The sequence below is a fragment of the Pristis pectinata genome, chromosome 31 (assembly GCF_009764475.1).
Source record: "Pristis pectinata isolate sPriPec2 chromosome 31, sPriPec2.1.pri, whole genome shotgun sequence".
Classification (NCBI taxonomy): domain Eukaryota; kingdom Metazoa; phylum Chordata; class Chondrichthyes; order Rhinopristiformes; family Pristidae; genus Pristis; species Pristis pectinata.
The window spans coordinates 8409993-8554171 of record NC_067435.1 but is presented as its reverse complement, the minus strand read 5'-3'; the positions used below and the strand labels follow the sequence as shown (position 1 = coordinate 8554171).

The window sequence follows — 144179 nt, the reverse complement described above, 5'->3', positions numbered from 1 at the left end:
TCAGTCCTTTATCCAGTTCTGTATCGACGGCTCCTCCAACTTCGTTGACAGCACATTTAATAACAATTTGTGCCATCAAACGTCTTTTGAGCATCCAGAAATACTGCACTTTTCTGGTTCGACCTTAACTGCCTTGCTAGTTATTTCTTTAAAGTAGAAAATCCTAATCAGAATCAATATGGTTTCATGAAAGAAAATTCGTGCTTGAGTCTGATTGGGATTAGTCACGGTAGTGTAGCGGTGAGGGTAACGCTATTACAGCGCCAGCGACTCGGGTTCAATTCCAGCCGCTGTCTGTAAGGAGTTTGTACGTTCTCCCCGTGTCTGCGTTGGTTTCCTCCGGGTGCTCTGGTTTCCTCCTACATTCCAAAGAATTACGGATTAGGAAGTTGTGGGCATGCTATGTTGGTGCCGGAAGCCTGGTGACACTTGCGGGCTGCCCCCAGAACACTCTACGCAAAAGATGCATTTCACTGTGTGTTTCCATGTAGGTGTGACTAATAAAGATATCGTATCTTATCTGATAAAGGTATCTTATATTGATTCCGACTAACCAAATCATGATGTTTCCAGTGACTTGTTGCTACCACCTTGGTGGTGCATCTTGTTGACATCATTTCGCAGACTATTTGGCCTATAATTCCCTACTTTTCTCTCCTGCCACTGTGTAAACAATAGAAGGATGGGGGGTGGCGTGGGGTGGGGGGACTTGACAAAAATGCATGACATACTAAGCAGGTCAGCCACATCCTTGGAGAGAGAAACTGAATGGTTCAGGTCTATGACACTTCATCCTGCCTATCTCTCCCTCCCCAGTCAACCCCCACTTCACTCTGATGAATGGCCATCGACCTAAAATGTTAACCCCAGAGATGCTGTATCCCTTGAGTGTTTCTGACATTTTATTTTTATTTCAGATATCCAACTACTGTAACTTTCACTTTCTTTCAAATGATCAGCAAAAAAGGATGAGAGATCTTCATCCTTACGCTCCACCACGTCTTTCATTCTACCTCGAACTCTTTTGTACTCTGCACCAACGCACAAGATACTGGAGGAACTCTGCGGGTCAGGCAGCATCTGTGGAGGGAAATGAGAAGTCGCCGTTACGGGTCCAGACCCTTCATCTGGATCTGAAACGCCGACTGTCCATTTCCCGCCATAGACGCTGCCTGGCCCCCTGAGTTCCTCCAGCATCTGGTGTGTTGCTCCAGATTCCAGCCTCTGCAATCTCCTGTGTCTATTTTATGCTCCGTCCGCCTGTGTTTCCCTGTGTGCTTCTCGTGCTCTAAGTTGCTGTTTCTTCCTGATACAGTGAATAGATTCCTGAACTCTCCGTGATTCTATGAATTGCAGAAAGAGAGGCAGGCAGTAAAACAGTAAGAGAAAAACACGCGTTTAGCTACAGACTTTAACCATAGTTCTGATCTCCATATATTTTAGTTGTGTCCCTTGGACACTTTTGCTCTCCACAATACAGATAATAGAAACACTGGAAAGGTGCAAGTTTTCTGATAACACTGTTGTTTGGTCAAACCTACCAAGAAATGGCAAGTGGCCTTGGACTACTTTTGGCGAAAGTAAAACCATCGTCCTTTATTCCTGTGTGGCTACGGGCACATGGCGAAAGTTTAAAATTATGAAAGGGTGAATTAAGAGACGATAGTGTCAGAGGGAGAGAAAACGAGAGAATAAAAGAAAAGAAAAAGGGAAAAGTAGAGAGAGTGAGAGAAAGTAAAATAAAAGAACAGGAGGCGAAAGATGGAGTGAAAGCGGGTGAGATAATGTGAGAGAGAGAAGCGAAAGAAAGAATGAGCGAGCTATCAAATAAGAGGGAAAATGGGCAACCAAGCGAGTCTTGGAGAAATAGTAGAGTAGTATTACAAGTCAAAGAACGAGAGCCGCTGTCTTCTCCCGTTTCCGTTCACAATGGCCACTCCTTCCACTGCTGCTAAATTCCTCACTCTCGAAAGACCACATCGCTGAATAAAAACTTAACGAGACTTAAGCAGTAGTCGATGCACTGAGTTTTATTAAGTTCAACCAACTACTTAAATATCCCGGGTACAGACTCGAGAGAAGATGGATTCCCACTTAAAGCTCAGCTTGCTCTTCATAGTTGAACTCTTGCAGAACAGGCTCTCGGGGAGGACCAATGCGTTCTGCTCCCGGAATGGTGCACTGTTACGGATAACAGCAATTGGCTCCATCGTCGCAGAACTTCCTCTCTTCGTTGTAGCCGAGACTGCAGGGAAGCGCACTGCAGGATCCACTCAGAAATTTGCAGGTCACCGTGGACAAATCTGAAACCCAACGTTAATAAATCCAGAGTTAATCTGGAGGGCGTTCGCTAGCAAGGATGGGAATTAGATTTACATTTTCATCATGTCTTTCACAGCGTTGGGACATCACGGGACGCATCCCTCTGTAGTCCTGGTTGACGTAGGATTTGCGGCAACTCAATATGGGGTCATATAGCACGGAACTAGGCAATTCGGCCTAACTCATCCGTGCCGACAAAGTTTCCCATCTAAGCTAGTCCCATTTGCCCGCGTTTGGCCCATATCCCTCTAAAACTTTCCTATCCATGTACCTGTCCAAGTATCTTTTAAATATTGTTAATGTACCTGCCTCAAACACCTCCTCTGGCAGCTCGTTCCATCTACGCACCACCCTCTATGTGAAGAAGTTGCTCCTCAAGTCTTGAAAATCTTGCCCCTCTCACCATAGACCTATGCCCTCAAGTTTTCGAAAAAGTCTGTGTGCATTCACCCTCTGTACCTCGTGATTTTTTTTGCACCTCTTTCAGACGGCCCCTCAGTCTCCTATGCTCCAAGTAATAAAGTCCTGGCCTGTCCAACCTCTCGTTGTGACTCAGACTCACGAGTCTTGGCAACATTCAAAGAAGTAAATCTTCCTTGCGCTCGTTCCATCTTAATGGCGTCTTTCCTAGAACAGAGTAGCCAAAACTGTACAAAAATTTCCAGATGCGGTCTCACCAACGTCTTGTACAACTGGAACTTAAGTCTCAATTCCCATACTCAGTGCTCTTACTGATGAAGGCCAGTGTGCCAAACATATTCTTCACCACCCTGTCTACCAGTGACGCCACTTTCAGGGAACCATGTAGTTGTACACATACGTCCCTCTGTTCTACAAATGCGCACAAGATCTCACAAAGATCAATACAATAGTAAACAAATAATTCCCTCCCCCCCAGAAATGTTAGTTGTGCTTCTGCCAATATTTTTTGCCGTTGGGGAGAACGGTGATCATTGCGCTATTCTGTTCAAAGCAGTAGTGTGGATGTTTATGCCCCCTGAGGGGGCAAATGGGCCTCAGATTTTTTTTAATCCGGCATACAACATCTCCAATGGCGCTGCGCTCCCTCAAGTGCCGCAAGGGTCAAGGTGCTCAGATTTCTGGAGCAGTACTTGAACCCACAGCATTTTCACTCCAGCGGCCGGCGCTGGCGAATGAGCCGCGCTGAGGGTGGGCGCTGTTCCCATTCTGGGCTCATTGGTCTACACGCTCCAGACTTTACCCCTGCACAATGACTCTCCGGAGCCTGATCTCAGAGGAACAAGGGACGCCGCTCTGGGTTGGGATTCGGCGCATCGTCACTAGCCGAGGATTCCTGCGGCTGTTTGAGGTCAGTATTCCAAGCCCTTCTGTTCACTGAGCTACTGAGAATGGGAGCCACTGTCTCTCACACAGTGGCACAACCAGCCGCGGGAATCATTTAAAAATATTCAGATTTAAAAAAAATTAACGTCAGCACAATGGAACAGGGTGATAGTGCTACCGCAGGAGCTGTCTGTGTGGAGTCTGCACGTTCTCTTGCGTTCCCGCGTCGGTTTCCCCCTGCTGCTGCAAGCTCCGACTTTTCCATTGCATTAACTCTTCGCACATCCCCCAAATGTGGAGGTTGGTGGGTTAATTGGACACGGTAAATTGCCTTTAGTGCGTGGTTAGAATTTGGGTGAAATTATGGAGAGAATTTGAGAAGAATTCTCCAATAGAATTTGAGAACTATGGAGAGAGAAAAAAAACGGATTAGGGTAGGATTAGTGTAAATGGGCGTTTGACGGTCGGCACGGACCAGGTGGGCCGAAGTACCTGTTTCCATGTATTTTTTTGTATTCGTTTATGACTGTAAAACATTTCCTGCGGAGAGGTGGGAGCAAGGAACTTACCTACCAGCTGGAATTCCCACAACAGTAGCAGGAGACCGAGAAACAGGAGTAGTGTTTTCATCCTGGCGATCAGGAGCAGAGGCTTCGTGGCCAACGCTGTCAGGAGCTGTGGACTCTGTGGTCGATGGTCCTGGTGCATGGGTTGTGCATCACACCCCTTGAGCCAGCTGCTTTTGGTCACCCGCCTTTCTTAATCACTTCTCACCCGAAGCAATTTTCCAGTCTGTTAAATATTTGCCTTTGATGGGGAACAGGTGCGATAACAGCTTCCTAAACAAAAATCCCTGGGAGTCAGTCTCCCTGACAGAGACTCGTTCCTTCTCGCCTGGATGGTTTGCTCAGCATCCGCTGAAATAATTAACTCCTGTGTGTGTACTGAAAAACAAACGGCTGGAGGATCTCAGCGCGACAGGCAGCAGCGGGTCGAGACTCTTCATCAGGACAGGACTTCGTCTCGACCGGAATCGCCTGCCCATTTCTTTCTACGGATGCTACCTAATCCGATGAGTTCTTCCAGCGGTTTGTTTTTTTTTGCTCCAGATTCCAGCATCTACAGCCTTTTGTGTCTCCGTGTTTCTACTGCTATTGATAGCATACTTCTGTTGCTACAAGAACCTGGGCCTGTTAAAATCCAATAAATCTATCTACTCTTGGATAAAACTACAGTGCATGACCATCAAGTTGGAACTTTTGAAACTGGCTCGAAAACTCTGCTCTAGACTTTCAAGTTCTGCAGTACTGAAGGAGTCATTGTATGCGGCCCCTTTCGACTTCCGTCATTGATAAAACAGTTTTTCATGAACTAAAGTCTCATCTACTAATTTAGCTTAAAATGGTGCATTCAGAAAGTAAACTGCAGATGTTGGAAATCCAGGGAGACAAAAAAAACAGAATGTTGAAAATAATCAGCAGGTCAGGCATTTGGGACAGAGCAATGCTTTAACGTTTCAGAATACCGACCTTTCATTGTGAACTAAGTCATAAATAAAGTAAATTGTGGAAAGGGTTTGTGTGGTGGCTGGTGGTGGGAGCACCACTGGATGACCCGAGATGGTGGTGGTGAAGGCTTGTCAGTTACAGCTGATCTGTCTGGAGGAGATTCAAGTAGACGATTAAAGCAGTGGGCTTTACTAAGTGCAGATTGGCCGATGCCTTTGCGAAACACGTGCGTTGACTTTGCAAGGGTAACCCGTAGCTCCCATTTTTCTGTCACCTGAATTCTCCAACTCACTATGGTTTTGGCTTCTGCTGTTTCAATCAAGGCCACGGAAGCGTAGCAGTTAGCGCGATGCTATTACAGCGCTAGCGATCGGGGTTCGATTCGCGTCGCTGTCTGTAAGGAATTTGTACGTTCTCCCGTGTCTGCGTGGGTTTCCTCCAGGTGCTCCGGTTTCCGCCCACATTGCAAAAACGTATGGGTAGGTTAATTTGGGTTTAAAATGGGCGGCGCCGACTCGTTGGGCCGGAAGGACCTGTTACCACGCTGTAAATAAAATTATAAAAACATTTAAAGCATGCCTTCTTTCAACGAGGCACACTGCTGTTATTGTAGTTATTGTAACTCATTAAGCATATAACAGTGCAGCACAGGAACAGGCCCTTCGGCCCACGATGCTGTGCCGACCACGGTGCCAAAGTAAACAAAATCTCTTCTCCCTGGACATAATCCATATCCCTCCTCTCCCTCCCTATTCATGTGTTTATCTGAAAGCCTCGTAGATGCCACTATCGTATCTGCTTCCACCACTACCCCTGGCAGCCTGTTCCAGGCGCCCACCACTCCCTGTGTATAAACTTGCCCCGCCCATCTCTTTTAAACTCACCCGCTCACCTTAAATACATGTCCTCTAGTACTTGAAATTTCTACCCTGGGAAAAGATTCTGCTTGTGTACTCTATCTATGCCTCCAACAATTTTATAATTCGAATTCAACAATTTCTGATAACAACCTTTAAGTTTGTTATCAAAACAGGAAAATCGCATTATAAACACTCTCTCCGTTGCTTCTAGCTGACCCGAATATGCTGTTGTTATTACAATAACTAACTGGAACAACGGATGGAACCCAGTCAAGAGAACCTACCGTCTTCCACTAACTAATTATCTTTAATAAACAGCTAGTGTAAGTAAAAATCACCCCCAAATAGTTATTGATGTCCCTGGGCGTCTCACACCTAAGGAGAGGCCATTTGGCCCATCATGCCTGTGTTGGTTCTTTTGGACGAGCATTCCAGTCTTTGCTGATACATCTTGTCGGCAATGTATTTGCTGTCCTTGTGGTGTGTTTGACAGCAGATGAGTTCAGTAACTTTCTTGGTAAATTGGTAAATTAGTTTATTATTGTCACATGTACCGAGGTACAGTGAGAAGCTTTGTTTTGCATTTTATCCATACAGATCATTACATCACGTCAGTGCATTGAGGTCGTACCAGGAAATGCAGGGAGATGGCGAGGGTGATGGGGGTACCGCGTTTTGGGGTAGACAGTGTGGCCAAAACGGAGGCAATATTTACAATACGGTAAAGAATGGACACCATCGTACTAAAATGAGGGAAGAACTATTATAACGTGGCTCCATCTTGTATTATGATTAATGCTTCAATTATACTCCCGGAGGTACCCAAATCGCATTTTAATCTGGGTGAATTTGAGAACTCGGTGGCAATGCAAACTACCAGTAATATACTACTGAACATTGCGTAAGTACTCCCCATTGTCTAAGAAGTGCCGAGAGGGCGAATAACATTTGCCCTTTTTCCGACCCCCTATCACCCGCCCCCCACCTCCCCCATCTGCTCATCACCCACACATTCCTGCCATTCGATTCCTTATCCTCCCTACCTCCAGTGTTCCGATCTGCAAACCATCCCTCCCTTATTTGGTTCCATTGGTCACCTTCCTTTCTGATCAGATTCCATGATTTACAGCCCCTCGTCATCTCCACTTATTACCTTCCACTCTCCGTCGTGATCTCCACCCTCTTCTCCCCGACCCGATTCCATCTGCCATCTGCCAGTCCCTCCTCACCTAGATTCCCCTATCGCTTGTCTGATCGTGCCCTACCCCTCACTTCTTTATACTGGCTATCTCCCCTCTTCCCTCACAGTCTAGGTGAAGGGTTTTGACCCGTGGTCGACTGTCCATTTCCCTCCACAGATGCTGTTCGACCCGATAATTAACTCAGCAACTCTTGTGCGTCCTTAAGACAGATCTGCCTCCGGCACCCATTACAAGAAAAATACACTCACTACCCGTGATGGAGTTTAGGGCAAATATTACTGAAGGATTAATACCTACATATATTTAGTTTACATTGCGGGTCGCTGTTGCCATTTGTGAGAAAATCCAAATGGAATCTGAACAAAACATCTACAAGAACGACGATTCATTCAGGATTTCAACATCCAAAATTCAGAATCCGAATCAGATTTATTATCACTGACATATGTCATGAAATTTGTTGTTTTGCAGCAGCAGTACAGTGCAAGACACAGATACATAAACATTACTATAAGTTACAACAATAAATATTGCAAAATAGGAATAACGAGGTACTGTTCATGGGTTCATAGGCCGTTCAGAAATCTGATGGGGGAGGGGTTCCTGAAGTTGAGTGTGGGTCTTCAGGCTCCTGTACCTCCTCCCTGATGGTAGTAACGTGAAGAGGGCATGTCTCGGATGGTGAGGGTCCTTAATGATGGATGCTGCCTTCTTGGGGCACCACCTCTTGAAGATGTTCTCGATGGTGGGGAGGGCTGTGCCCGTGATGGAGCTGGCCAAACCTACAACCCTCTGCAGCCTCTTTCGATCCTGCACGTTGGAGCCTCCATACCAGGAGGTGATGTAACCAGTCAGAATGCTCCCCACTGTACGTCTGCAGAAAATTTCAAGAGTCATTGGTGACATACCAACTCGTAATTCATAAAATGCAGACTTTTGAACAGATCTCTCACACGCTAGAGATGGACTCTTGATCTTCAGTTAACGTTGTTGCGGCCCTTGCATTGTATTTGTCTATCTGCACTGCACTTTCTTTGTACTGCAACTCAATATTCTACATTCTACTTTTTTACTACCTCAGTGTACTTACGTATGGCATGATGTGCGTGGATGGTGCATAAACAAAGTTTTTCACTGAATCCTGGTGCACGTAACAATAAATCAACACCAAAATATCTCGCCTGAAGTAAAACGAGTGTAAAAGGAGTTATATTAGTATTTCTCTGGTTGCTGTGTGACTCTTGCTCGCCCTTCCACTTCACCCACATTTCTTTAATTTGTTGCAACTTCCTTCTGAAAATTTAATGAGTGGCTTCAGAACTATTTCACATCTATGAGGGATGGATTATTCTCTAGTTTTTTTGTTCTCTGACCAATGACCAGCTCATTCTGGCAAATGAAGACACAAGAGACTGCAGGTGCTGGAACCTGGAGTAACACACAAAATGCTGGAGGAACACAGCGGGTCAGGCAGCATCTGTGGAGGGAAATGGTCAGTCGATGTTAGGGTAGAGACCCTTCATCAGGACGGACGTTTCCCTCCATGGATGCTACCTGACCGGCTGAGTTCCTCCAGCATCTTGTTTATTACTCATTCTACCAAATGTTTGTTTCACCTTTTGCCTGTCACCATATTAAGATTATTTCAGAATCTATGACTTTTGAATGAGCCCAACGCGCAGTGTGTCAAGAGAGGGAGAACCCCGAGTTTTGCTCATGCCATCAGAAAGGTGGCTGAATTTCTAGATCTCGTGGGGTTGTCCCAGGTTAAAGAAACTGCAGTGGAGAAAAGAGGCCACAGAGCTATAAGCAAAGTCAGAGTGATCACCTTCAGTTCTATTGATATTGGTTTATTATTGTCACTTGTACCGAGGTACAGTGAAAAGCTTGTCTTACAAACCGATTGTACAGGTCAATTCATTACACAGTGCAGTTACATTGAGTTAGTACAAAGTGCATTGATGTAGTACAGGTAAAAAAACAGTGCAGTGCAATAAGGTGCAAGGTCACAACAAGGTAGACCGTGAGGTCATAGTCCATCTCATTGTATAAGGGAACTGTTCAATAGTCATCACAGTGGGGTAGAAGCTGTCCTTAAGTCTGGTGGTATGTGCTCTCAGGCACCTCTATCTTCTACCTGATGGAAGAGGAGAGAAGAGAGAATGTCCCGGGTGGGTGGGGTCTTTAATTATGTTGGATGCTACACCGAGACAATGAGAGGTAAAGAGTCCAAGGAGGGGAGGCTGGTGTTCGTGATGCGCTGGGCTGTGTCCACAACTCTCTTTCGGTCCACAACTCTCTTGTGTCCACAGCTTCTTGCGGTCCTGGGCAGAGCAGTTGCCGTACCAAGCCGTGATACATCCAGATAGGATGCTTTCTATGGTGCATCAATAAAAGTTGGTGAGAGTCAAAGGGGACAAACCAAATTTCTTTAGCCTCCTGAGGAAGTAGAGGCGCTGGTGAGCTTTCTTGGCTCACCATCTAGCAACTGCGCTGAGCGCAAGGCAGTAACATGCAGATAAATTAGCCGTTCATTAAATGCTCAGCCCAAGAGGTTTGGTTTGAGATAAGTATGACCTCAATAAGCACACATGTGAGTGCCTGTTGCAGTGTGGGCAACTGCGCTGCCAAAAGCGAGATTGGTGTCTCATCTAGAGGACGGAGGGACGATGAGCCTGATAAGTTCATTAATCTTCATTATGAAATATCTCATTCTCCTCTAACGAGAATAGTTGACATTGCAAGGACTGCTGTGAAGTGGGAGGGCGAGGCCTCTCTTGGACCTTTGCTGGTTGTGGATGCTGATATGAGCCCCTTTGCACCTGAGGCCCTGGGTGAAATTGAACAGCGCCCAGTGGCGTTGTCTCCCGGGGGTAAGTTGCGTGTTCCAAGATTCTCTTTTGTTGGCTTTTTGCTTTGAAGGTGTGGTGTTCACGGTGGCCCTCGCTGCGACGGCTGTGTCTCCTGTCTGTGCTGTTCTAATTATCTCGTTCCTGTACAAGAAACGCAAGCAAGCTGCACTTAGTTAAAAAAATGCTATCCCCTCCAAACATCGCAAATGTGAATTTGGTAGGAATGTCTTAAATAGTTCTAAGTTGGTATCTTTCGTCCAGCGCTCTCCAATGTGTTGTTCGGCGCACAAGGGTAGGACTCGACCCGGGCATTTAAACTGGGCAACAACATGGAGATTGTCGGTCTGAGCTTTGCTTGACAGCTGTGAATCACTGCAGTGAAGGAAATACCGGGCTCTTAATAGTGGATTGGTTTTGATTGAAGACACGTACGTGATTCATCCCATCCATGAATCCCGCGGTGCTTTCTTTCAGAACTATAATTCAGTGCACGGGATTTAACCAGTCGGCCTAGAGGGGAAAGAAACTCGAGTCAAGTAAACATTCAGGGTGGGATGACAATTGGTTTTGCTCTTTCGTCCAAGTTTCGTCGCTTAAAATACAGCCCCGTTGACTCCTTTTAAAAGGGGGTCAATATCCTGACATTCAGAAGTGCCCAGCTGGAGGAGAAAGTGGTGGGGGAACAGGGTGCACAGCAACATCAGATTTGAAGTCCTCGTAACGCAGGAAGACCGCCCGCCATTGGACAGAAAAGGGCAGTGTTTCAGGGCTTCTGGGGTTTGTGACTTGTTGAAACAAATGGAATGCGGCCAACTCACACTACGTAGAAAAGTACAACCCAGAAAGCGGCTCTTCAGCCCTTAATGTCCGCGCCGACCATATGCCATAATTAAACTAATAATATCTACCCGCACATGATCCATTTCCCTGCATCTCCACCTACCTGTCTAAATGCCTCTTAAACGCCACTGTCGTGTAGCAATGGTACATATTAAATGTTTGTTTCCTTGGCCATGTGAAGTTTTCATTTTACCCTTCATGATCCTCAGAACTAAATTGGTTCGTTAAAATTGTCACACAGACCGAGGTACAATGAAAAACTGTTTGGCATGCCATCCATATACATCACTTCATCACATTAATGCATTGAGGTAGTGCAAGGAAAAACAATAACGAACGCAGAATAAAGTGTTGCAGTTACAGAGAAAGTGCAGCGCAGGCAGAAAATAATGTGCAAGGCCATAACCAGGTAGATTGTGAGGGAAAGAGTCCATCTTATTGTTTTAGGGGACCGTCCAATAGTGTTTTATCAGCGTGATACAAGCTGACATTGAGTGGTACGTGCTTTCAGGCTTTTGTATCTTCTGCCCGATGGGAGGGGGGAGAAGAGATAATGTCCGGGGTAGGTGGAGTCTTTGATGATGTTGGCTGCTTTACCGAGGCAGCGGGAAGTGAAGACAGAAACCATAGAGGGGAGGCTGGTTGCTGCAACCTGCTGAGCTGTATCCACAACTCTCTGCAGTTTCTTACGGTCTCGGACAGAGCAGTTGCCATGCCAAGCTGTGATGCATCTGGATAGGATGTTCCCTATGGTGCATTGATAAACATTGGTGAGGGTCAAAGGGGACATGCCAAATTTCTGACTAAGCAGAGGCGCTGGTGCAGTTTCTTCACCATGGCGTCTACGTACTTGGACCAGGACAAGTTATTGTTGATGTTCACTCCTGGAAGCTCTCAACCCTCTGGACCTCAACACTATTGATGTAATCAGGAGCATGTACACCGCCTGCCTTCCTGTAGTCAACGACCAGTTCACTTGTCTTGCTGATATTGAGAGAAAGATTGTTGTCAATGACACCATGTAGTAGGCTCTCTAGCTCCTTTCTATACTCCGACTCATCGTTATTTGGGATTCGGTCCATTGCGATGGTGTCATATGCAAAGTTGTACATGGAGTTACAGCAGAATCTGGCCACGCAGTAGTGAGGGTATAGAGGGTAAAGCAGGGGGCTAAGGACGCAGCCTAGTGCCTTGTAAAGATAATCACTGAGAATTAGTTCAGACCCCAGCTTCCTGGGACGGTTGTCTGGATGAAAGTATTGAACTGGAGTTTAGCGGGGACGAGAATGGTACATTGAAAAATTGATGCTTGAATTTCCAAGATGGCCACCACTGCATCGATCATTTAAGCGCCTATCTCAGTTCAGAGACAAATGGGAGAAGTTATCGATGAAGTGGGGCAGACAGCGACAGACATACAACAGAATAAGAGAGCAAAATTAAAACCAGACAAAGGTAAAATAGCTGGGAGAAAGAAAAAGTAATGCGCAGGGGTTCATACCAAAAGCGTGAAAAAAAACAATCAAAATGTGTCGTTAGCAAAAACATGGGATTCCAGGTCACAAACGGAGCGAATTATGGATGTTTATCACGGTTAATCAGTTTTGTTTCTTACAACGGGTATATTATGAAATCAAAAGATGGGTTCAGGGAGTTAATTTCCCCGTAATGAAACCGGTCTCACAACTCTTGTTCCGTTGGATATTCTGGGAATTTTGACATGGGGCATCAACTATTACGCAGTACAATAATCCCACTGCATGAAAGGAAAATCACCGGATAAATTCGAAATGGTGCCCAGTCTGATTTGGAAGGCGGCGCCTCAGGTTAACATCTCACTTGAAACTCCAGCTGTGCGAACAATCTCCCACACTGCGTCAGAAACAGCCCTGCTCTTCTGACAGTGGAACGTCCCTTCACTACTGTGCAGGGTGAGCGGCAATTTTCAGTCAGAAGTAAGTGGGCCATAATCCTGTGTTTCAAAAGCGAGAATGGTGTTCTCTGAGCCACGGGGATAGTTTTCGGACATTGCTCCGTTATTGGGACGCGAACCCCACTCAACATCATTCCAAAACAGCTCCTTAAATTTGCAATTTGTCATTAAGGATATGTGTGCATGCTGCAACAGAAACAGGTAAACAGCGAACGTCGAGCCCAGGCCCAAAGTTTCACAGAGAACCAGCAATGACACCGGTAGTGTGTCTGCTCGGATCACTGTCAACATCCACTGCCACCTTTTAAACCATTGAGCACAGCCTTTTGTTCCGAGACCATCCCTCAGTCTCTCTCTCTCTCTCTCACTGACACAAACAGCAGAAGAAAACCAAAACATTCCGCAGATAGGCAAGAGGAAGAGACCGACCTAATATTTGAGATCACGACAAAGCAGCAGCAGAAAAGCAAAAACTAGAAGCAGCGTGTCATCCCATTGGGAAGCGTTTATTGGTTCGAGGATCTGTTCCGGAATTCATCAGTATGTCATTGGGTGGACATTCGGGTTGTTTAATTGGCTCATTTGGTTGGTCAGGTGCCTGCAGCTTGCATATAAAAGATCATTGACCGGTCTAGTTGTGTCGATAGGTATGATGTGGGGGACTTGAGATGAAGCAGCCGTGTGCATTGATGGTGTTAGTTGGAGCTGTTTGTTGTTCTAACGTTTGGCAACAGTTCAGAGGCCCGGAATCTCCATGGAGAAAGGTGAAACCCTTACCTGATATTTCCTCCCCTTCCCATTTCCGAGCATCTGCCGGGCAGAGTGTGTCTCCACTGCAGAGTGTAAGGGTACAATGCGGGGAGCAGAACCTCTTGGTTCAGGTCCACATGGATTTATTTGGAACCAGGCATTTGGTGAAAGCCGCCGATTTGACGCTGGGAGCTGCAGGATGTCCGCCAACCTCTATCCTAACTGACGACTCTACCGTTCTGTTTGACTATGGGCTCCATGATTGCGGCAGCAGATTGCAGGTAATGTGCTTGGAATTTAAAGTCTGCTAGAGATTTTCATGCCTTTAGCGTCAAGTTTGGAGTATTTTTTTAACTCTCTCCTCTTCGCGTAGTAACTTTGCTATGGAATGGTCGTATTTCGAAGGTTTTGCTTCAACGAGTCACTGCGCTTTAACTTCAATCCTGTTGGGCGTGAGTCTCGCCAAGGTCTGTTCCACTTGCTTGAGTATGGTGGGTTTGATCATTGATTTTTGGTTTTCGTTGGGCAGTATAACTCCCACCCCACTCCTTCCTTGTTTAGAACATTTTTTTTTCTTTCCTCACTTGAGCGGAAAGTTTCCAATTGGATTCAACTCTTAATCACTCTAGACGGTACCTTATGCAATCCTACACCCATCTCCCCCTCAATTAGTGAAGCAAATGTACATTCCTAATGTCCACGACCAAACTTGATACAGTAAAGATTGGTAACATTCGCGAAGTAAAGGGAAGTAAAGACAACTTTATCATTCCGTGTAATGCAACACAAATCAAGGGAAGTCCAATGTATATTGAAAGAGAAGCATAGCAAGATCTCAGCACTGGATAACGGATCTTCAATAGAAGCTGGTATCTTTATGTAAATCGGTACCAAAATGAGTTGCTCTCAGAAATCTATTGCCAATAGGAAGGAGTTTTTGACGCGTGGGTAACCGAAATTTGAAACGCTAACGTGGACAGTTACTTAACCGATATCTTCCAGATGGTTGGCGACCTTCTTGTCTATACCACCCACGTGACCCACACCCCCAAGGCTCGTGGAGCGATCATCGTGCGAACTAATGGCGCAGTTGTTCCAATTCAGTGCCGTTATTTCAGGTATAAAAAACACAATTTGTGGCACGTGAAATCTTGGAGAACCGCATGTTATCTATTTCCACTCTGATCTTCCAGGAAAGGCAACGCGAGCAGTAACCCAATTAAACCAACCTGGATTCCATTCAGGTCAACCAAGTCTCGAGAAGGTCACCTGTCCTTCTCGCTGCGCCTGATGAATGGTATGTGCTAGTGAATGGGACTGATCAGACTCTCCCACTGGCAGTGCTGTGCATTCTTTCCTTATTCTCTTCTGTAGATGACTGGCTTACAGAGCGCAACTCATCCACGTACTACCTGGGTGACCTCATTCACATCGAGGCTTCTGTTTCAATGATTAACTACATGCCCCTGAAGCTCTACGTTGACCGCTGTGTAGCCACATTGAGGCCGGACAATGACGCCACCCCGAGATACAACATCATCGACTATAATGGGTAAGGCACATCTGCTTTCTCTGGGTATTCCTATCTGTGGTGACTTGATTTCACAACCCTTAATGCTTCGTTCAGTTGCCTCCTGGACAGCGTGGCTGAGGACTCCTTTTCTACCTTCGTCTTGGCACCAGAACGTGAACTGGATAAACTCCGCTTTGACCTAGATGCCTTCCGCTTTGAAGGTCACTCTTTGGTAAGAGTTCAAACCATTGGTCTTCCTAGTTAAGTATAATTAACCAGTGTCAAATGTGTCCCTCAGATCTTCATTAGCTGCTCCTTGAAAGCTGCCACAGTCAATCGGAGCGATTCCCTGAACAAAGCTTGCACATTCCAGAAGATGCGGAGTATGTAAGTATCTTCTTGCCCTCTCACTGGGACTGTTGGCGTAATACATGACCTGTTTAACAGGATTTTCTATTTTTAGTTGGACCCCATTGGAAGAATCCGACGTGGACATTTGTGCCTGTTGTCGTTTGGGCAACTGCGCTGCCTCGAGGGAGGTCCGATTTGCTTCCAGGGGAAAGAAGGGCGCAGTGTTAAAAGCTGGTAAGTCGTAGCTCCTCTATGAATAGGTGTGGTCATTCCCGTCTAACCAGAATATTTCCTGCAGGGAATGATGCTGGAGTGAAGTGGGAGGGTGAGGCCTCTCTTGGACCCATGATCATTTTGGATTCTAGTGTAACTGACCAGGCCCTCGGTGAGATTGAACAGCGCACGCTGGCGAACCACGGCGGATGAGCTCCTTGTTTCCTATTTCTGGTTTCTCCCTCTGTCCCCTCGCTCTTCCCTTGACCTTTCCGTTTTCTTTTGGCAGGCATCCTGTCTGAGGTAGCTGTGATCGCGCTGCTGACCGTGACGGCTGTGATTGTTTTCTGTCCTGCTTCGAAGCTCTGATTTGGAGGAAAGCACAAAATAAGCAATAAAGAATCTCACTGCAAACCCAGTTGCCTTTTGTTCTGTTTAGTGAACTCGTAGGCTTGCGTCCACTAGCTTGGATCAATCCTGTATTCGAACCCTCTATCCTTCTGACTGCTCTATCGTGCCCCATTGAGTCCATATATTCTAATCCCCATCTTCAGTAAGTCCCCATCTTCAGTAAATCCATATGCTTCATCCCATTTAAAAAGGGAGAGTGTACGAGGCACTCCTGACCGTGGCCTTGAACCTGATGGCTTTCTCTCTCCATTTTATATAAACAACCCTCTTATCCTAGGAATTCTAGTCAACTTGTTTTGAACTGCCGCCAATGTCATTATACCTTAAAAGTATAGGGAGCAAAAATGTGAATGATATTCCAGGTAGTTTTACCACTACTTTATACAACTGTAACAACGTTGCCGTCGTGTTAGTCTAAAACTTTCTGCAGTGAAGGCCAAATATCCACTAGCTCTTTTAACTTTTGCACCTGTCTGCCAACCATTTCATTCAGTACATAAACAATTTGATCCCTCTAATTTGTTCATCCACAATCTTCACTTGAATAATCTGTCAGATTCCTTACTAAATTCCATTTGCCAAATTATCACCCACTCACACACCTTGGCTGTATCCTGTTGCAGAGTCAGTGAGGAAATAAAACCTTAATCACTCCACTATATAATTGTTCGTAGCCTGAAAATGAAACGTTGATTCCAACTGTCCATTCTTCATTCCTAGTCAATACCATGAACTCTCGCTTGGTGAACCAACCTTTTGTGTAACGCCTTGTGGAAATCCAAATACACCAGGTCGACAGGGTCCTCTCTGATGACTTCCCTTGTTATATTCTTAAAGAGCTCCAGCAAATAACACTGGATTCGTCCATGGTTATGCGAGCTCAAAACAACAGATGCAACCATCCACTCATTCCTAACGATTCACTGACCAATTCTGCAACAGGCTTAGTCATTGATGGCGTGTAACCCCTCACGCCGACACAAACGATTAGGCTCGATTCCTTTTAAACCAAGAATATTTCCCCCAGACCGATGCTGGAGTGCTCAGGTGATGGAAACAATGCTTTCTACCCATTGGATGGAATAGGAGCGTGGCTGGGATGAGTAGAAGAACCCATCAGGATTTGTACTCTATTTTGGCTCCGGCCCCTGTTGCCACACATCACATACAATCTGCTGGTTTTCTGAGTTCGCACGTCCTGTTTAAGTTGCCTTCCCTTTCGATTTTCTTTCTAAGTGGCTGGTCACAACCGGCTGCAGAGGGTTGTAGATGCAGCCAGCTCCATCATCGGCGCAACCCTCCCCACTGTCGAGGACATCGTCAAGAGACGGTGCTTCAAGAAGGCAGAATCCATGACTGAGGACCCTCACTATCCGGGACATGCCCTCTTCTCGTTACTACCAACGGGGAGGAGGTACAGGAGCCTGAAGATCCACACTCAATGATCCAGGAACAGCTTCTTCCCCTCCACCATCAGATGTCTGAACAGTCCATGAACACTACATCGTTATTCCCTTTTTGCACTTTTTGTTTTGTAATTTAAACTAGATCTATGTCTTTGCACTGTACTGCTGTCGCAAAATAACAACTTTCACATCATGTAAGTCGGTGATAATAAATCTGATTCTGAGAGTCAGCATCCAAACAAATCCTTTTAATTAGAGCCAAGCTTCAGTTTGTTTTCCTTTCTTGCACTTTTCCGATCTTTCCTTCCAAGTGTTTGAAATTGATTTTTATTCACACCAAGGAGTGCCTTCGGATATTACTCCATCCTTTCCGAGAAGTTTTTTTTCTGACCCTGAAGTCCTTGAAAACCGATGAAAAAGGAGAAGGTATTTGGTCTCATGTGGCCGCCGATGCTTGTTCATTAAGCTTGTATCCTCTGGGCCTTAACAGCCATCATCTTTTTGAACTGCCTCAGAGAGAGAGCTGTTAAGTGGTTGTGTCAGATTGTCTTATAACAAAATAGTTACATCATCGAAACTTGGGTTCTGGCCGAGAAGTAGAGTAATACAAATTCTGCTAATGGCAGCAGAGATCATTCAGAACACGAGTTAAAGACTATGGCGAACCAAATCTTACCTCGCCGACAGTGCACTGGGAAAGCTGCAAATGACGTCTCAGTTATTGGAGATGAAATCCCAATTCTCCACGGTGAAGACTTTCGGACTTAAATCCACAGCTTATTGCCTGCAACTGCAAAGTGGAGGATATTCTAAGGGAGCTCGGAGATTCTGTAAACATGACAATCTTCAAGACAGGTCCGTCGGCAACTACAGAGGGGCCTTCATGCTGTTCCCATGAAGACAGTTGTCACCAGGATCCTGCTCAGCTGCTTCCATCCTGTGGCCCAAGATCGGATCTCCAAATCGCAGCGTGCAATCCACCCATCCAGAGGCACAGTGGATATGATCATCACCACGCAATAATTCCAAGAAAAGTACTAGTAGCATCCTTGCGGGCCTCTTTGAAGCCCTTGACCATCAAACAGGAAGGTCTATGGAACACCATCCTCAGATTCAGCTGACATAGAAATTCATGTCTGATCCAAACCTTCTCCTGGACACTCCCCAACTCTTCGTTACGGTAACGACTGCAATGGTGCTGTTTCCCGCACCCACGCGGAGCTCATCAACTTTATCATCTTAACCACTAACCTGCACCCTCTCAAATTTACATGGACCTTTTCTGACACTTCTCTCCCTTTCCAGATCTCTCTGTCTGAGGTGACAATCTATCCACTGATATTTCCTATAAACCTACCGTCTCCCACAGTAACTCAGACTGCACCTCTTCCCGCTCTGTCTCTTGCAAGGATGCTATCCCTTTCTCGCAGTTTCTCCTTCTCCGCCGCATCTACTCTCAAGATGAGGCCTTCCATTCCAGGACATCTGAAATGTTCTCCTTTTTCAGGAAGCGTAGCTTCTCTTCTGCTGTGATTGATGGAACGCGCTCTCACATCTCTGTTTCTCGTACTTCTGCTCTCACCCGACCTCCCTCCAGACAGAACAAAGATAGATTTCATCAAGTCTTGTCTAACCAATTATCGATACAGGTTAACAGCCTCAAAACAGAGTGTCTGATCATTATCATGTTCTATTTATGAACGCTTGCCAAATTCAATAATCTTGTTTCAATGGTGACGTGTTGGCTTTTAAGCGCTTTGGAGCACATTCAGAAGATTAAGTGATCTATAGGAACAGGGGCAACACAAAAAGCTCTGGAGGAATTCAGCGGATCAGGCAATCAACGTTTTCGGTCGAGACATTTCATCTGGACTGGGGCCGAAACGTCGACTGTCCATGACCCTCCGTAGATGCTGCCTGACCCGCTGAATTCCTCCAGCGACTTGTGTGTTGCTCCAGATTCCAGCATCTGCAGTGTCTTGTGTCTCTATAAAAACAGGGGACTGTCGTCGTTCGGCATATGTCTAGTCAGTGAATGCTGGCAAACATTGGGTTGAGCCTTAAGACTCCGGCGGAAGGCCATCAGCTCAGAAGAATGGGAACTGGCACAATGTGTGTTGAGTGGGGATCTACTCACCACTTGGAGATTGAGGGGAGATACTGCATGTTGTTGCAAAGAGCACATTATTGGATTTACAGTACATATTGAAGAATGAAATAATTCATTCCAGTCATTTTGTACAGAAACCAAGTTCAAATGTGTTTTTCTGTTGATACCATTCCGTCAATTCCTGCCATAAATTTTAATGAAATAACCATTAAATAATGTCGCTCAGGAGGAGCACGTGAGGTCGATTTCTGTCAGCTGACTGCGGAGTAACAGCGCCATTCCTATTGGTCCAACTAAATTGGGCTCTCTTTGCACTGAATACATTGACAATGTCATTGGGTGGAAAATGTGGAAACTCGGACTGTTTGATTGGCACAATAAGCGTTGATGTGGTGACGTGACTGCAGTTCATGTACTAAAGCAGAGGATGGGAGCCATAATGTCATGCCTGTTTTGTGAATCATGGGGAGCGTTAAGGTGAAGAGTTTAGGTTTGTTGTCGGTGTTAGTTGGAGCTGTTTGTTCCTCTGAGATATGGCAACCGCTTCCATGGAGGAAAGTAAGATCTAGCCCCGAGCCTTCCTTCGGTTCTCACTTCCGAACGTCTGAAGCGCCAAGGGTGTCTCCACTGCAGCCTATAATGGTGCAGTGCAGGGAACACAACCTCTTGGTTACAGTACACATGGATTTATTTGGAACCGGGCATCTGATTGAAGCTACGCTACTGACCTGACCCTGTGTTCGGCAGAGTGTCGGCTGACTGGAGCTTACTCTCAAAATCATACCATTCTCTTTGACTACGGCCTCCACGAGTGCGGCAGCAGATTGCAGGCAAGGCTATTTCTCCTGTCCAACTTGAGTTCCTTGCCACGTTCTTCCCTCGCCAATTCCTAGTTAAGTTGTTGGGAGGCTCTATAATTTTACTGTCTAACCTTTTGCTTTAAACCGACCGCTGCATTTGAGGCTTTCTCCAACACACTTGACCTTTGGTCGCTGTAGGCTTTCTTCTTTATGGCTTTAGTCGATACTACTGTGGCGACTCACCGTCTAGTCGGGCGAACCGGCTCGGCAGTCGATGGCGGCGGGCCTCGTCTTTCCGAGCGACGGGGAGAACCCCGCGCGCGGGAAAGTCCTGATGACGTAGGACTTGCGTCATTGCCGGTTGTTTTTGAGCGGGAACATTCTCCCTTAAAGGGCCCGCGCAAGGCGGGAAAATAAACCAGTTCTGTTTGGCAATCCTCCGAGTAGAGTCTTGTTTATTTCTGCGGTAGCAACCGCTACACCCTGCTACATTGTAAATTTACTGCCATTCTTCATGTTTGGCAGAGTAGGCTTGAGAGATTTTCTGGCCTATCCCTCTGTAATGTTCTTTGAGTTCTTTTTCGATTATACTTTCTACAATTCTACCTTCTGCAACTGAGTTTCTGTGGCACAGAAATGAATGTGCCTCTGCAGGCACACAATAACTATGCTCAGTTTCAGGATTTTCACCATCTTGGGGGCAGAGAATTTCAAAGCCATCCGAATAAAGACATTTCTCATTCCTATCTTCAGTGGCCCCTTCTCCTTATACTGAAACCTAACCTAACCTTACCTGAGGGAAAGTACTGATAAATGTGAGACCAAGCCTGTCAGAAGTCCTGGAACCACTTCCTCCGTATGCAGTCTCCAAATCGCTACACTGATTCTTAGGTAGTTCACATTTCTTGCTTTTATAAAGTCTCAGAATTTATTATATTGACTTTCATATTCTATGCATTCTAATGTCAGATTATGACCAGGCCATAGTCTGTCAAAGTTTGGAGAGATAAGTTGAACTCCCTGTATCCATGTAAAACCAGCCAAGCAATTTTATTGCTCCTGGGCCCACAGCAAAAAATAATTAGGAACTCCACCTAATACCCAGGCTGTTGGCCAATGCTGAATGGGACTTACAAATGGTGAGGCCTTACCTTCGCACACTGTACCATTCTAGAGTGTGCAGAGGGAAATAACAAGTAATTGAAGGGCTATTGTTCCATCTCTGGGAGGAGTCATGAAGGGTTGATTAGTGGTGGTTGGGTTGGCATCTTGGCCTGGGGAGAGGGATGGTGGTGGGTGTGAGTCATTGGAAGAACAAAGGGGATATCTCAGATGGGGTGAGTTATTAGTGAGTAAGTGGGTTATGGGGGGCATTTACCAGCACATTAAGCTTCTTTGTGTGTGTAACATGTTGTAAATGGTGAGACCGAAGGACATCCCCAGCAGGCCAGATTACATGAATGGAATGAGAATAACTGAGCCTAATGATGACAGGCAGAACTGGCCAGTTTTGACAGAGACAAAAGGAAAAATTATGCTAATGTTGAAAAATTCAATATTGTGTCTAGAAGGCTGCAACATGCCGGGATGGACAATGAAGTGTTGTTCCTCATGCTTGCTTTGGGCCTCGTTGTAACACTGTAGGAGGCCACAGATTGAAAGTTCAGAGTGAGAATAGGATGGTTAATTAAAGTGGCAGGCAACCAGAGGTGTCGGGGCACTCCTGTTAATTGTCTGTACATATTTACAGTAATATCTTGTCTGCTCACATCACCTCAGCTGCACAGATACATTTGTCAGCTTTGAAGGATCCATACCCGGTGCTGGTGATCGACCTGTTGAATGCAGAGGCTCATGGGACAGAAGGTAAGGACCAGGGGAACTGTTCTTGCTGAGTTCAGGATGAGAGCAAAGGAGTAGGAAATAGACAAGATGTCATCAAGGGCTCCATGATAGAAAGGAAGCCATGGTTCAGGAAGGAGGAAGACATTACAGAGGCACTTCTGCAGAATGTCTGATCAGCAGATGAGAGAATGGAATGGACTCCTTACCAAAAGCAACTTGGGAGGATGATGAGACTGCAGAGATTATTGTGACCACCAGGTCATCAAAGATTTTCGAAGTAGGAAAGGGGAAAGATTATATTGGCATTGGCAAACAGGAACTACAAAGCGAAAGTAAGTGACAGTTAAAAAAGTGAAGATTGAGAACATGTTGTTCACAATGATCAAGGTGTTGGGGTGAAGGATAATTACAGTAAATGCAGGACAGGATACAGATGAGGATCCAATTGAGACTTATAACATGGGCTGCAGGAGGAGATGGTCCATGAAGATCACCAGCATCGGATATGGATACTTCAAAGGTGATAAATGTATCTGTGCAGCCGAGGTGATGTCAGCAGACAAGGTATTACTGTAAATATGTACAGACAATTAACTGTATAGTTTCAATTTCTAAATAGTTTAATGAAGGTATAGTTCTATTTCCTCTAGGAGGGGATGCAGTATAATGTGGGTATAGAAGTGGAGCATATCTCATGTCAGAACCCTGATGCAATGTTGTGCTCACACATTGAATAAAGGGTGTGTTGGTTAGCCTGCTCCTCAGTCTGAATGTTAACATCACTGCAGATGTGTTGAGGAAACCTATAACATAACAACTGATGACTTTAGACTCACTTCTGGGTCAGATATCGCAACTTCAATGCAAACATAATTTGAGAGTTTAAGTGAAAAGTCAAATTGTCAGCATGGTGTAATTCAACATGAAGAAGCATGCAAATATTTTTGCTTTGGCAAAATATTCCATTTTCACAAACGTAGTGCATATGAAAGCTGTGGTACATGTCCGAATTTCTAGATGTGTTTTCCCAGCATTTTGTTTCTCTGGGATTTCCAGAATTTGTAGATTTTTGTTTTATTTTACTCAGGTTATGTCCAAGAACTGGCGTATCGCAAGCAGGATGGTTCTTTCGCAGCATTTTTAAGTCGATCATCCAGCACATGGTACGTTTAAACTGACTTTTAAATGTTCCCTTTCCTATCTGGGTATGAGCTGAATTTTCAGAATGTTGTTCTATGAACTACCTTGGTGAATTACTGATGCCAGTTAAGAATAAAATGCCCATTCAAATGATACTTTTTCAGGGAATGCTTTGCCAGTTGTATAAAATGCATGAAATTGGCTCAAAATTCTCCGACATTAAACATGAAGAATGAATCTTTTAAGAAATATGTCTTAACTGCTGTGAACCAATTCCACTCGGAAAAAATTATCGATTGTCCTTTGAAAATAACAGTTGGTTTCTAAAGGGTAGCAAGAATGAATCAACATCCACAGTGGTGTTGATAATGTCTCAGTGGTTAACTTTTTTTTCGTCTGGTTATTTTTAATATGTTGGCATTTCAGTATATTTATCTTCTGTCATGTTCTAAATTTCTCATTACTTACATGTGCCAGGCAGGTGGTACGGTAAGAGATCATATTCCATTTCTGGACCTGGGTTTCAAAGCACATATTTAGAAGATTTTAGGTTAGTGCGTACAATGAAGGATGAACTCCTACCTTGGGATTTTAATCAAATAAATTTATGTTGCATTTCTTTCAATGCAGGTTGACTGCCTATGTGGTTAAGTTGTTTGCAATGGCATATAACGTGATCACAGTTGACATAAAAGTACTCTGTGGAGCTGTAAGGTGGCTGATATTAATTAAAGAGAAACCTGATGGTCACTTCAAGGAGGAGTATGGAGTGATTCATGGAGAGATGATTGTAAGTGAGATGACTTTTAATGCTTGCCATTCCTGGTTGTGTAGGATATGGAACTTGGAGATAATGCAACAGGTAAAGAGGATATTCAGACCAGTGACACTGTGGCAACACTGAAAAGTCAGACAACTTCCCATTTTTTTGTTCGCAGAAAGCCCTGACTTATCTTCCTTAGTTGTCCATCGTTAATAGCCCTTGGACCAAATAAGTTCCTGGCCCATTTCAGAGGCCAGTTAACAGAGAGATATGGACCAAATGTGGACGTGGGACTAGCTTGATGGGCACTATGGTCAGCATGGACTTGTTGGACCTAAGGGCCTGTTTCTATGCTTCATTTCTCTATGACTCTTGTGAAACATTCCTGTGATCTGGGGACATCCTTATGACAGACAAGGTAAAGGTGGCAGTTTTCTTACCTTGAGAACATTGGATGGGTTTAAATGACCATCCAGTCATTTGTAATCCCATTCCATCATTTTTCATTCCAGATTTTATTTAGTTACTTGGAATATTAACGTTAATTGCAACAATGGTGACCATGGAACCACAGGATTGTTAGAAAAACCTATCTGGTCCTCCAGGGGTAGAAATCCACTGTCTTTAGTCTGTGCTATATGTGACTCCAGACTCTGTGATGTGGTTGCCTTTTAACTGCCTAGCTAGTCACTCAGTTTAAGGGATGATCAGAATAGGCAAAACATGCAGGTCTTTCCAGAGGCACCCACATCTCATAATGAATAACATAAGATGAGGCAATGAAGTGTCCATTTTGGATTTACAGATACATTGAGAATCTAATTTGCGTGGTTTGCAAATTAGAAATGTCAGTCCTCAATACTTTGTTTTAATGAGTAAATTATGCACTGAAGTTACACTTTCTTTTTAGTTATTTGAACTATTTTAAACAGGAAGCAACATAATCCATATGTGCACAGAACTGAAGTGGATCTTGTGATGGAGTTTGGAAATGGAGAGAGATATTAGGAGAATGGATTTTCGAAGAGGTGGGATTTAGGGAACAGGGTGCTGAGGACAGTGACATGAATACAGAAATCTGTCATTTATAGATACAAGGGAATGGAAGGGAGAGAGGGAACAGTGGGATTTGGGAGGCAGGTTGGGACAAAGTGATGAAAACTTCTCAAGACTATACAAAAAAAAGACAGAAAATTCAAAACACAAATTCAAAATTAAAGAGTTTTGATGAACTGCAAAGAAAATGTCTTCAGTAACAAAAGAGATTTATTCTTTTATTCATTCACAGGTTGAGAACATTTCATGCCCATCTAAAATTGCACATCGACAATGCTATTAGTCATTTTACAATTTATTTCATTGTTTAAATTTTTCTTCATCCAATCTTGATGGGGCAATTTATATTTTTTCACTGAGATTATTTTAGACCATTGTCACTTTAACAACAATTAAATCACTGCTTTCATTAAATGTACTATTTGTCTTAATTCAGACATTGTTCATACCTTATGTGTTCAGGGTATATTTTTCATGTGTGTTGATTTCCTTCAGGGAGGAATCAGACAATCACAAGACAACGTGCCATTGACTGCATTTGTGCTGATATCACTAACTGAAGCTAAAAGTTTTTGCTTGCATTCTGTTACGGTAAATCATTTTTATTTCACATTATAAGATACCTGGTGCACAAATTATTTCAAAGAAGAGCAGGAGGGTGCAAGCCGATATTTACTTTAAATCAACATCATCAAAGACTGTAAGAAGTTAACTGTTGCATTTCATAACAGTACTTCAATGCTGTAAAAGGATGAGCCTATGAAGGACAGATCAAAGCCCTCAAGGAGACTCAATTATCTGAGGTTTCTTCAGATTGCATTTAGATTTTTATTTTAACCTGAGGCAAAAACTAAAATACAGTTCTATCAACAAAGATCCAGAAATAACAGACAGTTTGAGATTTTAAGTTGACAAAGTCTGAATTCACAAAGTGGATGTTGATACAACCACCAGCCAATCCTCCACTAAAGTAAGAGGTTTGAACATGTGGCTGGAATTGGAGGCTGTGTCAAGGTGAGGGGCATCAAGCGGAGTGTGAGGATCTGTAGCTTGGGTTGGTTAAGCATGGGGTTGGGATAATTGTATGTGACTTGGCCACTGATGATGTGGGAATTTTTTATATTTTCCTTACTTTAGGTGATAGAATATCTTTAAATGTCACACAGCATAAACTTCTGTTTTGCTGCTCGACCCCAGTTATTGTACATGGACCAACACAAAGTACTGATTTTTCCATATAATACATATTGCTGATGTGAATACATGTTTAACAAACTGGTCACGTGCACATAATGATATGTCTGTCCAGAGTTGTTTAATGTGAGTATCATATCTTAATGTTAGAGTTATGAAAACAGTATCAATAAAGCAGCAGATTACCTGGAGTGGCACATAGATGGCCTTGAGAGACCGTATGGTGCAATACTTTCAGCCTCTGCCCTTTCACTGTTGGGGAGAAACAAGGAGGACGTTGTCATGAAATTTGCTTCACCAGTTAAGTCTGATTAGTTGCTGTGCCCACAGCCTTTTGCCAACCTTCATAACTTTTCTGCCATGTCAGCACATTCAGTGAAACTCATGAGAGGAGTGAGTGAGATGTTGCAGCTGATGAAAACTACGAGAGCTGGACACACAAAGGTAAAATGCTGCAGCTGTTTGAAATCTGAAATGATGCTGGAAACATTCAGCTGCTCACTGAGCATCTGCAGAGAGCGAAACAGAGTTGATGTTTGTGGATGATAATTTTTCATGGAGAATGTGAGAAAAGTAACCTGTTGAAGCACGGTTGTGTCTCAGGATTTTGGGGCAAAGAAAAGGAGGGAATCTCTGTGATTGGGTGAGAGTCAGGATGGAGAATGGCAAAAGAGATCATGCTGCAAACACGAAAGGCCAGTCATAGGACAAGCAGAGAAATAAAATATGAGTTTAGTGAAGGTGTAAATGGAACAGCAGAAATATTATCTGAATTGTTAACACAGTGTGGAAGACTGTAATGTTCCTCCTGAGAAGACGAGGTGATGTTTCATGGATACAGAATAGGAGGCCCAGGTTAAAGAGATCAGAGTGCGAATGTCACAAATAGTCATAGAGTCCAGGGCAGCAGAGTGAGAATGTCACAGAATGAGACAGACAATGAAGGTGGTAGACATTTGAAAGCTCAGAGTCGTGCTTGTGAGCTGAATGGATATGGGTATTTCCATCATTTCCTGTTTTTATTGTGGATTTCTTGCTTTGGAATATGTTCTGTTCAAATGCAAGATCTTTCTCATGTGCTGATGGTTTGGGATTGAGAAGCTGAATTTTGATTCCCCTCTTCAGTAATTATGCACAAGATCTGCATTCTACTCACTGCCTGACAAGCCTCAGGTTTGACAAAACAAAGTGATCTCAGTGCACTCATTGAACATGGCTGCTTCCTCCTGTGTGATAACAAGAGTATGTTCTTCACTTCAAGTTCTTCTTTCTTATGATGTAACAAAAATATTTTAAAATTCGTTCCTTGTTCTTTGCTGATTCAGCAGCAAGAGGTATTTGCAAACAAGCGAGGCACTATACACGTGTTAAAGGTTTTAGAAACTACTTTATTAGAGTTAAAAAAAAAGAAAAATACAGAAAGGAAGAAGAATACTTAAAATGAAGCAAAATAATACTTATCAACCAATCAATGAACTGATCTATATAATGCCAGATGGAACCTCAGGTGTCCAACAGCCTTTCACACAACCTTCTGTCTGTGTCTTAGCGCCGGTTGCGACCCAGCCTTAGGGAAGGTCCCAATTTGTACAAAGAAGGTGTCCCCTTTTGTACCCCTCAAAAACTTAACATAACTTTTACCCCAGTACTTTTCCATTCCTTCATGGTACCAGCCTGTACCCTCTTATCACTAGCGACATTCGACCTAAACACATAACTTAGAAACAGAGACAACAGGTCTGTAAAGAAGAAAACATTCTTCACCAGTATCTAATCTCAAGGATGTGCATCAGTACTCCCGTAAGTTCTCAAAACATTCCCACATTCCAAGCTGACACCATTTTGTCTTAAAACCACCATTTTGTGTTACACACTACTGAACATTCAAAGAAGGAATCAGAAATTACATTTGGTTCTTTCAACTCTTTCCTTACATTTGCTAAATGTCCTTGGAAGAGAGATCTAGACAGATACACATGAGACACAGAGGAGAAACACCTTTTGTTGCCAGCGCTAGATGGCTGATGGATGTCCTCAATTCCAGCTGCAACAGTTCATTGAGTTCAATGTGTCGGAGGTGAGTACTATTGTCAGGAGATAGTTGTCCTTGCATGTTTAGAAAGGTGATGAAAGATGGAGCTATTCTGGAGGGTTTAGAGAGAGAAAGAAACAGTGGTGTCTGCTTTGAAATAGATGGTGCAGTTAATTTGAACATTCATCACTTTAACTGTGATTTTTCTCCTGCACTTTTTTAGACAAATCATACTGGCCAGTGGCAGGAAATGCTAACTCTCTGTACACCATTGAGGCCACAGGATATGCCCTTCTATTCTTCTTGCAGCAGGAGCAGTATGAGCAAGCTGGTAAATTAGTGAGATGGCTGTCAAAAAGGAGCGAATATGGAGGAGGCTACAGCTCCACTCAGGTAACACAAATCCACAATGAATTTATGTGGGAGTTTGCCTGAAATCTCATGTTTGTCAGGAGGCTGACCTGATGAACTAGAAGATCACCAATTGCTTAAGGCAGACCCATGGTTAAAATGCATTCTGTCACATCTTTTAGGCTTTATAATGAAATAAAGTAAAATCCCATTCATGTAGCACACTTGGGACTTTGGTGGTTGAACTAACAGATTTTCTGGAGTGTCGTATTTTCTTCCATTAGCACTCCAGCACACTTGTGGTTCACTTTTTTATATGTTCACTGTAGTAGAATAATAATCTTCCCAGTGAACACACTAAGTTTACAGGGGATGTGGGAAATGGATCCTGTTAAGTTTCAAGGGAGCGCAGGCACCCAGGCTGGGCAAAGGGACAGGAACCCAAGTCAGGTGAGTGGACGGGAAGCACAGGCAACATTACCTGGTGAGACACATGCAGGATTTTCAAATAGTCAAATCAAAGTTTATTGGAATGTTACTGTACTTAGCAATGTATAAAAAAAAATCCTGGACATTCATGATGTGTTCTAAAGTTCAAAATAAATATCACATGGCTTAAGTCAATTTCCAGATTGTACAAAGCATTTGTTGGTAAGATTTACACTTGAGAGTTGTACACCCCCTTTTCCCAATTTGGTAACAACATTGTCATTTCTGGAACAAAATGTCTCAGTGGTTTGAACGTTTCGGTTGAAACTCAAAAGGAAACTGTTCACGTGTTAATTACTGCTGTGTGCAAATTTGGTGGATTGTGGGAGTTTCATCTGAAATTTCTACAAATATATTCAAGATCTTTTTACTTCCTAGGCGACAATAGTTGCATTGCAAGCACTGGCCAGGTACATGACTGATGTTTCTGACTTCAAGGAAGTTGACTTGGATGTAGAGATGTTTATTCCTAGCAGGAGCAGAAGTATTCTTTGGAAGTTTGATACGGGAAATGCATATGTAACAAGATCATTAAAGGTTTGTTCATGTTCTTGTTCAGAAGGTTGGTGTATTTATTCCCATTTGCTAATGTTCCAGATCATGTGTATTGTTGTTCTCTAAGGTGACATTAATAATTTGTAGTTGATAGGCTCATCAATGTTTCTCTACCCACTAACCCACGAAGTGAATTAAATTTACCATTTAGTAACTAAATCTCTGGCACCGAAACAAGCCATTTGGTACAATGAGTCCTTTTTGATATGTCTGCTGTGCAGGAGTCTCCTCCTGCAGATAGAAAGTATCTGTGGTTATAGTGCTTGAATCCTATTTTTGCTTTATTCAGTTAAGTTTTACTCTGTAGCATTTAAAGGTTCCAGTGGCAGATTAGAGAATTCTGCCAAGGAGATTAGTGATTAGTCGAGGGGGTCAGAGAACAAAGTTCTAAAAAAAGTTTACAGAATAAAAAAGACAAAATTTGCAGAAAGTTGCAAGAATAATATGATTATCATAGGGGATTTTAACCTTCCGAATAGAGACTGGTACCAACATAGTGCCAAAGGCTTAGATAGGGTGGAAGTTGTTAAGTGAATTCGGGAAAGTTTCTTTACGTAATATATTGAAGGCCCTACCTGGGAGAGCTTGACCTACTCTTGGGAGATGGGGCAGAACAAGTGACTGAGGTGTCAGTGGGGAAGCAATTTGCATCCAGTGAACATAGTTCTTTTAGTTTTAACTTAGCTATGGTCCCCAAGTTAAAGTTCTCAATTGGCCGAGAGCTAGCTCATTGGATGTACAATTGGCTTGATGGTAGGAAGCAGAGGGTGATGGTGGCAGGTTGTTTTTTGTACTGGTGACTACTGGTGTTCCCAAGGCTTGGTGCTAGGTCCTTTGCTGTTTGTCATTTATATCAATGATTTGGATGAGAATGTACAAGGCATGGTTAGAAACTTTGCAGATGACACTAAAATAGGTGGTATCAGTGAAGATGGTTATCAGGATTTACAGAGGAATCTTGATCAGCTGGGTAAGTGGGCCAAGGAATGGCAAACAGAGTTTAATTTGGATGTGCGAGGTGTTGCATTTTGGGAAGACAAATGAGGGTCGGACTTTCGCAGTGAACATTTAGGCCCTGTGGTTAGTTGTGGAACAGAGGGACCGAGGACTACAAGTTCATTTTCCCCGAAAGTGGCGTCACAGGTAGACATGGTGGTGAAAAAGGCTTTTGGCACACTAGCCTTCATCAGTCAGGGCACTAAGTATAAAAGTTGGGATGTTATGTTGCATTTGTATAAGATGTTGGTGAGACCGCATTTGGAATATTGTGTTTAGTTTTGGTAATCCTGCTATAGGAAACATACCATTAAGCTGAAAAGAGTGCAATGGAGATTTATGAGGATGTTGCCAGGACTCGAGTTATGGAGAGAGGTTGAGCAGGCTGGGACTTTTTACATTGGGGCGTTGGAGAATGAGGAGTGATCTTATAGAGGTGTATAAAATCATGAGGGGCATAGATAGTGAATTTGCATGTTGTTTTCCCCAGGACTGGTAAATCAAGAACTAGAGGGCATAGGCTTAAGGTGAGAGGAGAGAGGTTGAATAGGAAACAGGGGCAAATTTTTTACTCAGAGGGCGATCTGTTTATGGAATGAGCTGCCAGAGGAAGTAGTTGAGGCAGGCACATTAACAACATTTAAAAGGTACTCGGACAGATGCATGAATAGGGATGTTTCAGAGGGATAAGGGCCAAATACAGGCAAATTGGATGACCTTAGATGGGAATCTTGGTCAGCATGGACGAGTTGGGCCGAACGGCCTGTTTCCATGCTGTATAAATCTTTTACAAATCTTCACAAAGTCTCTCAGCCTCTCCCTGGAAGAACCAAGAACAATATAGATGAGAACTAGACTCCCTAATGAGTGTGAAAATATTGTTACCATCTGGGAATTGGCAAGGGTGTGAAGAGGGATAAAGGCACAGTTAAAGCAGCCAGGAGTATCTGTTCAGCTTCAACATTGCTTTTTGTTGATGTAATGTCTGGAAGGCTGGTTTGTCCCACATACTGGTTGGCTATTACTTTGACAATCTGCTTTGGGATTTATGAGAAACTAACAGACTTAAACCTTCTTAAGCTAAAGCTGTTCAGAGATACTTAATAGTATATTTTCCATACAGCATTCATTGCATTCTTTGTTCAGTGACTTTTCAGCTGAGAATGAAAAATGCATATGACAGGTGCACAGGGAGCATTGGGATCATCTGGTATCCGACCTTGTTTGTTGATGGACAAGTTATGCCAAAAGGCTTGCATATTGTCAAATCCTTTTATAATATTTAACTCCCAAAAACGATCCAGTGCTGAACATCCAAAGTACCAAGGTACATCCATGTGTCTCCATCACTTTTGCAGCATGCAATGTCCACTGGATGTAATACAGAACAACACCGTTTGGTCCTGGCAGAGACTTGAGGCAAAACAGATCCCACTGTAGGAAAGACTTCAGCAATGCACAGGAAGGACTCCCTTCCTCTCTCAGCCTCCCAATCACATCTTGAGTACAAGGAAGCAGTTTATCTCCATGCTTTGCTGTCTTTTGTCAACATGAAGTTTTTCCATGTCATGAATTAAAGCTGTTGGTGCACGAAAGCTTGTAGTCATTTTCCGGCTTTTGTTTCATCACATTTTTATTGCTTGGGACCAATGACTAATCTCTGCTGTCTGTTATTTCAGCTCAATTCTTTTCAAAACTTTTCTGTTCGCATAAGTGGGCAAGGACGAGGAATACTTAAAGTGTTGGTTGCAAGTGCTTTTTCCGTATGTAGGAAATGAACAATTTTTCAGGAAGGGAAAACAAGTGGGCAACAGAAGTCACAATAGAAGTTCACTCATTTTCAGCCAGTCACTGAAGATTCGATCATCAAAGAGTCAAAGTGCCAGCAGTGGCAACGGAATTCCAAAGCATTTTAATCAAGCCACAGTTTAAGTACTTGGATATTTGCCTGTACGGACACTTTCGGCATACAAATATTCAGTTTTTTAAAAATTGTTTTAAATTCCAATTATGTGAGTTCATTGCTCTGCCTCCCCCTTCTCCCTTTTTCTCTCTTTAGTCTCCCTCCTGCCACCCATAACCCGCTCACCTTGCCTTTCTTTCTCAATCTAGAATTCTCTCTCTCTTTTCCCTGTCCATTCATCCCTCTTCCCTTTCTCTCCCAGTATCTTATGGTAAATATCCATGATCAAAGACAATTAGCAGGTTTGTTTTCACGGAGACATTGCTTACTTGTATGTATTCTATGGGAGAATTTGTATGAAGACAGAGTTCCGGAAGTCAGGTCTTGAATAATCGGGGGGAGCCCCTGTAACTTGCGAAAAGATGGGAGAGGCATTATGAACAATTCATTTGGAAAGGATGCCGTGCTGCAGCACTGGAAGGCAGGGAATGTGGTTCTTCTATTTCAGGAGGTACCAGTAACCAATAAGTTTATTTGTGTCATAGGATACAGTTTGTTCTGTGGAACAGTTCCTGGGAACTGTTAATGAATTATCACAGATTTTCAGTCAAGTGGAAGGATACTGTGGTAAAGTACAGAAAAACATAATTAAGCTTGCAGAATACCCATGAAATTTGTCATTGGGGTTTTTATTATAATTAGGGTTGCAATTAATTGCTATTAAAGCAATTGATTAATGCAGTAGCAATTTAATGCAGCAATTTCATGCATCTTGTTGTACTACACCTCACATTACCTTTAGTGGTGGACATCCCTCAACATCTCCAATTATTGAATTGTGTACACCTACTAATGGTGTTGGATGACAGATTCTACCTCTCTCTCTCCCCATTCCTGCTTTTTAATCAAGTCCTTTGTTTCATTAAGTGAGAGTGACAACATAAATGGTGTTTATCATGGGAGGGAAAGGGTGCAAGGGTGACTTTAGCTTTGGGGGTGCACAAGGGGTGTGGGGAAGGAGAGAGAGAGAAAGGTAAGAGAGATGTATAGATAGGAGAAAGAGAGAAGGAATTATAGAGAGAGGAATAAAGGAAAGGGGAGGGGTTTGGGATAACGCGAGGGAGAAGAAAGAGGGCGAAGGGGGAGGGAGAACAAGAAACGAACATAATTAAGAGTTAATTTAAGACAAAACTTGCTTGATACTCTAATTATGTCATTATGTTCCCCAATATGTATCCTCTCAGTTCTCCTGTCATTCTTGTGAATCATTCTTACTGCTTCTCTGAATCCCTCACCTCAATTAAAAGAACTAAGATTTTGGCATAAAATATATATATTTTAGGAACATATCTGCACTTCAAGTGTAAATGATGGTATGGAGATCACCCTGACGTTTCTTTGGAGAGAGTGAAATTTCATTCAGTATTGCTATATTGTGTGGGGATTTACATTCCACAGGAGGCTACAGCAGTTTTCTGTGGCCATACCTTTATGATGGGCCTTGTGGGTCTCCTGGTCTGCCTACTGACATGTATCACATTGACTAGGACTTTCATGTCCCTTTAAGTAAATGTTGAGAACTGTCCTATTCTTTCATGTAGCCCTCCTCTCCTCCTTTGCAGTCATTAAAGTCCTTCAAAGGATCGTTTCATAAGGCAGGAGAGGTTCAGAATTGGGCAAGGTCCCACCAGGAGTCATAAGGGTCCAATATTACGATTTGTTCCAGGGTATATATATCATACTAATGTCATTTCATATTAGATTTGGCCAATTTCAGATTTCTTGCAGTGGCCCAATTATGTTTTCTTGCACTAGTATGTTAATCGTGGTGTAATCCAACTTTCAACCACTGTTTTTAAAATAAATTTTCTTTTTTTCTAGTTTACAAAGTGACATTCCTTGAGAAGGAACAGAGAGACAATTACATTTTCTACGAAATGGAAATTCAGACTCTTGTCAAACAAGGTGAGCAATTTTTATACTTACAGACCATGGACAGCGCATGGCGAAATAAAATATAATTGGTAAGTGGACAGATTACTCCATCATGGGCACAGTTCTGAATGTGAAGTGAACATTTAATGACATGGTTCTGAATATTGTACCTAAGTTCAGATCCTAGATACTATACCTCAACTGCACCCAACTGCTTCCTTGAGCCTCTTAACCTTTACAATTTGGCCGTCACACCCCATGATGGTTGACACAACAGAGCAGAATGGAGATTGTTAATTCATTAGAATCACATGTATTAGTGCAGTGGAAGGTTCCTGAGGCTTCCAGAGTGTTTTCAAGCAGAAGTGACAAGAGATTCTCTGGTTGGGACTGCAGAGTGAAAAATGATCAACAATGTCACAGTCTGCATACATGTTGGGGAGAAAATAAAGAAGAGAATCCTACATCACTGTTAATGCCTCACAGGATGGCATTTATCATTTTGTTGACAGTCATTTCAATGTGCTTTGAAGGAAACATGAGCATGGATTTGAGAAGTTCCTTCAGGTTCAAGAAAGAGTAGAGCGCAGTGCAGAGAAATAGAGGTGATTAACACAATCACCTGGTACAGATACCAGAAGTTGGGTGGGAATAGGGCTGAGAGATGAAGAATATAACTGATGGTAAGATGAAACTTCAGAACTAACAGCTGGCAAAATTCCCTGCCAGAGTGTTCTACCTGGATCAGCAGAGAGACCGATTTGAGAAACGTGAAACACAATTGTATTCCCTGATTGTCCCAGTTTTAATATTTCATGGAAAAATGTGTTCAATGGGTTAATTATGCAGGTGACTTTGAAAGATTGTAATAAAAATGCTGTATAGTGAACTGCCTTGTAGTCTGTACTGAGAACCACTATGGCCAAGCCACTCTGGCGTGGGTGGAGAAGATGCAACCCACAGTTCTTTCTAGCGATATGCCAAAGACTAAAATTAAGAGAATGCAGGATTTTGTCAACACTGTCAGGCTTAGTGCCCTTTGTGATTGGAAGCAATTATGTAAGTATTTGGAAATGATGACAAGCATCAGGAAAATTCATCCTGAGGATGTACACTTGCACAGCAGAAGTTTTATCGTAGCCTGAACTCTTACTTGGTGTGCACATCATTTTTAGTATCTTAAAATATATAAACCGAAAGCATGATCATAGAGAAAAGTTTGAAAGGCAAGTGAAGTAGGAAGGTGCGGAAAGTTGGACTGGGCATGGGAAATAACCCACAGAGCAGAGATGGTCACACATCCCTAACAGGACTGGCTCTTAATGCCCTAAATTATTTGGAAGACAGGAGCATTTATAGTATTGAAATAGAATTTGCACACTGGGCAGCTTTTGCATATCAGGATGTTGAGACTCTTCTACTTCAGCATAGCGGTTGGGACCATCTCTGTACAGTAGACAATGCCCTCAGGGATTGATTGATCGTTCTCTTCTAATCTGTATGCTAAAATGAAACCAGGACATGCACCATAGGCAATTGCCTACCCACTGGTGAACAAAGCAGGACTTTTCAGGAAAGACCAAGAACTTGCCCCGTTTCTCCCTTGCTTCAACCAGGTAATAGAACCTTATTTTTCAAACTTGCTTCCAGCACCTGAGGTGATGCATTAGACACATGAATGATAGAGAAATGGAGAGCTACATGGGAGGGAAGGATTATAAAGATCTTAGAGCAGGATAAAATGTCAGCACAACATTGTTGGCTGAAGGGCCTGTCCTGTCCAATAGTGTTCTAAGAAACTATGATACATTCGTTGCTAGATCTGAATTCTCAACACAGAATTTGGCTTCTTTCCAGAATATGCAACAGTGGAAGTGTTACCCAGCAGAGGACTGCTGCATGACCACAGTTGCATTGTTGAGTCACCTGGTTTCATTTGAACAGAAACATTTTATACTTGCACAGCTTATAAATGCACCTCTCATGATCACTTCCTGAACAAACATCTAGCAACATTCAGTAACTAAGGAATTAAAACCTAAACATCAAAACCACTCACACATTCTGCTTTACATTTCATCATCTTAATCACAAAATTATAGAAATGCCAACGTTCACATTCACAGCCTTGAGATCATATGCCCAACAAAAGGCTCTATTACTCAGAGTTTATTTTCTAATTAACAAAATCAAGATTCTCAATTCATCACATGTAATGATGAACTGGACAACAGCCATTTAGCCACATATATTTCATCATAAACTTATTGGGTGCCAAGGGTTAATTAGCCATGATTTAGCAGAATGACAAAAAATTTGACATCATTGAACAATGGTGGATAGGATTAGTCTTTCATCTGACACTGTGGATTTTCATTTTAGGAAGTGATCCAGTCGCTGAAAGGGAAACGAGACAACTAATCACACATCTCAACTGTGATGAAACATTTGATGTGGAACTGAACCAGGATTATCTAATAATGGGACAGAGCGCAGATCTATGGCTGGATGAGGGAAGGTAAGGCGCAAAATCTGAATGGATGTTACTCTTGTTCATTCTCCAGTTTTCTCTCTCAAAAAACATTTGGGTACAGGAGAATCTAACTTTGAAATTGAAACCATTACTTTCATAAATTTTATAAGACTGTAATCTGTCAAGACATTACAAATTCAGAGTTAATTAAAAATAGGATTTAAGCCCCTGAATGATAATTTATGACCAACTGATACATAAGGGAGATGCATTCATGCAGCAGATTTTACCTTCCCTGGAGATCGACACACCTTCTAACCAATGAAATGTAGTCAATGCTAAACTTTGGCATAGCAAGATTCCACAGAGCTCAAATTGCTAAAGAAACTGTCATTTGTGACAGGAGCCCAGGGAAACCCACATGATCCTACATAAGAGCAAAAGAAATAAATGCAGTAGGCTGTTTGTCCTCTCACACCTGTTCAGCCATTCAAAAGATGATCTTTTACCTCACCACTACTTTCTCACTCTAACCCCATATCCCTGGAGTCGCTAAATATCCAAGTCTTTGGACACTGCCATGAATATACTCAACCACAGACCTCTTGGGTATGGGTTCCATTGAAAGATTTTCAACCTAAGATGAAGAAATTTCTTCCTACCTTGGTCCTGAATTGCCAAGACCCATTTAAATCTGTGACTCCTGGTTCCAGTTATCCCAGTGAGAGGTGTAAACATCTCACCCCCCCCCCCCCCACACTGTCAAACCTAAAAAGAAATCTGTATATTTCAAAGCTCAAATGCTACATGCCTAACCTGCTTAAACCTTTTCTCTTACAACATACCAACCATCCAAGGAATCATACCTGTGTCTACCCTGTCAAACTCAATAAAAACTTTGATAGTTTCTGTGAGATTTACCTCTCATTGTTGTGCTCTGGAGAGTATGGAGCGGGTCTGAGTTTCTTCTCTTGAGCAACCCCTCACCACCACCCCAAAGATCATTTTGGAACTGCTTATTGTGTATATTCTTCCATATGAAAGGAGACCAGACCTGTATATGGCATTCCATTTACAGTCTCACTCAGCCCTGTATAATTCCACTAAATGTCTTCACTCTTATACTCAAATAGTCTTTCAGAAAAGGCCAATAACCATTTCTCTCCCTGCTGTACCTGCATATTAACTTCTAGCTCTTGCACAGGGAAAGCAGGGTCCTTCTGGACACCAATACTTCCCAATCTCTTGCTATTCACTGCATGTTCTTCTATATTTTCTACCAAACTGGATGACCTCACTTCTTTTCCAGACCATGTTTCATCTGCTATATCCATGCCCAGTCCCTTAATCTATTTAATATCCATGTAAAGCTTTACTGCATCCTCCTCACAATGCCACTCAGCTTTGCAGCAAGGGAACACCTGGATATAATACACTGGTCCCTGATCTGTATCATAGATATAGATTGTGAACAGCTATGACCCAGTATTCCTCCAGTTACGAATATTCAAACTAGCTTCAGGGGACAGAGCAAACTGGGCCTGGATTATCAACTCATCTGACAGGCAGCACCATTGATAGTGCTGCATTCAAAAATGTCAGCCTGGATTATTGTACTTTGTTTGTTGAACCAGAATCAGGTTTATTATCACTGACTTGTATGATGTGAAATTTGTTGTGTTATGGACTCAGTGAAAGTCCCTTTAAGATAGAGAGTGTGTGTGTATGTGTGTGTGGGGCGTGCTTATGTCAATAGAAGATAAAGGACGTAATGACGTTGTTGAAGAGGTTAGAAGAAGAAGAAGGAGAGAGAGAGAAGGGAGAGAGACACCAGCCTGCTTGTTTTCTCTATCGATGGATGAGAAACAATAACTGTGTTTGCCACTGAAATCCATGTATGGAAGTTGGAAGTAATCCGGTGGAGTTCACTTTGTTGCTGACCTGTAGAAGGAAACAGGTATTTATGTGTGGACGACCACGGTTCGGATGCTTTTCGGGGTGAGGAAGTCACTACCGAGTAAACACTGGAGTGTCGTTTGGGTTCCATCATGGAACATTTGGATTTCGTATGTACTCTCTCTATGTTTCTCTACATCTACGTCTTATCTTCAGACAACAGTGGTTGTTGAAGAAGCCCTTGCTCATGTTTCACCTTATGGCTTGCGGAACTGAACTTTAAGAACCATTCCGGAACTGGGAGTTTTGGATTTTGTCACACACACACACGAAGAGTTTAGTTTTGGGGTTAACGTTCGAGGTTTAACATTCTTGAATTCTAACATACTAACATTTTTACTTTTATTTTACGTATTATCATAAGTAGTGATTAATAAAATAGTTTTTAACACTGAATCATGCTCAGTGTGTTTCTTTTGTTGCTGGTTTGTGACAGTTGTCTTTTAGCAGCAGTGCAATGTAAAAACATAATTACTATTTCATGACAAAATTAAATAAATTGTACAAAAATATAATGAGGTAGTGTTCATGGACCATTCAGAATCTGATGGCAGTGGGGAAGAAACTGTTCCTGAATCATTGAATGTGGGGCTTCAGGTTCCCGTACCTCCTCCCCAGTGGTAGTAACGAGAAGAGCACATGTCCCGGATGGTGAGGGTCCTTAGTGATGGATGTTAGTGAGGGTTAAATGCACAACCTTCTGGCTCAGAGGCGAGAGCATGACCTACTGAGCCAGAGTACATTATCCCATTTTGCCACATTCATTACACGTTACAATAATTTTCCCTTCCTCTCAACATTCTTTGTGGAAAGACCAATTCTCACATCTTCCAGATTTTAGTAAATACATCGGGGTGGGGAGGGGGGTGGGGGGTTGGAAAACTGCAAACAGATTAATTTGTATAATCTTCCATGGCCTTAAGTGGTTCCAAAGTGTTTTGCTGCCAGTGAAGTTGCACATAATCCAAATTTGTACACAACAAACTCCCATAGATAATGTTGACCATTTTAGTGATGATGAGTGAACCTGTAGAATAAACTGAATTTTGGAAAAATCATAAATATCCTTATCTCCAACCCAACTAATCTGAGCAATTTCATGTACCTGCACATGATGAATTTTCTATTTGTTAAGTACGACTATTGGATATAACAGTGGAACAAACAAAAAAAATCGGCCGTCCTGCTGAGCTAGTCCACGTGAGCCACTTTCCACATGACTTTATCTCTCCCTATTAATGTAATCTTCTATTCAATTCACCCTGTGTTTTTGAAGCTTCCACTCAAATGTACTGCATAGTTGACTTCAACCACTCCCAGTGAGAGAAAGTTATAGATTCCCACCATCCCTCATTGGTGACTTGCTTTATTTAGTGGCTTCTAGTTTCAGGATCCATGACAGGGGGAAACATCTTCTCAGCATCAGCACTATCTAAACCTTAATTTCAAAAATCTTAATGCCACCTTGTCCATTTAGAAAATTTTTATCATCAGATCTGTGCTTGTTCTTCCTCATATAATGACAAAGTTTCAAAATTTCAGAGTGAACTATCTGGTTGGAGAACACACTTGGGTAGAAAGGTGGCCAAGTGAAGTAGAATGCAAAGATGAGATGTACAGGCAACTCTGTGAAGACCTGGTGATATTATCAGAAAATCTCCAGTTTCACGGGTGTGGAAACTAATTACTTTACAGCTTGAAATAAGTGGACAAAAATGTGTACAATAAAATCTTCAATAAATAATGCTAAATAATCAAGTTTTAAAGAGTCAAATCTGATTTTTTTTCTTCACTGCAAAAATTTGGAGCAATGATAATCAGCAGCATTGTATTCAATGCAAGTTAATTTAACAGTACCATCTGGATGGTAAAATCCAACCTCAGTCATAATAGAATACCAATGACTGGTCCATCTGGAAAAGATTACAGACTGTGTGTCTTTAAGATGTGGTTGTATTTTGTAGAATTAGTTTTGTGGTCATTTATATCAAGATGTGATTGGTTAAGAATCCGGCATTAAAATGCTTTTTTTCTCACTTTTTGCAACTTGTAGTATTCTCAGATAACTCCACCCAAGTTTACACCCATTTCTTTTTTAATTTCATTTATTGGAAATGACCATTTCTCACTTGCCTCTTCCACTGAGTGGACTATTTCAAAAGACAGTTAAGAATCAAATCTATTACTGTATCTAGACTTTCATTTGGCCAGAACATCTAAATGGCAGAACAGAATGTTGGAAATTCCCCACCGGTCAAGCAGCAGTTGTGGAGAGAAAAGCAGAGTTCATATTTTGGGTTGATGACCTTTTGTCAGAACTGGGAAAAGGTGAGAAAACAAGTGTTTTATATTTGCAGAGAAGAAAGGGAATGCTGGTAACTGGGTGGAGATCAAGAGGGAGCAAATGACACAAGTGGTGGTGGTGCTGTCTGACAGAGGTAGGTTAATCAAAACTGAGCTGTCAATAGATGGAAACAGTAAAGATCTGGCAACTATATTTTTGCTTTTAGAATGTTGCTGAACGGTACATTAACCTCCCAAAAAAGGCATTAATGCAACAGATGGATCTTGCTTACAATCTGGTGGATTATTGGTCATCATTACTGACACCAGCTTTTATACCACACACTCAGTTACTTGAATTTAAATTCCCCATTTTTCAAAGTAGGGTTTTAATTTGCATGTCCATATTTAGTGCTATAAACAAACACCATATTGCTGTTCCACAATTCCAGCCTAGGCTATGCATTCACAGAATATTCATAATGTTGATGAAATAACTGTCTGCTTGCAGTTTTAGTTCGGATAGTAATCAGACTGGACTTGTATTCAGAAGCACAAGAGTGATTTGATTCACAACTCTTGTTGATTCTGATTTAGTCATGACTGGGTGGAGTATTAGAATATTACCGCAGGTATCTAGATTACTGGACCAGTAACATAATCAGAGGCCACCTGACCAAATCAAAATGCTGCAAGTAATCATCAGATCAAGCAGCAGTGAGAAGGAGAAAGTGTCAATGTTTCAGGTCAAGACTTGATCAGAATGGAGAAGCATAACAAGAATATTTTAATTGAACAGATGGTAAGGGCAGAGAGAACAAAGTGTACAGAATAAAGATTAGGATAATTACTTTAAAAACTGGCAGTTGCTGACTAGAAATTGAAATGGAAAGGAACATCCATGTCTCTGGTAGAGAGAAAGGTGCAGGTGTTACTTGAAATTGAAACTTAAAATTGAAGTTAATGGCTGTACTGTACCAGATGACCTGTTCAAGCTTACATTGGACCAATGCAAGGAGACAGAGATCAGAGTAAGACTGCAATGGATAATTCAAGTGACAGAAAGCTGGAAGCTCTAGTTGCCCTTGCAGCTGAACAGAAGTATTCTGCAAATAGCTTGGAGACCACATCATGAGCATTGACTGGACGATACCCAATTGTAGTGCAAATGGTCACCTACTGTACCTGGAAGGAATGTTTGGGCTCCCAGTGTTGGACAGGGAAAGAGATAAAGGCAAGTGTTGCATCTCCTATGAAAGATGGAAATAGGAGCACAGTTGAAGGAAAGGTATAGGATTCCACCATCACATAGGAGGCAGTGGAGACTGAGCATTATCCATTGAATGAAGGCTAATGGGGTAGAAGGCAAGATCTTCTGAAGAAATCAGTGATGGCAAGTATCTAGTGAGGATAAAGTGACCAAGATGACATTTGGCTTCTACCAGGTAATAGTCTGCTTGCCAAAACACCACCTGTGGGCAGGTTTGACATCAGCAGCACTGAAGCACTGTATCCTGCATGTTAAAACCAGGCTAGATATTGGCTCAGTGCTAGCAATCCTGCCTATGGGTCAAGTTTCTCATTGCGGGATGATAATGATACAAAGAGTGATCCACTAGTATCAGCTTTCTGTCAAGGTTCCCTTCTCAAATAATCTACAGGTTCAAGCCTCCCAGTAAAGTTAATCACGTCAAGGGACATGCAGGTGGTGTGAAAAAGAAGCTGGAACAGAGGGTAGAAAATCGGAAAGCATCAGAAAATGATCACATAGTCCATCTGAGAAGTCAATACATTTCCCATTCTTTTGCAATACCACAAAGGATATACTGAGTTGAACTCACTAGCAGCCAAACCATCAAGCCAGCCATTACTTCAAGGTCTGGAGGCTTGAACAGGAGAAGCCACATTCCAAGCACCATGTGAACATGCAAGTAAAGGTTTGATCTTGGGAAAGAGGGAAAACATGAATACTTTGCAATTACATTGTAGAGAGCTCACAGGACAGAACAAATTGCAACACCAGTGGCAGCCACACTCACTATGGACATGTAGGTTACTGTTCTTTTTAATGCATGAACACTATACAATTTTCAGGATGCAAACATTTTGGCAAAACCATTGCTGCCAGTTACCTTAAGAAGTTAGTGTTGAGTCACTTCCATGAACTTCTACTGAGTATAGCGGTTATGATACAAAGTACATGGCCATTTCAGAGGGAAGTTAAGAGTTAACCATGTGCTTGCACTTGCATTAAGCCACACTGCAAGGATCACAGATTATCCCCAATAGGATAAGGAGTTTATTGCACAAGTATATTATTCAAGGACATGGATGCTTTGACTAAGTAGCATCAAGTTTGGAATTCCCATGGCCCTGCCAGCTTAACCTCCACCTACCCCCTCCACTCTGCACTTCTAATCAGTTGCTGCCTTGTTCTCACCCACTGGGTCTTAAAGTTTGTCCCACCTCCACTCTTGCCCTCACCAAACTCATCTTACCCAAGTCCCACCTCAATCTTTTCCCATGAAAGTGCTCATCCCTACTATCCCATTGGTCACTATTAACAGTTCTCCCTACTCAGCATCATACCCTCTTCAAATCTAACATCAACCTTGTCCAAAAAAAATCTAACTGTTCACCATCCTTAAAAATTTGCCTTCCCCAAGATCTTCCCTCACCCAACTTCTTGGATGTCCTATTACCTCTCAAATCACATACACAAGGAATAGCTTGAATCCCTTCAAGGCAGTTTCTTCCATCCACTTAAATAACTAACTAGTCAACAACTCAAGATGGTTCAAATGCTGGACAAGCCATCAGCAGCCTTTGACACAGCTTAGCAAAGCATTCCAAAGATTCAGCAACTTTGGCACTTCTTCCTTTATGTGCACAGTTGTATCTGTTTGCCAAGAATTTAACATTAACCCCTTCCTGTTGACAACACTGGGAACATGGTATAATCTTCCACCTGTACTGTAACACCACCCAGCTTACTATCTCATCCACAGTCTGAAGTTGCCAGAGAGCTTGCCATACAGCTAGCTGGTTAAGCAGGAGTTTGTCTTGCACCCTGTTCCTTATTCAACTGCTACTAAATCTGACAACTGAAACCAAATCATGTTGTTTGCAGACGTAACACCAAGTCAGACTTCCAGATAAACATTTGACTTCAAGTCTGTGCCATTTCTGAGAATGATTTTCTTCACCCATCTCCAGCCTCCTCGTCTTCAGATGCTGTTGAAACCCCATCTACATCCTTGGGATGTGATTATTCTAATGCACTCCTGGCTGCCTGCATTTTTATCCTACATCATCTTGATCTCATCCAAGACTCTGGCAGGTGTCTTATGTTTTCATTACCCTGTTGAGGTGAAGGCTATCCCCTTGCCAGAGGAGCAGCAGGGTGCAAGTAAATCAAAACTAGGTTTACTGGAGCCAAGGTACAGTAAAGTTGTCAGCATTACAAGATGCTAAATTGCCCGACCCTTGGCAGAGGTTCTTGAAGTAAAAAGGACATATTAAACACCAGCAAAATTCTCAAGATTAGCCACTGCCTTTACTCAGCCGAGAATGCTTCCTAGAGGGATATCCAATCCCCTCGTCACAGGAATGGTGCTGATAATGCTGGAAATAGTTCAGAAGATGCAATGTGGATCTGTGGTGGTGCAGTAGTTTGTCACTGGATGATGACAAACCACAAGAATTCAGATCTGGAGTGAAGCAAATGTTTAAGGTCAAAATTAGAACAAATAGTACACTCAATACCTGACTGCAAATTCCAAAAGTTATGGGTATCGCCTATGAGCAGAGTTAAGACTAATGAGACATTCAGGAAGTTGAGGTCAAGAGGACGTTTCCTCACCTTGCATAATCTTGGTGAGATGTGGGTCTAAGTACGATAATTTTTTTAAAAGGTTAGCAGTGAAAGACGTGATGAAGTTTCTTCACTCCGGAATACCTTGGTCTTTGGACGCTGGTTTGATGATTATGTGCGAAGCTGCGATGGCAAGATTTGGGATACAAAGGAAGTCAGTTTATTCGGGCTGGATGAGGATCAGGTGATCTTTTGAGTGCCGGAGCAAAAGATAGTAACTTCTCCTGCTGCCATGTCCGGTGTTACTGCAACCGTGCCTTAAACGAAGCATTGGCCAACCTTCATCTGGAAACTGGAGATTTAAGCTTCTCCGTCCGAAATGCATTACAGCACGTGGAATGTTTGCGGCGCTGTTCCCTCATGAAAGACGTTTGTAAATGTGGACAAAGTCTTCTAATTTGTACTTGTTCCTGCATGTAACAAGGAGTCAACTTGTTTATGGACTGGCAGAATAAGTTTTAAGTCAACGTCTGCCAACTGGGGAAAGATTCATTTCATTTCCACGAAATTGGCTCTACTTATAAAGCGTTGAGAACATTCTTGCTGCTGAATGCCAGCGATCTTGATACCCATGGTGTGTTCGATAGTGGTAAACAACCAAATCTTGGAATACTGCATATCGATTGGCAGATAACGTTGAATACTATTAAGTAATCGCCGGAGAGGAAATAAAAATCGCCCCCCACCTCCCGGACAGGGAAGACCCGTATACTAAATATGCAGAAATACCATTCAGAATTTAACAATTGGATTTTATTGTTTAGTTTGAGTTGCTGCATCGAGTTTGCATGCGTTTCCTGTACAGGAACAAGACGATTAGAGGGCCGAGATCAGAGAGACATCCATCACAGTCAGGGCCACGACCAGGACTCCGTCACCACACCTAACGAAACAAAGCAAACGGCATTGAAGGGGTCACTAATTTCAAACTTTTATTTCAAATATCCCTCAGATTTTCATCACTTGTCTCTTGAAAGTTGTTGCAGTTGATCGGAGCGAAAAGCAACCAAAGCTTGCACTTTCCAGAAGGTGTAGAATATGTAAGTGGCTTCTCCATCCTCCCCCCACCACCTTTGTCCGTGTTGTTTGGCCTAGTTACCCAAATGATTCTTTCCCTGGTTTAGTTGGACCCCTTTGGAAGAATCGAGCGTTGATGTCTCTGCTTGTTATTATGTGGGCAATTGCATTGCCACAAGGGAGGGTCTATTTGCTTCCAGAGGACGGAGGGACGTTCAGCCCGAGGCTGGTAAGTCCTTCCTCCTGGATATGGGAGGTTGCTCCGTCTGTTCCTTCACCGGAAGATTTGGTATTGCAGAGAAAGATGAAAGCAAGTGGGAGGTCTCGCTGCGACCACTGATCATTCTGGATCCTGATGTGATCAGCCCGGAAACCGAGTCGCTGAATGAGTTTCAGCAGCGCGCCGTGGAGAGGGCTCCAGGGGGTGAGTTGGTTACCTGAGATTATCCTCTTGCCCCGCCACAGCATTTCCTTCAATGCCGCTTGTTTTGTTTCGTTAGGTGTGGTGTCGGAGCTGGTCCTGGTCGTGGCACTGACTGTGACGGCTGTTTCTCTGATCTCGACTACTCCAATCGTCGGGGAGGGGGCAGATTTTTATTTCCCCTCTCCGGCAGTTACTTAATAGTATTCAACGGTATCTGGCAATCGATCTATTCCAAGATTTCAGCGTATACCACTATCGAACACGTCATGAGTATCAAGATCGCTGGCATTCAGCAGCCAGAATGATCTCAACGCTTCATAACTGGAGCCAATTTCATGCAAATGAAGCTGAAGTGAATCTTTCCCCAGTTGGCAGACATTGACTTAAAACTTATTCTACAAGTCCATGAACAAGTTGACTCCTTGTTACGTGCAGGAACAAGTACAAATTAGAAGACTTTGTCCACATTTACAAACGTCTTTCATGAGGGAACAGCCGCAAACATTCCATGTGCTGTAATGCATTTGGGATGGAGAGGTTTAAATCTCCAGTTTTCCAAATGAAGATTGGCCAATGCTTCGTTTAAGGCACCGTTGCAGTAACACCGGACATGGGAGCAGGAGAAGTTACTATCATTTGCTCCGGCACTCAAAAGATCACCTGATCCTCATCCAGCCCGACTGAGCTGACTTCCTTTGCATCCCAAATCTTGCCATCGCAGCTTCGCACATAATCATCAAACCAGCATCCAAAGACCAAGGTGTTCCGAGGTGAAGAAACTTTATCACGTCTTCCGTTGCAGACCTTTTGTTTTCAAAAAATGTCATACTTAGCCCCACACCTCATCTAGATTATGCAAGATGAGGAAAAGGCCTCTTGACCTCAACTTCTTGTATGTTTCATTAGTCTTAACTCTGCTCATAGGCGATACCCATAACTTTTGGAATTTGCAGTCAGGTATTGAGTGTACTATTTGTTCTAATTTTGACCTTAAACATTTGCTTCACTCCAGATCTGAATTCTTGTGGTTTGTCATCATCCAGTGACAAACTACTGCACCACCACAGATCCACATTGCATCTTCTGAACTATTTCCAGCATTATCAGCACCATTCCTGTGACGAGGGGATTGGATATCCCTCTAGGAAGCATTCTCGGCTGAGTAAAGGCAGTGGCTAATCTTGAGAATTTTGCTGGTGTTTAGTATGTCCTTTTTACTTCAAGAACCTCTGCCAAGGGTCGGGCAATTTAGCATCTTGTAATGCTGACAACTTTACTGTACCTTGGCTCCAGTAAACCTAGTTTTGATTTACTTGCACCCTGCTGCTCCTCTGGCAAGGGGATAGCCTTCACCTCAACAGGGTAATGAAAACATAAGACACCTGCCAGAGTCTTGGATGAGATCAAGATGATGTAGGATAAAAATGCAGGCAGCCAGGAGTGCATTAGAATAATCACATCCCAAGGATGTAGATGGGGTTTCAACAGCATCTGAAGACGAGGAGGCTGGAGATGGGTGAAGAAAATCATTCTCAGAAATGGCACAGACTTGAAGTCAAATGTTTATCTGGAAGTCTGACTTGGTGTTACGTCTGCGAACAACATGATTTGGTTTCAGTTGTCAGATTTAGTAGCAGTTGAATAAGGAACAAATTCCTGCTTAACCAGCTAGCTGTATGGAAAGCTCTCTGGTAACTTCAGATTGTGGATGAGATAGTAAGCTGGGTGGTGTTACAGTACAGGTGGAAGATTATACCATGTTCCCAGTGTTGTCAACAGGAAGGGGTTAATGTTAAATTCTTGGCAAACAGGTACAACTGTGCACATAAAGGAAGAGGTGCCAATGCTGATGAATCTTTGAAATGCTTTGCTAAGCTGTGTCAAAGGCTGCTGATGGCTTGTCCAGCATTTGAACCATTTTGAGTGGTTGACTAGTTAGTTATTTAAGTGGATGGAAGAAACTGCCTTGAAGGGATTCAAGCCATTCCTTGTGTATGTGATTTGAGAGTTAATAGAACATCCAAGACGTTGGGTGAGGGAAGATCTTGGTGAAGCCAAGTTTTTAAGGATGGTGAACAGTTAAATTTTTCTGACAAGGTTGATGTTGGATTTGAAGAGGGTATGATGCTCAGTAGGGAGAACTGTTAATATTGACCAATGAGGTAGTAGGGACAAGCACTTTCATGGGAAAAGATTGAGGTGGGACTTGGGTAAGATGAGTTTGGTGAGGGCAAGAGTGGAGGTGGGACAAACTTTAAGACCCAGTGGGTGAGAACAAGGCAGCAACTGATTAGAAGTGCAGAGTGGAGGGGGTAGGTGGAGGTTAAGCTGGCAGGGCCAAGGCAATTCCAAACTTGATGCTACTTAGTCAATGCGTCCATGTCCTTGAATAATATACTTGTGCAATAAACTCCTTAGATATTGGGGATGAAATCTATGATCCTTGCAGGCTGGCGTAATGCAATTGCAAGCACATGGTTAACTCTTAACTTCCCTCTGAAATGGCCATGTACTTTGTATCATAACCGCTATACTCAGTAGAAGTTCATGGAAGTGACTCAACACTAATTTCTTAAGGTAACTGGCAGCAATGGTTTTGCCAAAATGCTTGCATCCTGAAAATTGTATAGTGTTCATGCATTAAAAAGAACAGTAACCTACATGTCCATAATGAGTGTGGCTGCCACTGGTGTTGCAATTTGTTCTGTCCTGTGAGCGATCCTCAATGTAATTGCAAACTATTCATGTTTTCCCTCTTTCCCAAGATCAAACCTTTACTTGCATGTTCATATGATGCTTGGAATGTGGCTTCTCCTGTTCAAGCCTCCAGACCTTGAAGTAATGGCTGGCTTGATGGTTTGGCTGCTAGTGAGTTCAACTCAGTATATCCTTTGTGGTATTGCAAAAGAATGGGAAATGTATTGACTTCTCAGATGGACAATGTGATCATTTTCTGAATTCAGATTTTCTACCCTCTGTTCCAGCATGCTTGTTTTTGACACCTGCTGTATGTCTCTTGTGATTAACTTTATCGGGAGGCTTGAACCTGTGGATTATTTGAGAAGGAAACCTTGATGGAAAGCTGATACTAATGGATCACTCTTTGCAGGATGATAATGGTACAATGAGAAACTTGACCCGGAGGTAGGATTGCTAGCATTGAGCTAATATCTAGCTTGGTTTTAACATGCAGGATACAGTGCTTCAGTGCTGCTGATGTCAACCCTGCGTATGGGTGGTGTTTTGGTAAACTGACCATTACCTGGTAGAAGCCAAATGTCCTCTTGGTAACTTTATCCTCACTAGATCCTTGCCATTGGCTATTTATCACCTGGACCATCACTGATTTCTTCAGAAGATCTTGCCTTCCACCCCATTAGCCTTCATTCAATGGATAATGCTCAGTCTCCACTGCCTCCTATGTGATGGTGGAATCCTACACCTTTCCTTCAACTGTGCTGCTATTTCCATCTTTCATAGGAGATGCAACACTTGCCTTTATCTCTTTCCCTGTCCAACACTGGGAGCCCAAACATTCCTTCCAGGTACAGTAGGTGTTCATTTGCACTACAATTGGGTCTCTTCCAGTCAGCACTCATGATGTGGTCTCCAAACCATTTGCAGAATACTTCTGTTCAGCTGCAAGGGCAACTAGAGCTTCCAGCTTTGTCACTTGAATTATCCATTGCATTCTCACTTTGACCTCCATCCCCTTGCTTTGCTCCAATATAAGCTTGAACAGGTCATCTGGTACAGTACAGCCATTGAAACTTAATTGAAGTTAACTTCAAGTAACACCTGCATCTACTCTTGCTCTACCAGAGATGTGGATGTTCCTTTCCATTTCAATTTCTTGTCAGCAATGGCCAGTTTTTAAAGTAATTATCCTGATCTTTGTTCTGTAGCCTTTGTTCTCTCCACCCTTGCCATCTGTTCAATTAAAACATTCTTGTTTTGCTTCTCCATTCTGATCAACCGTCTTGATCTGAAACATTGACACTTTCTCCTTCTCACTGCTGCTTGATCTGATGATTCCTTGCAGCATTTTGCTTTGTTCAGGTAGCCTCTAGTTATGTTACTGGTCCAATAATTTAGATAACTGGGGTAATACTCTAATACTCCACCCAGTCATGACTCTAAATCAGAATCAACAAAGGTTGTGTATCAAATCACTCCTGTGCTTCTGAATAAAAGTCCAGTCTGATTACTATTCTAGGCTACAAGTGTATGCAGACTGTTATTTAATCTACATTATGAGTATTTTGTGAATGCATAGCCTAGGCTGGAATTATAGAACATCAGCATGGTGTTTGTTTATAGCACTAGTAATAGACATGTAAATTAAAACCCTAATTTGAAAAATGGGGAATTTAAATTCAAGTAACTGAGTGGTTGGTATGAAAGCTGGTGTCAGTAATGATGACCAATAATCCACCAGATTGTCAGCAAGATCCATCTGGTGAATTAATACCTTTTTGGGGAGTTAATCTACCATTCAGTAACATTCTAAAAGTAAAAGTACGGTTGTCACATCTTCGTTTCCATCTATTGACAGCTCAGCTTTGATTAACCCACCTCTGTCAGACAGCACTACCACTGGTGTCATTTTCTCCCTCTTGATCTCCACCCAATTACCAGCATTCCCTTTCTTCTCTGCAAATATAAAACACTTGTTTTCTCACCTTTTCCCAGTTCTGACAAAAGGTCATCAACCCAAAATATGAACTCTGCTTTTCTCTCCACAACTGCTGCTTGACCTGTGGGGAATGTCCAACATTCTGTTCTGCCATTTAGTTGTTCTGGCCAAATGAAAGTCTAGATACAGTAATAGATTTGATTCTTCACTGCCTTTTGAAATAGTCCACTCAGTGGAAGAGGCAAGTGAGAAATGGTCAATATCCCAATGAATTAAATTAAAAAAGAAATGGGTGTGAACTTGAGTGGAGTTATTTGAGAATACCAAAAGTTACAATAAGTGAGATAAAAAGCATTTTAATGCCAGATTCTTAACCAATTACATCTTGATATAAATGATCACAAACCTAATTCTACAAAATACAACCACATCAATGCTGTAATCATTAGACGTTTAAACACCATCTTAAAGACACACGGTCTGTAATCTTTTCCAGACAGACCAATCAGTCATTGGTATTCTATTATGACTGAGGTTGGATTTTACCATCCAGATGGTACTATTAAACTAACTTGCATTGAATACAATGCTGCTGATTACCATTCTTCCAAATTTTTGCAGTGAAGAGAAAATCAGTTTTGACTCTTTAAAACTTGATTATGTAGCATCATTTATTGAAGAATTTATTGTACACATATTTTTGCCCACTTATTTCAAGCTGTAAAGTAATTAGTTTCCACACCCGTGAAACTGGAGATTTTCAGAAAACATTACTAGGTCTTCACAGAGTTGTCTGTACTTCTCCTCTTGGCATTCTACTTCAGTTGGCCACCTTTCTACCCAAGTGTGTTCTCCAACCAGATAGTTCACTCTGAAATTTTGAAACTTCGTCATTATATGAGGAAGAACAAGCACAGGAGAACTGCTAACAAAAATTTTGTAAATGGACAAAGTGGCATTAAGATTTTTGAAATTAAGGTTTAGATAGTGCTGAAGCTGAGAAGATGTTTCCCCCTGTCATGGATCCTGAAACTAGAAGCCACTGAATAAAGTAAGTCACCAATGAGGGATGGTGGGAATCTATAACTTTCTCTCACTGGGAGTGGTTGAAGTCAACTATGCAGTACATTTGAGTGGAAGCTTCAAAAACACAGGGTTAATTGAATAGAAGATTAGTAGGGAGAGATGAAGTTGAGTGTAAAGTGGCTCACGTGGACTAGTTCAGCTGGATGGCTGATTGTTTTTTCTTTGCTCCACTGTTATATTCAATAGTCGTACTTAACAAATACAAAATTCATAATGTGTAGGTATATGAAGTTGCTCAGATTATTTGGGTTGGAGATAAGGATATTTATGATTTTTCCAAAATTCAGTTTATTCTACAGGTCCACTCATCATCACTAAAATGATCAACATTATCTATGGGAGTTTGTTGAACACAAGTTTGGATTCTGTGTCACTTCACTGGCAGGAAAACACTTTGGGACCACTTAAGGCCATGGAAGATTATACAAGTTAATCTGTTTGCGGTTCCCCCCCCCCCCCTACGTATTTACTAAAATCTAAAAGATGTGAGTATTGGTCTTTCCACAAAGAAAGTTGACAGGAAGGGAAAATTATTGTCACATGTAATGAATGTGGTAAACTGGGATAATGTACTCTGGCTCAGTAGGTCACGCCCTTGCCTCTGAGCCAGAAGGTTGTGCATTTAACCCTCACTAACATCCATCACTAAGGACCCTCACCATCCGGGACATGTGTTCTTCTCATTACTACCACTGGGGAGAGGTACGGGAACCTGAAGCCCTACACTCAATGATTCAGGAACAGTTTCTTCCCCACTGTCATCAGATTCTGAATGGTCCATGAACACTACCTCATTATATTTTTGTACAATTTATTTATTTAATTTTGTCATGAAATAGTAATTATGTTTTTACATTGCACTGCTGCTAAAAGACAACAAATTTCACATCATACAAGTCAGTGATAATAAACCTGATTCTGATTCAACAAAGTACAATAATCCAGGCTGACATTTTTGAATGCAGCACTATCAATGGTGCTGCCTGTCAGATGAGATGATAAACTAAGTCCGGACTGCTCTGTCAACTGAACTGTAAAATAATCCCCTGAAGTTAGTTTGAAGATTAGTAACTGGAGGAATGCTGGGTCATAGCTGTTCCCAATCTATATCTATGATATGGATCAGGGGACCAGTGTATTATATCCAGGTGTTCCCTTGCTGCAAAGCTGAGTGGCATTGTGAGGAGGATGCAGTAAAGCTTTAAGTGGATATTAAGTAGATTAAAGGACTGGCCATGGATATAGCAGATGGAACGTGGTCTGGAAAAGAAGTGAGGTCATCCAGTTTGGTAGAAAATATAGAAGAACATGCATTGAATGGTGAGAGATTGGGAAGTATTGGTGTCCAGAAGGACCCTGCTGTCCCTGTATAAGAGCTAGAGGTCAATATGCAGGTACAGCAGGGAGGGAAATGGTTATTGGCCTTTTCTGCAAGACTATTTGATTGCAAGAGTGAAGACTTTTTAGTGCAATTACCCAGGGCTGAGTGAGACTGTAAATGGAATACCATATACAGGTCTGGTCTCCCTTCATATGGAAGAATATACACAATAGACAGTTCCAGAATGATTTTTGGGGTGGAGGTGAGGTGTTGCTCAAGAGAAGAGACTCAGACCAGGTCCAAACTCTCCAGAGCACAACACTGAGAGGTAAATCTCGCAGAAACAATCAAAGTTTTTATTGAGTTTGACAGGGTAGACACAGGTATGATTCCTTGGATGGTTGGTATGTTGTAAGAGAAAAGGTTTAAGCAGCTTAGGCCTATAGCATTTGAGCTTTGAAATATACAGGTTTCTTTTTAGGTTTGACAGTGTGGGGGGTGAGATATTTACATCTCTAGCTTGGATGACTGGAACCAGGAGTCACAGACTTAAAATAGGTCTTGGTCATTCAGGACCGAGGTAGGAAGAAATTTCTTTATCTTAGGTTGAAAATCATTCAGTGGAACCCACACCCAAGAGGTCTGTGGTTGAGTATATTCATGGCAGTGTCTAAAGTCTTTTTGATATTTAGTGACTCCAGGAATATAGGGTTAGAGTGGGAATGTTGTAGTGAGGTAGAAGATCTTCTTTTGAATGGCTGAGCAGGTGTGAGTGGCCAAACAGCCTACTGCATTTATTTCGTTTGCTGTTATGTAGGAGCATGTGGGTTTCCCTGGGCTCCTGTCACAAATGACAGTTTCTTTAGCAATTTGAGCTCTGTGGAATCTTGCTATGTCAAAATTTAGCATTGACTACATTCCATTGGTTAGAAGGTGTGTCGATCTCCAGGGCAGGTAAAATCTGCTGCATGAATGCATCTCCCTTATGTATCAGTTGGTCATAAATTATCATGCAGGGGATTAAATCCTATTTTTAATTAACTCTGAATTTGTAATGTCTCGACAGATTACAGTCCTATAAAATTTATGAAAGTAATGGTTTCAATTTCAAAGTTAGATTCTCTTGTACCCAAATGTTTTTTGTGAGAGGAAACTGGAGAATGAACAAGAGTAACATTGATTCAGATTTTACACCTTACCTTCCCTCATCCAGCCACAGATCTTGGCTCTGTCCCATTATTAGATAATTTTGGTTCAGTTCCACATGAAATGTTTCATCACAGTTGAGATGTGTGATTAGTCGTCTCGTTTCCCTTTCAGCGACTGGATCACTTCCTAAAATGAAAATCCACAGTGTCAGATGAAAGACTAATCCTATCCACCATTGTTCAATTATGTCAATTATTTTTGGCAATGTGCTAAATCATGGCTAATTAACTCTTTGTACCCAATAAGTTTATGACATACTATATGTGGCTAAATGGCCGATGTCCAGTTCATCATTACATGTGATGAATTGAGAATCTTGATTTTGTTAATTAGAAAATAAACTCTGAGTAATAGAGCCTTTTGTTGGGCATATGATCTCAAGGCTGTGAAAGTGAACGTTGGCATTTCTATAATTTTGTGATTAAAATGATGAAGTGTAAAGCAGAATGTGTGAGTGGTTTTGATGTTTATATTTTAATTCCTTAGTTACTGAATGTTGCTAGATGTTTGTTCAGGAAGTGATCATGAGAGGTGCATTTATAAGCTGTGCAAGTATTTGTAAGACGTTTCTGTTCAAATGAAACCAGGTGATTCAACAATGCAACTGTGGTCATGCAGCAGTCCTCTGCTGGGTAACATTTCCATTGTTGCACATTCTGGAAAGAAGCCGAATTCTGTGTTGAGAATTCAGATCTGGCCACGAATGCATCATAGATTCATAGAACACTTCGGCACAGTACAGGCCCTTTGGACAACAATGTTGCGCTGACATTTTATCCTGCCTTCCCTCCCACATAGCTCCCCATTTCTCTATCATTCATGTGTCTAATGCATCACCTCAGGTGCTGGAAGCAAGTTTGAAAAATAAGGTTCTGTTACCTGGTTGAAGCAAGGGAGAAATGAGGAAAGTTCTTAGCATTTCCTGAAAAGTCCTGCTTTGTTCACTAGTGGGCAGGTAATCGCCTATGGTACATGTGCTGTTTTCAATTTAGAAAACAGATTATAAAAGAACAATCAATTAATCCCTGAGGGCATTGTCTACTGTACAGCGATGCTCCCAACAGCTATGCTGAAGTAAAAGAGTCTCAACACCCTGATGTGCTAAGGCTGCCCAGTGTCCAAATTTTATTTCAATACTATAAATGCTCCTGTCTTCCAATTAATTTAGGGTGTTAAGAGCCAGTCCTGTTAGGGATGTGTGACCATCTCTGCTCTGTGGGTTATTTCCCAGACCTAGTCCAGCTACCTCCACCTTCCTAGTTCACTAACCTTTTCAAACTTTTATCTATGATCATGCTTTCGGTTTATATATTTTAAGATACTAAAAATGATGTGTACACCAAGTAAGAGTTCAGGCTACAATAAAACTTCTGCTGTGCAAGTGTACATCCTCAGGATGAATCTTTCCTGCTACTTGTCATCATTTCCAAATACTTAAATAATTGCTTCCAATCACAAAGGGCACTAGGCTGAGAGTGTTGACAAAATCCTGCATTCTCTCAATTTTAGTCTTTGGCATATCGCTAGAAAAAACTGTGGGTGGCATCTTCTCCACCCACCCACCTTCCCCCCCACCCCAAAGTGGCTTAGCCATAGTGGTTCTCAGTGCACACTACAAGGCACTTCACTATATAGCATTATTATTAGAATCTTTCAAAGTTACTTGCATAATTAAACCATTAAACACATTTTTCAATGAAATACTAAAATTGGGACAATCAGTGAATATAATTGTGTTTTAGGTGCCTCGTATCTGTGTCTCTGCTGATCCAGGTAGAACACTCTAGCAAGGAATGTTGCCAGCTGTTAGTTCTGAAGTTTCATTTTACCATCAGTTATATTCTTTCTCTCTCAGCCCTATCCCCACCCAACTTTTGGTATCTGTACCAGGTGATTGTGTTAATCACCTCTATTTCTCTGCACGCGCTCTACTCTTACTTGAACCTGAAGGTATGTCTAAAAACCATGCTCATGTTTCCTTCAAAGCTCATTGAAATGACTGTCAACAAAATCTTAAATGCCATCCTGTGAGGCATTAACAGTGACGTAGGATTCTCTTCTTTATTTCCTCCCCAACATGTCTGCAGACTCTGTCGTTGTTGATCGCTTTTAACTCTGCAGTCCCAACCAGAGAATCTCTTGTCACTTCTGCTTGAAAACACTTTAGAAGCTTTAGTAACCTTCCACTATACTGATACATAGGATTCTAATGAATCAGCAGTCTCCTTTCTGCTCTGTTGTGTTGATCATCGTGAGGTGTGATGGCCAAATTGTAAAGGTTAAGAGGCACCAGGAAGCAGTTGGGTGCAGTTGAGATATAGTATCTAGGATCTGAACTTAGGTACTATATTCAGAACCATGTCTGTCATTAAATGTTCACTTCACATGCAGAACTGTGCCCATGATGGAGTGGTCTGTCCACTTACCAAAGATATTTTATTTGCCCATGCGCTGTCCATGGTCTGTAAGTATAAAAATTGCTCACCTTGTTTGATAAGAGTCTGAATTTCCATTTTGTAGAAAATGTAATTGTCTCTCTGTTCCTTCTCAAGGAATGTCACTTTGTAAACTAGAAAAAAAAAGAAAACAGTGGTTGAAAGTTGGATTACATCATGATTAACATACTAGTGCAAGAAAACATAATTGGGCCACTGCAAGAAATCTGAAATTGGCCAAATCTAATATGAAATGGCATTAGTATGATATATACCCTGGAACAAGTTCTAAGATTGGACCCTTATGATTCCTGGTGGGACCTTGCCCAATTCTGAACATCTCCTGCCTCTATGGAATGATCCTTTGAAGGACTCCAATGGCTACAATGGAGGAGAGGAAGGCTACATGAAAGCATAGGACAGTTCTCACATTTACTTAAAGGGACATGAAAATCCTAGTCAATGTGATACATGTCAGTAGGCAGACCAGGAGACCCACAAGGCTCATCATAAAAGTATGGCCATAGGAAACTGCTGTAGTATCTTGTGGAATATAAATCCCCACACAATGTAGCAATACTGAATGAAATTTCATTCCCTATGAAGATATTCCAGGATAATCTCCATACCACCATTTACACTCGAAGGGCAGATATGTTCCTAAAATATACATTTTATGCAAAAATCTTAGTTTTAATTGAGGTGAGGAATACAGAAATGTTGAAGCAAGCTGTTAAACTAATTGCAGCATGGATTTATTCTATCCTTTATTATATTTGGTGCAGCTTGACTTTGACAGCAAGATGCAATGGCATTTTATGTGTCACCTAGCCTCTTCTGGCTGATTATTGATATGGGTGTGGAGAGAGTCCTGTATATACTGTGGAATGTTTGTTGGCTGCTTTTGGAAACAACTTCTCTCTCGATTAAGGAGACCATTATATTGCATCTACATGTCTGGAAGAGCAAGCTGTCAAGGGAGCACATCCATATGGTAACTTTTCCTCCTGCTGCTCTCTAGATAGGAATAGTAGATTAGTAGGCCAAAGGTTTTACTAAAACAGATGAGTTTTACAACAATCCAGTAGTTTCACAATTATCATTGCTAATAGTAATCTTTTAAAAGTGAATTTTATTTAATCCCACACTTTTAGATCAATTGTCCAATCCTTTGTACATCCCAACCCAATCCCTTCGCTTCACCACTTTTCTTCAAATACTGATAGAAATGGAAAGTGTTCATCAACACAATGATTAAACATGATTAAATATAAAATAATGAAAGATGCATAAGTTTGTGGGATCAGTCAGAAGAGTTGTAATCTAGTTTGAATAAGGATATATTTACCATAATCGGTTCCTGGGGCACATGACATTTCTTCACGTTTTGCAGGGTTTTCTCGCTTTGTCTTTACAGAAACGCAGCTTCCTGCAGATTCAGAAGGAAGGAGAATTTGTCTTCTGAAATAACTCTGTGCACCATTAAAATTCTTTATTACTTCTTAAAGACAAATGTGGAATGCTCCATATTTAACTCTGTTCCCTTTTCTCAATGGGTTATTAATGTTATAATGGATAATCTCCCTTTCCTAAGGATCTTTATGAACCACTTAGCTTTATATGATATAAAAACAGAAAGTGCTGGAAATAGTCAGCAGTGAGACAATGTTCTGTGTAGAAAGGAAACAAGTGAACATATCAGGTCCATCACCATTTTTGAGTTCTGAAACCTTAACTCTGAAGCATGAAATCCATTTCCCTCTCCATAGATGTCTCTGAACCTCGTTACTGTTTTTATTTCAGACATCCAGTATCTGCAGTTTTCTTTTTGATTTTCAAGCTGATCTGTCATTTCAGGATGATTGACACTGGCTTTATTTTAGTACAAATTGAGTTAATCAGTTTAATTTGAATGAGCCAACTGCCAGAATAAAAATTTGATCCCAAGTTATTTATCCTGGCCTCTGGATTTGTTCAGCATCATTAACAGTACACGAACATACCTGAAATCAGCTGAAGTTCAGATACTAATCTTTACTTTAATTATAGATTTGCACTCATTGTTAAACCAAATACTTTCTTCTCCTCTTTCCTCTTCAACACTATCTGCTTTATTTGATCTGCTTGATTCAATCTCCTTTACCAGTTCCTTTTGTTCTATGAGAGATCATTGTTAATATACCTATGAAGGTGGAAAGCATCGTGCTTTCTTCCTTGAATATTTTATTTATTATTATTTTTCTAGTAGGGTATTTAAGTAGAAGCTTTTGGGAGATTCTGTTTTAATTCGGGGCTTTGATTCAGAACAGCACTGTGTGTGAATGCGCCAAATTGAGTTGATTGACAGGTAGCAGTTTTGTAAGGAATCAACAGCTTGTCTTTCCATGGCTCAGTTTGTCTTGGACTTCCACCCAGATGGAGGGTAATGCATTTGACTCTGTCCCACCACTGGAGTCACCATGAGCCCATCAGGAGCATTGACTTGCTGAGTCTTAAATCTTCGAGGGCTCGTGATCCCACTCATTTGACAGATATTGTCAATCTTGTTTAAAAGATGCACAGGTAAGTGCTGGAAATACTAATTTTTATTTTTGTTTCACAATGTTTTTAATTAGTTCTTCAAAGTGTTTTCAATTACTTAAAAAGATGCATTTAATAAAATCATGGCTGAGCAAGTTCAATGGGCCTACTCTTACTGCTGTTTCTGATCTTATAACTATGACATTTAAGATTGTAAAAATGTTTGACCCAAAACCCCTTGGTAAGAATGTTTTGTGTTGGATAAAATGAAGTCTAGGCAATTTTTTTTTATAATACAGGACAACTGTTTTCCAAGCAGAGAGCTATTGAAGACCTGGTTGCCCTACTCTCCATCACATGAGCAATCCTACTCTCAAAGGGAAGAGTCACCTGAGGAGACTGGCTACCACCATTAAATTCACAGTCACACAAGAGGGTGCAGAGTGTTGGAGACACAGCCAGCTCCATCATGGGCACAATCCCACCATTGTGGAGATCTTGAAGAGGCGGTGCCTCAAGAAAGCGGCATCTATCATTAAGGACCCTCACCACCCGGGACATGCCCTCTTCACGTTACTATCATCAGGGAGCAGGTACAGGAGCCTGAAGACCCAAATTCAATGATTCAGGATCCCATCCACCATCATATTTCTGAATGATCCATGAACCCATGAACACTACCTTGTTATTCTTTTTTTTGCAGTATATATTTATTTCTGTAATTTATAGATTTTTATGTCTTGCACTGCACTGCTGCTGCAAAACAACAAATTTGATGTCATATGTCAGTGATAATAAATCTGATTCTGACAAAAAGTTAGTTAGAACTGAGTTCTCAAGTTCAGGGCGGGAACACTACTGCAGAAGATTGATGTACAAACAACAACTGATAGCATTCAGTGGAGTTCATCCCATGGCACTGGCTGTCTGAGCAATCAGAATATTACTGGATTTGAGTTTGAGGAAACATCCATGAAACTTTCAGGTTTCATTGACATTACCTCAGGTAACTGACACCAATGTGCAAGCATGGACATTGGTACACTGCTGTTATGGAGCTGAAGACTGGAGCATGAAAGTGCAGGCCTCCCCCTATTTCAAGTACAAAACCTGTCCAAAAAACTTGCATTGAGCTGATGGAGGGCCAGTGAAGATATTCCTACTTATTTGAATGGAGGGAACAGCTGTGAAGGACTGAGGCAGATGTTTTGTTGATTTTAATTTCTTTAAGTTTTGTAAAGTCATTTCGTTTTTCAGGTTTCTTATTGGTTTAGGTTTTTAAATTTATGCTTTTTAGAGGTTTTCAGAAATATTCCATCTTTGACAACTGTGGCAAAGGCAGGATGTGAATGAGCCAATTGTCAAATAATTTTCTCAGGGAACTTGCTGTGGATGCTCCTTTGGATACTTTACACCTGAAATGTTTTCAGCCACAGAACTTTACCACAGAAGATTGGAGCAGCCTTCCACTAAGTTCTTGCCGGAACAATCATGCAAAGTAATTCAATATTTTCTTTTGCGTGCAGCCAGTTCATTGGATCAGAATTCGTGGTCAGCACCAAGTGAAAGAATAAGATGGTGCAGTAAATAAGCAAAAATAAAATGCATCTTACCTTCGGCACATTTGCACACATCACCTTGGCAGATTTTGCTGAGCATCCCACTGTTTCCAGGGACATTGTAGAATCTAGTGCAACTCTTTGCTATGGATGGAGGAAAAATGATGTGAATATAACAAACAGTATAAACAGTTAATCAGAACATTAATATCTGACCATAAAACTGTATTCTGTTTGGTACTGGCTCAAACTGATATGTGTAAAGGTTCTCTTTTAATCATAAAAAATTGAAATAAACTAATTTCAGGAATGAATAACTTGAAATCCTTGGCATCCATCGAGCATTTGCCAGCATTTTGCTTTGTTAATACAAATAAAAGTGCAATGTGTTGCATTGGAATTTTATCATTAATTGGTAAGTCATTTGAATTGTCTTAAGGCAATATAGCGTTGAATTTTTTTCAAATAAAAGCGACTAACATATTTACAATATTTTTTAAGTTCCCTACAACAGTCTGCTAACAGATCTCTTTACACCTTTTCTTGTTTCTACCTCAAAAATAAATTAAATTCAATTAATAAGGCAGCCTTCTAAGTGCTCACTTGTATCATAATATTCATAGATCTTGACAGAGGCTGGTTGAATGAATCCAACTTTGTAGAACTGGTGCACTTTAAATGCAATGCAAGTGTCTTCTAGATTTGATACCTGTTTGAGACAAAAAGCCACAATATATGTATCAGGGCACAACTGATCAGTTCCAGATTAGCCACAAGATTTCAGTCTTCAAAGACCAAGAAGAAAAACATAGGAACGACACTGGACATAGATTCCCTTCCAAGTCACACACCATGGTCTCTTGGTAATTTATCACTGTTCCATGATTGCTGTTGGTCTAAATTCTGGAACCCTTAATTGTATTGTCAGAATACCTTCAACAGAATGACATAGTGTTTCAAGAAGGGATCTCATCGCCATCTTTTCAAGCATTGTTGGAGATGAGCAGTGAGGGAATACCCACAACCCATAAAATAAAACTGTACATGTGAATTTGGTATTATTGGTACCATTGCTCTCCAGTAAGGGTTGTCTAATAAGCTGGGTTGCTTCAGAGCTTTTAAAACAAATAAAACTGGCACCATGTCGGTGTGTGAAACATCAAGTAATTGACTTTGTAAGAAAAATGATTAACTCAAGCTGAACTAAATTTTAATTATAAAATTATCAAATACAGAAGACTTGTTAAAATCTTAGAAAGTTAAATCTCGTGAGTAGGGACATACCTGACATTCTTTACCTCTTTCAGACAGAGTTTGAACTTTTCAAAAGCCAATGAGAAGTTTTTTCTCCTGCTTGCATCATGCATGATGCTCAACAAACCGATCTAATGTTTACACACTCATCACATTATCTAACTTATCCCCTTCTATCACCAGCTCATTTCATTACTCAATGGGAATTACACAAGAGCAGTTGAAAGTGGTTTTAATTTCTTTCAGATTTTGACCTATTGAAAAAGAAGTGGATTTGGATTCAATGTGCGGGTTCAACAGTTTCCTACAACGATTCTGCTGTTCCCATTTACACCTCCTCCAGACCCATCTTCTGTTTCTTAATGTTTATTTCCCTCAAAACTCCTTGTCATGTGACCTCCCCTGTTGTTTCCTCCTTCTCTCCCCACATTTTATACCTCTTGAAACTCAGATTTCATCTGCCTCTGAGAAAAGGCCCTTGACCTGAAAGGCCATCCCTGATTCTCTCTCCACAGATGCTGTCCAGCCTGCTGTGTTTTATCAGAAATTTCTACATTTCAGATTTGCAGTGTTTTGCTTTTGCATGGTACATTCTTCTTTGACTTCTTAGGCAGTGTCTCAGGGTCAAAGATGATTTGCGTCCACTCTGGTTTAGTGGGTTCTGAGGTGACTGATGAAGCCATAGAGTCCCCCAGATATGGGCATGAGGTGACATGTGCCCCATCTGTGGGGGACTCTATGGCTTCATCAGTCTTTCCACCATTTGCACAAGGTTTGTGCAGGACTTGAGGTTATCAATACCATGTTCCTTTTCCATTTTGAGTGGCTTTGAGAAAATCATCGAATCTTTTCCTCTGTCCGCCTGGTCGTCTCCTAATGTGATATAACTTGGAATAGAGTGTCTGGTTTATGTTTCTATATGTGGTATCAGACATGTGTATGACATGGGATGCCAAGTAGAGTCAGCTGATTGAGGCTCATGTGACAATGCTGGGGCTGTTGGCCTGGGAGTGGTCGCTGGTTTGCTGATGTATCCAGGAAATTTGAAGGATTTTGTGCAGACAACAACAGTAGTATCTTTCAAGTGCCTTGAGATGCCTGCTGTAGAGAGTCCAGTAGAGGAAGTTGGAGATCCTACCTTGTAGACCATGAAAGGTGTGGTCTTTATCACATCTGAGATCTTTAACTTAAAATACCTTCTCTCAATCAAACATTCATTTCAAAGGAGTGGATAAGCTCTGGGCTGAAATTCAGCAAACATACATAATTTTGAATTGAGCAAATTAATTTAATTTTTACCAAATGTTTTTGTTACTTTAAGCTTTTAGTGTTGTTTTAATCTCTTTGATAACTTTTTTGTTATAAGATTAATTTAAAATAATTTTAAGCATTTGAGTCTTTGTGAATAGGAGGGACATACCAGCTCCTTGTTTTGTAGCTGTTTCAACCTTGGAGGCATGGGGCTTTTGCAGCTCTTAACACATTTCTGGGGCCAAAGTTTGTCATTTATTGTGGGAAGACGTTGTGTTTTGTTTGGATTCACCAATCATGAGCCAGCTTTAGTTGTGCCTCAGTGGGTAACATTTCACTTTCATCTCCAAGTCAGAAGCTACAGGTTCAAGTCCTACTCTAAAGACTCAAATACTAATCCTTCTGTGCAGTTCTGAGGGAGTGCTGCCCTGTTGGAGACGCTCCTTTTCAGACAAGGTGTTAATTTTAGCTCTGAAAACCCTCTTGGAACACCTGTTTGAAGATCAGCTACAAGCTTTCTCCCGATTTTGAACAAAGATTTCCTCTCATCCCAACACCACATAAACAGACTATCTGATCATAATCCCCATAACACATGTGGAAGCTTGTTGAACACAAAATGGGTGTGAACAGAGCATTACATTTCAGAAGTAAGGCTCTTTCTGTCTTTTTTCTCATAGTTGCCAAGTACATGAATCTTCTTACCGAATCTAAATAAATGATCAGTGATCCCCTGGTGGATAATGCCTTGTCCAGTTCAAATCTTGATATATAATCCTCTATTCCATTTTTAAGCTGGAAACAAGGTAGAATAATCGTTAATAATGCATAGTTTGTAAAGTCATTCAAGAAAGAAACATAAATCCATAAAGCCATTTGAAAGTCTCAAACGCACTTGATGGCAGGCTTAGCCAAGCAGAGTTCAGAGGGCAGGTGAACAAGAGGGTGAGAAGTAGGGGAACACCACCAGGTTGAATTGGTGAGAGAGTGTTGGTGGCATTGAAGGGTGAGAGAGGTACCACAGAAACATTGTGTGCTGAAAGTGAGGGGGAGAAAGGTAGAAGCCTGCTCGTGAGGACCAGTGGTTTAATATTTTGTATCAGATTATGCTCCACATATTCTGAATATCTCTTCTAAATTAACACTTCACTGGCAGGTTCTCTCTTTACCTAATGCACATCTAGACGATTTTTCCCTTATTTTATTTAAATTGAGTAGATAAGGTTCAATAAAGCAATGTGGGCATCTCCAGTATATTGCACAGACTTAATTCTTTGTTGTTAGGTAGTGGTTACTGCTCATGTAGCAGGTGTTAAAACCATCAGAATATATGCTCCACTTATCCCTTTTGTAAACTTAGTTGCAAATACATGAATATTTCTGCTAATTAAATTCGTCATTCTTAATGAATAAAACATGACCTACCTGACCAAGATCATTGGTATCTGGAGAGAATCCAGTTAACATGGAAATGTCTAAAATAACCATTGAGGATTCTGTATTGCTCTGATAGCTGTAAAGGCCAAAGTAAAACAGGTTAGTAACAAAACAAATCTTGGGAGCTTTTAACAAGAGAAGAGAAAGAGGGGAGCAAGTGAGGTTACTCCTGGTGAGGACACCCTTGGAGAGGGCTGTCCAAGTGATGCTTCTTAAAAATGACACCTCACAAACATCTTTGCATAAAACACCCTTTATTGAGAGGATCTCCACTCCACAAGGTGTAAACAGTGGCGTGCAGATGGCCCTGAAATAACAAAACTTCATTCAGTATTGTTCCATTCTGTGGGGTTATTCACTCTTGGAAGAGATGACTGGCATATTTTGTGTGATATAAATTTCTTTCCACAATGTGTGGCAACTCGCATTCCTGAAGAAGACTACTGAAGCATCTACCTGCCAGTGGGCTCAGCAGGTTCTCTAGCCACACGACCATTCACTCCTACCATGATTCTTCTCCGTCAACTCCACCCTCTACCCCACTGTCTGGGCAGACAGAGTTTGCCAGAAGCAATTTACCTCATTGACCATGATGGGCATTTCACTTTGGCTGCAAATGTGAGCTGAATCTGTTTCCCTTCCCACCTCCATGCAGCTACAATGTGTGTTGCTCCTATCTGGCTGCCATGGAGAATGTGCCTTTAACGGCTGATGTCCTCTGATTGCTGCACAAGGAAGTGGTTGGGAATCTCAGTGAAGTGAGAGAGGTACCTTGCACAAGTCCTGTTTTCAGATTTTGTTTCTGGATGTAAACCATACTGGCATTTTCACAATGGATGATTTTTTTTTGTGTGAGGAACAAGTATGATGTTCATACAAAAATCAGGGATGTTTAGCACAGAATACAAAGATGCAGTGCATTTTCTATGCTTTGGAACTTTCTTCAAAAATGGCAAAGAATGTTTGATCAATAATTCTAAATTTGTGATTAATAGATTTTTGTTAACTGAGGTCACAGATTGAATTGAGGAATAGGCCAGGATATGGAATAAGATCACGGATCAGACCTGACCTGACTGAATGTTGGAACAGAAACGAAAGGTTAAGTGGCCCTGTAGATATTCAAAGTTTCTACATTCTTATGTTTTCTCTCATTAACTTCTGAAACCAATTTCCTGCCTGATAACAGAATACGAACATAACTCCAAACTCATTGAAGTCTGAGCCACTTACCGTGCACAGATATTTATCAGGAGAGTATTCAGAGCACCTTCAGGTCGTTTAGCTATAAATATGCAAAACAAGGTTAATTACTTTAATCACAAATACTTTGATTCCCAGTTGTAACTCGAACATGAACATAGGGTAAGTGCGTTTTTTACTGCAATTTAATTTTTAAAGTACTTTCGGAAACACTATATGAAACAAATTTTCAGTAATTTATGAAATAAATTGCCGTAATGTAGTAAATGCAACAGCCATTTTGCAGATATCAAGATTTCAGCCCAGCATTTAGGTGCAGGTTTTCTGGGATAAATGTTGACCAGAACACCAAAGAATAACATCCACCTGAGAGATCAACCAGAAGATTGGATGAAATCATCTCTGATAGTGCAGCACTCACTCAGTGCTGCATGAAAGGACAGCTGGACTATGTGTTCAACTATCTGAGTACAGCGTATATCCATGATTTTTCTGGAGGCAACAGTTTTATCAACAGAGCCAAAACTGACCCTTTGTGCAATAATGTGGTTTTTATTTTGAACTTTTAATCTGGTGACCTGCTGCCGTTCCACTGACTGTTCAGCTGAAAATAGTGCAATTGCTGTGGAAGGATTCCTCTGGCCAATCTGTCATTTTCAATCAAATTCAAAATCTGCAGAATTATTTCAAATGTGGAATTGATGCAATGGGGAGGAGAATAATCAACATAGCCCAGATCCTCACAATCACTTCTTGGGCACTGGGATTTCTTTCCTGAACCCCTCTGCCCTATTAAATCCATTCCCACCTTTGAACGCTTCCTCAAGTATCCATAGACTCAAAGAAATTTACAGATCAGAAGGAGGTGATTTGGCCCTTTGTGTCCATATTGGCTAAAAAGAAACAAGGTTAATAATATTTCTCAGCTGCAGGTTCAAGTGCTCATCCAGCTATTATTTAAAGGTGGCAACAGTTTCTCCATCTGCCACCTTTTGAGGCAGCCAGTTCCAGATCCCCACCATTGGCAAGTGAAATAATTTTTTTCTCAGCCCCCCTCTCATTTTAGCTTCCAAATTTTGATCACTTTCATTGGAACTCCTGCTTGATATCAAGTTTCCTGCAATTTTAATCACCATGGAAGAACACTGCAAAATTTAAGGTGTCATGCAAGAGGACAACTCCCAGCTCCTGCTAAGTCTAATGTCATAAAGTATCTGGGATAATCATGACTCTTTGTTGGATGATTGTCAAACTATATCAGGCTTGCTGCTGGTACTTGCAGTTATTGTGTTACTGAAATGGTTGATCACACTCGCCATTTTCACTTGGGGTCATGTTTCATACAATCTCACAAACCAAAAAGTGTAATTCTTATCCATGAAAGGCTGTGCTCAATGGTAACTAACATAAAGAGGAATTAAAATCCAGGCAGCCCGTTCCTGCTGCTAACTTAACCCCCACTGTTTACTTGGCTTCCTCAAATCCCTGACTGACGGTAGATAATCCCCAACAGACAGACAAAAGTGATAGACAAGGAGAGAGAGAATTCATTGAGATAAAGAAATGGTTCGAGAGTAAAAAGGAAATATTGAGATATTATTTAACATTTCTAGTCAAAAGACTAAGAACTGCAGCTGTGATTCTTTTTCTGTGTTATATTTCAGAGTTTGCTGTGGTCCAACTAATGCTGAGAAGCTCATTATTAAGAACTAATGCTCCCAGTGCACTGCTCACCTTCCTCAACCTCTTCAACAGTTACTTCCAAATTGAAGTTCTTGCATTCCTTCCTTTCCTTAGGCAACAATGCATAATAAGTTGTAAAAACCTGTATAAAAGAAACAAAATTAGAGGTTACCCATCAGAAGTTAAACCACTGATAAAAGTAGAGAAATACAGGAATATCTTCAGAAAGGCTATTGATTGATTTTATCTCAAATAACATCACTGTGTTGAGTCCAACTCTTGATCTTCCTTCATTAACCGTTCTACAAAGGCGGTGAATCTGTCCTTCAAAGTTTAATTACCTTTCCTGCACCATTTTGCTGGTTGGATTGAAATTGTTAACAATGTTTGATCAGATCTTCTTTTGGTTCTATTTCTAAAATAAGTGGCAAAGTCTGACAATTCTGGCCTGTATCTTATAGAAAGATGGAGAAGCAGTAAGAATGATTCACAAGAATGACAGGAGAACTGAGAGGATACATATTGGGGAACATAATGACATAATTAGAGTATCAAGCAAGTTTTGTCTTAAATTAACTCTTAATTATGTTCGTTTCTTGTTCTCCCTCCCCCTTCGCCCTCTTTCTTCTCCCTCTTGTTATCCCAAACCCCTCCTCTTTCCTTTATTCCTCTCTCTATAATTCCTTCTCTCTTTCTCCTATCTATACATCTCTCTTACCTTTCTCTCTCTCTCTCTCCTTCCCCACACCCCTTGTGCACCACCAAAGCTAAAGTCACCCTTGCACCCTTTCCCTCCCATGATAAACACCATTTATGTTGTCACTCTCACTTATTGAAACAAAGGACTTGATTAAAAAGCAGGAATGGGGAGAGAGAGAGGTAGAATCTGTCATCCAACACCATTAGTAGGTGTACACAATTCAATAACTGGAGATTTTGAGAGATGTCCACCACTAAAGGTACTGTGAGGTGTGGTACAACAAGATGCATGAAATTGCTGCATTAAGTTGCTACTGCATTAATCAATTGTTTTAATAGCAATTAATTGCAACCCTAATTATAATAAAAAACCCCAATGACAAATTTCATAAGTATTCTGCAAGCTTAATTATGTTTTTCTGTACTTTGCCACAGTCTCCTTCCACTTGACTGAAAATCTGTGATAATTCATTAACAGTTCCCTAGAACTGTTCCACAGAACAAACTGTATCCTATGACACAAATAAACTTATTGGTTACTGGTACCTCCTGAAATAGAAGAACCACATTCCCTGCCTTCCAGTGCTGCAGCACGGCACCCTTTCCAAATGAATTGTTCATAATGCCTCTCCCATCTTTTCGCAAGTTACAGGGGCTCCCCCCGATTATTGAAGACCTGACTTCCGGAACTCTGTCTTCATACAAATTCTCCCATAGAATACATACAAGTAAGCAATGTCTCCGTGAAAACAAACCTGCTAATTGTCTTTGATCATGGATATTTACCATAAGATACTGGGAGAGAAAGGGAAGAGGGATGAATGGACAGGGAAAAGAGAGAGAGAATTCTAGATCGAGAAAGAAAGGCAAGGTGAGCGGGTTATTGGTGGCAGGAGGGAGACGAAAGAGAGAAAAAGGGAGAAGGGGGAGGGAGAGCAATGAACTCACATAATTGGAATTTAAAACAATTTCAAAAAAACTGAATACTTTTATGCCGTAAGTGTCCGTACAGGCAAATATCCAAGTACTTAAACTGTGGCTTGATTAAAATGCTTTGGAATTCCGTTGCCACTGCTGGCACTTTGACTCTTTGATGATCGAATCTTCAGTGACTGGATGAAAATGAGTGAACTTCTATTGTGACTTCTGTTGCCCACTTGTTTTCCCTTCCTGAAAAATTGTTCATTTCCGACATACAGAGAAAGCAATTGCCACCAACACTTACTTTCAGTGTTCCTTGTCCTCTCCCACTTGCGAGAACAGAAAACCTTTCAAAAGAATTGAGCTGAAATAACAGACAGCAGAGGTTAGTCATTGGTCCCAAGCAATAAAAATACGATGAACCAAAATCCAGAAAATGACTACAAGCTTTCGTGCACCAACAGCTTTAATTCATGACATGGAAAAACTTCATGTTGACAAACTCTGACAAAAGACAGCAAAGCATGGAGATAAACAGCTTGCATTCCTTCCTTGTACTCAAGATGTGATTGGGAGGCTGAGAGAGGAAGGGAGTCCTTCCTGTGCATTGCTGAAGTCTTTCCTACAGTGAGATTTGTTTTGCCTCAAATCTCTGCCAGGATCAAACTGTGTTGTTCTGTATTACATCCAGTAGACATTGCATGCTGCAACAGTGATGGAGATACATGGATATACCTTGGTAATTTGGATGTTCACCACTGGATCATTTTTGGGAGTTAAATATTATAAAATGATTTGACAATATGCAAGCTTTTTGGCATAACTTGTCCATCAACAATCAAGGTCGGATACCAGATGATCCCTATGCTCCCTGTGCACCTGTAATGAACACTTTTCATCCTCAGCTGAAGAGTAACTGAACAAGGAATGTAATGAATGCTGTATGGAAAATATACTATTAAGTATCTCTGAACAGCTTTAGCTTAAGAAGGTTTAAGTCTGTTACCTTCTCATAAATCCCAACGCAGGTTGTCAAAGTAATAGCCAACCAGTATGCAGGACAAACCAGCCTTCCAGACATTATATCAAAAAAAAGCAATGTTGAAGATGAGCAGATACTCCTGGCTGCTTTAACTGTGCCTTTATCCCTCTTCACCCGCTTGCAAATTCCCAGATGGTCTCAACACTTTCACACCCATTAGGGAGTCTGGTTCTCATCCATATTGTTCTTGGTCTGCTTCCAGGGAGAGACTGAGAGACTTTGTGAAGATTTGTAAAAGAGTCATACAGCATGGAAACAGGCCGTTCGGCCCAACTCATCCATGCTTACCAAGATTGGACAATCTAAGGTCATCCAATTTGTCTGTAGTTGGCCCATATCCCTCTAAAACATCCCTATCCATGCACCTGTCCTAGTACCTTTTAAATGTTGTTAATGTGCCTTCCTCAACTACTTCCTCTGGCAGCTCATTCCATAACCGGATCACCCTCTGAGTGAAAAATTTGCCCCTCAGTTTCCTATTAAATCTCTCCCCTCTCAACTTAAGCCTATGCCCTCCAGTTTTTGATTTACCAATACTGGGAAAAATACCATGCAAATTCACCCTATCTATGTCCCTCATGATTTTATACACCTCTATAAGATCACTCCTCATTCTCCAACGCCCCAATGAAAAAAGTCCCAACCTGCTCAACCTCTCTCCATAACTCAAGTCCTGGCAACATCCTCATAAATCTCCTCTGTACTCTTTTCAGCTTAATGGTATCTTTCCTATAGGAGGGTTACCAAAACTAAACACAAATATTCCAAATGTGGCCTCACCAACATCTTATACAACTGCAACATAACATCCCAATGTTTATATTCAGTGCACTGACTGATGAAGGCTAGTGTGCCAAAAGCCTTTTTCACCATTCAGTCTACCTGTGACACCACCTTCAGGGAACATGTACTTGTACTCCTAGGTCCCTCTGTTCCACAACTAACCACAGGGCCTAAATGTTCACTGTGAAAGTCCGACCCTCATTTGTCTTCCCAAAATGCAATACCTCACACATCCGAATTAAACTCTATTTGCCATTCCTCGGCCCACTTACCCAGCTGATCAAGATTCTTCTGTAAATCCTGATAACCATCTTCACTATCAATGATACCACCTATTTTAGTGTCATTTGCAAACTTTCTAACCATGCCTTGTACATTCTCATCTAAATCATTGATATAGATGACAAACAGCGATGGACCTAGCACCGAGCCCTGAGAACACCAGTAGTCACCAGTCCGAAAAACAACCTGCCACCATCATCCTCTGCTTCCTACCATCAAGCCAATTGTACATCCAATGAGCTAGCTCTCCCCTACTTTAGAACTTTAACTTGGGGACCATAGCTAAGTTAAAACTAAAAGAACTATGCTCACTTGATGCAAACTGCTTCCCCACTGACACCTCAGTCACTTGTCCTGCCCCATTTCCCAAGAATAGGTCAAGCTCTCCCTGGTAGGGCCTGCAATATATTGCGTAAGAAAACTTTCCTGAATTCAGTTAACAAATTCCACCCTATCTAAGCCCTTGGCACTTAGGCGGTCCCTGTCTCCATTAGGAAAGTTGAAATCCCCTACTATGACAACCTTATTATTCTTGCAACTTTCTGCAAACTTTGTCCTCTTTTTATTCTGCAAAGTTTTTTGTAACTTTCTGCAACTTTGTTCTCTGACCCCCTCCACTAATCACTAATCTGCTTGGCAAAATTCTCTCATCTGTCACTGGAACCCTTAAATGCTACAGAGTAACCTGAATAAAGCAAAAATAGGATTCAAGCACTATAACCACAGATACTTTCTATCTGCAGGAGGAGACTCCTGCACAGCAGACACATCAAACGACTTGTTGAACCAAATGGCTTGTTTCAGTGCCAGAGATGGAGTTACTAAACGGTAAATTTAATTCACTTCGCGGGTTAGTGGGTAGAGAAACATTTATGAGCCTATCAACTACAAATTATTAATGTCACCTTAGGGAACAACAATACACATGATCTGGAACATTAGCAAATGGGAATAAATACACCAACCTTCTGAACAAGAACACGAACAAACCTTTAATGATCTTGTTACATATGCATTTCCTGTATCAAACTTCCAAGGAATACTTCTGCTCCTGCTAGGAATGGACAGCTCCACATCCAAGTCAACCTCCTTGTATTCAGGAACATCAATCATGTACCTGGCCAGTGCTTGCAATGCAACTATTGTCGCCTAGGAAGTAAAAATTTCTTGTTGAATATATTTGTAGAAATTTCAGATGAAACTCCCATGATCCACCAAATTTGCACACAGCAGTAATTAACATGTGAACAGTTTCCTTTCGAGTTTCAACTGAAACACTCAAACCACTGAGAGAATTTGTTCTAGAAATGACAATGTTGTTACCAAATTGAGAAAAGGGGGTGCACAACTCTCAAGTGTAAATCTCATCAACAAATGCTTTGTACAATCTGGAAATTGACTTAAGCTATGTGATATTTATTTTGAACTTTAGAACACATCATGAATGTCCAGGATTTTTTTTTTATATACACTGTTAAGTACAGTAACATTCCAATAAACTTCGATTTGACTATTTGGAAATCCTGCATTTGTCTCACCAGGTAATGTTTCCTGTGCTTCCCATCCACTCACCTGACTTGGTTCCTGTCCCTTCGCCCAGCCTGGGTGCCTGCGCTCCCTTGAAACTTACCAGGTTCCTTTTCCCACATCCCCTGTAAACTTAGCATGTTCACTGGAAAGATTATTATTCTACTACTGGTGAACATATAAAAAAGTGAACTACGTGTGCTGGATTGTTAATGGAATAAAATCCGACAATCCAGAAAATCTGTTAGTTCAACCACCAAGGTCCCAAGTGTGCTACGTGAATGGGATTTTACTATATTTCATGATAGAGCCTAAAAGATGTGACAAAATGCATTTTAACCATGGGTCTGCCTTAAGCAGTTGGTGATTTTCTAGTTCATCAGGCCAGCCTCCAGGCAAACATGAGATTTCAGGCAAACTCCCATATAAATTCATTGTGGATTTGTGTTACCTGAGTGGAGCTGTAGCCTCCTCCATATTCGCTCCTTTTTGACAGCCATCTCACTAATTTACCAGCTTGCTCATACCGCTCCTGCTGCAAGAAGAATAGAAGGGCATATCCTGTGGCCTCAATAGTGTACAGAGAGTTAGCATTTCCTGCCACTGGCCAGTATGATTTGTCTAAAAAAGTGCAAGAGAAAAACCGCAGTTAAAGTGATGAATGTTCAAATTAACTGCACCATCTATTTCAAAGCAGACACCACTGTTTCTTTCTCTCTCTCTTTCTCTCTCTAAACCCTCCAGAATAACTCCATCTTTCATCACCTTTCTAAACATGCAAGGACAACTATCTCCTGACAACAGTACTCACCTCCTACACATTGAACTCAATGAACTGTTGCAGCTGGAATTGAGGACATCCATTAGCCAAAGTTCTTTGCACACATCTGGTGCTGGCAACAAAAGGTGTTTCTCCTCTATGCCTAATGTGTATCTGTCTAGATCTCTCTTCCAAGTACATTTAGCATTTGTAAGGAAAGAGTTAAAAGATCCAAAAGTAATTTCTGATTCCTCCTTTGTATGTGTAGTTGTGTGTAACTCAAAATGGTGGTTGTAAGACAAAATATTGTCAGCTCAGAATGTGGGAATGTTTTGAAAACTTGAGTACTGATGCACATCCTTGAGATTAGATACCGATGAAGAATGTTTTCTTCTTTACAGACCTGTTGTCTCTGTTTCTAAGTTATGCGTTTAGGTCTAAGGTCGTGAGTGATAAGAAGGTACAGGCTGGTACCACTAAGGAATGGAAAAGTACTGGGGTAAAAGTTATGTTAAGTTTTTGAGGGGTATAAAAGGGGGCACCTTCTTTGTGCAAATCGGGACCTTCCCTTAGGCTGGGTCGTGACAGGTGCTAAGACACATACTAAAGGCTGCGTGAAAGGCTGTTGGACACCTGACCTTCCGTCCGGCATTATATAGATCAGTTCATTGATTGGTTGATAAGTATTATTTTGCGTCCTTCTGTATTTTAAGTATTCTTCTTCCTTTCTGTATTTTATTCTTTATATAACCCTAATAAAGTAGCTTCTAAAACATTTAACATGTATATAGTGCCTCATTTGTTTGCAAATACCTCTTGCTGCTGAATCAGCAAAGAACAAGGACGAATTTTAAAATATTTTCGTTACTACATAATTAAGAAGAACTTGAAGAGAAGTACATACTCTTGTTATCACACAGGATGAAGCAGCCATGTTCAATGAGTGCACTGAGATCACTTTGTTTTGTCAAACCTGAGGCTTGTCAGGCAGTGAATGTGTATCTTGTGCACAGTTACCGAAGAGACGGATCAAAATTCGGCTTCTCAATCCCAAACCATCAGCACAAGAGGAAGGTCTTGCATTTGAACAGAAAATATTCCAAAGCAAGAAATCCACAATAAAAACAGGAAATGATGGAAATGCTCATGTCCATTCAGCTCACAAGCACGACTCTGAGCTTTCAACTGTCTACCGCCTTCATTGTCCGTCTCATTCTGTGACATTCCCACTGTGCTGCCCTAGACCCTATGACTATTTGTGACATTCGCACTCTGATCTCTTTAACCTGGGCCTCCTATTCTGTATCCATGAAACATCACCTCGTCTTCTCAGGAGGAACATTACAGTCTTCCACACTGTGTTAACAATTCAGATAATATTTCTGCTGTTCCATTTACACCTTCACTAAACTCATATTTTATTTCTCTGCTTGTCCTATGACTGCCCTTTCGTGTTTGCAGCATGATCTCTTTTGCCATTCTCCCTCCTGACGCTCACCCAGTCACAGAGATTCCCTCCTTTTTTCCTTGCCTCAAAACCCTGAGACACAACCGTGCTTCAACAGGTTACTTTTCTCACATTCTCCATGAAAAATTATCATCCACAAACATCAACTCTGTTTCGCTCTCTCTGCAGATGCTCTGTGAGCAGCTGAATGTTTCCAGCATTTTCTGTTTTCATTTCAGATTTCAAACAGCTGCAGCATTTTATCTTTGTGTGTGCAGCACTCGTGGTTTTCATCGGCTGCAACATCTCACTCACTCCTCTCATGAGTTTAAATGAACGTGCTGACATGGCAGGAAAGTTATGAAGTTGGGCAAAAGCGTGTGGGCACAGCAACTAATCAGACTTACCTGGTGAAGCAAATTTCATGACAACGTCCTCCTTGTTTATACCCAACAGTGAAAGGGCATAGGCTGAAAGTACTGCACCATACGATCTCTCAAGGCCATCTATGTGCCGCTCCAGGTAATCTGATGCTTTATTGATACTGTTTTCATAACTCTGACGTTAGGAAATGACACTTACATTAAACAACTCTGGACAGACATATCATTATGTGTAAGTGACCAGTTTGTTCAACATGTATTCACAACAGCAATATGTATTATATGGAAAAATCAGTTATTTTGTTTTGTGTTATTCTATGTACAATAACTGGGGTTGAGCAGCAGAACAGAACAGTTTATGCTGTGTGACATTTAAAGATATTCTATCACTTAAAGTAAGGAAAATATAAAAAATTCCCACATCATCAGTGGCCAAATCACATATACTTATCCCAGCCCCATGCTTAACCAACCCAAGCTACAGGTCCTCATGCTCTGCATGATGCCCCTCACCTTGACACAGCCTCCAATTCCAGCCACATGTTCAAACCTCTTACTTTAGTGGAGGATTGGCTGGTGGTTGTATCAACGTCCACTTTGTGAATTCAGACTTTGTTATCTTAAAGTATCAGCCTGTCTGTTATTTGTGGATCTTTGCTGATAGAACTGTATTTTAGTTTTTGCTCAGAACAAAATAAAAATCTAAATGCAATCTGAAGAAACCTCAGATAATTGAGTCTCCTTGAGGGCTTTGATCTGCCTTTCATAGGCTCATCATTTTACAGCTTTGAAGTGCTGTCATGAAATGCAACAGTTAACTTCTTACAGTCTTTGATGATGTTGATTTAAAGCAAATACTGGCTTGCACTCTCCTGCTCTTTGTATCTTATAATATAAATAATTCCTGCACCATGTATCTTATAATATAAAATAAAAATGATTTACCGTAACATAATGCGAGCAATAACTTTTAGCTTCAATTAGTGCTATCAGCACAAATGCAGTCAACGGCACGTCGCCTTCTGATTGTCTGATTCCTCCCTGAAGGAAATCAACACAAATGAAAAATATACCCTGAACACATGTTTGAACAATGCTTGAATTAAGACAAGTATTACATTTAATGAAAGCAGTGATTTAATTGTTGTTAAAATGACAATGGCCTAAAATAATCTCAGTGAAAAAAATATAAATTGCCCCATCAAGATTGGATGATGAAGATATATTTAAACAACGAAACAACAAACTGTAAAATGACTGATAGCATTGTTGATGTGCAATTTTAGATGGGCATGAAATGTTCTCAACCTGTGAATGAATAAAAGAATAAATCTCTTTTGTTACTGAAGACATTTTCTTTGCAGTTCATCAAAACTCTTTAATTTTGAATTTGTGTTTTGAATTTTTTGTCTATTTTTTCTGTATATTCTTGAGAAGTTTTCATCACTTTGTCTCAACCTGCCTCCCAAATCCCACATTTCTCTCTCTCCTTTCCATTCCCTTGTCTCTATAAATGACAGATTTCTGTAGACATGTCGCTGTCCTCAGCACCCTGTTGCCTACATCCCACCTCTTTGAAAATCCTTTCCCTTAATATCTCTCTTTCCATTTCCAAACTCCATCACAAGATCCACTTCAGTTCTGCACACATATGGATTATGTTGCTTCCTGTTTAAGATAGTTCAAATAACTAAAAAGAAAGTGCAACTTCAGTGCATAATTTACTCATTAAAACATTCAAAGTATTGAGGACTGACATTTCTAATTTGCAAACCACACAAATTAGATTCTCAATGTATCTGTAAATCCAAAATCGACACTTCATTGCCTCGTCCTATGTTATTCATTATGAGATGTGGGTACCTCTGGAAAGACCTGCATTTTTTGCCTATTCTGATCGTCCCTTAAACTGAGTGACTAGCTAGGCAGTTAAAAGGCAACCACATCACACAGAGTCTGGAGTCACATATAGCACAGACTAAGGACAGTGGATTTCTACCCCTGGAGGACCAGATAGGTTTTTCTAACAATCCTGTGGTTCCATGGTCACCATTGTTGCAATTAGCATTACTATTCCAAGTAACTAAATAAAATCTGGAATGAAAAATGATGGAATGGGATTACAAATGACTGGATGGTCATTTAAACCCATCCAATGTTCTCAAGGTAAGAAAACTGTCACCTTTACCTTGTCTGTCCTAAGAATGTCCCCAGATCATAGGAATGTGTCACAGACTCATAGAGTAATGAAGCATAGAAACAGGCCCTTCGGTCCAACTAGTCCATGCTGACCATAGTGTCCGCCAAGCTAGTCCCACTTGCCCACATTTGGTCCATATCTCTCTGTTAACTGGCCTCAGAAATGGGCCAGGAACTTATTTGGTCCAAGGGCTATTAACGATGGACAACTAAGGAAGACGAGTCAGGGCTGTCTGCTTTCTGTCAACAATAAAGTGGAAAGTTGTCTGACTTTTCAGTGTTGCCACAGTGTCACTGGTCTGAATATCCTCTTTTTCTGTTGCATTATCTCCGAGTTCCATATCCTACACAAACAGGAATGGCAAAGCATAAAAAGACATCTCACTTACAATCATCTCTCCATGAATAACTCCATACTCCTCCTTGAAGTAACCATCAGGTTTCTGTTTGTTTAATATCAGCCACTTCACAGCTCCACAGAGTACATTTGCGTCAACTGTGATCAAGTTATGCGCCATTGCAAACACCTTAACCACATAGGCAGTCAACCTGCATTGAAAGAAATGCAACATAAATTTATTTGATAAAAATCCCAGAGTAGGAATTCATCCTTCACTGTACACCCTAACCTAAAATCTTCTAAATATGTGCTTTGAAACCCAGGTCCAGATATGGAATATGATCTCTTACTGTACCACCTGCCTGGCACATGTAAGTAATGAGAAATTTAGAACATGACAGAAGATAAACATACTGAAATACCAACATATTAAAAATAACCAAACGAAAAAAAAGTTAACCACTGAGACATTATCAACACCACTGTGGATGTTGATACATTCTTGCTACCCTTTAGAAACCAACTGTTATTTTCAAAGGACAATCCATAATTTTTTCCAAGTGGAATTGTTTCACAGCAGTTAAGACAGATTCATTCTTCATGTTTAGTGTAGGAGAGTTTTGAACCAATTTTACGCATTTAATACAACTGGCAAAGCATTCTCTGAACAAGCATCATTTGAAAGGGCATTTTATTCCTAAGTGGCATCAGTAATTCATCAAGGTAATTCATAGAACAACATTCTGAAAATTCAGCTCACACCCAGGTAGGAAAGGGAACATTTAAAAGTCAGTTTGAACGTACCATGTGCTGGATGGTCGACTTAAAAATGCTGCGAAAGAACCATCCTCCTTGCGATATGCCAGTTCTTGGACATAACCTGAGTAAAATAAAACAAAAATCTACAAATTCTGGAAATCCCAAACAGAGAAACAAAATGCTGGAAAAAACACATGTCGAGAAATTCGGACATGTACCACTGCTTTTATATGCACTGCGTTTATGAAAATGGAACTTCTTGCCAAAGCAAAAGGTAATTACGTTCTCCTTCATGTTGAATTATACCATGCTGACAATTTGACTTTTCACCTAGGCTCTCAAATCATGTGTTCATTGAAGATGCAACTTCTGACCCAGAAGTGAGTCTAAAGTCATCAGTTGTTGTGTCATAGGTTTCCTTAACACTACTGCAGTGATGTTAACATTCAGACAAACAAACACACCCTTTATTCAATGTGTGGGCACAACATTGTATCAGGGTTCTGACATGAGATATGCTCCACTTTTATACTCACATTATACTACATTCCTTCCAAGAAGAAATAGAACAATACATTTATTAAATTATTTACATATTGAAACTATACAGTTAATTGTCTGTACATATTTACAATAATATCTTGTCTGCTGACATCACCTCGACTGCGCAGTAACATTTGTCACCTTTGAAGTATCCACACCCAGTGCTGGTGATCTTCATGGACCATCTCCTCCTGCAGCCCATGTTATGAGTCTCAATTGGATCCTAATCTGTATCCTGTCCTGCAATTACTGTAATTATCCTTCACCCCAACACCTTGATCATTGTGAACAACATGTTCTCAATCTTCACTTTTTTAACTGTCACTTACTTTCGCTTTGTAGTTCCTGTTTGCCAATGCCAATATAATCTTTCCCCTTTCCTACTTTGACAATCTTTGATGACCTGGTGGTCACAATAATCTCTGCAGTCTCATCATCCTCCCAAGTTGCTTTTGGCAAGGACTGCATTCCATTCTCTCATCTGATGATCAGACATTCTGCAGAAGTGCCTCTGTAATGTCTTCCTCCTTCCTGAACCATGGCTTCCCTTTTATCATAGAGCCCTTGATGACATCTTGTCTATTTCCCACTCCTTTGCTCTCATCACCGCAAGGGTCGGTGTTGGGGCCTCTCCTTTTTACCTTGTACATCAATGATTTGGATGATGGAATAAATGGTTGTGTGGCTAAGTTTGCGGATGACACCAAGATAAGTGGAGGAGTAGGGAGCATAGAGGAAATAGAAAGAATGCAGAGGGACCTAGACAGTTTAGGAGAATGGGCAAGAAAATGGCAGATGAGATTCAATGTTGAGAAATGTGCAGTTGTACACTTTGGAAGTAGAAATAAGCGGGTAGATTATTATCTAGAAGGAGAGAAGATTGATAGTGCGGTAGTACAAAGGGACTTGGGGGTACTTATACAAGATACCTTAAAAGTTAACCACCAGGTTGGATCGGTGGTTAAGAAAGCGAATGCTATGTTGGCATTCATCTCGAGAGGTATAGTGTATAAAAGTAAGGAAGTGTTGATGAGGCTCTACGGGGCGCTAGTGAGGCCTCATTTGGAATACTGTGCGCAGTTTTGGGCCCCGCATCTTAGGAAGGATGTGCTGACGTTGGAGAGGGTTCAGAGGAGATTTACGAGAATGATTCCAGGAATGAAAGGGCTTAAGTACGATGAGCGTTTGTCGGCTCTTGGACTGTACTCGCTGGAGTACAGAAGGATGAGAGGGGACCTCGTAGCGACATTTAAAATGTTGACAGGTAAGGATAGAGTAGATGTGGCTAGGCTGTTTCCCTTGGTGGGCGTGTCCAGGACCAGAGGGCACAATCTTAGAATTAGAGGGTACAGTTTCAAGACAGAGATGAGGAGAAGTTTCTTTACCCAGAGGGTGGTGAAATTGTGGAACTCCTTGCCACGCACAGCAGTGGAGGCCAGATCAGTGGGGGTGTTCAAGGAAGAGATAGACAGATATCTAAATAGTCAGGGTATCAAGGGATATGGGGATAAGGCTGGCAAATGGGATTAGAATAGTTTTTTTTTCTCTCTCTTTTTTTCCCACCCCATTTCTTTTTCCCTTTTCCTTGGAGCAGACTCGATGGGCCGAATGGCCTGCTTCTGCTCCCTTATCTTGTGATCTTGTGATCTTGTGATCCTGAACTCAGCAAGAACAGTTCCCCTGGTCCTTACCTTCTATCCCATCAGCCTCTGCATTCAACAGATTGTCCTTTGCAATTCCTGCCACTTCCAACAAGATTCTACAAACAGGTGCACATTCCAATCTCCCCCCTTTCAGCTTTGAAAAGGATCGCTCCCTTGGTGTCTCCATGATCCACTCTTCTGTCCCCACCAACCTGTCCTCATCTCACATCACTTACCCATGAACTGCAGGAGATGCACTATATGTCCTTTCCCCTCTTCCCTTCCCACCATACAGAGACCTAAACAACTTTCCAAGTGAAGCAGCAATCCACTTGTACTTCTTCTAATTTAGCGTACTGCACTCTGGGTTCACAATGTGGTCACTTCTACAATGCAGAAAGCCAAATACAGATTGAGTGATCACTTGTGGAGCATTCAGCCCACAGGAGTGCCCCTGACACCTCTGGTTCCCTGCCACTTTAATTAACCATCCCACTCTCACTCTGACCTTTCTATCTGTGGCCTCCTACAGTGTTACAACGAGGCCCACTGCAAACATGAGGAACAACACTTCATAGTCCATCTGGGCATGTTGCAGCCTTCTGGAATCAATATCGAATTTTCCAACTTTAGCTTAATTTTTCCTTTTGTCTCTGTCAAAACTGGCCAGTTCTGCCTGTCATCATTGGGCTCAGTTATTCTCATTCCATTCATGTAATCTGGCCTGCTGGGGATGTCCTTCAGTCTCACCATTTACAACATGTTACACACACAAAGAAGCTTAATGTGCTGGTAAGTGCCCCCAATAACCCATTTACTCACCAATAACCCACCCCATCTGAGATATTCCCTTTGTTCTTCCCATGACTCACACCCACCACCATTCCTCTCCCCAAGCCAAGACACCAACCCAACCACCACCCATCAACCCTTCATGACTCCTCCCAGAGATGGAACAATAGCCCTTCAATGACTTGTTATTTCCCTCTGCACACTCTAGAATGGCACAGTGTGCAAAGGTAAGGCCTCGCCATTTGTAAGTCCCGTTCAGCATTGGGCAACGGCCTGGGCATTAGGTGGAGTTCCTAATTGTTTTTTGCTGTGGGTCCAGGAGCAATAAAATTTATTGGCTGGTTTTACCTGGATACAGGGAGTTCAACTTAATTAGGAGAGATATAGCCTGGTCATAATCTGACATTAGGATGCAAAGAATATGAAAGTCAATATAATAAATTCTGAGACTTTATAAAAGCAAGAAATGTGAACTACCTAAGAATCAGTGTACAGGTTTGGAGACTGCATAAGGAGCAAGTGGTTCCAGGACTTCTGACAGGCTTTGTCTCACATTTATCAGTACTTTCCCTCAGGTAAGGTTAGGTTTCAGTATAAGGAGAAGGGGCCACTGAAGATAGCAACGAGAAATTTCTTTATTCGGAGGGTTGTGAAATTCACCCTTAGAGGGTGAAAATCCTGAAACTGAGCAAAGTTACTGTGTGCCTGCAGAGGCACATTCATTTCTGTGCCATGGTAACCCAGTTGCAGAATGTAGAACTGTAGAAAGTATAATCCAAAAAAACTCAGAAAGAACATCACAGCAGGGATAGGCCATAAAATCTCTCAAGCCTACTCTGCCAATCATTAAGAATGGCAGTAAATTTGCAATGTAGCAGGGGGCCATTTGGCTCTGGTGACTACAATTGTTGAAAAACAGATCTCCAACCAAATCCCACCCTCCAGGACTTGGAGCTCAGCTCTGCTGCTTACAGCTCTTCAAATACACACTTTGAACTATCTAATTGGGTTAAAAGGTTTCTGCCTCTATCATTCTTTCAGGTGTGAAATGAAAAAAAATTCTAATCTTCTCTCTCGCCCTTCTATCAATTATTTTAAATCAGTACTTCCTGGGTTTTGACATCTCTGGTAGAGAAATTGGTCCCTCCTAATTACATTGGGTTCTCATAACTTTACACACCTCAATTAAGCATTCTCTCAGCCTCCTCTGCTCCAAAGAAAACAAACTACTTTATCCAATCTTTCTTATAAGCTACATTTTTCAGTCCTGCAATATCTTTGAAATCTCCCCTGCAGTGCAATCACAAATTTCCTGGAATACAGTGACTGGGACTGTATGCTATCTTTAAAATATGGTACTAGTGTTACATAAAGTTCTTGCATACCCTCTCTGCCCTTATATCCTCTGTTTTGGTTAATATAGGCTCCACCTTATATTTAAACACAATGATCTGTTACCTTTAAAGATTTGTGCATTTCCTCCTTGCTGTCAATGTACATACTATATTTTGCAGAATTTCTCACGACATTTAAATTCAAATCATTAATATATAAAGGGACTGATACTGTAAGCTCTGGAATTCTACTGACAAACATTACATTTTGCTTCCTGACAATTTTGGATCCAATTTATCATTCTCCACTGGATCCTGACCAATTTTTCCTTTTTTGGCCAGTCTGCCATGTGAGATTGAAGCTGATCCTAAACCTCATCAAATTCCTTGCTTAATCCCGACATCCCTTCATTTCTTTAATGTCCAAGTACCTTTCAGTGTCAGCCTTTGGTGAATCCACATGACCACAATCTTTTGCTTTTATCAACATTTAAGATGAAGCATTGTTGCCCTGACGCACAACGTAACCTCCAGTATGAAGATCGAAAGGAACATCTGTGGTCATACATCAACTTTCGAACTGTTTATATACCATTTCTTTCAAAAATGCTTTTCACATTAAACAATGTACATAACACAGAGGTGCTGTGTACCTTGTTGAATATTCTTCACTGCAGTTTCTCTGAGGTTCACTCCCAACTTTGTCCACTGATTGGTTCTGTCCAGGTACGTTGTAACAATCAACACTGGGGTCATTGACGCCAGGTTCTGCTCACCACATCCAGTCGGAACTCTGATTAGATGTTTCAGATTCGATGCTTCGATGACATTTTCAATTGTTTCAGCCAAAAGATTTCCTGTTTCATTGATAAAATAAAGAGTATCCTTTCAAATATCCAAATATACCCTTACAAGGCTAGATATAATTGATGGAGTACCACCAAATCTCAAAAGTAATTCCATGCATTTAGACATAGAAATCTAATCTCTTTCATTCTCTTGGAAATAAATTTTTGAGGAAGCAACTTGGAAGTTACTCCAATTTTATATGGTGGATCGTTGTGATGAGGAAGGCATTGCTCAAGAGTGTTCAAAAGGGAACTGGTTAAATAATTGAAGGGAAAAGTATAGAGACAATGTGTAAATGCAGGTTTTTTGATTAAGGTTAATTGGATAGCTCTATCTAGGATGTGGCACAAAGACAATGGGCCAATAATCTCCATCTGTACTGTACCATTCTGTAATTCCACAATCCATACATTTTCTAAAAGAATAAGATACAACAAAATGTTAATGAATCTTTGAGAAACTCTTCCCTTCAGTAGTATAATAAACATGACTTTTTTAGGGAGGTAGGGCACGTTTAACAAGATTATGTTTGTTAACATCTCCATTTATATTCTTGTTATAGAATGATGCAAAAGCAGAGTATAGGAGGTGGTAATTTGGAGCAAGAGATTCCCCATCAGTCTCAAATATCTGTCCTTCTCTTAAAGTTCTTGTTGAATCTGTTTCTAGCACTTTTTCAGGTGATGTTGATTCCTGAAGTAAAACAAAACATACTACGATTGGTAACAAAGAGAAATTTACTTTATTTCAAGTAAATAAGTACATGAAACTCAGGATGACAAGAATTTGCAGACTGATTTGTTTGCTGCTTTCATGGAGACTATGTAAGAAATCTCTGGAAAAATATAAAACAACAAACTAAATCAAGTGACCGTGTTGATCACTGCAACAGCGTTTACAAGGTCATATGTCTGCTTACAAAAGCAGTGTGTTACAGATCACAAAAGTTGCAGCAATAAAAAACATTTCTTGGCCCGCCAAACTGTCCTCTGATTACACACCCCCAAAAGTTTTCTACTGATCAAACTCTGATTTCTTTCTATACTTTGTGAAAGATCAAGGAATGTTAGTGGAAAAACAGGATTGTCTTATCAAAAAGAACATGCAACATCTAATGAAGATTTGAAAGGAAATAGAAATTAATGAGCAGGCACGGCAGTGTAGCGGTTAGCGTAAGAGTATTACAGCACCAGTGACCCGGGTTCAATTCCGGCTGCTATCTGTAAGGAGTTTGTACGTTCTCCTTGTGACTGCATGGGTTTCCTCCGGGTGCTCCGGTTTCCTCCCATGTTCCAAAGACGTATGGGTTAGTGGGCATGCTACGTTGGCACTGGAAGTGTGGCGACACCTGCGGGCTGCCCCCAGAACATTCTACGCAAAGGTGCATTTCACCATGTGATTCCGTGTACATGTGATTAATAAAGAAATCTTGAACAGCCAGGTCATAGAAGATATCCTCAGCACTGTGTCTGTGGAGTTTGTATTTTCTCCCTGTGACAATATGGGTTTGCCTCGGGTGCTCTAGTTTCCTCCCACATCCCAAAGATATGCAGGTTGGAGGATTAATTGGCTACTGTAAGTTGCCCCCAGTGTGTGCGTGGGTTGTGGAATTATAGGGAATGTGGCAAGAATAAGTTAAGTGGAAAATTATTGGGGGAAAGGGATTGCTCTGTGAGCCAGCATAGATTCTCTGTGCTGAAATGACGTCCTTCTATCTCATAAGATAACATGGAAAATCTCTGTTTTCATTAAAGCTTTATCAAAACAATCTGAAATATCAGCCAGGCCAAAGCTGAAGGACTGTGTATAGATCAGGTCACAACAATGTCCATGCTGATGTATTTCATAAGCACATAATTTAAATAAAATTACTTCAGAAATTTGCAAAAGTACCTAGAAACTAGTTGGTTTTTGAAGAGATGTGAATCATTTGTATAATGTCAAATGCCCATCAGTGCCTCAAACTGCCAACTAAAACAAGGATGTGTTGAAAGAACAAACTTACATTGAAACAGTCCAGGAAACATCTTGTCAGATTTTGTCAGTACCTTACAACGAGTTGGGTATTGACAATGGGCTAGAGAGAAAATGCTCAAAACCTCATAAATCATTGAATCATAGAAACAGACACTTAAACCCCACCTCATCCATGCTGACCATGATGCCTATCTGCGCTAATCCCATTTACCTGCAGTTGGCTCATATCCCACAACTTGCCTGTTCAACTACCTGTCTAAATGACTTCTTAAACATTGTAATAATATCTACTTCCTCTGCCAGCTCATTCCAAATATAAACCATCCTGTGCGTGTAAAGCTTACCCATCATAAATAGAAATTTCTCCCGTCTCACATTAATCCAGTGCCCTCTAGCTTCAGACACCCCTACCCTGGGAGTAAGGATTCTGACTATCTATCCTATTTGTGCCCCTCTTATTTTTGTAATCGACCATTGGATCACTCCTCGGCCTCCTACATTCTAGTGAGAATAAACCCAGCCTTAAAACTACAGCCCCCCACCCACCCCCGCCATTCCAGGCAACATCCTGGTAAATATCTTCTGCATTCACTCTATTGCTCCACATCCTTCCTGGATTATGGTGGCCAGTACTCAAAACTCCAAGTGCAATCTAACTCATCTTTGGTACAACTTCGACATGTCGTTCTACGGCTTATGAAGGCAAGCATACCAAATGCTTTTCTCATTGCCCTATCAACCTGCGTTGCCACTTTCAGGAGATATGGAACTGCAACCCAAGGTCACTCTATACATCTGCACTGCTAAGTGCTTGATGGTTAGTCAAGTAAAGTGTTAATTGGTAGTTTTCAATGCAAAGCATGAAGCAGAACATTTATTCTTATGAGTCACAGAGTTACACCACATGGAAACAGACCCTTCAGCCAAAATGTCCAGGCCGATTGAGTTGCCTATCTGAGCTGGTCCCATTTGCTTGCATTTGGCCCTCTAAACCTTTCCCATCCATGTACCTGCCTAAGTATGTTTTAAACAATGTAATTTTACCTGTCTCCACCACTTCCTCTAGCAGCCAATTCCATATACACACCACCCTCTGTAGGAAAAAGTAGTCCCCCATGTTCCCTTTAAGTCTTTTCCCTCTTATGTTTAACCTATGCCCTCCAGTATTAGACTCTCCTAACCTGAGCAAACGACTGTGACCATTCACCTCATCTATGTCCATATGTTTTTAAATACTTCTTTATCTCAAACCAGCGTAGAATTTACACAGTAAATGATAGGGCCCTGGGGAGTGCTGTAGATATGCAGATACATATTTCCTTGAAAGTGGTGACACCAGTAGACAGGGTGGTGAAAAAGGTGTTTGGCACACTTGCCTTCATCGGTCAGGATATTGAGTGCAGCTGTACAAGATGTTGGTAAGGCTACATTTGGATTACGGCGTACAGTTCTGGTCGCCCTGCGATAGGAGTGATGTCATTAAATTGGAAAGGGTACAAAACAGGGTTACGAGGATGTTAATGGGACTGGAGGTTCTGAGTTATATGGAGAGACTAGATAGGCTGGGACATTTTCTCTGGAGTGTAGGAGGCTGAGGGGTGACCTTACACAGCTATATGAAATCATGAGGAGCAGAGATAAAGTGAATAATCACAGTCTTTTCCCCGGGGTAAGGGAGTCCAAAGCTAGAGGGCATAGGTTTAAAGTGAGAAGGGAGAAACTTAAAAGGGACCAGAGGGGCAAGTTCATCACATAGACAATGGTGCATATAAGGAACAAGCTGCCAGAGGAATTAGTAGAGACGGGTAAAATTACAACATTTAAAATTTATTTGGACAGGTACATGAATAAGAAAGATTTAGAGTTATAATGGCTGAACACAGGCAAATGGGACCAGCTCAGTCAGGTAACTTTGTCAGCCAGGACGAGAAGGGCCTGTTTTCTGTGCTGTATAGCTCTGTGACTCTATGACCCGAAGGATTACCCATCAGCTTCCTACGCTCCAGGGAAAACACTCCCAACGTATCTAGTGTCTCCTTATAACTCAAGCTCTCCAGTTCTGGTAACATCCTTCTATATCTTTTCTGCAACCTTTCCAGCTTAATGACATCCTTCTTGGAGCTCGGTGACCACAACTGCCACTCAATACTCCAAGTGTGGTCTCACCAACATCTTATACAGCTGTAACATCATGACCGAACTGCTGTACTCAGTGCCCTGACCAATGAAAGCAAATGCGCCAAACGACTTCTTCACCACCCTGTCTACATGTGTCGTCACTTTCAGGGAACTATTTATTTGTACTCATAGTTCTCTCTCTCTGACAACACTCTCCAGAGCCCTGCTATTTACTGTGCAAATCCTGTCCTGCTTTAACTTACCAAAGTGCAACACTTCGCACTTGCCTGAGTTTAATTCCATCTGCCATTCCTTGGCCCACTTCCCCAGTTGATCTACATCCTGTTGTAACCTTATGTAACCTTCTTCACCACCAATTTTGGTGTCATCTGCAAACTTACTAACTATGCCAACTACATTCTGATCCAAATCATTAATATAGATGAAAAAACAACAGTGGACCCAGCACAGATCCCTGCAGCACACCACTAGCCACAGGCCTCCAATCTGAAAAACAACCCTCCACTACCACACTCTGACTCCTACCAGCAAGCCAATTTTGTATCCAATTGGCCAGCTCACTCTGGATCCCATGTGTTCCAGCCTCCCAGACCAGCCTACCATGTGAGCCCTTATCAAAGGCCTTGTTACACATGCAATGAATATTTTTCTGAGCTACGTACCTGGAATGTATACCCAGGAAATGTAAAACATCATTCTGGGATCTTTCATCCCATAAGAATTCATCTTTGCTTCACTACAAGATAATTACATGATAGATTTCAAGCCAGAATGAGAACGGGTGAAAAATGTATCCTAACTACCACAATGGTGCTTAAAGATCTAATTTTAAATTAAGAAGTAGAGAGAAGTCACTGAGAGGAGGAAAAGTAAAAGCAGTCTGTTACAGAACCATATTCCAATCAGAATAAAGAGAAAAATGCCAACGTGTGCATCATTTGAGTTTGATGGACAATAATTTTAACCTGTGGAAGGACAATCTTGTAAACTTCCTCTCCATTTTTTAATCTCTGTTCAAGTGCTGTTTTTATATTATGTTTGAGATGGAAGGTACAATTACGGCAACACTGAGTGCTCCAGCATGAACAGATCAGACGAGATTCAGAAATATATTTGTCTCTTCAGTTCCTACAGGACTGAGTCTATCACCATAAACAACTTACCTTGAGCGCTGATGAATGTCAATGGTTCTGTATTCGGAACCATGTCATCGGGGGCTTCTATAGAAACATCAAACTTTTGGACTTTACCTAAGTTGAAGGAAGAATATATTTATTTATTCATAATATATTCTCAATACACTGCCATATCCTCCCCAACTCACACACCATCCTAATTTGAAACGTACAGATTTTCTTTCATTATCACTGGCTCCAAATCTTAGAATTCCTAGCCTTACAACACTTGGAAGTATCTTCATCAGAAGGACTGCAGCAGTTCAAGGTGACTTACCAATGCTTCTCGAGGGCAATAAGGAATGCAATGAATACTGACTTTGCCGATCATGCCCGTACTCTGTAAATTAATAAAAAGCTTCTAATCTTTACTTCTCACAGAGGGTGGTAAATTTCCAGAATTCTCTACCCTGGATGGTTGTGGAGGCAAGATGATTGGGAGCATTTCAAGGGGAAGTAGATAGATTTTTGAAAGATCAGAGAGTCAAGAACTGTGGGAACCAGCACAGAAGAGAAGATGAAGGTCGGGGCAGATCAGCCATGATAGATGGCGGGCAGGTTTGAGGGGCTGAGTTGAGGGGCTACTCCTGCTCCTACTCCTCTTTTTACTTATTTTCCTGTTAATTATTTGTTTGTGTCTTTTCTAAGTCTTTTAAAATCACCTTTGTTGTCTTCCTAACGAAGTTACCAACCCTCCTGCAGTTTACAGAATTCCAGTACTTTAGTTCATCTCAAGTATTCACAAGATAACTCAAATAAGGTAAACTGAAGTTGGTTGAACTTTCTTTTCTCCCCTTTGTGGTGTAAGATCAGAAATCCCTAGATGGAAGTTGAAAAATTATTTATGACATAAAAAATGAAGCAGAAAAGTTAGACTCAACATTCAGAATCTTGCTTTAACTGGATAACAGTACTGTGTACAGTTCTGGTCTTTACCTCATGGAGGACATAGAATCATTGGAGAGGATACAAAAATGAGGCATAAGGATGAGGGCCGAACTGAGAGTATCCATCGTTAAAGAAAGGTTGTGCAAATTGTTGCTTTTATTCTCCTCTGGAAAAGAAAGAGTGACTGGAGAGATGTTCGGTAATGTGGATAAGAAGATTCCACTTCTGATGAACTCCAAAACGGCTAAAAATATAAGATCGTGATTTGTAAATTCCACAGGGAATACAGCAGAAATATTTCTATTCACTGCAGTGAGAATGTGAAACTGGCTGTTCACAGAGTTACTGCAAACAGGTTAAATGCATGCAATGGAAAGGTAAATGAGAGAGAAAGGCACAGATTACACTGGTAGGAGTTAATGGGTTAGATTGGAGGGATGGAGGGGGTCTCAGGTGGAGCATGAACCAAGCAACGACCAGATGGGCAAAATGGCCTGTTGTTGCAAGAAAATATTTCAGATATTTATTTTAACTGCTTCCTTATTTCTTTTTTATAACTTTTTACGTGACCCTGTTGGAGTATCCACTTTGGTAACTGAATTTTTCCTGGGATGCTCAATGAATGCTTTAATGCTCTCAGCTTCCAATTTATTTTACTGAAGTCACAGTGGATGAGTGTCACATTGCTGCAATGTCTAGGATGACCTCAGTAAAATGCATCAACAATCGAAGTGATCCTTGTCCACACAACACACTGGCTGATATTATCTAATTCCTATTGCTGCTTGGAATAAACTCCACACCATGCCCACAGAGAAAGACAAGGAGGCAGATCCACATGCACTAGGAGTTACTGTTCCACTGCAGTCAACTTTAATGGAGCACAAAAGCCATCCATGGTCACATCCTTCCTTATGCCTGCAGAAAGTACACCAGCATCACTACTTCCTCAGGAGGCTAAGGATATTTAGCATGTCCCCTTTGGCCCTCACTAATTTTTATCAATGCACCATAGAAAACATCCTATCCAGAAGCATCACAGCTTGGTACAACAACTGCTCTGCCTGAAACTGTAAGAAACTGCAGAGAATTGTGGACACAGCTCTGCACATCATGGAGACCAGCCTCCCCTCCATAGACACCGTCTACACTTCTCAATGCTTCGGTGAAACAGCCAACATAATCAAAGACCCCACCCACCCAGACATTCTCTTTTCTCCCCTCTACCATCAGACAGAAGATACAAAAGCCTGAAAGCACGTACCACCAGGCTCAAGGATAGTTTCTATCCCGCTGTTGTAAGATTATTAAACAGTCCCCTAGTACGATAAGATGGACTCTTGACCTCACATTCTACCTCATCATGGCCTTGCACCTTATTGCCTGCCTGCACTGCACTTTCTCCTTGATTGTAACACTCTATTCTGCATTCTGCTATTGCTTTCCCTTGTGCTATTTCAACGCGCTGTTATAATGAAATGATCTGTATGGATGGCATGCAGAACAAAGATTTTCACTGCACCTCGGTACATGTGACAATAATAAACCACTTTATCAATTTACCTACCCTGTGATTTCTGCATATCTCCAATTTTCACCTCACGTATATTCCTGCGCTGCTGACTATGCCTTCAACTTCCAAAACTCTGGAATTGCTCAGCACCCCCACAAACTTCACTGCCTTTTCATTTTTGTTGCAGGAAGCTCTCTACCTCATGCACCAACACTGATCCACAGTGGAGAGGCCAATCACAGATTCAGTGACCAGCTTTGTTCCATTCGTAAAAGCCACCCTGAGTTTCCAATTCCCTGTCACGTCCATTCACTGTCACATTCCTGTTAAACTATTTGCTCTTAGTCGTCTACATATTGCAACCAAATTCAATGAACATCACGTTACAACATAGTCTGAATTAACATAGTTTTCTGAACTCGACACTGAGCTTTACAATTTCAGATATTTATCATTTCTGGCATCTGTATTTCAGTTTTCCTCCATTTCATCCTTTTCCATTTGGTAATTTCAGATAATTATTCTGCTGTATGTCTGCTCTCAAATTTTGTAAGGTTGAATCATCACTCCCTTCGTCCTCTAACCCCTCCTGTCTTCCACCCCATTACAGAACATTTCCTTTTGTTCATCCCTTTCATTCCCTCTTTACTCTGCATCTTAAATCCTGCTTCTCTCTACCTTTTCCTCATGGTCATGAAAGGTTACCGACCTGAACTGTCAACTCCGTTTCTCTCTCCACAGATGCCGCCTGAACATTTGCTGCAGTTTCTGTTTCTAGCCGTTCTGATTAAATTCTTGGTCATTTGCCCTCATATCGTCTTTGTGTCTCAGTGTCAAATGTAGTTTGTTAATACTCTGGTAAAGCCTGCTTAAGGCACAACTTAAATAGAAGATGCTGTTGCTGACAACTGCATATTATGAGGGTTAGTGACATGGTAGAATCTTACCTTTAGGTTCCAAATTGTGAGTATCCACTGGGAGTTCCACTTTAACTCCTTCTGGCTGTAGAAAGAAACAATACAGTGAGTTTACTAAGGTCTGGTTTCTTCTGGGTTTAGACTGCTTAAGTTACTATAAGAGTTTATATAAACATATTATTTGTAAATCTTCTGCACTCTCTGCCACCCTCCATGTAATACACCTTTAATTATAAGTGTGGGAGAACTCAGAATTCACCATCACTTCTGATGAAAGATCCCCTTCAATATCCCCTTCAAAACCATTCTCCTCTGCTGCGCAGGACACTGGCAGCAGGCACACAGGTGCACCATTTCCTGCAGGTTCCACATCATCTGACTTAGAAATCTATCACCATTGCTTCATCATCAGTGGCTGGAAATAAATTCACTGCCAGTGAATTAAAACAGGAACCTTGGCAACTGCTGGATTATCCCTCTGCCCAATCGCTACTCCTCAAATTCCTGAAAATATATTCCCAAGAATACTATCAAATGTTCAAGTTTACACCTTTCAAAACTCGTATTCTGAACAATCCAAAGTTCTCTGCCAGCAGTTCAGTTCTATTTCCGATGTCTGACCTGAGGTGAAACTAATCTTTTACAATCACTTATATTCCTGGACCTTGGAAGTTTAACTATATTGAACTTACCACCACTCGGAGGGACTTTCTCACTCCGTCAGTCACAAATACATTCAAAACTGAGGCCTTGACTTCGATCGCTATTTCTCCAACTGTTAGTGGAACTATAACATAAGGCACCGCAGTGGATGATTTTGCAGGAATAGTGACTGAAACAAAGTATCGCCTTGTTGGTTTTGCATTGCTGCACAGGTTCTCATTGTAAGGAAACTCCACACGAACCTGTAATTTAAAGAGCAACTAAACTGTAATAGCAGATCATGTAACAAATAATCTCATCTCAGTCGTATTATGAGGGAGCACTGTGTAGTGAAAGACCCTCTTTTCAGATAGAACCATAGAACCATAGAAAACTACAGCACAGAAAACAGGACATTCGGCCCTTCTAGTCTGTGCTGAAACATTATTCTGCTAGTCCCATTTACCTGCCCCCAGCCCATACCCGTCCAGACCTCCCTCGTCCATGTATCTATCCAATTTACTCTTAAAAGTTAAGAGCGAGCCCTCATTTACTACATCAGATGGCAGCCAGTTCCACACTCCCACCACTCTTTGAGTGAAGAAGTTCCCTCTAATGTTCCCCCTAAACCTTTCCCCTTTCACCCTAAAGCCATGTCCTCTCGTACTTATCTCTCCTAATCTAGGTGGAAAGAGTCTACTTGCATTAACTCTGTCTATGCCCCTCATCATTTTGTAAACCTCTATCAAATCTCCCCTCATTCTTCTCCGCTCCAAGGAATAAAGTCCTAACATGCTCAGTCTTTCCCTGTAACTCAACTCCTGAAGACCCGGCAACATTCTAGTAAATCTCCTCTGCACTCTTTCAATCTTACTGACATCCTTCCTGTAGTTCGGCGACCAGAACTGCACACGATATTCCAAATTTGGTCTCACCAATGACTTATACAACCTCACCAAAACATTCTAACTCCTATACTCAATACTTTGATTTAAGAATGCCAGGATGCCAAATGCCTTCTTTACAACCCTGTCTACCTGCGATGCCACTTTCAGGGAATTATGTATCTGAACTCCCAGATCCCTTTGTTCCTCTGCACTCCTCAGTGCCCTACCATTTACTGTGTATGTCCTCCCTTGATTTGTCCTTCCAGAATGCAACACCTCACACATGTCTGCATTAAATGAAGGTATCATCTGTCCTTGGTAAGGGATACCTTTGCCATGAGTTTGAAGAAATGCAGGACACTTCTGGAACCAATTTCTCATTGAAACAACATCACTAACGGAATTTATCTGTCCATTCCCACTTTGTAATATGTGGGATCTTGCTGTGCACACAAGGCTCCTGTGTGTTCTACACTTCAATGGTGACTAAACTTCAAACAGTATATAATGTAAAGCAATATAAAGCACATTGGGTTGTCTTGAGAGGTGAAGGCCGCCCATGTAATTACCAGAATCAGCATCAGAATCAGAATCAGGGTTATTATCACTGACATATGTCATTAAATATGATGTTTTGTGGCAGCAGTACAATGCAAGAAACAAAGACATAAATTTACTTTTAGTCACAAAATAAATAGTGCAAAAGAGGAATAACAAGGTAGTGTTCATGGGTGCATGGACCGTCCAGCAATCTGATGGCAGAGAAACATTGTTATATATGTGGCAGGCACGGTAGCATAGTGGCTAGCATAATGCTTTACAGCACCAGAGACCCGGGTTCAAATCCGGCCACTGTTTGTAAGGAGTTTGTATGTTCTCCCCGTGTCTGTGTGGGTTTCCTCTGGGTGCTCCGGTTTCCTCCCACATTCCAAAGACGGACAGGTTAGGAAGTTGTGGGCATGCTTTGTTGGCGCCAGAAGCGTGGCAACACTTGCGGGCTGCCCCCCAAAATCACTACGCAAAAGCTGTATTTCACTGTGTGTTTCGATGTACATGTGCCTAATAAAGATCTTATCTTATATAACATTAAATTATATTTAAAAGTTGTGAACAGAGCAGCGGTAATAATAGTTTAATGACAGATAATTGACATTAAAAGATCTATTTTCAATTTGTAATGATCTCAAGCAAGTAACAAACTAAACTGTTCTGATGCAGGTTCATTAGACTGAAATCTGGGTTCAGCAGGCAGATTTTTGGAATACAATGGTGGAAATCAGATAGGGTGGCATGAAGCATAGCTTGCAGAGATGCTGCCTCACACTGCCAGATACCCAGGATCAATCTTGACATCGGTTGTTGTCTGTGTGGAGTTTTTACGTTCTCCCTGTGATTGCAGAGGCTTACCCTGGGGACTCAGGTTTCCTCCCACAGCACAAAGACATGCAAGTTGGTAGGTTAATTGGCCATGGTAAATTGCCCTCAGTGTGTAGATATGTGGTTGAATCTGGGAGGAGTTGATAAGAATGTGGGGAGAAAATAAAAGGGATTAATGTCGGATTAGATGGGTGTTTGATTGTTGGCACAGACTCTGTGGGCCAAAGGCCTGTTTCTCTGATGTATCTCTCTGTGACTCCAAGATCCAGTTGAGCTAGGGGATCGGCAGAGCATGTTCAAACAGGTGCATGACCTGATCCTATTTTATGGATTCTGTTAACTTGTCGGCCTGAAATTTACATAATAGCATGTAATGATGTGTGGCATGCAAGGTGAACTTCAGACTCAATACTGGCGTTAGAAGCCAATACAAAGGCTTCATATTCCTCTTGTCACTCAGCTAGTTCAAAGGACATGCTGTGTTGGCTTAACTTTTCAAAAACCTTTAAATTCGTATTGCACCGTTAAAGTTACAGAACACTTTGGGAAACTAGCAAGCAGGGATTCCATCGTGCAAGCAACTACCCAGCAGTTGAGGGGTCCACTAACTGAAGATATCCTTTTCACAGTGGCTCCTGCATCTAAGAACAGCACCTAGATCTACAGTACCCAAGGTCCCATCTGGAGATTTGAGCCCTGTGACTATAGAAGCCATGGTTCAGCACCTAAGGTCTTCACACAGGGACTCTAGCATGTAACTCTAATTTCCCCCAAAATACACAATGATTATTTTTAAAAGACACTTTAATAAGCAAACACATGTCCCAAAGCCCTTTACAGGCACTATATTACTTTCAAGATGTGGTCACTGTTGTAATGTCAAAAAAGTGACAAACTATTTACACATAGTAAGCTCCCATGGGCTAAAACAATATGGGCTCGAAAGATCACCGAAACACATTTCAAGAATTCCTTCTCTCTATTCCAGTTATCCAAATACCAAATGGTGTAATATTGATTGAAGTCCCCCAAAATCTCCATCCTTTGGCATTTTCCTTAAGATTTCCCTCTCCATCTCCCTCTCACTATTTGGAGTTCCATATAATATCTACAGTGTTATCTTTATACACATTTTGCTTCTTAACTAGAATGGATTCTGTCAACCCATTTCACATTTTTCAACGTCAACTTTCATTGACCATCTGTCTGTCCATTTCATTTCATGAGAACGTCCATACCTTCTTGAATTGTATTACTAGCCTCCTCAACTATTTTAACCTTCCCTGGCCAGCCTGTTACTCTCTATCCTTCATTTCTACTTAACATATTCAATACCGCAGCAAGACTTGTTCTTTTTAGTGACTTGCATTGGACCTGCACAATGCAGGTTGGACCTGCAACCTCCCAATTTCACATGGATTCTAAGTCAGAGTTCTCTTGTTAAAATCCCTTCATGCCCTTCACCCTCTCATCTGTTCTCTCCGCAGCCCTACAGCCTTGTGAAAGTGTGTATCACTGAGCTTTCCTCTCTTGCACATCCATCGTGCCCTGCACCTCACCAATGAACAACATCTATATAACCTTGCAGAAAACTATTAAATATTTTGCCTCTTCATTTTCAACTTCTGATCTCTTCTCTGTAACTCTTTTTTATCCAATTACACTGCAGATGCAACACAAATTCAATTAAGTTCTTCAGCAACTCATTGTGCAATGTTACATTCATTGCAAGAGAAACACTGATCTCCTTGAGACTAAAGACATTCAGATATCTGATAGATTTTTGGAGTTATTCCAAGTAAAGAAGCCAAGCATGTTGCCAAACTTACTTTAATTTCATCATCATGATAATTGTAGAGGATTGCTCTGATTTCCACTTGTTCATTGCGGACAACTGAGTAAGGAATTCGAAGGTCAATGAAAAAGTTTTTCATTACTGTCAATTCGTAGGGTTGAGCAATGCACACTCCTGCATGAAGAAAATAGTTAAAATTCAGAATAGGCACCCATTCATTTTTGGAAAAACAGTAACCCACTGATGTTAGATTTCACAGAGAAACCAAATTACTTCCAAAGCTGAAAAAGATGATAAATTTCATTTCCTTCACAGTTTATCCCAGTGTTTTGAAAGAGTGACTCTCACATTCCCATGAATAGATACAGTTTTAAATTGACCACTCTGCCAATGATGAATAACAAATCATTTTTGACTTGAAGTAGAAACCTTAACAATTGTGAGAGTGTTATGTTACTCAAATGACCATTCACATTCTACAAGGTTTCTTCTTCAAATTAGAGATGGCTGGTGAGGTTTGGTAGCATAATGGTCGGAGGCTTGGACCAATAAATAATTGGGAGCTCAGATCCCACTGTGGTCATTGTTTTTTTTCAATTCAATTGATATATTACAGCTGGAATAAATAGCAAGTATCACTTTTGATGACACTGTCCAAAATCATTGATGAGGAATTCTCTCAGCTGATATATCATAAATAATTTTAGAAAACCTACAGCTGGAAACATAACAAGTCCAATTTATACCTTGATAATTAGAATCTTCTTGACTACAATACAGACCTCCTCTGATTCTCAATGATTTCCCACAGCAGTGCACCTATGTCCTATCTAGATTGTTCTTACCAAGAAAATATTCCAACCACTAACTCTGCCTCCCTCTGGCTTCCGCCTAAAACAAGAAGCTCTATTCTTTTTAACAGCACATAAACCTTCTATGACAGACAGAAATTTATTTCTCCTTAATTTTCTTCTGGTGATTGTGACCCAGTGAAGTAATATAATAGTGATAACATTCATGAAAGCACCTATAATGTAATTTCAATATTATGATGGAATATTCTGCCAATAGGAACTCCATTACAGATCTCAATGCTTTAACATTTAAATGTGACAGTTTGACACAATCAGATGTCCTGACAGAAATAAATGGATGGACCGACTTACAAGGAATTAATTTCTTCCTGTGAACAATTTCATTGATAGATTATAACAGATCAAGAAAGTCCTGACTAAAAAAGGTCCATCAGATACCAGCACAATTTATCCATTCCCTTTTTCCTTAAGCCATTGTGCCCTTTGTCATTTCACCTCTTCTGTCTTCTAGCCTTTTCTATTGCTCTCTTCTTTCCCTTTTCCCTGCATTTTAAAGTTTGTTTTATCTCTAACTTTTCCCAGTCCTGATGAAAGGTCCTCATCCAAAACATTTTTTTCTCTTTCCATAGATATTGCCTGGCCTACTAAATATTTCCAGCATTTTCTGTTTCCATTTCAGATTTTTGGCCTCTGGAATATTTTATTTTTATACAAAATTGAACCTGCATCTTTTATGCCTTTTTCTCTTCCAGACTATACTCTCCAATGGCATTGCAGAATTTTATCAATGATCAGCACATTTTTACTCTTCAGTCAAAGTAAACAGGTGGAGACAATTTTCTTCTGTCTTTAGAGCTCTGGTTGTTCCAGATCTCCACTCCCACAACTTCCAGATGTAGAAAGAAAGAGAATACTAAATATTTGATCAAAGCCTTGCCTATTGGTGCCCTTTGATATGTTATGTAGCAATTGATTTCAACATTCCATAAAACAATTCCATAAACAATCCATAAAAATCTTGCCTTCTTTTGGAGACACACTGACAGCTTGTATTTCCCAAGTAGTGATCGAGTCTTTAAGGTATTGAGCTATCTCCATTGATGCATGGCTGTTTAAGTGAAAGAAAATGTCTATTAAACTCGAGAATCAAAGGACTGCAGATGCTGAAATCTAGATGAAAAAAACAACAAGATGCTGAAGGAACTCAGTAGGTCAGGCAGCACCATGGATACTGCCTGACCTGCTGAGTTCCTGCAGTATCTTGCTGTTTTGTCTATTAAACTCATTTTGACACATACAGTCAACCTGTTGCTTTTTGTGGTTTAAAGTGCACAGTGGTCATGAAAATCTTAAATGAGAACTTACTAAGTTGATCCTGTGGACACAGAATACCAAATAGTTTTATTTTTCTGCACGTTACTACCTCCAACTCTTGTCTATTTAGATATTGAAAGCATTAATGAGTAATTGAAACATTAATCAGCATGTCCTGGAACCATCCACGGTCTTCTCATAGCATGTCACATGAGGGTCAGTGTACCTTTAGAAACTGGGCATGCTATCATTTTTGATATGTTTCTGCAACAACCACTAACTTTAGTTAAGAGTTGACTACCTTCAGCAAAGGATTTTTTGTTAGAAACTACCTCTACTATTGGCCAAAGGAATGAGTAACACCAATGAGGCTATAGGCATAGAACTTCTTGGACAGTTGGTTGGGGATTTCTTTTTTACTGGATTTCATTTTGATAATATGTGACAGTATTATTCAGTTCTTTTATTCCCACCACACTGAATTATTACATGCCAATAAGATCAGTACATTTGAAATTGTTTCCTGCACAACAGGTTTTTCATGAATGTGCAATCCCAAGCTTTGCATCTGCTGCTAAGACTAGTGCTGTGTCAGCGATGATCCAGTGAGAAGCACTCCTCCTTCTCAGTCAGAATGTTGTGGATTCAAGTACTGCTCTAGAAAGCTAAGTGTAACATCTGCCCTCATGGTACTATTCTGACAAAAAAACGAGGAAGCTTTCCCACAGTCTATCAAAGTAATTTCTTCATTGTTGTATGCTGGAGCTTGCAATGGGCAAAATTTCACTTGTATTTTCTAAATTGCAAATTTAATTCTATGAACCACATTCCATTCAAATGCTAACAATAAAAAAAAACCTTTACTGGGTGTAACTCTTGGCAACATCCAAAGAGAATTTTATTGAGTAGTGCCGTATAAACAACAAGCACTAACTGAAATGTGAAAGATTTCAGGATAAATACCCATTGCTGTCAAGTTTTTGTGGAAAAGTATACATCTGCCATAGCCAGCTTTCTGGGAAGTTAGACCTGGCTGTTATGTCCTCATAAGGAGTGTAATATTCATCATCGGCACCTAAGGGAAAAGAGTAAGTTATGGATTTAGATATAATTTAACCTTGGAGATAAAGAATAAAACATTGAAAACTATGAACTTGCATTTTCTGCTCAAAATGGGAAAATAACACACCAAATTCACAGTTGCCAACCAAGAGATGTTCGTGTTTCTGAAGCCAACTTAAGCATTGCTAATAACCCTGGGAAAAGTTATGACTTCATGGTAGGATGGACTGTAACATGTACATTGTTGGAACTGAGCAGCAAAAGCAAAAGTGTGAATTTTTGTCCCTCTGGCAGCAAAATACGTACGTTGGGTTTCCAGAACAAATCCTTGCCCCCTCCCCCCACCTCCCACAACCTCCTGCAACACCCTCACCTGAAGGTCAGCAACATGCTATGTAAATGCTCCTAGAATCCTGCAACACTGGCCAAGAATTGCAACGGCAGGTGCAGGTAGTGGCCAGTCAGTGCCGTCTAAAGTATCTCACACACAACCAATTGCCGGACAAGGCTGAATTACTTTAACAGAATGGGCAAGTTACAAAGAGCTGAGCACATTGACCGAGTATTGGCGAACCGTGTCTGCAACTTATAGCCATCTTCCTCTCACCATAGACGTCTTGTGTTAATTATGACTAAGGCCACAACGATCCATTAGATCAATTAGATCTAGTGTTGTACCTGTGAATGCTCTCACTCACCTCTTCCTAAACCTTCTTTTAATGAACTCCTGGCTTTTGTTTGCAGCCCCTTCTAAGTCCTGAGATTTTCTCATGGAAAAGAGAAGCCATTTCAACTTTTAGATTTTGCTGTAAGAAAATAATGTGGGTATTCCTTTCTTTCATTCCTCCTCTTCCTGAGGAACAAAAGGTAGACTGGAAGAACCAATGAAAGACCAATTTCACTCTATGTGAAGCAGGGAATAAGTGGGAGAGCGAATGGCAAGTTGACCCTTGCACACATCTAAATTACAAACTGAACATGGATACACTGGATAAAGTGCAAAAACAATATCATGAAAACTGAGAGGAAAGATTGAACAGACAGGGGCAAACTTCTTCATTAAAAAGAATCAGAACAACTTAATTGATCCCTTGCAATTAATACAGGTTTGAGTAATGGTGACCTCAAAACTAACAAATTTTGTGAAAACCCATGTAACTCATTAAAATCTCTCTGGGGAAGAAGTCGGTCATCCTCACCCTATCTGACATTTTTAGGCTCACAGACCCACAGCAGTACTGCTGACTCCAAACTGAAATGGACGGGTCAAAGACATTCTGAGACAGGCAAAAAATGTTGGTCCCACCAACAACACTCACATCCAGTAAACGAATACAGAGGGGATTATGCTATCTCCCTTGCTTGGTAGATGCCAAGAAGAATAATCAACAATTAAATCTGAGATAGAAATGGAAAATGCTGGAAACATTCTGCACCTTTAGAAAGAGAAATAGATAGCATTTCAGGTCCAGAAACCTTCCATCAAAGGAGTTTTCTGTTAACTCTCTCTCTCTCTCTCTCTTTCCACAGATGCTGTCTGACCTGCAAATTGTTTCCAGCATTTTTTGTTTTTATTTAAGATTTCCAGCATCTGCTGTTTTTTTGAGTTACATTTACTGATTTTCAATGATAATTGGGAAGAATGGTATGTCCATTCAGAAAGAAAAATATCAAACCTGAATCCAACCTGGATCTAACTAGGCCAGAGCCATTTCCAAAAAGGGAGAAGTTACATCCTTTAAATGTTTTGCCCCACATCTCAGGTTTATTTTTTTCTCTTCCAGTAATAAGACTGATAGAATTCTCAGATTTTGGGAAAACCACCAGCTAAAGAGAAACTACATCTGCTTTGTGGAGCAGCTAGGTGTTATCCTAAAATGGCATGTAGGCCTGGAGCACGAGCACTTCCCCTTCACCAACTTTCAAGCCCCTAAATAAACCTATAACCCCTTTACATGATCAGACCATCTCTCCAAACAACCCAACATCCCTGCCCTGATCTTGCTTTGATCCCCATTCAATCACTGTCAAACCATGTGTAATTATTGCCACCTTCCAATCTCTATCCAAGGAGGAAGAAAGTCTACCAAAAAGAACATAGAATATAGAACAGTACAGCAGTTGGCAGGCCATTCAGCCCATAATATTGTGCCTATCTTGATGCCAATTTATACTAAATATCCTCCTCCTGTATATAATCCATATCCTTCCATTCCCTTCATATTAATTTGTCTGTCTAAAAGCCTCTTAAACTTCACCAAATTGCCTCCTTTCATTACTACCCCTGGTAATCCATTCCAGGCACCTACCACTCTCTGTGTAAAAAACTTGCCCCTCACATTGCCTTTAAGTTTTCCCCCTCTAACCATAAAAGTATGTCTTCTGGTGTTTGCCATTTTTACCCTGGGGAAAAGATTCTTTCTGTCTACCCTATCTATGGCTCTTATAATTTTAAAAACCTGTCAGGTCTCCCTTTAGTCTCTGACCCTCGAGGGAGAGCAACTCAAGTTTGTCTAACTTTTCCTTATAGCTCATACCCTCTAATCAATGCAGCATCCTGGTAAACCTCTTCTGCACCTTTCCACAGTCTCCACACCATTCCTATAATGGGGTGACCAGAAGTTCACACAATACTCCAAGTGCAGTCTGAATAATGTTTTATACAGCTGCAGCATGACTTCCTTACTATTAAACTCAACACCCCTACCAATGAAGGCAAGCATGCCGTATGACTTCTTTACCGCCACCTCCTGACCTGTGCACTCCCATCCAACCTGAGAGGAAGCCAATCCCTGTGTCAACTCAGTTCACAATGAACATGCAGTCAACTAAAAGCTCCAAAACTTGGGTCCATCATTACAGGACTATAACCAATAAATGAATGGGAAATTCAGGAAAATCAATTTTTTCCCAAAGAAGGATGAATGATGAAAAATATATAAATTTAGGAAAAGGCTCAATAAACTTACAAAGGACACACGAACAGAGGGATCTGTCAATAGGCTCAGGTGAAGGGAAATCAGTGAATACGCAGCATAGATCTGATGGAGTGACCAACCAGTATCTTTGTTGTAACAAAGCAACTTCTCAGTAAGAAGCAAATGTGTGTTGAGCTTGCTCCTGCAATAAGACCTGAACCGACCTCTTGTACAATAAAGATGAACTCATGATCTCAGAATCTACCTCATCATGGCACTTGCACCCCATTGTCTACCTGCACTGCACTTTCTCTGTAACTGTAACAGCAACACAATATTCTGCATTCTGTTATTGCTTTTTGCTTTGCACTACCTTGATGTACTTATGTTTTGAAATGATCTGCATGGATGGTATGCAAAACAAAGTTTTTCACTGTATGCCAGCACATGTGACGATAATAAACCAATTGCCAATTAATTACCAATTACCATTCAATACCCACTTTCCTGCCCAATCCCCATATGTCTTGCTGCCTTTATCTGCTGTTCAGAAATGAATTTGCTCAGGAACTGATTTTTTTGTGTCCTCTGAAAGAGAAAGTTGCAAAGACTCACTGCTTCTGAATGAAAAAAAAAATCATCTCAGTTCAAAATGTCTGACAAGCTTGGAGATACAAGAGACTGCAGATGCTGGAAACTGGAGCACGAACAATCTGCTGGAGGAACCCAGCAGATTGAGCAGCATCAGTACTGATGCAGGGTTTCGATCCAAAATGTAGACAATTCCCTTCCTCCCAAAGATGCTGCTCAACCCGTTGTGTTCCTCCAGTAGATGTCTGACACCTTGTCCGATAATCCCCCCGCTTTCCATTTTCGAGGCAGGAAAGTTGAGGACTTTGGACATGTACAACGGCGGTGGATAATGTGCAACATTCATCTGGTACCACTTCTGTGATTTTCATTGCATGTGAGAGGCTCATGCTGTCCAAAGGACACTTATTGCAGAGGCTTCTCTGTCAGCAAGTCACATGCAAGCACTAGTAAGTCCCCTTTAAGTAATTCACTTACCCAGATCTCCATTGAATTGTGTAGTGACTCTCCAGCCACTCCCCACCAAGCCTGTTGTTCTCAACCAAACACCAATCTGCAGTCTAACTTAACTGAAAATCCCCGATCTATCACTGATCCCAACCCCAACTGTGAATACATCACGGGCACAACCCTCCCCACCATCAGTAGGATCTACATGTGGTGCTGCCTTAGGAAGGCAACATCGACTATCAAAGATCCCCAAATTCCAGGCCATGCCATCTTCTCGCAGCTACCATTGGGCAGGAGGTATGGAAACCTGATCCCCCGCACCACCAGGTTCAAAAACAGCTATGTCCCTTCAACCATTCGGTTCTTGAACCAAACTGCACAACCCTAATCATGTCCTCAGTACAGCAACACTATGACCACTTTGACCACTTTGCACTACAATGGAGTTTTGTTTTTTTGATTCTAATTCTGTTTTCTCTTGTATAATTTTGTATAATTTATGTTGTTAATTAATTAATGTTTTTCTTCTGAATATTGATTATCTGATGCCATGTGCCTGTAATGCTGCTGCAAGCAAATTTTTCATTGCACCTATGCATGCATGTTCTTGAACATTTGACAATAAACTCAACTTTGACTTTGATCTCCACCCCAACATCCACTAAAACCACTGACTCCTACACCTCAGCACCTGATCAGACCCTTCCACCACTGGACCCCCACTCCTTACACCCAATAACACCCCGAACCACCAAACCTCAATGTCTAATCACATAGCTCAGCTCAGCTAGTTCTGCCCACAACTGACTCCTGCTCCTTCCACCTCACTAATCCTGATCAGTTCATATTGATGCCTAACCTTCAAACAATCTTTTACTTTCTATCCCAACTTCCAACTAAACTGCCTCCCCGACTTCCAGGCCTGTCTTCCTTGTGTTCCTGAGACCCAGCTTCCATCCTAGATTTATCCCGTTTCCTTCCTGTGCTCCACACTAGTAAAGCATAAAAAGGGAAGACCTTATATGCTCCTGAATTTCCCACTGGTGGGACCACAACTAAACATTGCTTTATCCATCACACAGCAATAATTTATATAGGGCCAAAGAATTAGCAGGAGTGGACATTTGGCTCTTTGACTGTGCTCTCTTGGTTTATAAGATAATGGCTATTTTGATTTCAACGTCAGCTCCTCATTTCCTTACACCCACAATAACTTTTTCACCTCCTTACTTGTCAAGACTCTAACTACCTCCTAATAACATTCAAACACTCTGTTCTCACTCCCATTTGAACAAGAGAGTTTCAACCTTTAGAGAAAAAAAAATGCACATTTAAGGCAATTTTGCAGAAGCCATCAAGTTACATTGAGAATGAGATCATCTCTCATTTTTCTAAACCCTGCAGTATACTGGAACATCTAATATTGATGTATAGATTCTGTTCAGAGCAGATAGGAAATACCAAATCTATTGAACAAACGTTCAATTACTTTCCAATATTAATCAGTCAAAATTACTTTACTGATTTGGTTTTGATTACTCTCATCTCAAGAGGTAGTCACCGTTGTTGCCAACACAACATCATAGCTCTGCCTTCCTGTCAAAGGCAGATATTTCACTTTCTTCCTCATTTAGAAAGTTCATAAAACTTTTACTCTTAAAAGATAATATAGTATTTCACATCATGCTTTTACTTCAACTGTGATGTTCCCCTCAAGAAAAAAAGCCCATACTTACTCCGGGCTAAACTCATCATGCTTTCGAGAAGCTTCTTCTTAAATTGGTGAACATGCTCGCAACATTCTCTGAAGGCATCTGCACATGGTTTTCCAAGTGTTATCCTTCTCTGTCTTTTACTGCAGCTGAAACGCATGAAGTTCTCCTTCATCCCGGCTTCGCAACACTGACGCAGAAGTTTGTCTGTGAACTTCCTCACTGAAACAAAAAGCAAAATTAAAAAAATATATATTTTATATATATATATATATATATATATATATATATATCTATATATATGTATATATATGTGTGTGTGTGTGTGTGTGTGTGTGTGTAAACTGTAAAAATATGGCATAGACTGTGCAATAGCGTAGGGAATCTAAGGGAGCTGTCAAATGAGGAAATAAGCCGGGTGGGTCTCTGTTCTTTGGGGTTTAGAAAAATGACAGGTGAGTGCAATGTGACTTGTAATATCTTGGGCACCTTGACGGTATGGATTCCATAAGGATGCTGCCTCTGGTAGGGGAATATAGATCTAAGGGGCGTGGTTTCAGGATAAACAGTCAGTCACTTAAGTGTTTGCTTTCATGTAATTCTCTGTCAAAGAGAACTGTGAAGTGAGTCAATTATAAGAATATTCATGCTAGGAATTGGTAGATTTTTGGATACAAGATATCATGGTTTGTGGGGACTGGGGTTTCAAGAGATCTTACACCATACTCCTGCTCATATTTGGGATGGTTCTTCATGGTTTTGCTACCAACAAACTTTTATTTTCCAAAGTATCCATTTTACAGGATCTGAGCATTGCTGCAAAGCCAGCATTTCTTGCCCATCCCGAAACATCCCTGAGAAAATGATGGCGAAACGCGCTCTTGAAACACTGCAGTACCTCTGATGAAAGTACTCCCACTGAGTTGTTAGGCAGAGAGTCACGGGATTTGGACCCAGTGATGACAAAGGACCTTCAGAATATTTCCGAATCAGGATAGTTATGACTTGGAGAGGAACCTGCAGGTAGTGGTGTTTCTATGCCTTTTGTGTCTATGTCCTTCTTGGTGGTGAAGACTCTGAGTTTACGAGGTTCTAATGGAGTAGCTTCGACAAGTAACTACAGTATACTTTACATGGTACACCAGTGGTGGAGGAACAAAATGTTTAGAATGGCTGATGGGGTGTTTTGCCCTGGATGGCGTCAAACCTCTTGTGCATTGTTGGAGATACACGCATCCAAGAAAGAGGAGATTTTTCTATCATGCTCCTGACTTATGCCTTGTGAATGCTGGAAAACCTTTGGTGTGTCAGGTGCTGAGTCACTCACAACAAGATACCCAGCCTATAGCTGGAACAAAACTTGAGTGACCTCTTTGCAGAACATTTCTGTTCAGTCCACAGCGACAATCCTGAACTTTCATTCACCTGTCACTTTTACTCCCTCTCCCAATCTCAGTTTAAAGTCTCTGACTTCGGTCTTCTGTCTCCTGCTTTTCTCTAATAATACTCATCAAACATCGAGGAACAGCATCTCATCTTATATCTTGGTTCATTTCAGTCCTTGGGACTTAATACTGAGTTTAGCAAATTCATTTCTCCCTCTTTATCTTTTCTCCATGAACATGCTGCATCTCTTTGTCTCAGCTTCTGTCATTTTTATCTTAAGCTTACAACTGCCAGTTTTTACAGAAATTGACACCTTGACAACTTAGTCTGCACCCTGTCACAGACATTCCCTCTGTTCTCTCCATCCTCCCCCTCTATGCAACTTAAAACATGCTTCTCTTTTCTATTGCAAAACACACAAAGTGCAAGGCACACAGACCCTCTGCCTGAAATGTCAACTGTTCATTTCCCTCCACAGATGCTGCATGACCTGCTGAGTTCCTCCAGCAGTTCCCTTTAATGATACCTTTAAGTCACACCAGCCAAGTATGGCATCTTAATGCAGTCAAGGAACAGCAAAACCAGCCCTGATTGAATGAAGGAATCATAACAGGCTGGTTGCAATGAACAGACCTGGAATGATATATCTCAAAATACACACCTGATTTCAGACTTAAACATATTTCTCTCCTTTAAATGTTAATTATTATTTTAAAACTCACTCTGTAGCATTCAATTTTAATTGAAATACCATCATTTGAAAACAAGCTGCCATATAAACAATCCTTACAAATGTGATTTATATCAGTGAACCATTTCTGAAATTGAAATTACATACATTTCTCTTCCTTGGCCTCCCCCAAATTTGCTGCACGACGCTTGCGTTTCTTTGGCTGTTGACACTTCAGCTCTGCAATAAATGATTGAAACATATGGATGTGAATGTTAACTTCCAGCCCTGTTCTTTCATAAGTGTCAAGTAGAATTGAATTTTACAAACGCAAATGCACACATTAAATATGCTCATTTTCCAAATATGGAAATATAAGACTTGAAAGATAAAACTATCCAACAAGGAGGAGACAGCACACAGTCATTGCTAAAATGTTTCTTCAGCCAAAACTCAAGAATCTTGAGAATGTGAAGCAAACTTAAAATCTACAAATTGAAGACTGAGACAGCCAGAAGCAGGATGACACTGTATGCGGGCATGTTTGATAATTCACATTACAAGTGATGAAGTATCAAGAGGTAGACACCATTTCCATCATACCTTCCACCTCCCAAACATTTTACAGCTAATGAAACATGTCTGAAGCAGGAAATGCAGCAGTCATTTTGCATACAGGAGTGAGATAGGACAGTTGGCTGAGTGGTGTCACGACAACTTTGCACTCAATGTGAGCAAAACCAAGGAACTGACTGTAGACATTAGGAAGGGGAAGTCCAGCAAACTAATACCAGCCCTCATTGAAGAGTCTGCTGTAGAAAGGCTGAGCAGCTTCAAATTCCTGTGTGTCAACATCTCAGAGGATCTATCCTGGGCTCAGCACATACATGCAATCGTGAAGAAGGTGAATTCGCGTCTCTATTTTCTTAGAAGTTCAATGAGTTTCTGACTGGTTGCATCATGTCCTGGTATGGGCTACAGAGAATGGTGGACTCAGCCAGTTCCATCATGGGTACAGCTCTTCCCACCATCAAGACATCTACAAGAGGTGATGTCCCATCATTAACAACTGTAGTATCCAGGCCATGCACTCTTCTCATTGCTGCCATCAGACAGGAGGTACAGGAGCCTGAAGACCCACACCTCAAGGTTCAACAACAGCTTCTTCTCCACTGCCATCAGGTTCTTGAACTGACCTGAAAAACCCTAATTCTACCTTGGACTAGATTTCCCTCAACTAGCACTAATGTGGTTATGTCTATTTTTGTTTATTTTGTCATGTAAGTTATGCATAATTTATGTTAATTTGAATTAATGTAAAATTTATGTTAATTTAATTTTCTGTAATTTATGTTTGTCATATTTGTAATGTACCCTGGGTATGTATGCCCATAACAATAAACTTAAACTTCAACACAGCAAGCCTCCATAAATTGCTATTGTTAATCATCAGATACCATTTTTTTAATTATCCAGGACAACAGCAAGAGCTCCCAAGTTCTTCTTCAAAATAATGCAATGGACTCTTTTACATCTTGCTGAGAGAGCTGTCATGAGTTTAGTATCTCATTCAAAACATGATACCTCCCATCGCTCCACCAGAGTGTAAATTAGATTTTTATGCTCAAGTTTATGTAATGAGGTTTGACTTGACTACCTCAAAGGCAAGAACATTGACCCACTGAGCCACAGATTTGATACAGCTACATATAAACAAATGGTGAATTTTACAGAAAGAATATTGTGAGGACTGTTCAACCATCATTCAAGAACAGGTGGACCAAACTGGTCATGATCAAATAAAATAAAAGATAAAGCATTAGTGGCCAGATGCCTCATATCTGTGGCACAAAACAAAAATTGAGGGTCAAAGGACAATCCTCACTTAGATTATTGGTGCAACATTGAGGATTACTAAAGATTGATGAAGAACTAGTATCTTTTCCCCAGTACCTTTAGAACATCTGATGTATCTAAATTTGTTCTTCCTACATTCACTTCAAGTACAGATTTATATATGTGTGCAATTTTAGGGAGTTTCAATATATTCAGTAACTTCAGTTTATACCTCATTCAAAAATCTCTTTCCTAGCTTCATGAAAATGATTTCATGAGAAAGGAAGCCAATTACTACATCAAGCCCTCTTTGAAACAGCTAATTACACTTTTCTGTAATGGTGTGAGAAATAACTAAAGGTTTGAAATTATTAGTAGTCTAATGAACTACTTAGGTGCTAATATTCAGACTGAAATACAATGGCATCAGCTGCCTTGGGATATGAGGGAACATTGGTAAATTGGTTTATTGTTGTCACATGTACCAAGGTACAGTGAGAAACTTTGTTTGGCATGCCATCCATACAGATCGTTTCACCACATCAGTGCACTGAGGGAAAAACAATAACTGAATGCAGAATAAACTGCTACAGTTACAGAAAGTGCAGTGCAGGCCACATTTAAAATAATATTATCAATAATTCAGAGTCATGGAATTTCGATTTAAAAGAGCAGAACAATTGTAATGGAAGTAATGAGTAGATCTGCAGAGAGCAGCTTGTAAGGAGCTGCTGCACTCTGACACCAACATGAGCAGGCAAACTGATGCCTGTTAGTGAACTAAATATGGATTAGGTACTGATCCAATGTCTTCAGATTATTACAAGAAATGACTTTGCAATAGAATATATGAAACAAATGGTCAAGGTGAGTGAGTAATATATTGCATTAATGATTGGTGTGGCCAAATTAAACAGTGCATTTGTAGTGATGTCAAATACAACCTGGATGAATAGTTGTACCTTCAACAGTCTGGGAGGAATTCACAAGTCTATGGCATTTGGAAATAGATAATCATGAGGGAATTATACAGCTTATGTAAATTTGACGTGATCAGTTAGGATGTCAAAAAGGTTTCCAGGTGTAGCCAAGTAGCTGAAAAGAAAGAAGGAAAGTGGCTGAAGTTGTACATTTTGGCAGGAAAAGTAAAAAGCGAATGGTTAAATTGGCGAGAGATTACAGACCTCTCAGAGCACCTAGCTCGTATTATCCAACTCTTGAATGGACCCCTCACACGCTAAAAGGTGAACTCTTAATCTCCCAATCCACCTTGTTGTGGCCCTTGCACTTTGTTTGTCAACCTGCACTGCACTTTTTTGGTAACTGTAACACTGTATTCTTCACTCTGTTTTCCCTTTTTACTACCTTGACGTACTTATGTATGGTATAATCTGCCCGGATGGCACACAAACAAAAGCTTCTCACTGTATCTCAGTACACGTAATAATGAACCAATTCCAATTCTAACTCCACATGCAAAAGGGTTTAAGTGTCCCAGGACATGGTTTGCAAATGGCTAGTGTACAAGTATAGCAAATAATTACATGTGTAAACGCAATACAGTCATTAGAGAAATAAAATACTGCAGATGTTGGAATCTAGGTTAAAAAATCAACAGGAACCCAGCAGGTCAGGCAGACAGTCAATGTTTTGGGTCAGGCTCCAATCTCAGGACTGAAGATAGGATAAGGGGAAGCCCAATACATCGGGGGGAAAAGCAGAGCCGTGATAGGTGGACAAAAGAGGGGAGGCAGGGTGGGTACAGGGTGGTGATAGATAGACACAGGTGAGAGATAATGAGAGGCAGATGCAGTGGAGGAGGGGAGAGCAGATCCACCAGGGGATGGGTCAAAGGTATGGAGGCTGATGCTCCATGTTGGGAGGGGAGGAGAGGAAAAAAAAATTGGTGAGGAGAAAAAAAGAAAGATAGGCTATGAAAGGGAGCAAAAGAACAGAAGAGGCATGGTGGCATTGTGGGGGATGGATTAAAGTGAGAGAATTCGATGTTCATGCCATTAGGCTGTAAGAATTTTTCTTTATTTCTCCTCGCCTACCACTGCACTGTTTCTCCCCGCCCCCCCCCCCCCACTATATATCAGGCTTCCCCTTTTCCTATCTTCAGTCCTGAAGAAGGGTCCTGACTCAAAATGTTGACCGTCTGCTTTTCTCCACAGTCTGAGTTCCTCCAGCCTCTTGTTTTTTTTCACAATACAGTCATTTATTGCAAGACAAATGGATACAAATGTAGGAGATTTTGTCTCATTTATATTGGGCAGTGTTGACACCACATCTGGAGCACTGTGTACACTACCGTCTTATTTTAGGATGGATGTGAATAGGGTGGAACCAATTCAAGCAGGTTTAAGACAAACACCTGGAAAGGGTGGGCTGTCTTTTGAGGCAAGACTGCAGCTTAGAAGAGTAAAATGGGAATTGATTAAGAGATAAAATATCCCAAGTGATCATGAATGGATGTAGAGGATGTTCCTTCTTCTGGGTGAAATCTAGAATAAGTGCTCACTGCTACCTGGCTACACCTAGAAACCTTTTTGATATCCTAGCTGATCAAATTTACATAAACTGTTTAATTCCCTCATGATTATCTATTTCCAAATGCCATAGACTTGTGAATTCCTCCCAGACTGTTGAAGGTACAGCTATTCATCCAAGTTGTATTTGACATCTTTACAAATGCACTGTTTAATTTGGCCATACTAATTATTAATGCAATATATTACTCACTCACATTAACCATTTGTTTCATATATTCCATTGCAAAGGCATTTTTTGCAGTGATATGAAGACATTGGATCAGTACCTAATCTATAAGGGTGAGCCCATTTTAGATTTTGATGATTTTTTTTTCTCTCTTAGACAGTGATGAGCCTTTGAAACTTTCTCCCTCAAATGTTAGTGAAAGCGGAGTCTTTGAATATATACAGTATTTAAGGCAGATAGATACTTGATAAGCAAGGGTGTAATGTTACCCAAGCAAAGTTTAGGTGTAAGTCAGGTAAGCCATTATATAATTAAATTGTGGAATTGGGTGAATGGTTGATGGCCACTCCTGCTTCCATTTCATATGTTTGTATGTTACTACCCATGACCGTTTACTGTACACTGATCCACTGTGAAGAAGGGATCAACTCGTCCACATCAACTCAATTGTTTCAGCAACTTTTGCTCAACAAGTGAAGCAAGTTGACAGGATAGTTATAGAAGTTATGAATGCAGGAGATAAAACTCCAGTGGTAACCAGAGATGTGCATGATGTACCATATCATGTTTTTGAAAATGTTCTTACATTTATTTGATGTAAAAACTGTTGGGTGTGCATTTCTGTATTGACAATAATAACAACAACAATCTGTATTTAAATGGCCCAAAACAGCAGTGTTATCAAAGACCAACACAGAGAGCACAAGGTGAAATTAGGACACATGACTGAACACTTGACCAAGGTAGGTTTGAAGAAGCATTTTAAAGGGGGAATTCCAGAACTCAACATCTTGGCAGCCAACAGTGGAGCCACCAGTGGTGAAACGGTTCAAAGCAGGGCTGCTCTTGAGACCAGAACGGGACCAGAATTTTTTAGTGGACAGTAGAGATGGAAGAGATTAGAGATAGAGGGGGATGACATAGAAGAACGAGAAAACAAGGATGAGAATTTTAAAACTTAATCAAGAGCCAGTGCAGGTCAACATGTGACTTAGTTTGTGGAAGGACATAAACAACAGAGCACTGGAGTAGCTCAAGTTCAAGGGAAGGAAAACAAGGGAGACCAACCAGGAGTCCATTAAAATAGGGAATTCTTAATGTAACAAAGCAACGACTGAAGGTTTTAGCAGCGGGTGAGCTGAGGCAGTGGCGGAGACAGGCAATATTACAGTACTGACGATACGCTGCATTGGCAATGATGTGGATATGTGATCTAATCCAATCTCAGGGTCAATATGGCACCAATGTTGTTGGCAGTCATCATCAGGCAGTTGGCTGGGAAATGGATTGAATCACTAGCTGGAAAACAGCATGTAAAAGTGACCAATGACAATGGCAAATCTTAATTGATTTGGCAAATCAAATCTTCTGCTCATGTAATGCTAAATGTTGGGTCAGTACTTTGGCAATTTATAGACATTGGAGGGATCAAGAAAGATGGTGGGAAGGGAAGCTGGCTATTATCAAAGTATGTGGGGAAACCAGGACTGTTTTCAGGTTACATTGCTGAGGGACAGCTGGTGAATTTGAAATGGGGCCTTAAAATAGATCCTTGGGAGACACCATGGATAATGACTCCAGGGCACTTACAGGGCATTGCATTATACATTTACCTGCACTGATCTCTAAACAAGCTACTATCATAAATAGAAACTTAGCATTAACACAACATTCACTTTATAAAATGTTAATTCAAAACTGAGTGCTTCCAGAAACCAGTACCTGCTCTTGTTTCGGTCTTGACATCAGTGCTCGTTGCAAAGGCTAATCCTGCATCTGAGAAGACACCGAGGAAATTTCTACCACCTCCAGGAGTGCAACCAATATCACTTTTCTCCACCACACTCCAGATCTGTGTGAAACACACACACACACACACACACACATGAAGCATGTGAACCAAGCTGAAAGTGTGCTGATGTACACTAAATTGAGTTAGCAGGTTGTGCAGAAATACCAGAGGCAATTGCATAGCCACTGGCTGTTATTTCCTTCTGAGATGATATGTGGGCAATGCTCCCAAGAGAGAGTTGGAAACGGACACCTTACTGATCTGGCAAGTTGGTCATCCAGCTTGGGCTGATAATGTTCAGCCAAGGGTTCAAAGCCTACAAGTGTACCTGCAAAATCTAAAACCAGTTAATTAAATAAGCTTGACTAAAAAGGTATCATTGGGTAATGAGGACCATAAAACTTATGGATTGTCATGTTAAAGACCACAAGAAAGGAGCAGTAGTAGATCATCAGGCCATTTGAGCCTGCTCTGTCTTTCCTCAGGATTATGGCTGATTTTCTACTGCAGCACTAGTTTCCAGCACAATCCCCAAATCATTTAATGTCCAGAAACCTATCAATCTCTGTTTTGAATGAATGACTCAGGCACCACAGCTGTCGAGTGTAGAGAATTCAAAGATTCAGCACTCGAGTTCAGAACTTTCTTCATTCTGTTGAAGGCCTACTTCTGAACTGAATTGAGGAACTGAATGAATGACAATTAATTGCTGGCAGCATTCTTTAAAATAAATTGTTGGAAACTGTCAAATGACAAGTATTTTCCTGTATGCCTGTCACGAGTACTTTCTAGATATAAATGTTTTCAAAAAGATCAAGGTTTTCTTACCTTACTCTGCGTTATTTTATTCTTCTTACTCAGTGCAAACACTGCTTTATCAACGGCAACAAGTCCGACCCTTGCTCCAGGATCCCCTCTCAGTTTCAGTTTGAACCCACTTCCAGGTTTGTATAATTTTTTGTCATCAATTGGATTTGCAGCAGAAACCTTCAGCTGGGAAGAAATGTCACAAAACCACATTGTCACAAATAGCAGGTTACTGCTGAAACAAGAATTGCCGCTGGCTGCCATCAAATTTGGCTCTGCTTACTCAAATTACATCCACAGAGATTGTGACTGGGGCAAATTGACAACACTCAATGAATGCTGACTTCAAAGCCATTCCCAAACTCCCAGCAATATTAGATGCATGGACATTCTTTGCCCAACTCCTGTTGTTGTCAAATGTCAGTTCAAAGGTTTTCCTGGTGTCCAGCAGCCACAAAGTCATCAGTTTTGCTGAGCATCCTACTGCATCAACGAATTCTCAACATTGACAAATCAAGAGCAAAATATGTAATTCTTAATAAATGTTTGAAAAATGTTATAGAAAGCTCAAACTTACACATTTGTGAAGCTGGTATGTCATAAACATTTAAAGAAATATTTCAAACCTTACATTTTGAAATATTCACAAGGAATCAGTCAACAGTAATACAATTAACTTATTTTAGGGGATGATAGTTTTACAAGAAATAATTAATACATTAACAATTCACTTACACCTCACAATACTAAATGTGTCATACTCAGAGTATTTTAGTGAAAGACTAATTTGCAACCTGCTTAAATTCTCATCAGTTCCAGTGACTTCACTTGATTTCATTGGAGTAAGCTGAATGAATGGACAGATTTTAACTCTCAGGTCTGTCCCAATCATGTCAGTGGCACCACACTACAATATGGAGATTGTCCACACTGCAGGTATCTGTCAAAGCCATCAACAATTGGTGACTCTCAAATTCCCTGTGAGCTCAGATAGCAGAGAGGACATTCATCAAGCACATCCCAGAAGATTCATTTCAGACCACAGATCCGATGGGCTGCTATGGAAGTCAATACTTTAATGCTCTACGTGGAATTGGGTGGGTTGGGAAGGAGTTGGGTTGAGGATCCAGAATCCAGTTTCCTCTTTGTATGTCACTGGAAGAGTCTACAACAGAAAGAGAAATCTCACTCCCTGAACAGATTGTGTGCAGACAGGCACCACCTGCTGAACTGATTTAGTGTGAGTTCTTCTTCTTAGCCCGTTTCTCTGGGTCAAAGACAAGCTGCTTCCATTCTAATTTTTGTCCAAGTTTTCTTTTAAAGCTAGCACGCTCTTAGCACTACCTGCAAGATTATATAATTATTAAAAACAAAAGATCTTTTGTTATTGTACTTGCATTGTTGGCTGCAGATGCAGTTGACATAGCATCTTAAGATACAGATGACTTCCAAAATCTCTTGTGACTAAATAGTCCAAGATTTACATGATCTAAACCAGGCATCACAAATGTATAAGTCCAGTTTGGATAGTTTGAATGCTGCATGCTTCATACAGGCTCTTTTATCTTCAAACAGTTGGTACCAATAGGTACATGGATTACACTGTTGTTTATGGTCGTAACAGAACTTACCAGATAATAAGACACACAGGCTTTACAGCAGTAAGCAATGGTGGTGAATTTTGCAAAGCATTCACTGCATACCCATACGTTTTAACACCACCATATGGTGCTTCTGTTGTACACACAACTGCACCTTGGTATCTGAATATAATGAGCAAAGAAAGTACACACTCTGTCCTTGTTAAACAGCTATTCCCCAACCTGCAACAAGCTGGAGATGAGGTGCAACATTGCTATGAGCAAGACTGAGAAGTGAACTGAAGCAAAGACAAAGCCTTGCTTGATCCCAGCTGCACTGGGATGGGTATGAATTGGAACCATTCATAAGAATCATGGCTTGTGTTGTTAATCTTATTCCCAAATAATGTTTCTGATGCTCTGAGCCTTGAGTTCCTAAATATTAACATTCTACCACCCTCCTTGTCACAGAAAATGGGATACTTACTGTTCCCATGCATGTGTCCTTCACATCAATCCACACAGAATCGGCAACAACTTCGACCTGTGATCCCTTTTCAATGTAGTAATAAACTAAGAGTCGGAATGATGGAATTAAATTCGGGTTGATTGGAATTTGCATGGTCACCATGACTTGATTCTGCGTTCTTTCCTGTCTTCCGAACCTGACTATCCTCCCTTTGTTAATCAACTGCCAAAAGAAAGCAAAACAAAGTAAATTAAGAAATGTAGAAATTTATTGAACAAACATTTGTGAAGAGATTGGTAACAAGTTTGTTTCGGATGGGGGCACAGATGGAGCAGCACTGGACTGGTTAAAGCCAGTGTCTGATATTTAATCCCATTGATTCAAACTGAATAAAATATTGACTTGTTTTGTAACAGCCTCAGGCAAACTTTAACTTTGATACACAGAGGGAAATAGAAACAAAATGGAACAACCATCTGAGTGAATGAAACACTCATCCCCAAACATGAATAAAATCCACAGAGATAACTTTATCACTGTATTCTTTGCACATACTTTTAATATGAATTAAAGTATCATGAAAAACCACCTCTGCTGCAGCAAGAATTTGAGCAAATGCTCAACAGAAGGATGATGGGTTCTGAAGAGCCCAAAGATATTGAACATTTTGAAAAAGATGACGCAGAATATTTATGTTGGCAGCAGGTACTTCAGGCAGAAAGTCAGGGCTCTTGTTTTCCTGCTACTCATGTCTCATTCTCACTGTTTTTTTCCCTCTCTAACAGATCGTCCATTTGCATACCAATGACTCCCAGAGTCAAATCAACCCCTCAATCCCCCACCCAACCACTGTTACAGACCGAGCCAGACTTTGCAATCTTGACTCTCATTCAACTTCAGGCAACTTCCCCAGCTATCTCCTTTTCATCTCACTTTGTTCTCTCTAACTCAGAGAAGAATTTGCTTGCATTCAGGAGCTTTCTCAATCTTGGAGCTTCCTAAAGTGAGTTGCAGCCAATCAAGTTTTTCACTCTGCATGAAAATATAACCACCTAAATGTAACACAGGGAGTCACACCAACAGCCATGAGATCTAATCACATACTCCATTCCAGTATTTTATATATATAAAAAAAATTGAGGGATAGAAGAGTCCCTAATTCTTTAAACTGTATCCATTCGAGGAGAACAAGGCCTGGGTTTAACCTTATCCCAAATCATCCACCTCATCAAAACAAGATATTCCTCCATCTTTCCCTCAGCTACAAGTTGAACCACCACCCATACGCTGCATGCACTTGGCAATTACACTGTGATTGGGCAGCTATGCTGCAAGTACACCTTGCAGGATAGCTGGAAGGAAAAATAGATAACCTCAAAGTTACAGAGGCAGTTGAACTGGGACATAATGCTCACAGAAGGTTGAGCTTTATGATAGCTGGCAACTCCATGACATAATACTTCATTCATGAAGTTTTGTCAACACATTACCAAATGAGTAAATCAACAGGTCATGATTAGGAAGAAAGAGAGATTGGTAAATTAAAATTAAATTGGTAAATTAGTTTATAATTGTCACATGTAACGAGGTACAGTGGAAAGCTTGATTTTGCATGCCATCCGTACATCACATCTGTACAATTAGGTAGTACAAGAGAAAAGCAATAACAGAATGCAGAATAGGTGTTACAGTTACAGAGAAAGTGCAGTACAGACAGACAATAAGGTGCAAGGCCATGATGAGGTTGATTGTGAGGTCAAGAGTCCATCTTATCGTTCAAGTGGTCCATTTAATAGCCTTACAACAGTGGGACAGAAGCTATCATTAAGCCTAGCTTTCAGGCTTTTGTATCTTCAGCCCGATGGGAGTAGGGAGAAGAGACAATGTCCAGAGTGTGTGGGGTCTGTGATTATGTTGGATGCTTTATCAAGGCAGCAAGAAGTGTAGGCAGAGTCCATCGAGGGGAAGCTGGTTACAGTGATGTGCTGAGCAGTGTCCACAACTCTCTGCAGTATTTTGCACAAGAAATTGAAATTGGAACAAGAGGTAGTCATTGAGCCCTTTGACCCAGTTCTGGAACTGAGTTAGATCATGGGTGACTGTTATTTCACCCTTACCTACCGGTCAGTTCCATGTCCATGACCGACAATGTATTTAACCTCCATAACAAACAACAAATCTGAGAGAGAGATTGCCAAAGAGCATAGGAATACAATCAGAGATCCATAGGAGCCTCTTAAGTCACAGGCATTTGCATATATAGGTAAGTACAACACAGATACTGAGTTTCCCAGTGTTTAGCCAGGATAAAATTGGATAGGTTTCATCAGCCCATCAAAGCCAGCACTAAATTCCACAAAACTCCTCATATCATCCCCCATACACCCTCGTTTTTCTTGGATATGTAACTCACATAGTCAAGCTGCAGCTCAGCAGTAACAACCTCACCCCTTGAATCAGAATATCTAAAAACAAGTTGCTTTGTAAATATTATTTTGACGATTCTGAGAGGTTATTGAGTACAAATTGAATGTGCTGTTTCAAACAATATAATAGCAACTTCATTTCAAAACCAGAGCAGCACACATTGCTGGGGAACTCAGTGGATCAGGTGGTATTTAAGGAGAGAAATGGACAGTCGACGTCTCAGGCTGAGGCCTTACATCTGGACTTGCAGCATCTGCAGTCTCTTCCATCTTAATTTCAAAACTAGTTCATGGGGAACACTTCTGAAAATTATTAATGGCATACAAAAGAAGCTTTGGAATTCACATACTTTTTCCCCAGCAGCACAAGTGTGAGGCCAATTGATTTTGAGGCAGAGGACACATAAACATCTTGCCAGTGAAAGAACGCTGCTACAGTATTCAGCAGCATTATTTTCAAGAGTCATCTCCATGGGCCCTCCCCTCCTTGTTTATCCATCCTCTGCCCATGATCCTCTCCCAACTACCATGGTATTCTTCATCAATCAACTCCCTCTCTCACCCCTAATCTACTGCCTCTGTGACCTGCACAATGATGGGAAGATTGCAAAGCAATGCATGTGCTGATATGCACAATTGTTCATGCAAACTTGGTCTACAATGCACAAGACCTTGGTCCTCAGTGGTTAGAGAATCCTTATCTCCTTCAATAATTAACTAACTGAGATTTTTATCCTTGCCTTTGATAGCTCCAGACTTCACCAGGAACCCCATTTTTCCCTCAATTAACAATGCTGGAATGGATTATGTGGTTAGATCTCATTTCTGTTGGTGTGACCTCACCGAGTTACATTTTGGTGGTTCTATCTTGGCTCTTCTTTTGCTCAACTTTTCATAATCTTGACATCATCCAAAACTCATCAACCAACACATGCTAACTTACACTGGACCCTAGGTAAATAAACTTTGATCTTAATTATTTTAATCCTTATTTTCCAATATCTCCACGATCTCACCCCGTTACAAACTCTTCAATTTCCTTCTGTTTTATGGCCCACTGAAATATCTACACTCCCCCAATTCTGGCCTTGATCTTCTCAAAATTAAACCACTTCGCCATTCCTACCTTCCGAAGTTTTAATTAGTGAAACAAACATTTTCCCAAATAACTCAATGTCAATTCGTCTTTAATAATGTACAAAATGTTTGCTACATTAATTGACCTCTATAAATACATGTTCTTATTTTCATTGAGGGCTCATGAATTCAAAATGAATGCTAATATAATAAGGCAAGCCAAGTGTGCAGAAAAACGTACCATATAGGTGAAGTACTTTATCTTCTCCCGAACTTGAGCATTGTCATTTCGGGGGTTCAGATTAACCAATAAATCTTCACCTGGACTTAGATCTGTTTGTGAAATGCCAATGTGCAGGTAGTTTGATGAACCACCTTGTGTCATATAGGGCTCTGCAGTCATCATTGCAGATGCCTGTCGTTGACGGGGAGTATTGGGAACTTCTGTTGAAACCTGTAAGCACAAAGACAAAAGGGAAAATTAAAGTCCAACTGTTAAGCTCACGTTGATCTTCTGCCAACTTCAAAAAAAATTGCTGTATGCTTATCATTCTGTGAAGTGAATTAGTAAATGACAAAGCTGAGCTAAGTTTCTAAATTTACATGTAAGATCATCAGGTGATGGGCAGTGGGAGGATTTGAAGCCTTTGATATCTCTGTTCCAGTTCTGGTTGCTGAACACAATGACTTGCCTTTGATAAATGGTTTCACCTAGGGTGGGGATATTTTTGAACCCTGTTCGCTGTTAGTCATTTACAACTGGATGTGGTAGGATGACAGAACTTCAATACATTGACATGTGCATAGCTCTGTCGATTGTCTGCCATTTATGCTGTTTAGAACAACTGAAGATGCTGCCCTGAGGAGTTTAGCATATATGTACTCAAATGTTGCAGCTTCACTAAGTTCGAGTCCCTAACTGTTCCTGAGGTGTTCTTCTGTACACTTCATTGAACCAGGGTTAGTTTCCTGACTTGATATCGAGGGTTATGCCAGGCCAATAAGTTACAGATTGCGGTGCTGTATATTTCTGCTGCTACAAATGGTTCACAGTGCCTCATGGATGCCCAGTTTTGTTTGCCAACTATATTGTTACAAACTGTAAATATAAATGGTTCCTTTATTGATTCCATGTATAGGAAATATTCAGGAACCCAAGTGCACCTGAAATATGTATAGTTGTATTATGTAAGTAAAGTCATTCAAGTACACGCTAACTTAAAATAATTATAATCTTTTAAATCATTGTGAAAATTGGTCGCTAGGTTTCACTCGAATTTGTTCTGACCGAAGAGAAAATAAGCAGAAGATGTAAAAGGGCTTTTCTAAATTAGGCAAAGTTTGACAGAATGAGAATTTGTGGTGATAGAAGTGTCAGTGACCAGAGAGCAGAAGTTTAACACAGTTAGTGGAAGATCCTGCAGAGTACAGTTGTTATGATCTGACATGTGCTGCCTGCAAAGAAGGTGTATGCCAATTTAACAGTAACTTTCAAAAGAGAATTGGATAATCATTTGAAGGAAAATAATTTACAAGGTGCAGTGAAAAAGGAGTGGGACTAGTTGAAAGAACCAGCACAAGCACAGTAGGAAAAAGTCATCCACTTTGTTATTTCATCCCTATGAGTGTATATTGAATGGCTTATTTCTTACTCTTATATGAAAGTTCCTTGGCTCTCCAGGCGTATTTATTGTCAACTTAGCAATTCCATCAGCATGGGTTTTGGACTTGACATCAGCATTGTCATACTTCACAGGAACTCCACTGGCAGGGGAACCATCAGGATTTGTTACATAGACCTTGGGTAACAAAGAACAAGAGAATTATTGAGCAAAGATGTACCGTGAAGTTATGAAAAGGAAAGAGAGAAAGATGAAGAGAATAGGAACAACTGTACCATCATGTCGAAGGGCATCCCAGGCTTGTAATACTTGGAAGTTTTGGTGAACAAGATTGTATATGGGCTGACAACTATTTTTATGCCTGTTTTTTCTGCTTCTACAAGGTCACTGCCTGCAAGAAAAAGAAAAAACATAAATATGGAAAAATACATAAGGCGGTTTACACCATTGCATATGTGAAAGATTTCTGCTCTGGGTTTGCAAAATTGCAATATTGGCATAACTATGTTTTTTAATATAGCTTATGGAAGCCTTTACAAAATAATGCTTAGTTTCAATGGAAAGCATTTATCATTTATAATGAGCTGGTGGGAATCTTTTAACCCCACCCCCCCCCAACTCCCCCCAGAATGAAAGAATTAAAAAGACAGTCTGAGGCAATGTGTGCCATCATTCCTGTTGGGTATTGACTGTCACACAGATGTATTTGATCCATTATCTGCTTGAGGAGAGTTTGACCACATTTTCCATGAGAAATCTTGGTGTAGTTCAATCTGTGGCAGATTTTCCAAAATAGGTCAAAACACTATGTCAGATTACCAGTTAGATGAAATTTTAAAAGACATTTCACTCTTCACAGATGCCACCTGATCTGCTGAGCATTTGTACTATTTTCTCTTTACTTACAGCATCTCTGATGTTTTGCTTTTGTGGGTCAAAACCCTGTAGTTCCACATCTGGATCACTAACAAGAGACTTCATTTATAAAGGTCAAAATACCCTACGCAACTCTTCATTGTCCATGTTTGGTGTGAGGGTCTCAGCCTGGGTCCAGAGTGCACTTCAAGATTTTAATAATGTCAGCATGGCTGCTGATAAGCAGGTTCCAGTGAAATAATGTGCAGATTTAAAAAATACACTCCACAACATGACTTTCAATAAAATGATTACAACTGTGCATTTTTATTCAAGAAATAGTCTTGAGAAGGTGGTGCTGAGCTGCCTTCCTGAACTACCATGTTCCATGCGGTGAAGTTACTCCTAAAATGCTGTTGGGTAAAGAACTCCAGAATTAGACTAGCATCGATAAAGGAATGACTCATATCCAACTCTCCACCAGTTAACAAATATTTACTTAAGAAAACTGATGCAGAGTCAGTTCGATAAGGTGGACTCTTGACATCACCATCTACCTCGTTATGACCTTGCACCTTATTGTCTACTTGCACTTCACTCTCCCAAAAGCTGTGACACTTAATTTTGCATTCTGTATTCTTTTACCTTGCACTGTGTAATGAATTGATCTGTATGAATGGTGTGCAAGACAGGTTTTACACTGTACCTTGGTAAAAGTGACAATAATAAATCAATTCCAATCCAAAGTATCAACCATCCCTTTGCCTCCACGGATGCTGATTGACCTGCTGAATTCTTCCAGCAATTTATTTTTTGTTAATTACTTAAAACTTACCAATGAAAGAGTGTTTCATTTAATTTAATTTATTGCTTGACATAGGATTTGTTTGCTAGAACAAAGGGTAACGAACTCATCTTTCAAACAAAGATCCATGCAACCAGTTGTTGAACAGTCTTTTTGACTGGGTCAATGAGAATGAGTAATAGAATCATAGTCATAGGGTCATACAGCATGGAAACAGGCTCTTTGGTCCAACTGGTCCATGCTGTAAGTAGAAGGCTAAATAAACAAGCTATATGAAAGGGTGGGGGGGAGTCTTGAGCACCTGCACCGTTCCATTTGGCAATAATGCCCATTCAATGAGTGACTTGTACATTTCAATTTGAATGCCTCAGTTTGTCAAAACTAATGCGGTCTGCTTTTGATTTACTGCATCCTTATAGAGAAGAGAGTTAGCTTCTGACTTCTCACCGTCAATGGCAGCTGATATTCTCCGCAAAAGGCTATACCGTACCTCCTGCAATGCAAATTTTCACATAATAATGGGTCCTTTAGGAATCTAACATCTTCGAGAACTGTGACTGAGCTGTATTTTTACATGAGGAGGGCAAATTTCGGAGAATCTCATTTCTATGAGTCTGCAATGCTTGTACTTCAAGACAGTAGTGGTCGTGCTTCTTGTACACACAAATTAGTTGGTAATTCAGTTAAAGGTTTTTGATAAATCTCTGGTGTCTGTGTTTCCAGGACAAAATGCTTTCCTGAACTGCTCCAAGAAGCAAAATCTTGCAATGTAGATTTGTGGGTATTAATAGTTTCATGGGATACAATTCATGCAAATGGGACCTTAAATGACAGCAATGCAAAAGTTTGTAGGAAACACAAATGCAAGTAGTCATGAGTGTAACTCACTTATTTAAATTTGACCAATCTTTTGCTCATCTAGCTGATTCTGACCAGTTTAAGCTGATAACATGAGAGGAGACTTGACCACATTCTACAATGCCAGAGATAGCTTATACATATATAACCAGGCATAGAATTAAAAACTGGGACAAGATCTTCAGTGCCCTTACATCAGTACATAAGCATCATTTCAGTATTCTTTAAACTGCATTAAGACAAGCACTTACCTGTATGTGTGATAACACTTGCAGTAACATAGATTGAACTTCCAACCAGTGAGTTAATGTCTTCGAAGCTGCCAATCAAGTGGTCCTTTTCCAGGACAGCTTCTCCATGGCCATTTATAATCTGCAAGTACAGAGTTTAGAGAGTTCTCAATATTGCAGCTGATTTTCTGTAGCAATGCTACTGGTAAAACTTTTTTAAGAGAATGTACCTGCTACCTGTGCGTCTACCTCTTACATTGATTCACTGTTACTCGTACTGTGTCCTCTCAGGTCTCTTGTAATTCTCTCCCCTCTTATCTTGTATCTGTGCCCTCTAGTTATGAACTCCCCAACCCTGAGAAAGACTCTGACCGTACAACTTTTTTAAGAAAATGTACCTGGCACCAGTGAATATACCTCTTATATTGATTCACTGTTACTGGTACTGTGTCCCTTCTCTTACCATGTATTTTCACTGTTCCAGTTGTAGTTATTTTTTGCAAATACTGATGACATCTTGTGTTAAAATATGCTTTTTTGTTGTTTTATTATATAAAATCAGAGATAAGTGAAGTAGCCACCCCAAAAATCCACTTGAAAAGCTCAGCTTTTTATATTGTACACCAATGAAACTGGTGATGCTTTTTATAAATAACCAACCATTTTGGTTACCAACCAACCATGGTCAGCCAACCATTTTGCCTTAAGAATGTCATAGTTAAGTTGCAGTTGAGGGCAAAGATCAGTCACATCTGTCTGTGCAAATCTGTGAACATCTTGTCAGTGATGTTACTGAGTATCTCAAAGATGTTGGGGTGGGTGGTGGGTGAGGCGATGGGTCGAGAAGTAAGCTGGGGGGAAAAGGGGCACAGACAGCAGTTGGTTTTGAAAGTGTCGACATTATTTATTCCTAGTACCAATGTAGATTCCATTTATTAGAGAAACTGAAGATGAAAGAATTTGAGCAAAGAATTTTTGATTAAATAAAAATACCCAAATTGCCAAACAAGGAGAATTGGGCCAATCCTCTGACCTGAGCAAGCAAGAATACAAGCTTGAACCAGACCCAGTGCAGCAGATCCCAGTCAAATAAAGAGAGACAATGGCTTCAGAAATGTTAATTATGCTTTTTACTTCGTTGTTAATTTTAATGAGAAGGTAATTCCTAGTTTTTTAAGTGCTTTTCAACTTCTTGGATGCAAAATAATTAATATCTTTAACTTTTCAAATCTTTCTTTATGTGGCCCAAGTTTTACTGAGTAGTGTGAATGTCAAAAAGTTATTTACAAACATTCAATTGCCCTAACCATACCAACAGCTTTGAAAAGCTGCAGTTCATTTACACAACATTGTACTTCTTCCAGTCTGGTGTTCAGGATGTGGTTTTGTCTACACTTGTGAAACCAAATACAGTCCAGGTAGCCTCTTTGCAGAACTCCTGCATTCAGTCTGTAACGGCGATGCAGAGCTTCCAGTTGCCTCTCATTTTAATTCTCCATCCCAATACCACCCTGTCTGTGGCCTCTGCACTTTTACAATGAAGTCCAACATAAGCCTGAGGATCTGCACCTCATTTCCATCCTGGTACGTTACAGCATATGGGACTTAAAATCAAATTCAACAATTTCAGATCACTCACCTTTTCTGTTTGTATCAAACTGGCCAGCCTTGCTGCAAGATTATCCAACTGTAATATTAACTCAGTGTTTCTCTGTACCCAGAAACTGTCTAATGTGCTGGGCATTTCATTTTGGTTCAGGTTTCAGCAATAGCTCTAACCTGCATTTCACAGCATTACCAAATCTCTTTGTTATCTCGCTTTCATTAATCTAATAACCAGATAGCCTAAAAACAATGGCAGCATCTGGGCAAATGCCTCCCCACTCCATCAGTGACTGTCCCTTTGATCTCTCCATCCTTCTCTCATGCCCAGAAATGAAGCAATAGCCCAAAATTAAAAAGAGCATCCAACATTTTATCACACAAAATAAATAACTAACAGCAAAATAAAACATCCAATCTTCAGTATTGTGAAGAAAGCAATTAGTTTTCTAAGATGATCAATAGTAAGCAATTTCTCTGTGACCTTGGGTGAGTTGGAACAAACAATAAATATTCCTTGAGATATCTTGAGGACAAGACAAGATTAGAAGTTATCCTGGATTCCTAAAGTTTTGGAAAACTTGACAGATCCTACTTACAGGCACTGTTTGAAGTGACTTTGCAATGCTCAACTTTTCACCATTTTTCAATATTCCAAACAGAACAAAGGCTCGACCTTCAACTTCTTTTCCATAAGTGAATCTGAAATGAATAAAACCAGGATAAAAATGTCTCCAAAACCATTTTAGTGAATGGTTAACTCTTGGAATTGTCCCAGCAAAGAAGGAGGCCATTGCGCTCATTGTGGCCATTCTGCCTCACCAGTACAGAAATCTTTTCATTCCCATTTCCCCAGTCTTTCCCCAAAGTGCTACAAATTAATCTCTGAACAGCCCATCCAAATTTCTTCTGAAAGCACTGATTGCCTGTTGTTATTCTCTGGATGTTTCTCCTCACATCTCACTCATAACATTTACCCAAAGTTTTAAATCTGTCCCTCAATCCTTCAACCATCCCCTGATAAGAACAGTCTTTCTCTGTCTACCTAATCCCAACTGGTTGGTTTTGTACATCTCTGTCTTATCTCCTCTCAATCTTCTCTCTCTGAAGAGAACAAGTCTGTCAAACCATGCAGCTGAAAGACTTCTCTAAGCCTAGGACCATTTCACCTGCATCATTTCACTTGCCTTTCCCTCTGGTTGCCACACATAAACCCCCCCCCCCCCCCCCAAATGTGCAGCGACCAGAATTGAAAACTGTACTCCAGTTATGGCTGAACCAGCGGTTTAAGCAGATTCATATTCAGTCCAAGCTAACACACACTGCACACAGTTTCTATTTGCCATTCAGACCAATGCAGAAGTGAGATCAACACTACATCCTATATGTGCACCAATTTGATGTCACCAGCTCAAGCCAAATTTCTCTCCCAATTTTTCCAAACATCCCATTTTCTGCTAGAAGACAATACCAACCTTGCAGAAATTGTAACGTGTAATTCTGTGTCATCAATGTAGAAAAACTGCTTCTGTGAATCCAAGGTAACTTCAAAGCTTGGCAACACTGGCAAAGATACAAGAAGAGCAATAATATTTATTCCCATGGACAAATCCAGACAACTCCAAAGGACTTAGACAATGAAAAAGTATGTATCACTTCTGACCACATCAGCTTTCCCCAAATCTCTTTACAACAAATAGGTTAATTAATCTTGAAGTGTGCAAAAAAACCCCTCCATTTCTATGTTGTCTTTAATCTCACAAGCTGTCTCAAATTGAATCTTAATAATGAAATCAAATATCAGTGCTGAGCCACATAAGGAGTTATTGGGATTAAAAACTAACAAATATGAGAGATACTCAGTACATTAGACACCTTTCCCACTCTTCCAGTTCTGATGAAAGATCATCAAGCTGAAATATTGTTTATCTCTTCATAATGCTGCCCATTCTGCTGAGTATTTCTAGAACTTGGCTTTTATTTCAGATTTCCACCATCTGTGGTATTTTGCTTTGAAGATAGTGGAACAAGTGAACTAAATCTTGCTCAAAGAAATAGCTACAAAGGGTATCTCAGAAGATAATGTCGAAAGGTTCAGCGAAGGAACTCCAGAGATTAGGACCTTGGCATGTCAAGGATTGACCAACAATGATGGAACAATGACATTTAGGGATGTTTAAGAAGCAAGTGTTGGAGGAATGTAAATATCTCAGAAGGATGTGGAGCTGGAGGAGATTATGGAGCAAGGGAGGGATGAAATGAAGGTGAGATTTGAAAATAACAATAACAATTTGAAAATCCAGCGATTGCATATCCAAATGCCATAATAGATGGAAAACAAAAGAGCGATATGTGGACAGAACATTGTGAGTTAAGATACAGAGCCAAAACAATACAAGCTGGAAAACCTACAGTGCCATAAAAAGGGCACTAAAAGATTGTTGCTGGTCAACCTTCTGTCCTGGGAATAACTCTGTGACATTCAGTCCTGCCAAAGGCTCAAGTTAGGAAGATGCAGGCCTTGAGGCCAAGGCCAGAGCCAGATAGATGAGGAAGAGAACACCTGGTATTGAGTCCTTATGATTTATGGTGTGTGTTCGGAGTGCTGGAACTGTACCCAAATATCAGGATCTTGGCAGTCCCTGGGAGGTTGTGGTGATGTTTTGGGTTCAGCATGATGACCACGTTGGTAGTGTCCCACCCTCCAAGGAGAGCAGGTTAATTTAAAGTAACTAAATGTGACCTTTTTGGGTTGGGAGCCTGCACTGGTCTGGGGTCTGTTGCAGCAGACTCCTTTAAATAGAGTTATTGCCAAGGCACCAGCAGTTTCTCTCATAACTTATGATGGTTGCATCTTTGAGGAAGGTGAGTACAGTTATTACTTGAGTTTCACAAATGTGTTGCTGGCTTGAAACTAGCTGTGAGAATCATGAGAAGAGTTGAGAGGAAAACACCATCTGGAATATTAAGAACAGAATCAAATAACTTCAAACAAAATACTTGCTTTAAGATCCAATTGACAAAAGGTGTATCAAAGTGGGAACAACGTATCACACTAAAACATTCTGGTATGGGTTTCATATCAGCTATAACCTTTCTATCACAGGAAACTATTGCTTTTAATTTCAATCACCATGGTTGATCACAATGGTTAATTTTCCTCACCGTATTCCTTCACTTCAAATTGAGTTGTGAAATTTGCGTCAGGGGCATCTTTGTAACTTGCAAAAATCTTCCATGTTCCAATACTGAAAAATATATCTGGTAAGTTACTTAGCATTATTAAAGCACTGAATTATTTAATATTTATATCAATTTTGTGAATAATTGCTGCTCACAAATCAATTTTTCATAAAAATATTTTCACCCTGAAATCCAATGAAAATGAACAAAAAGTGAAATCCTAATTCCACAATAAATTCTTCAATGTAAAAAGAAATATAGCAGATAATAAAGGGACAATTGTTGATGGACCTCTCGCTCCACACTACTGTACCTAGTTACTGTGGGATATTGTAAATGGCACAAATAATTTAGATTATAAAACAAGTCTGGAACACAGTGAGATTATTGAACACATTAACTTCAGCTGACAAGGTGAAACTCAGCTTTGGAAATCAGGCACAGGCTATTTTAACTCAGGATGCCAAACCACTTCTACTTGAAATACAAAGGAAATAGTCAAAAATCAAGAGACCTCTGGAAAAATAAATTAATTATTGGGATTGAGTTGGGTGGGAGGTGTAGAAGAGGCAAAAAAAGTCAAGCCCAGGGGAGTCATTAGTATCCTAGTAGAGCCCTCAGGGCACTTGTACCTTATCTAGTTTTCTTTCAACTAAAAGCCTCAAGTCAGGCAAGAATCAGATATGGGCCAAACCAAGAAAATATATCTAAATATTAGCTTTATGGTCACTGTTACTGATGTTAGCAGCTTAGTCCAGATTTATTTTATAAACTACATTAAAATGTGGTAGGATTCCAACTTTTAGTCCCACCCTTTGGATTACTTGTCCTGAAATTACGTCATCTAGGAAGTGAGTAAACAGATTCTTTCATCACACTGGGGTTAGGAAAACTGAAATCAGTACCCAACATCAGAAAACCATCCACATCACTGCCGACTTGCCCTAAAAACAGAAGAAGTACCGTAAGGGTCTGCCACGTAGCTGTTGAGCCTACTCTATCATTTACTAATATTGTAGCTGATCTGATCTCGACAGTTCATGCTTGACCTTGCTATGGACTTAAATTTAGTCCAAATCTGCATGAATATATAAAATGATTCAGTTCCCACAGTTTTGAAGTAGAGAATGCCAAGGATTAAGACAGTCCTTGAGAAGAAATGCTTCCTCATTTCCATTTAAGCAAGTAATGCCTTTTCCTGAAACCATGCCCCCAGTTCTAGATTCTCCAACAATGTGAAACATTCTCCCAGCATCTATCCTCCCAAATCCCTTCGGAATTTGATGTTTCACAACCTGCTGTGTGTTTCCAGCAGTTTGAGTTTTTATTTCAGATTTCCACCATCTGCATATTTTTATCCCCTCCGAATTTACAAGTCCAATAGACATAAGCCCACAATCATCTCTAACTGTGGCAAGAATCTGTACATACTTCACAACCTCTGGTATTTTATAGGTACTTCCAGTAATTCCTGTGGAATCTTTGATTATGACTTCAGTCCGTTCTACGACAATATCTTGGGGATTCTGAAAGTAGAATTAGAAGTGAAAAACAAATTGGAGAATTAATTACACCAAGCCTGAAGTCACGCATTAAAGTGGTGATGCACAGGATGGGGAGGCTGCCAAGGTCAGTATTTCACAAGGGCCTCTGGCAGCAGTAGTCTGTGGCACACAAGGTCCAAGGCTTTGTAATCTTAAACATGCATACATGCCTTGCCATTACAGATCTCAAAAAGATAATCAGTTGGACCATGAATCACATTGGGAAGAGAGAGGAGAGATAAGTGGCATTAGGCAGCAGAGAAGATCTCTGATGCTCTTGTTAAGGTACAAGATACTGAAGGTAGAACATAGATGTAGAAGCAGCAATGGATCATATGGCCCCTTCTGCCTGCTGTGCAATTCAAACAGTTCATGGATGATCTCACCTTCCCTCTTTCCCAACCTCAATACCTTGATTCCCTGTATTCCAAACATCTATCTGCTTTAGTCTTAGACATGCATAATGACACTATGTGGCAGGGAATTCCTAGGATTCACAATCTACCTGAGAGCAAGTTCTTCAGACCTCAATCTGACATAGAACACCCCTTACCTGGAGATTGTGTCCCCTAGACCTAAATCACTCCACGGAGGGAAACATGTTTATAGCATCTACCCAGTCATGCCCTGTTCGAATTTTGCAAACTTTGATGACATTACCTGTCATTCTTCTGAAGTACAGGGCCAATCTGCTCAAACTTTTCATCAGAAGACAACATTTTCAACGCAGGGAATAAATTAGCAAATACTTGCTGCAATGTGTCCTTCAATATGGAGAACAAAACTGTAAGCAGATCCTGTAGTGTTTCTATTTTCCCATAAGTTGTCAAGTGTAAACAGTGTGTTCGCCTGTGTCAGCTATGAGGAAGTTGCAACAAGATGTTAGTAATCCTGGGTCCTTGGCCAGGGAATTTTAAAGCTGCATCTCCTTCAGGCTATGATTACAGGAGATAGAAAAATGAAATGTCGACATTAAATTATTAGTTGCAGTACAGGCTCATAATCAGTCAAGCTTTAAACAGAAAGATTTAAGAACAAACAATGGCAAAATTCAAATAGAGGATGCAGATAAGTAGTTGGAGTTAACAGAGCCTGTTGATATGTGGAGGCCCATCAGGTGTTTTCTAATTCACCAGCTGTAGTGAATTAAATTGATAAGCCACAGTTTCTTCATTGCAGTTTTTATTTCATTATTAATTTTCTGTCCTCTCTCCCAAAGTATCACAATAAGGTCCTGTTCCACCAGAATCAACTGGTAGCTCTCACAAGCATTCATTCATCGGCAAGGACAGTGAATATCTAATAGTGCTCTTACTCAAAATCCACACTGAGGATTAAATATCAGGAACCCCATCCCTCAGCCCTACAACGTTCCAGGGTCTGTGAATGTATCCAGTTCTGCTCTCCTGCTCAACCCAGATTTCAGTTGCTCCACAAAGGCCAAGGGCACTTTATTATTCCCACCCAAAATTTCTCTACTTTTTCATCTCCCCTCCTTCAACATGCACCATAACACCGATCTCATCACCTGTCCTAATATCTCCATGCAGTTCAGGGTCATCATTTATTTAATAACGCTGCATTAAAGACTCCTGTGTTGTGATCCTGCTGGATCACATTTTCAATTTTCCTCAGCTCCAGCCTGGATAATACCTTCACAAATGGAGTCAGTGAGAAACTACAAATCCCCACACACTCCAATGGGGAAAAGATGTTACTCTTTGATATATATAGAACAATACGCCTTACCACAAATTCAACAACTGTTGGGTTTCTGCTTGGCTTCAGCTCACTGTCCACCGTGAGCAAACGATAAAGCACTGGAAAAAAGAACAACGCAAAGATTAATCCATACTGCAGCTCTCACAATCTAACCACCTACTCTTACCATTCCAAGGTATTACCACCATCGATTCCCTTGACATCAATAGTCATTAATGATCAAAAGCAACAGGACCAGCCATATAAAAACTGTGATTGCAATAGCAGGTTAGAGAGTGGGAATTCTGTGGTGCCTCACCTGGTGATACGTTCAGGCCCTTCCACCATCTATAAAGCACATAAAGAATTCGGTGGAATAGCCTCCACTTGCCTGATGTTCAGCACAACATCTCGAGAGTTATGGCATTGTTTTCATCCCAGTGAGATGAGATGGACTCTTGACCTCACGATCTACCTTGTAATGACCTTGCAACTTATTGTCTACCTGCAATGCACTTTGCTGTAGCTGTGACACTTTACTCTGTACTCTGTTATTGCTTTTATCTGTACTACCTCAATGCACTCTGTACTAACTCAATGTATACGCACTGTGTAATGAATTGATCTGTGTGAACGGAATGCAAGACAAGGTTTTCACTGTACCTCGGTACAAGTGACAATAATAAACCAATCCCAATATCAAAGCAGGATGAAGCAGCCCATTTGACAAGCACCTTATTAATCATCCTACATATTTATTGCCTCCATCACCAGGCACACAGTGTCTACAATGTGTAACATATACAAAATGTGTTACAGTTATTTGCCCAGGCTACTCCAACTGCATCTCCCAAAACCTTGACCACCAAGGAAGGCAAGGACACCTTTTCAAGGGCAATTAGGGAATGGACAATATTCGCTCTATTTACCAGTGATGCCCACATATTATCAATGAAAATTGTAATGTACTTAATCTGCCATTTTATATCATCACACAGACTAAAAGAAAATCAAATAATGAAAAATAAGCCTGATGAAAATGAGGTGATGCAGTAGTTTACAGTCTCAAATCTGTTGAAATTTAGCCCAGGATGAAGAGATGAAACACTCTCCTTGATGTATGGCACTCAGCTACATGAATTTGAGGTCGAGCAATCCATGTGATAATTCATGAAGGATCGTGTTAAATCTAAGCTTACTTGTTAAAATGTCACTTGTGATACAGTCTTCCAAATTCCAGTTCTCACCTGGATATCCCTCACTCTGCCTGCTGTCCTTCCAATGTGAAGTTGAAACCATTTGGGAAAGCTAGACAGACCTGCTTTTCTCCAGCACCTTTCAAACCTATTACAGGATCTCTAACAGAATTAACAATAAAGTACTTTTCTTCCAAATGTGATCACTGTTGTAATGGTTCCAATTTGTGCAAAGGTCTCACAACATGTGAAAGTGACCAGAGTTAATGGCTGGGAGATCAGGAAGAATCCCCTTGCTCTTCTTCAAAACAGTGACATGGAATCTTTACAGCCACCTAACAAGTTCATGCTTCATCTAAATGATGGCACCTCCGAAGTTCAGGTCTTCTCACTGAAATCTCAGCATAAATTTTTGTTCACGAGTGACTGGATTGGATCTTGAACCAACAAACATTTGACAGAGTGTGACTTTGACAGAGAGTGCGAGTTTGACAAATGTGACCTACTGCTGACACTGAAAATATAAATACCGGTGAAATCTTTAACATGACTTCACTTTAACTCTTCACTGGACCTACTTTCATACCCTCAAATAAGACATACTCTGTGATCATTTGTGAAGATGGCGCATAATAAATTTCAGTTAACACTTTCACACAAGCTGACTCAAAAACACAAGGGAAAACATATCAGATTGGTATGCTGGTACAGTAGGGACAGCTCCATTGAGAGGCTAAGGTTTGCTTTTGAGATACTACAAAGATCTGTTGGAACTGCATATGAATTGGGCATGTATCAGTAGGGAGCTCCCCACTCCAAAGACCTGTACAAAAAGTCCAGGCAGATAACCTACTGCTTGCTGGAAAGACATTACCTATTGCTGCACTGTCAATACTGGACTCTAATAGATAAAAAGTCAAATTACCCCGAGTCTTTTCTCTCAAGTAGACAAAAGTTCCCTTGGTACTCTTCCAAGGAAAGGCAACTCAGTATCTTGGGACAAATTATGTCTCATGCATATCACGAAAACTGATTATCTGACTGTTGTCACACTTTTGTCTGTACAAAACAAAATTATCTGCTAAGTTGCTTGCAATTTACTGCGATTACTTTTCAAATCTGTGCTTCATTAGCTGTTAGGACACTGGAATGTTCAGATAGTGCTAAGTAAATTGTAAGCCCTTCTTTCTGGATTGCATGGAAGAGGAATAGTTACATTCTCTATTAAAGCAAATTTCCTCAATGATCTTCATGCTTCTCCCACCCCACCCTTACAGCAGCGTTATGTGCTGGTGTCGTGCAGATATATCAAAAAAAACCTTTGAACCATAGTTACCAGTTTGAGTCGGTGTGTAGATTGGTTTGTCAGTCTGGATAAAGATGTGTCCTGTTTGACGTGTAATAAGGATAATACTCTGCAAATTAAAAAGTCCTGATTTTGCTTCCAAAATTACAAACTGGCCTCTTCTGGATTCCTTTGGAAGTTTATTTGCAGGTATCTGACAATAATAAACAAAAAATAAACAAAATGGGTGTGGTTACTTTCAATGTTGCATTTCCCCCAACACCTTTCACCCCAAAACTCAGCCCATGAAGAATCCACAAGGCACAGAAATTCATCCCTGCGTCAATAGCGTTAAATGCACCATGGAGAACCAAACATGCATTGTGCTCCGCTTCAGAAATTTACTTCAGTTGAACTGATTTTCAGAAACGTGATTCCAACCAACAGTCACTTTCACAGTTCACATTTAAAGCTATCAACCTGATAATGAATTTCTAACACACAATCCCCACCATTGAGCAGATTGTCAATGTCCTGAAGGGGTACAAGCTGGGTACCTTTGGCATTCATGAGCCATATATCAGCTCTGGAGGATGCAGAATGGGCCAGAATTGACATGCAGACATATCTGAGAATTGTGAAGCTAATGGAAATTACAGGTATAGACATGGACAGTGACAAGCAGGGATTGCCAGTCTCCTTGTGTTGTTTCTAGTCACTAAAGAGTTAAACACATTTTGAAATTCTAGCCCCAACTTTCTGCAGCAAGTTAAATTTGCAATCAGCACAAGGGTAAAGATTCCATGTTCAACAGCACATTGAAGACATACTGAAATTCTTGTGAGGAAATATTTGGAATGATGCAAATTATTACAATTTATGAGGAGTCTCTCCCTTTCCACAAATTGCTGAATAACTTAAACAATGATAATATCAACATGCACTGAACTTGATAGCAAAATCCCAACCTGCTCTGCTTGAAGGAAAAACTATTACCTTGGAGAGCTATTGAAAGATCGAGGCAGTTTAATTTATCTGTCCATTTACCTTAACAGTGGCAGAAGCTAGATAGTTGTTTGCTGATGTCAGACGTGTTTTGGTTTGACATAATGAGACCTGCCTTTCAGGGAAGGTCATCAAATGAATATCAACATCAATATCAGTATTGACATTGTGGGCTTCCACAATCACAGTTTCTTCACTTTCAATTCGCAAAACATTGGGAGCAGTCAATGTGTATCTGTAGGAATAATGGAGAAAATGAATGATTCATCACAGCCGTGACAGGAGTCAAGAAAACATTTTTTTACAGAATGTGAATATTTCTTATTGCCCTTTGAATATCGCAGGATAGCCATTTTCTTTAACTGAAGCCATCTAGGTACATGAAATTAGTACAAGGTGTGGGGTACATAAGTTGAAAGCAATCTAAACTGCCAAGATACATCCTGCAACTAGGGTATTTAAAGATATAGGGATACCGTGCTTAAATTCCTGACCAGCAATCTAAATGCCCAGACAAATAATCCAGAGATTTAGATTTAAGTCCCAGTAGAGGATCTGGGGTATTCAAATAGTTAATTAAATATCTTCAGTAAAGACATTGCAACAATAGCTGATACTATGACTTCATCATAAAGACCTTTAAGAAAGAATTCTGCCATCACCACGCAGCCTGGTTAATTGTGCTATCCCATACCCACAGTAAGGTAACCAACTCTTAACTGTCCTCTGAAAGGACCTAGGCGGTCAAGGGTGGTGACGCCCACACCGGTGCCTTGTTTGAAACAACAGTCCTTTTTAATTACCTTCCCCAGTTGCCTGAGAAGACCGTGAAGTGTACGTGCAGTGAATGTACTCCCACAATGTGATTGGAAGTCCCAGGTTTTAAATCTATTGACAGTGAAGGAATGAACATATAATTTCAGGCCAGCATACTTGGAGAGGACCTTATATTTTGTGATCCTACCATTGTAGGACCACTGACTGCAGCAGTAAATGTTCATGGTAGGGGTTGGTGCCAACCTTGCTGACTGCTTCATCTCAGATAACATCACGTTTTTCAAGTGAATTAGAGATACATTCAACCTTGCAAGTAGAGGGCATTCCATCACACTCTTTGCTCATGTCTTTTAAAAAGGTTGTGGAGTAGGGAAATGAATCAGAACTCACAAGAGGTAGGTGGGACAATTAAAGAAACAAAAATAATACAGCACGTCCAAGTTCAGACTTGGGTGAACTGTAAATTGAGGCTGGAGTGTGGGCAATAGAAGTATTGCAAATTCATCACCAGGGAAACACAGCAATTTCACTGGAGTTCACTGACAACTTCTGCATTGTGGTCCTGGAGATGGTAATTGTGGCAGACTGCAGTGAATCTGATCCTATTCAAAAGCCCCATTCATATCCTGCCGGTGGGGACTGTGGTCCCATACTGAGTGGTGGTGGTGACACACATCCACAATGAGGTGATAAGGCACCAATAGTCCTTGTTACTGCAACCTTTTCAATCATCCTCCACCTCAATCCCTTCAGAGCATAGGCAGAATCATGAGGACAAATCTTAAATCATTGACAATACTAAGAAGGAAATTACCTCAAAGCTCTGTGCAAAACGACACTGCACATTTTGAACTTCCAGTATGACTCTCAAGCACAATTGTAATTGCCCTGATAAAGAACGGATGGTTCTTTTCCTTTCATTGTCATTATTCAATAGAACATACTGCAAATGTTTTAAATGATCCAGTGGAAAATGCTTTTCCTTCACAATGGTCCAATGAAAGATTGAAAGGCAATTGTGTACTCCAGAGCCAGATGTCTGGGAAGACCCAAAAAAACGCTCCACTGGACTTGATCTGCAGGAGATACTGCATCAAACTGTTTTATAAAGCTGCATCTTTTGTTGTTGTTCTAATAAAAATTAACAGATTAATTCCAAGGACATTAATACTGACTCTCAGCATTGATTCACTGACAGCCACCGGTGTCTGGATCCTAAATCTGTGACCTTGATCAAAAACAGCAAAATGGCTGTTTAATAATTTTAATTCAATGTTAGATGGAATAAAATGTATTAAGTTTGATGTCAGTGAGCTCTAACTGGGACACGAGGGAGGAAAAGCTCTGTTATAAATGTGCAATGATTATCAGAATCAAATGAACACTTTTGAAACTGTGGGGCAGCTTGCAGTCTGTACTACACTGTGAGAATGAATTTCCACCCTGAGTTTGGTTCTCTGTCAGCAGATAAGCTGATGTTTATGCAGAAACCTACTTTTCTGTGGAGGTCAACTGCACAATGTGACTTGTCTTGATTTGAAGCTATTCTCTCTGTGATTGGTGCATGGGGTGACCATCCTCAGGCAAGCAGTTTCTGTTCTTGCTTAGTGGCACAAGGAATGGAACCACAAATAACTATGGCCCATCAAACCTGTATTGGCTCTCTGAAAGTGTGGTACCCATCTTTTCTCAAAGTACAGTAAGTCTTTTCCCTTCAAGGATTTATCCAATTCTTTGGAAATTATTATTGTATCGGCTTCCACCACACTTTCAGTTCCGCTGCGTAAATAACTGTTCCTTCATGTTTGGAGCAATACACAAAATGTTGGAGGAACTTGTATCTTACTGGCTCTTTGCCAATTGCCTTAAATCCATATCTGACTACCAACCATCCTGCCAGTGGGAATATTTAGGTAGTTTTTAATAATGCATCTGAATAAAATGTAGCTTTAAAAATATTGTCTGATGTAATACCCCCCACAGATTAAAAATATGAGTTCTCCTTCTGATTTTTTTCTGCTGTAAGGAGAACAACCCCAACATTCTCTGGCCACTGCAAATAATGGAAGTCCTTCACCCGCGGAACCAAATCTAATGAATCTCCTCTGCAGACTCTCTAAAATCTTGATCTTTCCATTGACCAAAGTACATCAGCACATAAAAAAAACTGTCATTGAGAAACAACAAGGATTTAATAAGCAAATGAGAAACTAAACCAGAGATAAATTCCCATCTCATTTACAAGAGAGGATCACCTCAGGATGCTGAATAACAGGAAATGTTCTAAGTACCAGAATATAATGTACATTAAATAGAACCATTCCCTAATACTTACAGAGGATCACACAGGGACAGGGCAGGAAGAGACACCAAGAGAGCAAATAACAGCGAGGTTCCCCCCATGGTGAGTGCTTCACCAAGGCAAACTTTTCCAAATCATGTCATCGGTTTATATAAGAATTCATCACAATTATTAATATTTAACAAATGAGATATTTATTCTGCTGGTTACTTTGAAACAAAAACAAATTTTCACTCTCCATACTTGTTTAATCAAGAGTTAATTTAAACTGGGAATCCGGGAAGAATAGTGGTTTCTCGCATTTGTCTGGGATTTGGAATTTGACCTTGACTTACCCAGATAAGTAGCACAAACAAACCTTGCAAAATGTTATTTCCAAAGTTTCAAATTAAGCAATTTTAAACTCTGTCCAGAATCACAGTTTGGGGGAGTGCAATGTGATATCAGTTTTGCAATGATCACAAGATTATCTGCAGCTGAAGCAGCTCAAACTCTAATGCTGCATCCCATAAAGCCACATTTTAAACATCATTTTCCACTTTCTTACTGGATTACCCCGTCCCCATCCTGATCCTAATCTCCCTGAGAGACAAAAGGTCGATCATGGTAAGGAAACAGTTGGAAAATAAAACAGTTTAAACCATCCACAGCTTGTGCTCAGAAGAAATTGTGAGGTGACCAAATAGATTGCAAAAAGACAGTTTGAGTGAAGTCACTTAAAATGTTTATCTTTTCACTGTTGACTACAGAATGGCTCCAGTCATTCCCAACTTTCCCTCTCTCTCTCACACACACACACACACACACACACACACACACACACACACACACACACACACTCTCTCTGTTGCTCTCTCTCTCTCTCTCACTCTCTCTCTCTCTCTCCCTCTGTCTCTCTCTCACACACACAAGTCACTGAGTCAATGAAAAGTCATGACTGAGTATGCAGCAGCTGTGAGATATGGGTGCATGGGCTGGACTACTGCTATGTACGTGGAGATCTTGTGGGATAATGAATGTTTGGTCCCAGCGCTAATTGTTAGAAATTGTTGTTGTGGGGTTTGTGGCATAGAACACTGTGTGAGAGTAGGCAGAAGATTTGTGATGAAATAATATTTCTTCATGTGTTCATTGACATTCACCTCAGATAGAGGACATTTTGTAACATAGAATCAATGCCTTGGATATCTGACTTCTGGAATTCATGCTAAAGGAAGTGTTCAGTTACTGTAGCGTCAGTACGAATGTACATGAATTCCTGCCCCCTTGCACATTGAGGACGTCATTCCTTCTCTCAATACCATTCACAGTTATACTGGAAAACCTTCATAATGTCATGGCTTCCCAGAGACTTCCCAAATCTTTGCGATGACTTCCACAATCACATGCAAACAAGAAGCAATTTATGTTAAAGACGTACAGCCATATCTTCAATCAAGGCCAGCAAGGTTTTCCTTGAGCTGTACTCTCACATTGTTACAATCCATTAAGATGAAATAAGATATTTATTTATTAGTCATGTGTACATTGAAACACACAGTGAAATATGTCTTTTTGCGTTGCTAAGAATGTGCTGGGGGCAGCCCACAAGTATCACCACTCTTCTGGCACCAACATAGCATGCCCACAGCTCCTAACCGTATGTCTTTGGAACATGGGAGGAAAGTGAAGCACCCGGAAAAACCCCACGCAGACATTGGAGAACGTACAAACTCCTTGCAGGCAGCAGCAGGATTTGAACCCAGGTCGCTGGCATTGTAATAGCATTATGCTAACCACTATGCTACCGTGCCGCCCAATAATGTGTAAAACAACATGGCATACAATGGCTGGGCACTACAATCATGGTAATTAGACGGGGGCATGAATTTTATGCATACACATCATTTCAATAGTTAACAAAAATGTAGATTTAAAAAGATATATCATTTGATGAATTACATACCACAGACAATCCAGCACTGATTTCACTTGGATCTTCCCTCTGCTACAGATCTCTGATGCCCCAATAGCCTGATGCCTGCAATTCTTTCACTGGATCATTATGAAGGACAAGATAATTTGCACTGGACCATTTAAAAATTTTGTAGCATGTTGTATTAAATAATAAAAATAAAAGACAAAGACCTTCCTATTCTTTTGCACTACATTTTCCACTTTCTGTAGTGGAGACCTGAATTTTCACAGGGTTTCTCCCAACCTCGTAACATTACCCTGCATGTTGCAGCTATCATCTACAACTGGAACACAGATGCTAATTCAGTGCAGGTGAGGACAGAATGCTTCCAGCTTGGTCATCTTTGCAGTCCTGGCTAAATCCAGATCCACCTAAACAGGTGTAAACAGGTGAAAATAGTACAGAACAAAACTTCAGAAAAGCTGGAATTCTAACTGATGCAAAGTATAAGTCTATTAGGACAGTTAAAAAAATGATGGCCTATTTCTTGGTTAATTTGAAATTCAAGAGCTTGCATGGCTTTGAACTAAACATACCATCATTGTAGTCATTAAATTAAAACAATTATCATACTGAAGTACTGCAAGCCAGTTTCTTTGCAGACCTTGTTTTGAGATCATAAGATATAGCAGCAGAATTAGGCCATTTAGCCCGTTGATCCTGCTCCGCCAATCAATCATGGCTGATTTTTTGAACTCTATTCTCCTGCTTTCTCCCTATAATCCCTAACCCCCTAACCAATCAAGAACCCATCCATCTCTGCCTTACATATACCCAGTGACTTGGTTTTCACAGCCCCCTGTGGCAATGAATTTCACAAATTCACCGTGCTCTGGCTGTAGAAATTCCTCCTCATCTCAGTTTTAAAGGGACATCCCTTTATCCTGAGACTGTGCCCTCAGACTCTAGACTTTCCTGCTGATGGTAACATCCTCTCCACGTCCACGCTATCCAGGCCTTTCAGTATCCAGTAGGTTTCAATGAGATCCCTCCTCATCCTTCTAAATTCCATCGGGTACAGGCCCCGAGACATCAAATGCACCTCATACGTTAAGCCTTTCATTCCTGGGATCATTCTTGTGAACCTCCTCCGGACCTCTCCAGGGCCAGCACATCTTTCCTTAGATACGGGGCCCAAAATTGCTAATAATGTTGATATTGCATTGAGATATTCAGAGCAAAGATCCTTTCAGATGTTTACAGTCATGGCATCAACAAACAGGAGATGAAACAGCAAAGTTTGAGCTCATCTTGCAGATTTTTTTTGCTGTCTTCTTTCATGCATGTTCACATGCAGAAGGGCCAAGTTCACAATCCTAATGTACACAACTCACTGCATGCTTTGAGCTCTGAAATATGGCTCCTCTTGACCGTGGTCAAATTGTAGTATGTTCTTTGACACATATTTACATGCAAACAACTTATTGACCAGATGAAATTAAATATAGCGAAGTGGTCATTTTTGCAGAGTAGGGAATTGTTCTGGGGAGAAGGCAGTGAGGTGGAGCTGAGTCCACGTCCAGATTAGCCATGATCTTATTGAATGGCAGAGTTTGATGGGCCAGATGGCCTATTTATGCGCTTATTTCTTATGTTCTTATGATATAATTTGGCAGGAAAAAGGCAAAACAGAGCAGTCTAAATGGTACACATATGTGGAAATGACAAGGTATGCTGAAAAAGTGGTTGGTAAAACATAATGGATCCTGGAATTTATATAGTATAAGAGCAGGGAGGTCACACTGAATCAGTGTGAGATAATTGG

At 40.8% G+C, this 144179-nt stretch overlaps 3 protein-coding genes across 3 annotated transcripts; 2 read left to right on the top strand and 1 right to left on the bottom strand.

The window, feature by feature from the left end:
- The first annotated feature begins 13709 nt into the window (after positions 1-13709).
- On the top strand, positions 13710-16018 carry LOC127584871 (zona pellucida sperm-binding protein 3-like). Its single transcript, XM_052041840.1, has 8 exons — positions 13710-13853; positions 14575-14690; positions 14766-14869; positions 14947-15124; positions 15200-15317; positions 15384-15472; positions 15549-15670; positions 15939-16018. The coding sequence occupies exons 1-8, from the start codon at positions 13710-13712 to the stop codon at positions 16016-16018; spliced, it is 951 nt and encodes a 316-aa protein (XP_051897800.1).
- A 6396-nt stretch (positions 16019-22414) lies between these two features.
- LOC127584870 (complement C3 alpha chain-like) lies at positions 22415-37056 on the top strand. The gene is made up of 6 exons (XM_052041839.1): positions 22415-22553; positions 23309-23384; positions 23992-24151; positions 25676-25771; positions 26705-26818; positions 37018-37056. The coding sequence occupies exons 1-6, from the start codon at positions 22415-22417 to the stop codon at positions 37054-37056; spliced, it is 624 nt and encodes a 207-aa protein (XP_051897799.1).
- Positions 37057-51638: 14582 nt separating this feature from the next.
- LOC127585093 (complement C3-like) lies at positions 51639-140590 on the bottom strand. Its single transcript, XM_052042287.1, has 41 exons — positions 140491-140590; positions 137421-137613; positions 136425-136587; positions 133941-134011; positions 132079-132173; positions 130630-130712; positions 128940-129027; positions 128064-128166; positions 125884-126004; positions 123390-123505; positions 123145-123291; positions 121734-121946; positions 118008-118211; positions 115962-116126; positions 115064-115193; positions 108956-109027; positions 106756-106953; positions 100962-101073; positions 99707-99792; positions 97904-98043; positions 93861-94073; positions 93199-93253; positions 89839-89925; positions 84364-84567; positions 79444-79519; positions 78689-78848; positions 77046-77141; positions 76125-76275; positions 73962-74131; positions 72974-73132; positions 70181-70240; positions 68308-68398; positions 66604-66655; positions 65359-65446; positions 64639-64728; positions 62032-62137; positions 61483-61572; positions 58698-58778; positions 57400-57483; positions 54905-55040; positions 51639-52169 (listed from the first exon to the last, which is right to left on the bottom strand). The coding sequence occupies exons 1-41, from the start codon at positions 140556-140558 to the stop codon at positions 52028-52030; spliced, it is 4959 nt and encodes a 1652-aa protein (XP_051898247.1). The 5' UTR covers positions 140559-140590; the 3' UTR covers positions 51639-52027.
- Between the last annotated feature and the right edge of the window lie 3589 nt (positions 140591-144179).

Excerpts from the sequence above, each read along its gene's own strand:
- LOC127584870 (XM_052041839.1), top strand. The coding sequence starts at position 22,415 with ATGGACTCCTTACCAAAAGCAACTTGGGAGGATGATGAGACTGCAGAG. Across the intron at positions 24,152-25,675 it reads TGATTCATGGAGAGATGATT|GGAGGAATCAGACAATCACA; the intron begins GTAAGTGAGATG and ends GATTTCCTTCAG. Across the intron at positions 26,819-37,017 it reads CGAGAGCTGGACACACAAAG|GAAGTGATCCAGTCGCTGAA; the intron begins GTAAAATGCTGC and ends TTTTCATTTTAG.
- LOC127584871 (XM_052041840.1), top strand. The coding sequence starts at position 13,710 with ATGGATTTATTTGGAACCAGGCATTTGGTGAAAGCCGCCGATTTGACG. Across the intron at positions 14,691-14,765 it reads ATTCAGTGCCGTTATTTCAG|GAAAGGCAACGCGAGCAGTA; the intron begins GTATAAAAAACA and ends CTGATCTTCCAG. Across the intron at positions 15,473-15,548 it reads TTCCAGAAGATGCGGAGTAT|TTGGACCCCATTGGAAGAAT; the intron begins GTAAGTATCTTC and ends TTCTATTTTTAG.
- LOC127585093 (XM_052042287.1), bottom strand. The coding sequence starts at position 140,558 with ATGGGGGGAACCTCGCTGTTATTTGCTCTCTTGGTGTCTCTTCCTGCC. Across the intron at positions 128,167-128,939 it reads CACGTTACAATTTCTGCAAG|ATTCACTTATGGAAAAGAAG; the intron begins GTTGGTATTGTC and ends TATTCATTTCAG. Across the intron at positions 62,138-64,638 it reads TGATCATTTATTTAGATTCG|GTATCAAATCTAGAAGACAC; the intron begins GTAAGAAGATTC and ends TGTCTCAAACAG.